General features: G+C 43.4%; 8 protein-coding genes and 1 non-coding gene across 14 annotated transcripts; 4 read left to right on the top strand and 5 right to left on the bottom strand.

Annotated features, from left to right (window-relative positions):
- Positions 1 to 22217: 22217 nt before the first annotated feature.
- LOC119012741 (NACHT, LRR and PYD domains-containing protein 12-like) lies at positions 22218 to 46427 on the bottom strand. 3 transcript variants are annotated; one of them, XR_005072583.1, is made up of 13 exons: positions 46230 to 46427; positions 43083 to 43369; positions 40454 to 42257; positions 39609 to 39782; positions 35748 to 35921; positions 33528 to 33701; positions 32455 to 32631; positions 31822 to 31995; positions 29143 to 29316; positions 27956 to 28129; positions 27525 to 27698; positions 26235 to 26337; positions 22218 to 23090 (listed from the first exon to the last, which is right to left on the bottom strand). XR_005072583.1 is itself a non-coding variant. In XM_037086839.1 (12 exons), exons 2-12 carry the CDS (start codon positions 43348 to 43350, stop codon positions 26325 to 26327), a joined length of 3480 nt encoding a protein of 1159 aa, XP_036942734.1. In that variant the 5' UTR covers positions 43351 to 43369; positions 46230 to 46427; the 3' UTR covers positions 25839 to 26324. The 3 variants fall into 3 exon arrangements, 2 of the variants coding, with proteins under 2 accessions (XP_036942734.1, XP_036942736.1); XM_037086839.1 differs by lacking the exon at positions 22218 to 23090 and having other exon boundaries at positions 25839 to 26337; XM_037086841.1 differs by lacking the exons at positions 22218 to 23090; positions 46230 to 46427 and adding an exon at positions 44415 to 44692 and having other exon boundaries at positions 25839 to 26337.
- Positions 46428 to 52016: 5589 nt separating this feature from the next.
- On the top strand, positions 52017 to 60987 carry LOC119013002. The gene is made up of 14 exons (XM_037087290.1): positions 52017 to 52176; positions 54054 to 54083; positions 55391 to 55546; positions 55660 to 55827; positions 56068 to 56097; positions 57135 to 57290; positions 57404 to 57571; positions 57812 to 57841; positions 58711 to 58866; positions 58979 to 59146; positions 59387 to 59416; positions 60274 to 60429; positions 60542 to 60709; positions 60950 to 60987. The coding sequence occupies exons 1-14, from the start codon at positions 52017 to 52019 to the stop codon at positions 60985 to 60987; spliced, it is 1614 nt and encodes a 537-aa protein (XP_036943185.1).
- Positions 60988 to 61603: 616 nt separating this feature from the next.
- Positions 61604 to 71181, top strand: LOC119012750 (adhesion G-protein coupled receptor F1-like). The gene is made up of 14 exons (XM_037086859.1): positions 61604 to 61719; positions 61800 to 61888; positions 61992 to 62053; positions 62798 to 62919; positions 63034 to 63249; positions 63709 to 63915; positions 64062 to 64199; positions 64294 to 64475; positions 65379 to 65549; positions 65641 to 67026; positions 67414 to 67455; positions 68169 to 68219; positions 68317 to 68383; positions 69131 to 71181. The coding sequence occupies exons 1-14, from the start codon at positions 61611 to 61613 to the stop codon at positions 69187 to 69189; spliced, it is 2901 nt and encodes a 966-aa protein (XP_036942754.1). The 5' UTR covers positions 61604 to 61610; the 3' UTR covers positions 69190 to 71181.
- Positions 71182 to 73234: 2053 nt separating this feature from the next.
- Positions 73235 to 86011, top strand: adgrf3b (adhesion G protein-coupled receptor F3b). Of its 2 annotated transcripts, XM_037086844.1 has the most exons (19): positions 73235 to 73384; positions 73582 to 73678; positions 75741 to 75801; positions 75965 to 75977; positions 76634 to 76771; positions 77313 to 77465; positions 77685 to 77740; positions 77828 to 77886; positions 78212 to 78336; positions 79120 to 79350; positions 79914 to 80168; positions 80317 to 80457; positions 80608 to 80807; positions 81444 to 81629; positions 82223 to 83530; positions 84451 to 84492; positions 84579 to 84608; positions 84691 to 84770; positions 84858 to 86011. In XM_037086844.1, exons 2-18 carry the CDS (start codon positions 73614 to 73616, stop codon positions 84760 to 84762), a joined length of 3135 nt encoding a protein of 1044 aa, XP_036942739.1. In that variant the 5' UTR covers positions 73235 to 73384; positions 73582 to 73613; the 3' UTR covers positions 84763 to 84770; positions 84858 to 86011. The 2 variants fall into 2 exon arrangements, with proteins under 2 accessions (XP_036942739.1, XP_036942738.1); XM_037086843.1 differs by lacking the exon at positions 73235 to 73384 and having other exon boundaries at positions 73545 to 73678.
- Positions 86012 to 86023: 12 nt separating this feature from the next.
- On the bottom strand, positions 86024 to 97897 carry LOC119013001 (meprin A subunit alpha-like). Its single transcript, XM_037087289.1, has 27 exons — positions 97756 to 97897; positions 97632 to 97656; positions 97498 to 97542; positions 97324 to 97364; positions 97034 to 97109; positions 96537 to 96654; positions 96156 to 96331; positions 95734 to 95955; positions 95500 to 95646; positions 95153 to 95368; positions 94057 to 94521; positions 93020 to 93193; positions 92897 to 92942; positions 91071 to 91245; positions 90954 to 90978; positions 90813 to 90866; positions 90685 to 90722; positions 90527 to 90602; positions 90328 to 90445; positions 89951 to 90126; positions 89264 to 89485; positions 88977 to 89123; positions 88277 to 88492; positions 87709 to 88155; positions 87373 to 87546; positions 86902 to 87106; positions 86024 to 86528 (listed from the first exon to the last, which is right to left on the bottom strand). The coding sequence occupies exons 1-27, from the start codon at positions 97810 to 97812 to the stop codon at positions 86378 to 86380; spliced, it is 4032 nt and encodes a 1343-aa protein (XP_036943184.1). The 5' UTR covers positions 97813 to 97897; the 3' UTR covers positions 86024 to 86377.
- Positions 97898 to 99840: 1943 nt separating this feature from the next.
- trnas-gcu lies at positions 99841 to 99922 on the top strand. Its single transcript has one exon. It is a non-coding gene; the product is annotated as a tRNA-Ser (tRNA).
- Positions 99923 to 100072: 150 nt separating this feature from the next.
- Positions 100073 to 102936, bottom strand: LOC119012804 (protein FAM177A1). The gene is made up of 5 exons (XM_037086962.1): positions 101480 to 102936; positions 101066 to 101227; positions 100912 to 100966; positions 100714 to 100808; positions 100073 to 100549 (listed from the first exon to the last, which is right to left on the bottom strand). Exons 1-5 carry the CDS (start codon positions 101498 to 101500, stop codon positions 100352 to 100354), a joined length of 531 nt encoding a protein of 176 aa, XP_036942857.1. The 5' UTR covers positions 101501 to 102936; the 3' UTR covers positions 100073 to 100351.
- A 154-nt stretch (positions 102937 to 103090) lies between these two features.
- brox (BRO1 domain and CAAX motif containing) lies at positions 103091 to 111910 on the bottom strand. 3 transcript variants are annotated; one of them, XM_037086920.1, is made up of 13 exons: positions 111767 to 111910; positions 111129 to 111248; positions 109848 to 109954; positions 108911 to 109007; positions 108569 to 108664; positions 108366 to 108438; positions 107636 to 107741; positions 107043 to 107132; positions 106727 to 106812; positions 106551 to 106632; positions 105651 to 105801; positions 104983 to 105142; positions 103091 to 104882 (listed from the first exon to the last, which is right to left on the bottom strand). In XM_037086920.1, the coding sequence occupies exons 2-13, from the start codon at positions 111227 to 111229 to the stop codon at positions 104799 to 104801; spliced, it is 1233 nt and encodes a 410-aa protein (XP_036942815.1). In that variant the 5' UTR covers positions 111230 to 111248; positions 111767 to 111910; the 3' UTR covers positions 103091 to 104798. The 3 variants fall into 3 exon arrangements, with proteins under 3 accessions (XP_036942815.1, XP_036942814.1, XP_036942816.1); XM_037086919.1 differs by lacking the exon at positions 111767 to 111910 and adding an exon at positions 111452 to 111688; XM_037086921.1 differs by lacking the exon at positions 111767 to 111910 and adding an exon at positions 111356 to 111466.
- A 1439-nt stretch (positions 111911 to 113349) lies between these two features.
- LOC119012778 (alpha-1,6-mannosyl-glycoprotein 2-beta-N-acetylglucosaminyltransferase) lies at positions 113350 to 116705 on the bottom strand. The gene is made up of 2 exons (XM_037086922.1): positions 116514 to 116705; positions 113350 to 116436 (listed from the first exon to the last, which is right to left on the bottom strand). The coding sequence occupies exon 2, from the start codon at positions 116226 to 116228 to the stop codon at positions 114990 to 114992; it is 1239 nt and encodes a 412-aa protein (XP_036942817.1). The 5' UTR covers positions 116229 to 116436; positions 116514 to 116705; the 3' UTR covers positions 113350 to 114989.
- Positions 116706 to 140310: the final 23605 nt, after the last annotated feature.

Below are 140310 nucleotides of genomic sequence, written 5' to 3'. Positions count from 1 at the left end.
GCGTGTGTGCGTGCACGAGACAGCATGCAAGTGTGAAAACCAGTGACATGTACCAGTGTTCATGCTGTCCCTATATCAGTGATTGACACACTGATTAAACAAAAAACAGGGATGTAATATCTGTGAATGTGGGTCCAGACTGAGCCAGAACACCAGAGGATACAGGAGGTGTGATGAACAGTACAGATGTCGGCGTCTCGTCAGACCTGGAGGTTGAATGTTCGCTGTGTGGACACGACGTGACTCCTCTTCGTCTTCATCTGATGAAAGAGACATTTTTCTTGTTTTGTGCCTGGGTGCAGAGGCAGGCTGCGTCTGCTCTGACTGCCGCGTCCATACATCTACTTCTATTTGTGGTTAAAATGCATTCAGAGATCTTCGTATGAATAACTGTAGCACGTGTTATCCCCGGTCGATCAGACTCGGCATCAGCGTTTCTGAAACAAACAGAATTCATTTGTCTTGAGACCCTTCAGCTCGTCTTTAATCCAGACTCTGTCCTCGAGTTCAGGTGCTTCAGGTGCGAGGCGACGGTCTCTTTCCTCTCCGGTCCAACACTCATCAGAGCGCCCTCACTTATTAATGATGCAGCTTCACAACTCCAACACATGAAGAGGAGGCTTCAGTCACGGTTAATACGAAGTCCAAAGGGTTCTGTGAGGTTCTTCCACGTTAAGAAAGGTTCTTCAAACAGGTAAAAGTGATAAATATGTATGAGTGCGATCTTTCAAACACAATAGAGATGTCTGCTGAATGCACCCGACCCTTCAAACTGTTTTCATTGATCCACTTGTTTCTGAAGGATGAAGGAACTGACAGTTATTTCAGCTCACTAGACTGTGACTGCTGTGGAGGTCAGCAGGTGATCTTGAAGCTCAACAGAAGAACACAATCTTCTCTTTGACAACACGAGGAGAACTTCAGCTCTACATCCGACATCCTCATCCTCTGACCAACTTACATTCACGTACCTTCAGTTCATTGGCTCAGAGCACTTAAGAATTGCTTGTTGTTTTATGGAAACATGACTGTCTGCTCCATGTAAGTGTCGTCACAGGAACCCAAGAGAGATCAACACACCTGAAGACGCCATATTGGAAATGTCCAGTCACATCTGTTCACGTAAACGCCATCGACGACCACCAAAGACGTATTCATTCCAGAATCATCCTTTAAAGAGTGTCGTCAGCATCACCAAGCTGCCACATCAGCTGCTGTGGAGCCTCAGCAGTGATGAAGCGCTCGGACACACGTGTTCAGATCCATACACAGTTTATTCTCCGGCCGTCTGCCCCGATATCAACGGCCCGCGGGTCAATACTTGTTGTGGATTCATTTCAGAGGCTGTAAGCTAATGTTGAATTACCTTTCCTACTCTGCTGTGACTTTACAGCATGGAACAATGAATTACTGCTATAAATCTGATGCTGTTACACCTCCAACAACAGCTGCCATCACACATGCTGAACGTTTGGATCAGTACATGCTGGGTTCACTACTGTGGACTGTGAGAACATGTTTACTGCTCCTGAAACTCTCTTCATAGTCCTTCTTACTCCTGCTTGTTTAACTGCCTGCAGCTTTTAAAGGGCTGATGATGTTTGGTTGTTACTGGACTTCACCTTCTCCAAATCCAAGTGCTGCAGGGTTTTTTTTTTACATAAAATATAATATTTAACAAATTGATGCTTTTTCAGTCTTAAATGCAGGACTGCTGTCTGACTCCAGTCAGAGGTCCGAGTGTTGCAGAACATGTTAGCTGGGTTACAACATCCAGCTTCATGTACAACCTTCTCACAGAGTGGGCTGCAGTTTTCTCTTCATGGTGTCACTGCAGCCAGGAGGCCTGATGGACCCGTGACTGGACCCGATGGACCTGATGGACCTGTGACTGGACCTGATGGACCTGATGGACCTGATGGACCCGTGACTGGACCCGATGGACCTGATGGACCTGTTACTGGACCTGATGGACCTGATGGACCTGATGGACCCGTGACTGGACCTGATGGACCTGATGGACCTGTGACTGGACCTGATGGACCCGTACCTGGACCTGATGGACCTGATGGACCTGATGGACCTGTGACTGGACCTGATGGACCTGATGGACCCGTGCCTGGACCTGATGCTGCCTCCAGCTGGGTGAACGTGTCCCGTCTGGATGACTGCAGCGTCCTCTGACCCTTCAGTTGGAAACACTTTCTGTCGGTTTGTGTGATTCTGTAATTATTTTGTGAACTGCTTGGTCTCGCGGCTCCAGCTGTCCGGCAGAGCTGCACTCAAAACGCAGCCGGTCAAGGTCGACACATGACGGAGCAAATCTGTCGTACAGCCGCTCCACAACGTTCAGGTCCTGGTTCAGACATTGGCTGGGTCCAAAATAACTGCTAAAATTAACCCTGGGTCGTAGGACGGGTCAGCTGCCGTCCCAAAGCTTCGATCTTTGACGAGTTGGGAAAAATCCAACTTACAACAGGCTCTTCAAGCACTGAGTGAGGATGTGTTGAGAGTGAGCTGCGACGAAACAACGCTGTGCATCTGAAAATATGTTCCTCACGTCTGCAGTCACTGTTCTGGACCTCGGCCCGTCTCCGTCCTTCAGAGTCGTCCAAACTTTCTCTGCTCACCTCTCCTGGGAGCAGCTGAAGGACGGACCTCTCTGCCTCTCTTTGTTTCACACATTCATAAAACAAAGCGGTGCTTCCCCGAGAGACGTCTCTGCAGCCGCTGCATCTCAATTGAAATTTCACACCTTTTTGCATCCATCAAAGCCTCAGGGGGGATTCAGACACAGCTACGGAGAAGACCTTGGACAGAGGGGAGATTAAATATCTCTCGGTGGCGGACGGAGGGCTGGAGAGTCGAGTTATGTTTTCATGCCACAACATAAATATTCACATGGTTCCTAATAGAGCTGATATGGATTTATTAATTCACAGACGTCAACTGATGCAGATTTCTGCACACAGAACTTGTTTCTACAGAACATTAATATTAAAACACAGTCATATAAATGTGATGAAAAGAAGCCGTCAGTGCAGGACGACGTCTCAGTGTTTTACTAGTTTAATCTCTTCACCACCAGCAGCGGCCAGACTCCAGCAGGAACCCACACAACAATTTCTGGAGCAGAGGATATATTCATGCAGCGTTTGAGTGAGTTTCAGCACAAAAATCCTGTTTCTGATGATGAAACATGATAATGTGAGCTGTCAGCTGCAGCTCACACTGTTCCCTCACACTGATGCAGCATGATGAGTTTCTGCAGACCACAGGTGTGACGCTGGTACATTTCACTGGTTTCATAACAACGCTGTTCTACAATACGTGTGATTACATTCAGAAGTCACGTACAGCAGCTGACCTTCACGTCCAGAGGAGGAACGATGGTGATGAGGTGACAGATATCTCCGTGTACTACAGAAAACATAAAACCTGACAGGTAATCTGCCTGAAGCTTTTCTCTCTGAATCAATTCTGCGACCAACAGCAGCAGCAGCGAACGAGCTGTGCTGCAGCTGTGAACGCTTCCTGTGCTACCTGCTGCTCCTCTGCGTATCCTGTTCCACCACCTGATCCTACAGAGTCCATATGGTGTGAAAACAAAGTTCTGCTTCACGTCGAGGCGTCCGAGCTGTGCAGGCTCTGTGTCTCTGCTGTGCAGCCGAGGTGTCACACTGACGCCTTCCTCTCCCACGCAGCCGTCTTGTGTTTGTCTCTCTCTCTCTTTTTATTGGAGTTGAGATGGATTTTTTTTAAAACAGTGCCTTCATGTTCTTCCACAGCCTGACACACGGCACTCTGATGGATTTTGATCGGTCTGTTGGGAGCAGCGGAGCGAACAGTGTGATGTTGTTGTGGAGCCACACAGAGAGACAGAGGAGGTCAAGCGATCACCTGACCTCTGACCTCTGACCTCTGACCTCTGGTCTGTGGCTCTGACAGGTAAACACACCTCGACTACAGACGCTTTCATGTGAGATGAACTGCATCAAGTGATCTTACTTCAGACATTAGCAGTTTCTCACACTGCAGCTCTCCTGCTGTTCGCTGCTACCTCAGCAGGTGGAGGCAGATTTTATTATTCTGCGGCCGCAGTCATAAAACATTCAGTCCAGTTAAGAATGAAGAGCTGTGGCAGTAAATTCTTCTCTTGTCCGGAGAGCAACTTTCCATCCGGGTCATTTAATTGGACTATGTGTGTTTCTGCAGGACCCAAAAGCAGACGACAGACTGGGCGAAAGTTTAAATTTAATGTTTAAAAAGGCTTCCTGAGCAGAGGGGTTACCTGAGGTCGAGCTCAGGTGGGTGCTGGACCGGTGGGATGACGAGCGGCGGAGGTGTGAAGGCTGGAGGACGGAGAGACTGAGTTCTACCATGGACAACCTCCGGGTCAGTGCCCGGGCAGGGCTGGTTCAGGTCCACTAATGAAGGAGGTAATCGTTACCTGGGTGTGTTCGTCCATTCACAACGATTTCAGTTGTAACATGATCGTTTTTCTAACATGATGTAAATGAGGATGAAGACAGGCGGCACGCTGACAATCACTGCGACAGACGGCTGTGACAGAGCGTCACCTGGACCGGGCCGGACAAACAGAACAGCTTTGACAGCACACACACACACACACACACACACACACACTCCTGAGTGTCAGTACCCTGACACACTGAGCCTCCCGATGTACAAATGGACTCTTGCTGCCTTTGTTGTCGAGTAACCAGCAGGTCAAGAACAATCTACCAGGTGCCGCTCGGCTGATTGGTTTCTCCTCGGTCGCCCTCTGGATGACTGCTGAAGAGTCCTTGAGCAAATGAATCGACCCAAAGCTTGTGAAGAGCAGAAGTGGAATCAGCTGAAGGACGCTTAAACTGTCCTCAGAGCCGCGGAGCTGATGACAGTCTGACCACCGTGAGCCACTTTCACATCCCGACCACTGTCTTTTATTTAGATCGGATTAGTGAGAGAGTCCCAGTTCAAACAAACGAGGGTCTAGAGTGGATTTAGGATTTGGTCGTTTACGTTTGCATTTAAAGAGAAACCGTCACAGGGAGGGTCCAGGACCGTCGCACCAGAATCCACTTCACTTCAGTTAAAGTTAAGGTTAAGTGTTGATTCATTGGTCTGACCGGTTACTTTATGAGCCGTCTGAATTACCTGAATTGTCTCTTTTTAACTTGTGTCCTGAACAAACAATGCACACTTCCTGCTCCCGTGTAGATTTAATTCTGCGTTGGCATCTGCTGACCGATGCTTCAGACACGGCTGGTGTCTGATGGAACGTTTTTTATTCTGCGTGTTGTTCTGAGACGTGGGTTTGAAATTATTCGCTCCATCCTCAGACTGCAGCTGGTGATGGTGGCGATGACCTCACCGAGTGTGACGACCGCATGCTGACACTCGACATGAATGAGAAAATGAGGCGTTGGGTTTTGTTGAGTCGAGTCCGTGGCAGACAGATTGACCCCAATCTGAAGTAATGGAGAGAAGATTGATGTGAAAACGTCTTCGGTCAAACGCACAACAAATACTGATGGAGTACGCAGGAGACGAGACGCTGGAGGATAAATTGCTTTGAGACGCAGAGAGTCTTAGAATACCTTCACATTCAGCTGATGTTTGTGACGTGTCTTTCTGCAAACCAGGGATGTGTTGAAACGTCACCGTTCTTCAGGTTGAACTGTAAATGTTATGTTGTGACCCTGCTGTGCTATATTTATAGTTGTGAGTCCACAGAGTCACCAGGAAGTTGTTATGTTAATGTTAGCAGCCAACGTTTCTGCAAACTCAGGCTGACGTTTGTACTAAACCACAAGCGACACATCACATGAGGAGCTGGAGGGACGGAGGAGACGCTCCAGTCGGACCGGTGGACATTCTGCAGGACACCTGGGGACCAGCACAGGTATTCTAATCCAAACCATGATCTTTTCTAACCCTGACCAAGTGGTTTTTGTACCTAACATAAAGTTGCACATGAAGAAAGTTGTCTTGACATTTGTTCTGGAGATCAGGTTGACCTGCAGTCACGAGGTCATCTGGTCCCTCGGTTAACGAGGGAAAGACACGAGGACACTCAGGATGATCCTGACAGGACACAAAGACGTTAATGGACTCGAACTAGCTCCAAACCTCGACTCCTGCTGTTAGAACGAGGCTCTCTGCACCGGACCGTCTGTCCTGTTTAACATCCGTCAGCGGTGAAGCTGCAGCAGCGACTCGTCCTGAAACCTCACAGGAAGTAAGACGTCGCTGAAAACATTAACGTCACGTGAAAACAGCCGGACGTCTTCATCCTGCCGGGTGAGACCGAGGAGATGTCTTCTGCCGTTCAGACAGCCGTGGCTTTCTATCCTCCATGTTTTAGAATATGGAGAGGATCAGAACTGTTCTGTTCTGTTCAGGCTGTCAGGACCACAACATCATGCAGGTGGAAACACAACAGATGGCATTTTGTGTTTTTTCACCAATTTCTTAATTGTTTAAGATTTTATGAAGTTTTATTAAGTCTTCTGATTAATGGAAACTTCTGATCACAGCTGATGATTTTGACCTGATCACGACATCAGTGATGCTTCAGATAACTGGAGCTGCTGCTGACCGACTTTCTGTCAGTCGATGATTTGAATAATTCAGACAGTTTCTTCTGTTTGTGCTGCCGAACACGCTCGACATACGACACTTGGACGTTTACATTAACAGTGGCAGCCATGTTGCTTTCCCGTGTGTGCAGTACAGGAAGCTGGCAGGTGGTCAGCGCTGATCCCAGAGCAGCAGGGAGGATCAGCTGAGGGCTCAGTGAACGCCGTGAGGATGCGGCGCTGCTCGCAGACGTTCTCGTGCAACGTTTGTTCAAATAAGTGCTTCTTAAATAATGTAAAGACGAGATGAGCTGCAGCGAGATGAACAAAGCCGGCTGGGACTCCGTCAGCTCTCTGCCAGTTATTTACAGTTCAGAGTGTCTGTTTCTGTTCTCTGTTTCAGCTCATGAGACATTTTAAAGGAGCAGTCTGTAGTTTAGGTGAAGAAATGTTTTTGCTGTCTAAAGAAGCCCGACATGATTTATTCAGGAGTCTGACACGTGTCGGTCTTCTGTTATGTTCATGTCCCACCGTCTCTTTTAACAGAGAAGAAAATGAGTTCCGTCCAGAAGAATAAAAATCAAAACCCCTCCTGATCTAATTAGACATCTCTTAGTCTCGGGTCGTTAACTGGATCCTCTCCATCATGGTGATATTACAGCTCTATTAGTCTGAGCGTTTCCACTCTGCTGATGAAGTGAATCCACTTCATTAACGTGATGGTGGTTGAACAGGAGCTGTAGAGGGACAGTTGAACAGCATGTTGCTGGTTCTAATCCCACGATGTGAAGTGAGAGGAACAGTAAGAGAAAAACAGCAAGAAGCACCTGAATATGTTGATTAGTACCAACTCTCACAGCAACTCAGGACCTCTGAGAAGCACCAGCGACATACGAACCAAGTCAGTAACCGTGAAGACACGTTACGTACGAGACCACATACGTCACAGAAGACTTTTGGTTTCCTGCAGGACGTGAACGGTGGTCTCTCTCTTTAATGTCGCTCTTTTAATTTGCCACCTTCGTCTTGTGCTCCTCTCACAGCTTCTGCTCCAGTCCACAGGTCACACACTAACAATGACTCAGAGTCAGTCAGAGACAAACACGGCTGCATCTATGCATGTGCAGGGATATTTAAATAAAAGTTAAAGTAGATGTGTTGCATTATTCTTTGGAGACCAGAAATATTCTCAGATATTCCCAGACACACGTCACAGAGTAAATCAAATCAAACACTTAAATACGTCTATCATCTCCTAACACGGCACCACCAGCTGGGCGAGTCGTATTCATGAACTGCTGCACAGGACTAAACCTTCACTGCTGGTTCTGTTCTGGCTCTGACTCACTTCTCTCTCACCCACACGGGTCAGATAAACGGCACCACACAAAGAACATCCGTAATGACCGTGGACTTTAATCTATGTGAGGGAACGAAGGGAGGGGAGGTCGACCCAGCTGACCTCAGGACCGAGGGGTCACGCCGACCCGTCCCCTGGTCATTCGGGCCGACTGATGGCAGTTTTAATTGATCCCATGTTGACTGTTGTCAACGGACCCAAACACGCTCCAACAGCTGATTACTGGTCACATTCAACCCTCCAGCTCAGGATGCCGGTGTCCTCTGGCTAGTTTTCCTTTAAATCATGACGATCATTCCAGGACGCACTGCTCTGTCTGCAGGGACATTTAAATGGTTTTAAATCTTGCCAGTGTCGTCGTGTTGGCTGCCGGCTCGGAGCCTGTTGTCGCTCAGCGTAGCGATGAGGTGAAGATGAAGACACGACATGAAAAAGTCTACATCTGGTAAGTTTGAGTCCAGACTGAAATATCTCAACATTTACTGGAAGCATCATGGTGGGACTAGAAACAGCCTGTCATGGTCCCCAGAGGATGAATCCTACTGTCACAGGTGACCTCCTCAGGTATCTAGAGCTTTTTAGCACCATCATCAGGTGTCACCGTGCTTCGGTCTGTTTTCTACAGAACTGAGGAGATTCCCATCAGCCTCAGCTGTACGTTATGTTTAGTGCTAATTAGCTAATGTTAAGATGTTAACATGCCTTCCAGCAGTGTTCCTACATGTTGACATGCAGCCTGTCAGCTGCACTACAGCACATCATCATATATGGAACTGCTGGAGGCGTCTCAGCGGTCAGACTGGCTCATCGTGGGATGAAGACGAGATGCAACATCTAATAAGACGTCAGTGCATCAGCTGAGAAGAGCTTTTTCTTTCCCATCGCTGTCCTTTTCCACTTCCTGCACAGATGTTTCACATGAAAAGCTTTCAGCCACTGAAACTATTGAGTGTTGTGAATAGTTTCTTAAAAAGAGAACATTTACGGTGTTCATAAAGAAAACCTGAGAGCAGAAAAAAGCCACTTTAATGTCGGAAGGATTCTGGACTCCGGAGCTGGACGCATGTTGGAAATGAAAATCAAGTTGACATCAAGATAGCTCACTAGCATGACATCAACATCTAACGTTGGAAAGACGTTTGACATTTAGCTTTTAACACCACAACTTAAAACCAACCAATCAATCAACGTCTGACGTGTTTGTGGCGAACTCTTGGTTTTTGTTTGATCTGACAGAAACGTTTAAGCGGCTGCAGTCGTCAGAGGAGTGAAGAAGATATTTGTAAAAGAGGTTCAGCAGCATCAACATGATCTTGAGACACTTGCATTTCAGTTGTAAAGTGTAGCACTCGAGTAAATAACTTCCCGCTCAGAGCAGAGGAGTGATGCTAAGTGTGTCTTCTAATCTGCGTCTCACCCTCTTCTCACTTCCCATCAGCGTCAGCGGCGCCCGGCGGTCCTCGCAGCTCCAGCTGTCGCCTCGCAGGTGGAGATGAATCGTTGGGAGAAAAGCTTCATCCTCCCTCTGCTCGTCATCCAGAGCTCCGGGTCAGGAGGTAGGACGTCAAGCTGAAGCTGTCTGAAACAGCTCGAGGACACCACCAGGAAACAACGATAATCTAGTCATCACTGAGCAAACTCTGGTAAATGTCACGTCTCTTGATAGCACATACTTGTTGTTTTAATTAATAAGTAAGCAGCACTAAAGGTCATGTTCACCTTTTTTACTGAGATGCAGCCTGGCACCATTTCTCTCTGTGTCCTCGTCTCCATTACGTTCTGAATGAATGAACACACTCACTCGTTGTCCTCTGACGATCTGTAAAACCATCTGGAAACACCAGCGAGGGAAACAGTCCTGACGAGGCAGCGACACGTTCCTCATAGAAACACGTTCTCTGCTCCAGATGAGAAAATAAACTCTTGTTTGTGTGACGCTGGCTGCTGCTCTTCCTCTCTGGTGCGGTACGAGTGTATAAAGATACTGTGGCGTCGAGAGGTGGCGCTCTGCTGAGTGACAGACGGCTGCTTGATAAGTCGTTCTGACGGGTCAGCAGGCGGCAAACACACACACACACACACACACACACACTGTAACACACTGCGACACACTCGTAGATGGATCTTCAGAGCTGTCCTCGTGTGTTTCTTTCATTCAGTTCACCGGCTCCTCGTCTTTCTCTCTTTATTGAGACGCTCGTTAGCTGAAGTCTCAGCAGCTGTTGGACATCCTGAGGTCCAACAACAGCTTCTACATCACAGCAGACGCTCTCATCACTGTTTCATCCTCGTCTTCTTCTCGAAATGTGAGGCACTGAAGGTATTTATTACCAGTTCATTCACCTTCTGGTGAAATAGACAGTTAAGTCTTGATATATTGTTTCTGGTGTAATGACGTCATTTGAAGCAGGGAAGCAACCAGGAAAATGTAATGGAGTTAAAAGTAAATCTCATTATCATACATGACAAGTTGGAGATATTACAGGCAGGACTGAAAATCTTATGAATGTTTCCAGGTGAAACGTCCGTCACACAGCACAGAGTCGAGCTACATTTGCAGCCATGAAGCGATTTGTTTCCACAAACAGGAGATGAACCGATCGGAACATGTGACAGTGAGTCAGAGGACCAGCTGGTTCTGAGAGGCTGAATTCAGTTTAGAGCTGCTGTGACCTCGTGTTGACACTCACCACTCACATTCATGTGTATTTACACCATCCACAGAAAAATGGAGATATTGGTCCAGGTGATGTTTTTGCAGGACTGATTGATGGAACATTTGCCGTGGACGTTGCCCCGTCGAGGATAAATCCACTTAAACGTCCGTCCTCCCGTCAGTGAATGAGGCTGTTGTGATGTTTGTGAAAGCAAACAAATTAGAGGAAACTAGCAGGCTGAAGTGAGCAGATGATTATGGGTAATGTGTGAGAGCGTTTTAGATTCATCACCAAAAATGAAAAATTCATGACTGAAAGTAAAATGTTTTCACTCCATCAGTTCTGCAGAGTAGATTAAAACCAGCGTGTTGGTGAACGATCACCAGAATCAGAACAGAGACACGACATCTCTTAATGCATCTTTGTATCTTTACATTCAATTTTCAAGGCTCCTTCAAACTGCGGTGTCTTGTGTCACCAACCTCCAGTGGTTTCACGCTTAAAGAAGTTGAAACGCTCACTCAAACACTGGTCTCTCTCCCTCGGCCTCCGCCTCGTGCTTACAGATGTCAGAGCCCCATCGCAACCTTCCAGTGGTTTCATGTCGACAAATACTAAAAGACTGGTTTCATTCTTACAGATGTTGAAACACCCGCTCAAACAGTGGTCTCTCGCTTGGCTTTCTACTCAAGGTTTCATGCTTACAAATTTCAAAACCCCATCTTGAAAGTGGTTTCTAAACATTGTCGCCTTCTCTCGGTTTCATGCTTACAAATGTGGGAACTCCATCTCAAGCAGTCTCTGGTGTCGACACATTTCAGTGGTTTCATGCTTACAGATGTTGAAACACTGTTCAAGCAGTGGTCTCTCGTTTGGCCTCCTTTTCAAGGTTTCAAGTTTATAAATGTTGTAACCCCATCTTAAACAGTGGCTTCTCACCTTGCCACCTTCCAGTGGTTTCATGCCCACAGATATTAAAAGGCTGTCTCAAACATTGGTCTCTCACCGGGCTTTTTCTCCTCAGGGTTTCATGACTACAAATGTCATCCCGTCTCCAGTGGCCTCTTGCATGGAAGTCTTCCTTCCAGTGGTTTTATATTTATGAATATTGAAACTCCAGCAGCAGTGGTCCAGCGGTTTCATGCTCATTAAGTCAGGAAGCTTTCAGCTTGCTGTGACGATGTCGACATTACCTGGATCTGCTACCACTGAGTTTTAGCGTTGTGACCCTCTAGTGAAGCGGTTTGATTATAATTCATGTCACGTGTTATAAATGACACGTTCTCTGTGTAAAGTCGAGGTTCTGTTGTGTCAGTGAATCAAATTATTTCCCTAAATTAAATTTAAATCCACTTTTTCTGAGAGTTTTCGTCCCTTCCCTGACAAACTAATGTGATTGTTCCTGTGGTGCTCTCTGCCTCCCCGCCGCCGCTGATGCCAGTGTGTGAGGGGGATGATGGGAGCTGCATCCGGCTGCTGTGGGCTGAACAGACAGTCGCACCTGATTGGTATCACAGTGTGTGATCTAATGAAATGGATCTGTCTGCTCCGAATCTCTTACAACAACTCAAATTTCAACTCAGATTTCACTGAGTGCTGAATGTTTGTGCTGCAACGCTCGGAGTGCTGGAACTACAACAGGATGGATCAAGTCTGAAGTCTGTGTTAATATGTAAAAGGAGCTCACAGTTTCCAGCCTACAGAGTCATAAAACTGGATCTGTGAACCGTGTGGACAGATTGTGCTCCTGAACGGACCACCACATCCACCCAGTACACTCAGTTTCAGTTAGATTTAACTGGAGTGAAATCAGCTCCACAGGGAGGCTCGCAGCCGGACGGATGGACAGATTGTGACCCAGATTTCCACACAGTTTCTTTTTTAAAGACCGTGTGACCCTACAGGTGTTTGGTACCAACCTGTGAGAGCTGACACCTGTCAGCCCTCACCTGCCCGTCTGGAAGCTGCACCACAGTGCCACCATGTGGTCAGTCGTCACGTGTTTCGCCCATTAACTCATGAACTGTTCGGCGTAGTGAAGCCATACCTACAGTGTGTTGATGATGATCCTATTGCAACACTGGCGTCCCTCAAATCAAGCTGCGTTCTGTAAACATGCTTGATGCTCCTTAAATCTGCACTGCCTTGTTCATTCATTTCATTTCTAGCTGCCAGCTTGTTTCGGAGTCCGAATAATGAACACAACATTGTGATGAAACTTAAGATGAGAGTAAGTGTTACAGTGGGACGCTGAGCTCGTCCATCTCCCCTCAACACGCCGCGTGTTTCTGCTCTGCAACATTTATTACACCGGACTCAGTGGAGAGAGAATAAATGAGCTCTGTGTCCCGGCAGACGAGCGAGCAGAATCCATTTTCATAATGTGAAAAACAAAAAAAAAAGTGCTTTGGCTTCAAAACACTTTGAGGGTCAAACCAGCGGGCTGACGTTTCCCTCGAGGCTCTCTGGGAACACGACGGGACCGCCGAGAGACGGACGGTACACCTCCGCCTGCTCACCCTCAGCTGTCTGCTTCTTCTCCCCTTCAGTTTGTACAAATTAAAAGCCCCGAGCTGTGGTTTGATCCGTCATTACTGTGGATTAACCAGCTCTAACATTAACGGATGCTGTCTCTGCAGGCTGACTGCCTCCTGCACGCTCTCGTCTTTTATCTCAGACCGACAGACGCGACAGGCTGAGTGAGAACGACGCTAAATAAAGCACTTTGATTACACCACTTAATGTATGCACGGGGAAAATTAGTGGGGAAATTGATGCTTAAAATGAACAGGGAGGCACATTAGAGGTTACATAAGTAGTGATTCGTAATGAATTTGAGAGTTATTCCCCCGAGAATTAATTGTCTTTTTAGATTTAGTGCAATTGGTTGTGTAAATCCATCCTGACCTATATACTCAGAGTAGGAGGCTCAGTTTAATATACAACTAACAACACAAAGCAAAGTAGTTGACAACTCTTGTTTTCTGCAGGAGAGAACACGTGTTCAACGAGCCTGCAGACACGTGGAGAGATTCATACTCCACAACCCATCAAATATGAAACTACAGTACGATGATTCACCTCCTGAGGAGGTTTACTGCTGCACACTGAATCAAAGTAGATGTAAATGTGACTTGATCAACAGAAATACTGTCAGTAAAAGTGAGAACAGATCTGAAAGCAGAGCATGCAGAAGCCTCGTGTTCACACTTTGTGAATCCTGACACTGCTCCTGAACGCTTCTTTAGAAACTTCAGTAACTCGAGCCGCAGGAAGTCCAGACGCTGTGTGTCGAGGTGTTTTCCAGCTGTGTTTGTGGCGACTGAATCATGAATGTTGAGCCAAAACATGACCTTTTCTGAACCCTAACCAAGTGGCTGTTATGCCTGAACCTGAGCAGAGTGTAAGCACAGTGTTGTCACAAGCACTGAGGGAAAACATGAGCTGATCGTCACAGGTCTGTTACCTGCTTCACTGCACGCGCTCATTAAAATATTATCTGCGTCTCCTGTGATTCAGTTCTGTGATCAGAGGCAGCGAGTGTGTCGATGAAAAGCATCAAGCAGCAAACAGATGGAGGCTCAGAGTCGTTCTGATGGAAACAACCCGACAGCGCTCGGCGACTGAGAGTCCGCTGGAGGCAGAACCTGTTTAAATCCCAACGTCTACAGCATCACCTGGTTCTGACATCATCACTTCACCTGGCTGAAGATAAAGAAAAATCAAAAGTTGTCAGAAAAATAAATACTTGCTTTTCATTTTCAGAGAAACCGGGAGCTTCACTGGTTTCATGAACGCTGTGGAACGAATCCATCGACCACCAACGGCTCCTTTTTGAGTGCAGCGCTGCCGGACAGCTGGAGCCGCGAGGCCGAGGAGTTCCTGTGATAATTACAGAATCATGTGTGACAGCAGTTCTGCTTATGTGTTATAGACACGACAGCAAACAGACAAAAGGTTTGTGTATTGAGATTTTTGTGGATTTTTCTTCCACCAGCTTGATCACTTCTGGCATGTAGTGCTGACTTCCTGTCTGCTCTGTGCTGAATTCGGCTGAATTGCTGCGTCGTGCTCCGACATCAGGCAGAAACAGGAACAGAAGTCTGTCTGCTGCAGAAGAGTCCAGACAGCCGGAGGCGTGATGCAGTGCAGCCGCTGGAAGTTACCAGAGACGAGAGTGAAACCAGCTCTGCTGCCGCGGTGGATCAGAAACGGACCGAACACGGACCTGGTGGAGTTTAGGTGTCAGTGCATCGTCTTTACTGACACCAGAGGACTTCTCAGGGATCCGTTGTGTGATTCTTCAACTCTGTTCACCTCAGAACCGTTCAGCACCTCAGAACCGTTCAGCACCGTTCACCACAGACGGACCGTTTGGTTTCAGGCTGCACGGTCGTGTGTTGATGATGTTCAGACGAGTGACACGTTTCAAAGTAAAGTGGAGGCCGTCAGACATGTGAAGTATTATGTAAAGAATCAGACATTAATCTTCATCCTGCTCCAGTTTTAAATGCAACTGGATCGGCTGCTGTAGAAGAATGTGTAATGAAAGTGGAGCCGGCAGCTAAACGCTCGATGTGGGAGCGTCTCCACCAATTAACGTGATTAAAAGCTTGCAGAGGGCGGCTGCATCGTGACATCATGACCTGCAGCTCGTGTGTGATGGAGAGTGTGAAACCTGCAGAGCGACACTCCCGTCAGAACATCAGAGTCGGCTGCAGGCGACAGAAACCGTGTTTTAAACAGTAAATCTGTTTTTGATGACGATGTTTTCTAACCTCATCTGGTGAAATAACATAAAAATGCAATCAGGGAAAATCTTAATCAGGCTGTATTTTTAATGTGCAGATGAGACAAGTGACTAGATATGTTGCTGATACGCTCAGTGGGTCATTACAACATTACCTTGTTATGTACGTTCAGGAGCAGACGGTCGGAGTTTCTTCCTCCTGCACGCGGCGCCGCAAACGATGATGAAGCTAAAATCTGTCCCGACTCTAAAATGGACCAAAGATCGCAGCTTCTTGAGACCGAGGTACGTCCTCATGAGCTTCTGATTTATGTCTTTGTCAAACTAAAATAAGCTACGAGAGCTTGTTGAACGTATAGCGAGCCAGCTGCTGACACATCGACGCTCCAACGTTTCTGTTAAAAATCCAGAAACACATCCGGCCTCCATGTTCCTGCTGATCCTGAGACGACGTGTGGACGAGACGAACACGCTGCTCACAGCTCATCTGATCGCAGCTGTTTACAGTGTGAGTGTGGAAATATGTGACTCTTCTGTGATTATTGATCTGTTGACAGGCGAGGGACTGATCTGAGACCAGATGTGGACTGTGACAGACGCTGCAGGGTGTCTGCAGTCAGCAGCTGCTGGATCTTTGTTCTGTCCCTGTTGTTCCTCTGTCTCAGAGAGAACACGACACTCGCTCCTCTCGTCTGTTTGTTGGATGTGTTTGTGTTTCTGCTGCTGGTCAGAGTTCAAACTTCAGGCCTCCTGAGTTGCAGCCATTATTCCACTGCTGCTGTTTCTGGCTCCTGTTCTTCCCTCCGTCCTCGGCCCGGTTCTGCTCCTCAGTCACTCCGTCTGCTTCGTACCTCTGCAGCAATCACCAGATTTCTCTTCATCCGTCCATGTCGACGCATCGTGTTACTGCTGTTGTCTTGACTTGTCCGACCACCGCTCACCTCCTCTTCTTTTCTTGGCTCCACATTTCTCGACATCTTCCTCTTCATCACGGTTCCCGCCAAAACACAGAATCAATAGCCGACTGTCGACAATATCGTGTAGACGGCTGTCTCTCTGTGTGTTTTATACTCTGGAAGGTTTTTCATTATTTCTTTACTGGAACTGTTCAGTTGAACCCAGACGTGAGGATGTCGCCTGGCGCTCTGAGAAATTTAACCATGTGGAGTTTTTTGCTTTATCAAGTATTAAAAAACAGGTTTTGTTGTGTTAAAAGTGATCAGAGCTGAGCTTTAATTAGAAGCAGATAAATACACAGCAGCCTGTTTGCTGTCACTGGTCGTTTACAGTCATCAGAGATCTAAATGTTGATTTTCTTCGGCTTGTTAAGGATTAAATATTCAGAAGATGTCGTGTTTTGAAAGGAAATGGTCAAGTCGCCTTTTATTTATTCAGTTTTCTTTTAGCATCCAGCTTCAAACACTGTGTGTGTGTGTGTGTGTGTGTGTGTGTGTGTGTCACCACTCCAGTTTGATGCTTCTCTCTCTCCGTCCGTCTCCTTCGTCATATCTGAACGAGCCTCTGTGTTTCTCCGGCCCGTCTCCATCTTGTATTCATGCTGCAGACCGTCCAGTCGCCCTGAACCATCAACCTCCAGCAGCAGACGTCCACTTTTACAAGCGTCGGAGGAACGACAGACAGAAAAAAAGTTGGAGAAGGAAAAGCTTCTACGTTGTAGGTGGAAGAGTGAGGAGGGAATAAACGGAGCTGGAGGCAGAAGTTCTGACTTTCAGCTCAAAGTTCTCCTTGTTTGACGTTATCGACAGGAATACAGTCCGGTTCGCACAAACATGTCGTGTAGTCCTTTTCTTTTTTTCTCCTCATTTTAACTCCATCGGAGGAGTTGGAAGCAGTGGCGGTTGAGTGAAGGCGATATGATTAAATGTTGACTCACTGAGATTATAACAGATATCAGTAACTCCTCCGTACGGACGATGTGGAGAATCGTTTCAGAAGATGAGCTGCAGGTTCATGTGGACGGTCAGAAACTTTAATCGACTCTCTGCGTGTCAGCCAGCTGTTGTTCTGACAGCGTGTGAAGAGCCGACCTCCTGCTGTACATTTACGTGTTTCCTGTAAAGGTGGACAGGAAGGGAGGGACGCCATGTCAGACGGCAGGGAGGAGCTGAAGTCAGAAGCCAGAAGGTCCTGAGCTCCAGATCGGGCTCGGCTGCTCGGGTTTTCTTCAGGTACTCCAGTGATCCAAACACATGCAAATGTTAAGTTACTCTAAATCACCAGTAATGTGGCAGTAAAACATCCTCCTCCTTTTCTTCTTCTCCTTCTTCTTCTTCTTCTTCTTCTTCTTCTTCTTCTGCAGTTAGTGGTGCTCAGGGAGTCACTCCTATACATAATTATGTGCAGAAATAATAAAAACCAGCCACTTGTGATCCCTCGTGACAGGAAACTGTCACAATGAAGGAAACTCTTAATGGCTGGACACATTCAGTCTGTGAGGAGGAGGAGGAGGAGGAGGAGAGGAGGAGGAGGAGGAGGTGATGAGGAGAGGAGGAGGAGGAGGTGATGAGGAGGAGGAGGAGGAGAGGAGGAGGAGGAGGAGGAGGAGGTGATGAGGAGGAGAGGAGGAGGAGAGGAGGAGGAGGACAAGGAGGAGGAGGAGGAGGAGGAGAGGAGGAGATGATGAGGAGAGGAGGAGGAGGAGGAGGTGATGAGGAGGAGAGGAGGAGGAGGAGAGGAGGAGGAGGAGGTGATGAGGAGGAGGAGGAGAGGAGGAGAGGCAGTGTGTGTGTGTGTGTGTGTTTGTGTGTGTGTGGATTAAAAAGACGGAGCCCAATGATTGGATGTGATTGTGTTTAATTAAACACTGTGTCTGCTGTCAGGCTGGCTGCACTTTCTGGCTTGTTGTTCTTTTGTTTATGCCAAATGTGAAAACCTGGACACGATGTGCGCTCGCAGCGAGCACTGCAACTTGTTAATAAAGCTCCAATCTGCACCTGCAGCACCAACACGTGCCTCGTCTGTGGCCTTTACTACGCCCTGATTAGCCCGATCTCATCAGAGTCGGACGACAGAATACAGATGACAGCGCAACTTTTCTTTTTTTTAATGGAAGAGAAACTTTTCAAAAGAGCAACTGCAGGGAAACCTTGTGTGTGCTCAGGTGTGTCAGGACACCTTGACATTTACTCTCTCCAGTAAAAGAGCTCACGTCTGCTCACACCGAGACTTCTACTCGACAAACACTCCTTCATGCTCACTTCAAAGATAAAACTTCTGAATTAAAGTGTCTCAAAACGACTCAGCCTTTTTTCTTTCATGTTGCTGAGATGTGTTCTCACATTATCATAAATGTTTCAACCCAGAGAAACGTTTCATTTGGTCGCCTGTCGCTTGAGAGAGAGCGAGGACGTCGTTCACCACCAGCGATAACGTAGATAATGTTAGCTAGTAACGGTGCACACCGAGTGTCAGAGTGTGAGCAGGTGAACCTCTGACTGAGTCCAGCTCTCTGTAACGTTACGTCAGTGAAGTAAAGTCCATTTCCCCTCCAGCTCCAGTCAGCAGAACAGAACCTGGAGGTCACTGCTGCAGTCGGGCTGATCCGCAGGACTGAAGAGAAATCATCTGTGATCAGAGCAGAACCTGTTTATTCCTCCAGAACTCTGGATCTGCACCGACTGTCTCCTCCAGAACCGACCCAACACTCAGCAGCATCTCCCTGCTGGGAAACAGCACAGACCAGCACATGTTGTGTTCTGCTGCTGACCAGCATGATGTGTCAACAACTTATTTCATATTGCAGCATGAGGAGGAGTGAAGTTGGCTGAGGACACTGACCCAGAGTCAGTGAGGTCGTCACAGAACACCAAGTTTACTGAACACGAGCTTCACACCTGCAACATTTTGGGCTCATTTGAGGAAACCTGAAACAAACTGAAAATACTGCATTAAATATACAGAAATATAAATGCAGCACTTTGTTTGTTGCTCCCATTTCTCTCACACGTTGAAGTAAACAATCTTATAATGGTTTTCTTTTTTATGTACACAAAATAATTACTTCTGTCAGATTTTGAGGACACATTTGTTAAAATCCAATAAGATAAGACGTCCAGCTGACAGGTGACAGCAAATCAAGATGCTGACTGAACAGGACTCAGGCACAGGTGTTCTGGTGGACCAGCTTCATCGTGCTGGTCCACCAGCTAAACCAGCACCAAACCAGCACTAACCAGCACCAAACCAGCACGGACCAACATGGAAATCATGCTGGTCTATGAAACACTGTGTGTGCGATGAGGGACAAGGAGATGTATGTGGACAATGGACAAAAAATTTAAATGAGTCAACTAGTTTTTTTTTGGACAACAAACATTGATGCGAGTTTGATAGAGTGCGATTTCTAAATCTCACATGTAAGAAATGATGTTCTCATCGCGGAACAGTCGAGTCCTGAACCCGTCAAACACCGACATCTTGGGACTGTAGGGCAGGTCGGTCCACAGCAGGCCGATTAAATGTCATGTGGCAGTAACATTTAAAGAGGTTGTGCCTCCTTAATCATCTTATTGAAGTAAATCCAGCCACAGTTTAACATGTCACTGTGGGGAGTGGAGTCAGCACAGAGACGACAACACTTCAGCTCAGTGGAGAAAACAAAGTGGTGAGACAGACGTGAGGAGAGAAGAAGCACCGAGCTGATCGTGTCTCAGAACAGATGTCACTCAGTTTGCCGGCTGTTAGAGACGTAACAGGAGGAAGTGAAGGAGAGTAACAGCGAGGAGCTGCTCTGTTCGCTTCACTCACTTCAGACGACCTGCTTCGTCTTTCTACCGTAGTGAATAACAATACACAGTCCAATTATAAAGTGCTTCAGGTGCTGGGATATTTGCATAAAAAGAAGGAAAGACGTTCAGAGGATACAGTCCGCTCGGTACGGGCAGAGTAATCTAATTACATGTGAATACAGCTGAGTCATTCAGCTTGAACGGATCCAGAGGAAATCTAACTGATGGCAGGATGATTTTAAAACTCTGACCCAGAACAGAAACTCATGTCTGTTCTGTTGTCACGTTGTGTTTCTCCGTTACGCTCTGTTCAGGCACAAACAAACCCTCCGTATGTTGAGAAAATATCATCACATCGTCGCAGCGAACGCAGCTGGAAATGTTCTTGTTAGGTCTCGTTAGAAACACCCAGCTTGGTCCCTGCAGATGATCCAACTTCCTGTCAGAAACATCATCAAAAACACGGCTGGAAATCGTCCCAGCGTCTCCTGAAACACGTCCACAGTGTCACCTTTACATATGTGGAAACTTGTTCCTCCGACCTCCAACAGTCTGGTAATGTGAATGTCATATGACGTGTACTGTAGAATTGAAATACCGTGCGTAGCCTGTGATACCGATGTGAACCCGTCAGTGGTTTGCAGAAACATTAACTTCAACATGTTGTGGTTCAGTAACACTTCACACAACCGTCCTGCTGATATTTATGCTCGTGTTGTTTTCTGAGTTTGGTTCTTATTGAATAAAGATGTTAGCGTGTTAGTCGACACTAGTGCAGCCGCCCGCCCACCTTTATTCTGTCTGCTCCTGGTTCTGGAAATATCTCCTGAGGAAAGTAAGTGTCGACCGAAGGCCGATGTTAAAATAATCAATCATTGAAGTGAAGTCAGGAGAGCAATGGAGGATCATCCACGCTGCTGCTTTTCTTTGATTGCTTCTGTAAATGGCTCCTTAATCAAAGCACTGAATGGGTCAGGTGGTCGTCCTGCTGATTAGATGGTTCTGGCTCGGCCCTCTGAAGATCACATGTCCTCGATCTCTCTCATCATTCATTCTCTCAGTCTTTCCCCCCGTCGTTCCCTCTCACGTCCTGCTTCCATCTAAAACACATTCACTTCATCTTTTTTCTTGTTGTTTCTCACTTAACTCTCCACGTCTCTTCACATCTCTCTCTCATTTGCCTGTTGCTCATCTGTCTCCTTCCAAATCACATTCAGTGTGACTTCTTAATGTCCAAACATGGTTAAGTGTTCGGATAATTTTACAGTTTTAACAAATAAGCTGTAGGTACATTAAAGTTGAAGACACGGTGCATCAGCATTGACTCGTTTCACAATAATAAAAACTATCCCCCATAAAAATACTCCAAAACTCTGTTTGCACTTCCTGTTTGCATTGAACTCCAGACTGTCCAGACTGTCACTGGATCACTGCGACACTGAAGACGAGTCTTTCATGAGGATTTCTTGGCAGATTTATATATAAAGTCAGGTGATGTGCAGAACAGTTCCGGAGCCTCACAGTAAAACAGAGGGTTCTGGATGAGTCTTTCGGTTCCGTCAGAGAGACTTTGTGCAGCCGTGGGTCGGATCGGCCCGGCTGAAGGGATTTATTTCACCTCTCAGCTCGTGTGTGTAAACTCAGCAGCAGCGAGTTTAATGATGAGACGTCACGATGAGGCCTGATTTAAAAAGATGGAAATCCTCTCTCAAGGCCGCTTTGTTTTCTGAACCAGCTGCAGACGAGGATCTGCTGAGGGACTGTGTGGAGAAGAATTCAAACTGAGTCAGAACCAGAACAGAACCTTGTTTACTGCACAAGCAGGAGAGGATCCTTCAGCATCCAGATACAGAGAGAAGAACGTGTGTTGAGTTTTCATGAACGTGGTCTTCTCAGAGTTATTCCTGCTCGAGTCTTGATCCTCTTCACGCTCTCTCAGTATCTCTGTCTTCACTACGAGGCAGCGCTGGTGCTATTTCACACTGTGCTGCACTGCAGGACCATCGAAACAAGGCGTCGCACTGCTCAAATGTGCAGACCGACTCATTCAGATTCCATGCATGATCACAGGACACACACACACACACACACACACACACACACAAATGTGCTGTAACTGATAATAGATCCTTTTATTAGACAGAACGAGTAAGAGACAAACGAGGTGTTCAATCACAGAACATCACTAAGAATATTGAAGGAAGAATAAAAAGTGAAGAGAATGAGACGGGATGAGACAGAAAATCAAGAGACGACCAAACACTCTAAATGAGTCGGTGCGGCTCGCGGAAAGGAAAACTGTCGGATGGATAAAGTTGCTTTTCTTCGCTGCTCACTGCTGACGAGGGAGAAAGAAGAGTCCGTCCTGCAGGTGGCAGCAGTCTCCACGCACGTTTCTGCAAAAGTGTTTCTGTCATTATGTTGCAACTTTAAGTTTGTTGACGATGAATTTTGTGTCTCTGGTCACAGAGCTGTTGTGTATCTGCTTAGCTTCAGGCACAGAAACACTTGCTTGATGGCCACAAACGAGGCCTGGAGATGCTCTGACATGTAAATGTACGTTACTTAAACTGCAGTCGGCCATCTGGCAGCTTGTAGCCTTGTTAGTGTTGAAAACAGGTGATACTTGGTTGGACCGGCTTCGTTTGGTCACGATATTATGGTCAAGGTGAGGGTGAGCAACACATCTTGGTTTGGATTTACACTTTGAGTTGATCCGCCTTCCTGTGAAATGTTGCTGGTTTTGGTCACCACAGGGCGTCTGCAGATGTCTGCAGACTTCTTTGAACATATCCAGCGGTGTGATCGGCCGTTTGGCTCTCAGGATTATTATATAATGCCTCCTCCTTCCCCTCCACCTCCTGATGTGAGAGGTGGCTGATAAGCATAATGTGAATGTGATAGGTCGTGTCTGGTACAAATGTCAACCTTCAACCATCTGTGGTTCGTAGAGACGTCAGCTGGTTACATCCTGTCCATCCACAGTTGCTCCTGCAAACATTTGCTCTGAGGCGACTAGTTCAGCCGAGGTTGCAAAATGTAGACAAAACATTTATTCAGTGTTTTTTTTTATAGTGCATGATGTCAAACAAATGGACCTGAAGCTCAAATAAAGGTTTTAGGGCTCAGTTCTATCTCTGTTGTGTGAGACGTGGGTACAAATCCCAGCTGGTGTTCTGGTCATCTCACTTGCGGCAAGACTGAATTTTGGTGCAACGTGAAATGAAAATTAAGTTCAGAGGTCATTGTGCCCGAGTTTGGGAGCAGGTAACACGTTGACGCCATTTATAAGTCGTCTTATAAAAACCTGCGCAGCTGCAAACATCTTGTGCAGCTCGAGTCTTTCGTCCCACCGGCAGTTTCAATCGGCTCTGTGTTTCTCTGACCAGCAAAACAGCCGTCAGTGAACACAACACCAGAGCTGTTGGAGAGACATGAGGTCTGGAGCCACGATGGGATTTTCCTTTCATCTTGGACACAAACAGAAAAAACCCAGAAAGAAACCCTGTTAGAGAAACTTATTGGATCATAAAGCTTGTGGAAGACAGGCTGATGATGTGAACGGACGGGTCGATGACTCTCTGAAGAGAAACACAACACAGGTCCGAGCAGGACCGTTCGTTTGCTGCGCTGATGATGATGACGATGTGTTGGTGAGCAGGAAAACACGGCAAGAGTCGACACGTGACGGAAATATGGTACATCCTCAGCAGACGGAATATTTGAATCTCCACGTTTCCACCTTCTGGAGTTTTAATGCTCAAAGTGAGAGGTAGGAAAGAGGAAGAGGTGAAGAAAAACAATAAATCTGCTGTGTATCATCACAGAGACTCGACTGCAGAGACATCACATCCCATTATTCCCATTATTATTATTATATAGATGACACACAGGAGGTAATAGAGGAGGAAGATGGAAGGAAAGTAAAATAGAGGAGAGAAGGACGGAAATAACAAGGGAAGGAAAGAAGGAGGGAAGAAAAGAAGGGATGCAGAAACATAGAGGTAGGAAGAAAGGAAGAGTAAAATTGAAGGAAAGAAGGAAGAAAATAACAAGGGAAAGAAGGAAGGTGGGAAGAAAGGAAGTAAGAAAGGAAGGCAGAAAAATAGAGGAAGGAAGAAAGGAAGAGTAAAATGGAAGGAAGGAAAGAAGGAAGAGGAGAGGAAGAGAGAAAGGAAATACGGAAGGAGGGAAATGTAATGAGACAAAAGAGGGAAGGAAGCAAAGAAAAGTAGCAGGTGAAGAGAAGAAAGGAAGGAAACAAAGAAAAGAGATGAAAAAGGAAGGGAAAGGAAGAACAGACTGGAGGAAAAAGGAAGGGAAGAAAAACAAAAGAAATGTGGGAAGAATGGATGAAAAGAAAAGAGGAAATGAACTAAATGTGGTGATGTAATGCTACAGGGATGATCAGAAGACTAAGATAAAGTGACTGAGAAAATAAAAGGTGGAAGAGAAGAGAAAGATTATGAAAGAAAAAACAAAGATAAAAAGAGTTAATGATGAAAGAATGAATGACAGTGAAAGGAAGAGAATGAGAACAGAGCAGTGTGACCAGCAGGCATGTTACTGAATCCACATCATCCAGGGAGACTTTTACTTTGAAAAGAGCATCAGACAGTCTTTTAACCTCTGCTTCCTCCTGGGAACTTTTATTTTGAAAGGAGATCACAGAGGGCGCAGACAGGACGCTGCTGAGGGACTTTTACACTGAAGCGAGATCAGAGCGAGAGAGCTGGTCACAGCGCTGCTGACGGGTTGATCCCAACACCAGGAAGTACAAACAGCTGCTTCCTTCACAGAAAAGGTTTGAAATGTTTGATTGCTTTGGTCTGACGCAGGGAGAATCCCTCAGGTCAGCTCAGGTGGGGTTTCCTCAGGGCTGATTTTGTCTTCTGGTCTTTTAAATATCAAATTTCCTCTGCAAATTATATTCATATAAAAACAAGGGAAGACTAACATTATTTTCTTATGACTGTGTTTCACACAATAATAAGCAGATTCTCTGGAGAACATCAGTCCCACATGCAGATAGTTTCCATCGATTTGTCGAATTTTGGTTTCAGTTGGACAAAAACATTTGCATGTAAGAGTAAAGGGGCTTTTAGGTGCATCCATCAGGGGAACAGCGTCAGTTCCCTGAGGAACATCTGTTGTAAAAGCTCATACGTGGGGGTTCTTTCATGAAGATCTTAATGGATGTTTGTGTTCCTGTGTGTGTTTTTAGGTTGAGGGACCTGTAAGCCTTTTATTAATGGAGTTTAACATCCAGCTGAAGTCACACGAGGGCTCACAGAGGACAGGAGGGGGGCTGTTAAAGAGCTTCTTACCGCTTTATTCTTTTTAATCTGAACAGATCGTCAGTGAAGCTTTGAGTCCAAAGATTTGAATGAAGGCAGCGTGTGAGTGTGTGTGTGATGTGTTCAGGTGTAACACACACACAGACACCCTGGTGGTGAACATTACTTCATGAGGACTCTGAACCAGTGAAGCAGACTGACGGCTCGCTGCTGCCACCAGCTGGTCACCAACAGAACACACTTCATGCCACTTTGACGTGGAGCTCATTACGGTGCTGCTGCCACCATGACGAGTGCTATGATCCAACAGCCCATTACTAACACCATGATGACCACAGTTATATTCTATGACACAAGATTACTAGTACCACACTGTAAACTCAAACCCATCATGACAAACTTTTCACCAACCACAAAATGATTAAAAACTGTAAACATGACATAAAAGTCAATCCTTGTATCCTCTTTTTATATTAAGTCAACAACTTTTGGATTTCTGAGATCTTCTCAGTAAAGCTTGTACACAGCCTCATTAGTTTAAGGCCAATTAAAGACAAGTATGTTTTGATATTTAAATGAGCTAAAACATTTGTGTCACTCTGCGTAACAAAGACACTAATCTGCAGTCAGACGAGGATCATGTGACACGCTGGTCTTTGTGTCAGGCGAACTATAACTCTCATGTTGCTCTGGAAAGTTTTGTGTCGTAACTGTTTGCAAAAAAAATCTTTGAGCAGAGTGAACAAATCTGGATACTGAAAAACTTTTTGTTGATTGGTCCATCAGTTACTGCTGGATGAAGCTCTCCTCTCCGCCCAGTCAGAGCCTCTCCACCCACCAGCTGATGGTGCTGCTTCAGCCTCTCTGGATCATCAGGACACAGCTGATCCTCTCAACACCTCCACCTATCTCACCACTCTGACGGAGATCACCACCACCAGCTGATGAGAGAATCAGAGAGAGCAGAGGTGATACATCAGTGTTTCCAGAGACTCCCTCCATCAGCTGTCAGTCAGCGATATGAAGACCAGCAAGACTTCAGTCCTGTTCAGACCACAAGTGGAGCGGCTGTGTAGCGTAGCCAGCTTCCTTTCAGCTTCATGTTAACGTGTTGGAGTGAAGCTCACAGGTTTACTCTGCAGGTTTCACTGAAGTACACAGTGAAATAAACTGCTCATGAGTGCAGAAACACTTTAATGATGATTCACTGCTGTTAAAAACAAGAGTCTCAGTCACACCTGAATATTTAATCTACTTTGAAATATTACTAATATGTACATATGAAGTCTGTTCTAAAAATATGTGGATAAAACAAAAGACAGATGGACAGATAAATATTTGATGGTAAAGCCCCTACATGTTTATACAAAGACTGAACAGTCAACATCAGCTGTGGTTACTGGACTTGCAGGCTTCAGTCAGGCTGATCTGTACGGTGGCCCTGAAGGTCGAAACACAACCACACTTCAGATTATGGAAAAGGTGGGATGGCGTCCTTGTTTGTTATTGGACAGAACCTGAGGCTCTGGTGACAGTTTTATGTCTTGTGGAATGTTGTTGTGTTTTGACCTTCAGGGCCACTGTAGACCTGAGAGCTGTGACACAGACGGACTGATCACTTGTTCAGTGTTGAAATGAGAGAGATTTGATGCTACAACAGTTTGATTGATGAAGACCACTGTCTCTACACATCCTGTAATGTTGTCAGCTGTTATCCAGCTTTACTTCCTGTAGACATGAACACAACAACAACAGTCGTCTTCACTTCAACTCAAACACACGATCACAACAAGCATCTGGCTTGTCTAATTTGACGGACTGTTCCTCTCTATCTCTTTCTGTGCAACCCTGAAGCCTGTCACCGTTCTCTCAGAGCTTCACTGTTTAAAGCAGGAAATGCTGGATCTTTACTTTGATAATGACTGTGTTGATTACAATACTGCTGATACCAGCACGGACTGACTACAACCCTCTACTGACCTCACAGTGTGCAGTCTACAGTTTGGACTCTCCACAAGTTCTCTCTGTCTTGCTGCATGCAGCTTTCTCAATAAAGCTAGATTGTGGTCAAACCCTGTAACTGTAAATGAATTACATTTTATAGAGACACAAAAACACATGAACTGACCTTAGAGTCTCCAGTCGACAGTTTGGACTCTCCACAAGTTCAGACAGCAGCTTCACTCCTGAATCCTGCAGGGTGTTCGCCCTCAGCTCCAGCTTTCTAAGATGGGAGGGGTTGGACTTAAGAGCTGAGGCCAGAGAAGCACAGCTGATCTCTGACAAACTGCAGGCCTCCAATCTGAATAAAGAATAAATGTTGTAACTTCACAATTTAAATATTCAGTCAGTATAAACGTCACAAAGCTTCATTAAAAATGCTGCTCCACGTTGCTCTGCCACAGTCAATGAACTAAACCACAGAAGAAGAAAACAGATCTTGGCACTAAGATGCTCAGTGTGGATCAGTATAATATCAACCTGATGTCTGCAGTATAGTGTCAACACAACTTTGACATCATATTAATCTGAGCACAGAAGGAAAAAATGGTGTCTGACCTCAGAGTCTCCAGTTGACAGTTTGGACTCTCCAGTCCAGAACACAGCAGCTTCACTCCTGAATCCAGCAGCTTGTTGAGACTCAGCTCCAGGTCTCTGAGGTGGGAGGGGTTGGACTTCAGAGCTGAGGCCAGAGAAGCACAACTGATCTCTGACAACCTGCAGCTCAACAATCTGAATAAAGAATAAATGATGGAAGTTTAAAAGACAATGTTCCTGCTTGAGATCATTCAGTGTTTAATCTGTTCAAAGTTTTTCAGTGAACTGGCATCCCCTGCCTCGGCTTCAGATTCATCAACAGCCAACGCTACCATCCCCAAGAGCGGTGAGCAAAGTATAGCAAATATTTTCCATGCCCCGCTGGCAAACAGTTCCACTTGTTCAACGACAGTAACCGAGGCTACAGAGTTCTTTATTTGTGAAGATATCCAGCCTTAGATAGTTCTTACTGTCCTGACTGTTATTGTGACAGTGAGGCTGATGTTTGTTTACAGCAGCATGTGACCGCTAATACTAGTTTATTTTCTATGTGTGCCCAGTTACATAAGACCTCATTGTGAAAGGTTCATTTATTGTTATTGATCATAATATAAAAATTGGTTTGTGATACTCACTGGTGAGTTAGCCTACAGGTTGCTTTACAAGTGTTTTAGTTTTTCATTTTGGACTTAACTGGTCCTGATGATCTGGAGATTCTTAATCACAGAATGAATCCTTAATTCAGTGAGCCAGGTATATTCAAAGTGCACAGTACTGTAAACTTGAAACAGAGAACACTTTATAGGATCTTTGAAAAAAAGATCAGTTTGTGAAAGATCTGAATTTTAGTCAATTAATAAATAATCAAACTCATTGACTTGTGTAGCATCATTCATTTGCATTGTCCAATCCCATCATGTCACATCAACTCGCTCTGTGTTGAATCACACTGCATCGTGATTGAGGTGCGAGTCGTATCATATCATCTGTAATGCATTGGATCATTGACAGTGTATCCAGATGTGTATATGTACCAGAGATGCACAACTGTATTTCCCAAGTAAAGTTAGTTTCCGTGTTGTGATGAACAAACACGTGTGTGCTGTGTGTAGAGAATGTGTGGTCGAGCAAAAGAGAGAGAGCGAAACATTTAAATTAATTTAAAAATATATTACATTTTATAGATACACTGAAACACATGTACTAACCCCAGAGTCTCCAGTCGGCAATTTGGACTCTCCAGTCCAGCAGAGAGAAATTTCACACCTGAATCCAGCAGATCATTGTAACTCAGGTCCAGCTCTCTCAGATGGGAGGGGTTGGACTTCAGAGCTGAGGCCAGAGAAGCACAGCTGATATCTGACAAACTGCATTCCACCAATCTGAATAAAGAATAAATAATGTAAGTTTAAAAGACAATGTTCCTGCTTGGAATCATTCAGTGTTTAATAATCTGTTCAGAGCTGAAGAAGGTTTACAATGTAGATGTTTAGAAAATGTAACTCCAAACACCTGAACCCAACAGGATGTAGGTTCAACACTGTCAAATACACAAAGTGACACAGGGCTCTCATTAATATTAATGACAACGTGCTGCTGCTTCAATAAAGTCGTAGTGATGTGACCACTTAAACTCTGCAGCTCCACCAGAGGCTCCATCTATACAAATTCATGTTGTGCGGCCAAATAAAAACCCACAGAAACTGATTCAACATTTGATTCTACTATTTAAAGCTCCTGTTATTAACATAGTTGAATTTTGAGTCTCGTTCCTGACTCATCAAATTCTGACGCTTTGGGGTTGTAGGTTGGGTCAGCCGCCATCCCAAAGCATCAGAATTTGATGAGACTCAAAAATCAACCCTCTCACCAACAGCTTTAACATAAAAGTCATCCTGAGTTAAAGTTTTTCAGTCAGTTTAGACGTCACATATCATCATAAAGGTTTGTAACAAACACATTTGTTGTTGTCTGACAGAGAAGAAAACACAACGTTTGTGTTTTTATTTTTAGAGGCAAGAAATAAAAGTGCAAATCAATAATGAAGAGGCTGATAGAGAATAAAACAGTGCTGAAGATTTGATGTTATAATAGATATGTTTTAAATAGGATGCAGAACAAGATGCTCAGTGTGAATTAGGACAGAATCTATGAGGTCAAATCCCCTTCAGAACTGATGAAATGAACACTAAGGTTTAAACAGTTTGGAATAATGTTTTTAAAGTATTAACCATGGTTTAAAATAAATATTCAAATTAGGGCTGTCAAAGTTAACACGTTGACAATGCGTTAACGCAACATCCTCTTAATGCCGTTGATTATTTAAACGCGCGATTAACGCTCAGTATTTTTTTTTTAAAGAAATGCACATTGTATGATTTACAGCCGTCAGTGGCACCTGTAGTCTTGATCCAGAGGGTGGCAGGAGAATAAGAAAGGGAATCAGAAGAAGAAGAAGCAGGGTTGGCAGTTCGGGAAAAACACGATGGACTGAAAAGTGAAAGCGAAAGGAAATGGAGAAAGGACTTATGAACGGTAAATTCACTTTCAAAATTGCCAGATGGTTTGGTCGATAGGACAAAAGTTATCTGCACATACTGTCGACATGAAAGGAGTTACCATTGAAATATGTCAAGTCTCAAATATCATTTGCAAGCCAAACACATGGCAGATGCAAAGAGCCCAACACCCTCCCAGCCAAAAGCAGACATCACTGTGTTTTGATCCCATTTAGGGTAAGAGGATATTTTTTGAGCCTTTTATTTTCCTGCATGATTTGAAGTGTTGAATAAACATTTTCATAAAGCAAGCATATTTGTCTAACCCCAATCCTTTCTTATGTTGTTACAAGTATTAAGAACATGAAAAAAATAAATTAAGGTACAAGGGAAAAAATGTGCCAAAGAAATGTGATTAATTTGCGATTAATCGCAAGTTAACAATGGACAAAATGAGATTGATTGCGATTAAAAAATTTCATCATTTGACAGCCCCAATTCAAATGATTTAAACATGTGAGAACAACAACAGTATGTGTGAAATAATTGTGTCACACCTATAATTTATCAGCAGTGTAATATTTTCATTGTTATTAAAGTTTGTCTTCAGATTTTCACACATTCTACACGTGCAGTGTGTCCAATCAGAGATTACACTACACTCATGTGTCTTTTGTCCAACGTGACTTAAACATCATCCAACCTCCTTTTTTCAAAGATTCAACACTTTCTTCTCAGAGATTTAAATCGTTGCGGGGTGCCACACTTTTCTGATGTCACATCAAGGGGTCTGTGTCCAACAATTTGTGTCACTTTACAAACCTGACACACAAACATTAACACCTTCTTCACTCTGTGATTGGTGAGCTGAATGGAGGTGAGATAGAGTCCAGGTTTCAACTTCTCTCTCAGCTCTTTTTTCCACAGCTATTTCTGTCACTTTGAAATATGAACTGAGTGAAACATGAACAATGGCTTCCAGGAGAGAACATGTGAGAAGTTACCTCCATATTTAAACCATTGTTGAGGCTCCAGCAGCTCTTCACTCCACCTTTGGCTGTCTGAAACAGCTAACACTTTTAGCTTCACTGATGCACACTGATCCCATGCTAAAAGGTGGAGTTAACATAGTGCAGACCACTGATTGGTCAGTGGGAACAGCCAGAGTCATCTCGTCCTCCACGCTCTGAAGTAACATGTCACTTTCTACCTTTTCAGCAGTCCTCTGTCTCGCTGCCTGCAGCCTTTCTCAAGTAAAGCTAGTTTCCTTGTTGTGATGAACAACCACACGTGTGCTGTGTGTAGAGGATGTGTGGTAGAGCAAAAGAGATACAGCGAAAACTGTAAATTAATTAAATTTTATAGATACACAGAAACACATGAACTGACCTCAGAGTCTCTAGTCGACAGTTTGTACTCTCCAGTCCAGCAGAAAGAAGCTTCACTCCTGAATCCTGTAGCTTGTTGACACTCAGGTGCAAATGTCTCAGATGGGAGAGGTTGGACTTCAGAACTGAGGCCAGAGAAGCACAGCTGATCTCTGACAAACTGCAGTTCTCCAAACTGGATATGGAATAAATGTTGTAACTTCACAATTTAAATATTCAGTCAGTATAAACATCACAAAGCTTAATTAAAATGTCGTAAAAATACAATTCTGAATATATTTGTTATTGTCTGATAGTTAAAATAGAGATTACTCAACTTTTCATTGTAATATGTATCTTTCTCATTACTTAAAAAATCATTTCAAAAGAACATGATTTGGAATCTAAGATAAAAATCAATAGTTGAGGATGTTCAGAGTGAATTACTCATATTTTTATATGAAGGTTTTAAATGTGCAGTTCAACACTGCTCTGCTACAGTCAATGGTCTAAACCACAGAAGAAGAAAACAGACTTTAGTATTAGGATGTTCAGTGTGGATCAGTATAGTATCAGCATGATGACTGCAGTTTGGTGTCAACACAACTTTCACATCATATTAATTTGAGCACAGAAGGAAAAAATGGTGTCTGACCTCAGAGTCTCCAGTTGACAATTTGGACTCTCGAGTCCAGAACACAGCAGCTTCACTCCTGAATCCTGCAGCTTGTAGTTAAAACTCAGCTCCAGCTCTCTCAGGTGGCAGGAGTTGGACTTCAGAGCTGAGACCAGAGAAGCACAGCTGATCTCTGACAAACTGCAGCAAAACAATCTGAATAAAGAATAAATAATGTATGTTTAAAAGACAATGTTCCTGCTTGAAATCATTCAGTGTTTAATAATCTGTTCAGAGCTGAAGAAGGTTTACAATGTAGATGTTTAGAAAATGTAACTCCAATCACCTGAACCCAACAGGATGCAGGTTCAACACTGTCAAGTACACAAAGTGAAACAGAGCTCTCATTAAAATTAATGCCAACTTGCTGCTGCTGCAATAAAGATGTAGTGATGTCACCTCTTAAACTCTGCAGCTCCACCAGAGGCTCCATCTATACAAACTCATGTTGTGCAACCAAATAAAAACCCACAGAAACTGATGGAAAATTTGACTCTACTATTTAAAGCTCCTGTTATTAACATAGTTCTAATTTAAGTCTAGTTCCCGACTCGTCAACGAGACTCAAAAATAAACTCTCTCACCAACAGGAGCTTTAAGATAAAAATCATCATGAGTTGAAGTTGTTGAGTCAGTACTGACGGCACATATCATCATAAAGGTTTGGAACAAACACACGTTTGTTGTTGTCTGACAGAGAGTAAAACACAATGTCTGTGTTGTTATTTTCAAAGCAAGAAGGAAAAGTGCAAATCCATGATGAAGACGTTTATAGAGAATAAAAGGTGGAGTTAACATAGTGCAGACCACTGATTGGTCAGTGGGAACAGCCAGAGTCGTCTCGTCCTCCACGCTCTGAAGTAACATTTCACTTTCTACCTTTTCAGCAGTCCTCTGTCTCGCTGCCTGCAGCCTCTCATGTAAAGCTAGTTTCCTTATTGTGATGAACAACCGTGTGTGTGCTGTGTGAAGAGAATGTGTGGTTGAGCAAAAGAGAGGCAGCAAAAAATGTAAACTAATAAAATGTTGTAGATACACAGACATGAACTGACCTCAGAATCTTCAGTCGACAGTTTGGACTCTCCAGTCCAGCAGAGAGAAGCTTCACTCCTGAATCCTGCAGCCCGTTGTGAGTCAGCTGCAGCTCTCTCAATTTGGAGTGGTTGGACTTCAGAGCTGAGGCCAGAGAAGCACAGCTGCTCTCTGACAAACCGCAGTTCCACAATCTGAATAAAGAAGAAATGATGTAAGTTTAAAAGACAATGTTCCTGTGTGAAATCATTCAGTGTTTGATAATCTCTTCAGAGCTGAAGAAGGTTTAGAATGTAGACAAAAATGAAACTCCAAACACCTGAACCTGAACAGGATGCAGGTTCAGCACTGTCAAATACACAAAGCGAAACAGAGCCGTCACATATATTAATGACAACCTGGTGAGCGTCAGCCAAGGGGTGGGGGGCATAGACGGATGGACGCTCGTTATGCCGACGGACAGACGCTCATCACCATCAGGGGGGTGCGAGAACACCGTGGCACAACTCGGCAGTCCACAAACACCCGCTATAAAGCAGCTAACAATGAAAATGAGTATAGTGGTGCTGAGCGAGCAGTATAGTGGCACAGCGCCCTTGTTTCACCATCTGGGGAGAACCCTGCTTATGTTGTACAGCCAAATTACAACCCACAGAAACTGATTGAACATTTGATTCTAGTATATAAAGCTCCTATTATTAACACTAGTGCATTGCCCATAGGAAGTGTGCATTTCTATAGAAAAGTGGGAGGTTAAGTAGCTTTTTCATGGATGGTGGGAACCCTAACCCTAACCCTAACCCTGGGACTTTTGATTTTACCATTAAATTTCACCGTATAAACTATTTGCCTTGCCTTGTTTGGTTTCATTATTTTCAGCACAACCTCACGTGTGGCTGTACAGTTATTATTTCATTTTGACATACTGTATTAACACAATGGACCTAAAATCACAAAAAACATAAAAACTCAGTAGGAAAAAGTTTTGATTTTTTTTACTGTGAAAACCACAAATATGTTTAACGAACCATTTTTTATTACTTATAATGCAAATATAAATTGTTTGCTAAATTTGAGTTTTTGAAATTTACAAAGTTATATGTAACTATTTACATTTAAATGCAGGCAATGCCTCAGGCTCATGTCTCTCTCAGCTCCTCCCTGCCAGCTCATCATTCAGCCATCGCCTCATTGTTTTGACTCACAAAACAAAAAAACAACTACACTACACACTAAACACACTACACCAAACACTACATCACACACTAACTATACACTCCAAACACGCATTAAGACACCAATCTTTCAACTCACAAAACTCGCTGTCTCTGTCACCGTCACTGCTGCTGTCAGTCATACACTGCCATCCCTCCCACAACCACTCTTGTTTCCCAGCAACCAAATCACGTGGTTTGCCATATGATTTTGTGATTGGTTGGTTGTCATTTCATGACAAAAGGCCGTTTTTACCATTTCTTCCTGCACCAGACACAAAGCATACATGACAGCAATATTCGGGAATAAGCATGGTATTTATCCTAAGTCCAATTTTGGACATGACGGCGCATCCGCCGAGTCAGGAGGTGGGGGTGGGCTAGCAGCTAGTTACACACGAACATCCTCACATTCCGATTCCAGTTTATCGTCCTCACGTATCCGAATCTCCTCAGACCCAAACGGACATGGTCTGGACTTGTTTAGTCTCATTAATCCACAACAGTCATTTTAGATGCACAGAATGGGGCCGAACCGCCGGCAAAATCCTGGTCCAGCTCACGCCGCTGCAGGTATAAATCCGCTTGTTGTGGAAGTGGGCTCTGCAGTGATTGGCTCTGGTGCGCACATGGCTATGGTGGCTATGGTTGACAATGCTGACAGAGAAGAAAACACAATGTTTGTGTTGTTATTTTCAATGCAAGAAGGAAAAGTGCAAATCGATAATAAAGACGTCTATATATAATAAAAGTTGGAGTTAACGCATTCCAGACCACTGATTGGTCAGTGGGAACAGCCAGAGTCATTTTGTCCTCTACGCTCTGAATTAACATTTCACTTTCTACCATTTTTCAGCGTCCTCTGGCTCACTGCCTGCAGCCTCTCATGTAAAGCTAGTTTCCTTGCTGTGATGAACAACCACATGTGTGTGCTGTGTATAGAGACTGTGTGGTTGAGCAAAACACAGAGAGCGAAAAATGTAAACTAATAAAATGTTGTAGATACACTGAAACACATGAACTGACCTCAGAGTCTCCAGTCGACAGTTTGGACTCTCCAGTCCAGCACAGAGAAGCTTCACTCCTGAATCCTGCAGCTCGTTCTGACTTAGCTCCAGCTCTGTCAGATGGGAGGAGTTGGACTTCAGAGCTGAGGCCAGAGAAGCACAGCTGATCTCTGACAAACTGCATTCGATCAATCTGAATAAAGAATAAATAATGTATGTTTAAAAGACAATGTTCCTGCTTGAAGTCATTCCGTGTTTAATAATCTGTTCAGAGCTGAAGAAGGTTTACAATGTAGATGTTTAGAAAATGAAACTCCAAACACCTGAACCCAACAGGATGCAGGTTCAACACTGTCAAATACACAAAGCGAAATAGAGCCCTTATTAATATTAATGACAATGTGCTGCTGCTTCATTTAAGACGTAGTGATGTCACAGTGCTTTGTGATTTGGGTGGTGGTCATAGGCGGGGGCCCCAACGACCAAATTCCCAGACGATGACTCTGGCCATGGAGACATGGAATGTCACCTCGCTGGAGGGGAAAGAGCCTGAGCTAGTGCGGGAGGTTGAGCGGTACCGGCTACAGATAGTTGTGCTCACCTCCACTCACTGGGCTCTGGAACCCAACTCCTTGAGAGAGGCTGGACTCTCTTCTCTGAGGTTGCCCGCAGTTAGATGCGACAATGTGTGGGCTTGCTCATAGCTCCCCAGCTCAACCGCCATGTGTTGGAGTTCATCCCGGTGAATGAGAGGGTCGTTTCCATGTGCCTTTGGGTCAGGGATAGGTCTCTTATTGTTGTTTTGGCTTATGGGCCGAACAGCAGTATAGAGTCCCCGCCCTTCTCAGAGGCCCTGGGAGGGGTAGTGGAAAGTGCTCCAACCAGGGACTCTGGACGCTGTACTACTGGGGGACTTTAACGCTCATGTGGGCAGTGACAGGGTTACCTGGAGGGGTCTGATTGGGAGGAATGGCCTCCCCGATCTGAACCCAAGTGGTGTTCTGTTGCGGGACTTCTGTGCTAGTCATAGTCTGTCTATAAAGAACACAATGTTCAAGCATACGGGTGTCCATCAGTGCACGTGGCACCAGGACACCCTAGGCCGGAGGTCAATACTACTTTTACTACTTTGTAGTCATGTCATCTGACCTCCGTCCGTATGTCATGGACACGGGTAAAGAGAGGGGCTGAGTTGTCAACTGATCACCACCTGGTGGTGAGTTGGATCCACTGGCAGGGAGGAAGCTGGACATACTTGACTGACCCAAAAGCATTGTAAGGGTCTGCTGGGAATGTTTGGCGGAACCCTCTGTCGGGGAGGTCTTCAACTCCCTCCTCCGGGAGAGCTTTGACCAGATCCTGAGGGAGGCTGGGGACATTGAGGCCGCTGACAGGTACCGACAGGCCAAGCGTGCGGCAACGCCGGCGGTCACCAAAGCAAAGACTTGGGTCTGGGAAAAGTCCAGGGAGGCCATGGAGGAGGACTACCGGTCAGCCATGATGAAATTCTGGCAAACCATCCAGTGCCTCAACACTGTTTACAGTGGAGGTGGGGAGCTGTTGATCTCGACTAGGGATATTGTCGGGTGGTGGAAGGAATACTTCGAGGATCTCCTCAAGACGCCTTCCATAAAGGAAGCAGAGGCTCTATACCCTCCACAGGGTGCTCGAGGGTTCATGGGAGTTAGCCCAACCAGTCCGCACGTGATTTGTGGACTTGGACCGCGTCCCCCGTGGCATTCTGTGGGAAGTGCTTCGGGAGTATGGGGTCGGAGGCCCTTTGCTAAGGGCTGTACGGTCCCTGTACGACCGGAGCAGGAGCTTGGTTCGCATTGCCAGAATTAAGTCAGACCTGTTCCTGGTTCATGTTAGACTACGGCAGGGCTGCCCTTTGTCACCGGTTCTGTTCATTATTTTTATGGACAGAATTTCTAGGCGCAGCCACGGGCCGAAGAGGGTCTCGTTCGAGAGCCAGTGGCTCTGATCTCTGCTTTTAGCAGATGATGTTGTTGTGATGTTGTTGGGTCCTTCAAGCCAGGACTTTGCAGCTGAGTGTGAAGCAGTTGGGATGAGAATCAGCACATCCAAGTCCGAGGCCACAGTTCTCGACCAGTGGTTTGCTTGAACTCCTGCCTCAAGTGGAGGAGTTTAAGTATCTTGGGGTCTTGTTCACGAGTGAGGGAAGGATGGAGCGTGAGATTGACAGACGGATCGGTGCGGATCAAAGCTCTCGATTTACCGGTAAATCTACGCTCCTACCCTCACTCATGGTCATGAACTTTGGGTCGTGACCGAAAGAATAATATACCGGATACAAGCAGCCAAAATGAGTTTCCTCTGCAGGGTGGTGGGGCGCTCCCTTAGAGATAGGGTGAGGAGCTCGGTCACCCAGGAGGAGTTTGGCGTAGAGCCGCTGCTCCTCCACATCGAGAGGAGTCAGCTGAGGTGGCTTGGTCACCTGTATCAGATGCCCCCTGGACACCTTCCTCGGGAGGTGTTCCTGGCATGCCCCACCGGGAGGAGGCCCAGAGGGAGACCCAGGACACGCTGGAGTGACTATGTCGCTCAGCTGGCCTGGGAAAGCCTTGATATCCTCCCGGAAGAGCTAAAGGGAGTGTCCAGGGAGAGGGAAGTCTGGGTGTCCCTGATCAGACATCTACCCCCGTGACCCGGCCCCAGGTAAGTGGAAGAAGATGGAGGAATGGAGAAACTGATTGAACATTTGATTCCACTATTTAAAGCTCCTGTTATTAACATAGTTGAACTTTGAGTCTCGTTCCAGACGAGTTTTCCCCTTCTGCAATTCTCTGCCATTTCTCTGTTGGCAATTAACCCACCCGCTACCCCTTCAGCTCCGAGGAGTGAACATTGACAGTGAATAATAACAAAACACGGTTAAAGGAACATTGCACCAAATTCATTGATTTGACATGTTAAATTTTCATTTTGAACAAGGCCAGTAGAAAACCACATTTTGGGTTCACTGTGAATTACTGTGGATGGATACATTTATTTTTTATGGTTATAAAAATTTTAAGTTAATTCATTGGGACTGTAAGGGAGGTATAGAACTGAGGCTGATTCTTTAATGTGATAACAGCATCCAAGATGGTGTGTCAGTCAGGACACAAGGAGGAAAGGAAACCGGCATCTATTCAAGGTGGTGGGGCTTTATTTTGACATTCAGAGGGTCGCACACACACAGGTGTACACAGTTCTGAAATAAGAACAAATAATAATAATATTATTATTTCCACCTTGTTAATTTCTTGTATGTCTTTCACCTTAACAATAAACATATATTACACCATTATCTGCTGTGTATGCATCCAGATTTATCCCCAAATGACATATTAAGATATGCTTGCTAAGCGAGGGATACAGAAACAAGCGCTCATAGACGGTGCAGACGTCGGCTCTCAACAAGCAGTTAAGGACTAGAGCAACATTAAGCTACACATGAACATCTTTACAGCTGTAGGAAATCACACTGTATCTTTAACAAGGTGAGGATAACAGACCTGACAGCAAGAAACGCAAACGTTTTACAGGTTAATGAAGCAACAACATACTACGACATGAGCGATACTCATGTTTGTTCATTCACTTAAACCTAAAGTGTCAATACAAGCACATCTCCAAAACACATGTCAAAACACAGGTAAGTCTCCCGTCTTAGATTTCTCAGGTGTGTGTGTGTGTGTGTGTGTGTGATATAAATATACAACTAGGAGTCAAACTGTTCAGACTGTGAAACTTTAAACTGAGTTGTTGTGAGTTGAGCGCAGACGAACCCAAAAAACAAGTGAAGTGAAGGAAATTTAAAACTTCTGTTCTGGATTTAAATTTCATAGATCGACACAGAAACACATGAACCGACCTCAGAGTCTCCAGTCGACAGTTTGGACTCTCCAGTCCAGCGCAGAGAAGCTTCACTCCTGAATCCTGCAGGTCGTTGTCTATCAGCTCCAGCTCACTCAGATGGGAGGGGTTGGACTTCAGAGCTGAGGCCAAGACTTCACAGTGACTCTCTGAGAGTCCACAGTCAATAAATCTGTGATGACAGATAATAGAACATTAAAACAATAAAATGTGACACTTTCATGTGAAAACACATTCATACATTTTGCTTAACAAAGCTCAGGTCGTCAGCTGGTCAGCCTGAGCTGGTCAGTCATTGATCACAAGGTTTGTAGTTTGAAACTTCAGCTCCTTCTGTCCACAAGGCCCCAGACTTTCCCTGCCTGAGGAGATCAGCCAGGCCGAATTGGGGGCCCCATTTTCTATCACCCCCCAAAACCCACTTGAATAAAGCTGCTGTGTAAATACTTATCTACATGTTTGATTTTGGTTTGTTTTATTCATTCTGTCATCTTTATATTTATATTTATAACTGTCAGGGTAAAACTAGCTTTTTCTTGAGACTCATAGTAGTAGTAGTATAATTAGTACTAAAGATTGAGTTATTATCATTTGATGGTACTAATTTGTCTCAGGTGGAGTTCACCTGGCTGAAGTACATGTGTTGGAAAGTAGACGACTACATGTCATTTCATCTCTGAGCTTGGTGATGATAATTGATCCAATCAGCAGGTTTCATACTTGTTCAGGAAAACATGTATTGTGTTGAGGTTTTATATCATGCATGTGTGTAAAGTGTTTTTCTTTAATACTGAAGGCTTCAGGTTTAGCAGGATTTTAAATATTAATCATATCTGGACTTACCTTGCCTTTCTACAGTTCCTCACAGCTGGAATTAGTCTCTGTTTTCCCTGGTCGGATATGTTGTATTTCTTTGTGTTCAACTTATCCAGAACCTCCTCTGACATCTGCAGCATGTAGGCCAGAGCTGAGCAGTCGAACACAGAGAGTTTCTTCTCTGATCTGTTCTCTGACTTCAGAAACTTTTGGATCTCCTGATGAACTGAGTGGTCATTCATCTCTGTCAGACAGTGGAAGATGCTGATGGTTCTGTCAGGAGAGATCTCATCACTGTTCATCTCCTTCAGGTTGTTGATGGCTCTCTGGATGATTTCTGGACTGTTGTCTGTCTGACCCAGCAGGCCTGCTAAGACTCCCTGGTTGGACTGCAGAGAGAGGCCATGAAGGAAGCGAACAAACAGGTCAAGGAGGCCATTTTTACTTTTGAGGGATTTCTGCATGGCACTCCTTAGGAAATTTTCTAGGGATGAGGGACTCGATCCTCCCAGGAAGTCCTTCACCACCTCTGTGTTGCTGTTGGTGAAACAGTGGAACATGTAGACTGCAGCCAGAAACTCCTGAACACTCAGATGAACAAAGCAGTAGACTGTTTTCTGGAAGATCACACTCTCTCTTCTGAAGATCTCTGTACAAACTCCTGAGTACACCGAGGCCTCTGTGACATTAAGACCACAGCGCTCCAGGTCTTCTTGGTAGAACATGATGTTTCCTGTCTCCAGATGTTCAAACGCCAGCCTCCCCAGCTTCAGAAGAACTTCCCTGTCAGCCTCCGTCAGCTCCTGTGGACTCGTCTCACGTCCCTCATCGTACTTCTGCTTCTTCCTCTTTGTCTGAACCAGCAGGAAGTGTGAGTACATGTCAGTCAGGGTCTTGGGCAGCTCTCCTCTCTGGTCTGTAGTCAACATGTGGTCCAGAACTGTAGCAGTGATCCAGCAGAAGACTGGGATCAGACACATGATGTGGAGGCTCCTGGAGGTCTTGATGTGTGAGATGATTCTGCTGGACAGATCTTCATCCCTGAACCTCCTCCTGAAGTACTCCTCCTTCTGGACGTCAGTGAAGCCTCGCACTTCTGTTACCCTGTCGACACATGAAGGAGGGATCTGATTGGCTGCTGCAGGTCGGGAAGTGATCCAGACGAGAGCCGAGGGAAGCAGCTTCCCCTGGATGAGGTTTGTCAGCAGCACGCTGACTGATGACTCCTGTGTGACATCAGACACGACCTCATGGTTGTTGAAATCCAGTGAAAGTCTGCTTTCATCCAGGCCGTCAAAGATGAAGAGAAGTTTACAGTCAGCGAGCTTCTCTGCTGTCACCTTCTGTAATGTTGGATGGAAAACATGGAGCAGCCTGAGAAGACTGTACTGCTCATCTCTGATCAGGTTCAGCTCCCTGAACGACAGCAGAACCAGCAGACTGACATCTTGGTTTTCGGAGCCCTCTGCCCAGTCCAGAGTGAACTTCAGCACTGAGAAGGTTTTTCCAGCTCCAGCGACGCCGTTGGTCAGAACCACTCTGATGCGTCTCTCTTGGTCAGGTGAGGCTTTAAAGATGTTGCAGCACCTGATTGGGGTTTCACTGAGTTTCTTCTTCTCTGAATCTGTCTCAAGCTGCCTCACCTCATGTTGGGTATCAGCCTCTTCACTCTGTCCCTCTGTGATGTAGAGCTCAGTGTAGATCTTGTTAAGGAGGGTTTTACTTCCAGTATCATCACTTCCTGTTTCATCACTTCCTTCAGTCACACGTTCATATCTCCTCCTAAGACTGATCATATGTTCATGGAAAACCTCCTGCAGACCAACATTCACTGAAAGGAGAGAAATAAGTGTGAGACAAAAAATACAATGTGACAATCGGCAGTCAGTGGTCTTTTTATTACAAATGAAAAACCATGAGTATAAGAATATGATTGTTGCTTCCATTTTCTTTCTTTCCACCTCTGTTGTCGGGGGCATTCGCCCCTGGCAGGGTCTAATTAGCCCTGGAGGAGGGGCCAGACTGAGGGCGATTCAAAGAACCTCTATGAATAAGCCACAAAGGTGCTGCAGCACCTGAATCGAGAAAGAGAAGTCAGGACACCTTTCTGGAGCTAAACCTGGGAGTGGAGGTCGCTGGTGGATATCTGGTGGCTGGTCTTTGACTACATGGAGACGCCACCCTGTGGGCTGACTACCAGCAGGGACAGGCGTTGAGGTCGGGTGTGTGCCAGTTTCATGCAAAAGAAGGAAGGTGAACTGATTCCTGGCATCAGACTGGTCCTCAGGACAGGGAACGTCTCATCTCATGGGGGAAGGAACAGGTGCTGGTGTGGGAGGTGGGGCAGCACCAACTAGATTTGGTTGGGCTCACCTCTATGCACAGTACTGTTTCTTGAACTGAACTGCTTTGGATACATTTTTAAGCTGGTTAACGTGCTGAAACTGAGCAGCCAATTAGCTTCTGCTTTAGCCTGAAAATAGATGTTAGCAGTGCACTTCTCCTCACTGGATGTTTGTTTGGTCTCTTGTTCAATCTTTGCATACAGAGAACAAACTGCTTTCTGATTGGTTAATGTGTAACATAACAAATGCAATAAAACAACAAGTAGTGTGTTCAGACATGAACACATCAGCAGACAGATATGTAGTCTTACTTTGTACAGTGCTGGTCAGACTGGCTGTCTGCAGTCCAGCTCTTGTTCTGGATCTTTCTCCACACTGGGGACAGGAGTGTCCTGGTGAAGCAGACTGCTCCCAGTATGTTGTGATGCACCATCTGCAGAACCAGGGTCCACAGTCTGATGGTCCAGGTTCATTACTGAAGTTTGGGGGAGGATCTTCAGGCCGGTCACTGTTCATAGACGGACAGCTGGATACTGGAGACTTTGCTCTGTCCTCCTCCTCCTTCTCACAAAGACTCATATTCTGCTCTGAAGTCAGTCTGAAAAGTTAAACATTAACAAGAATCAGGAAAGTTTGTTCAAGGGTCACACAAGACAGAGAGAGCAGGAAGTAACACACATTCTCTCTCCCCTTCACACACACATTATACAGTATAATAAAAGCAGCCACAAGTCCACCTGCTCAGTTTTGTTCACACCTGTGCTTGTTTTATTAGGTTACTGGAAGTTTGAAGAGTATTATTCAGCCAATCAGGACTTTGTGTCCACAGATGAATCATGGTACGCTGCTGCCACCGCCAAGGACAAGGGCAGGCTGCAGCGTGTCATTCGGTCAGCAGAGAAGGTGATTGGCTGCAACCTCCCGTCTCTTCAGGACCTGTACACCTCCAGGACCCTGAGGCGTGCAGGAAAGATTGTTGCTGATCCCTCCCATCCCGGTCACAAACTCTTTGAGACACTCCCCTCTGGCAGGAGGCTGCGGTCCATCAGGACCAAAACCTCACGCCACAAGAACAGTTTCTTCCCGTCTGCTGTCAGCCTTATCAACAAGGCCTGAATCCCCCCTGACACTCCTCACACTCCACCTCTACCACTGACTCTACGGTCACACTGACAGCACCATAACTCTATGCGTTACATTAACGCTCACCTTGAACATCCTGTTCATTTGCACATTTTCATTTGCACATCATTCTTGTAATTGTTCACTGCCAGCCGGTCTGCTCCTTTTATCCTTTTACCCAAAAAACAGATTGTGTATATATATTTATATTGTATAGTTATATTTTCTACTTTTTAAAATAGTTTATATTGTTAATTTGTTATATTTTCTATTCTTTAAATAGTTTATATTGTTAATTTGTTATATTTTCACTTAATAGTTATTTGATGCATGCACCAATATCACCACAACAAATTCCTCGTATGTGTAACATCGTACTTGGCAATAAAGCTTTTCCTGATTCTGATTCTGAAACTGTTGACTTCACTCCAGCATTTCTTTCCTCCACAGTCCACAGGGAGAAAACTGACTCACAGAAAGTGAAGTCACAGTAAATAATCACAATGTGTTTTAACACTCACCCTGCCTCAGACTGCAGCTGTTCTCCTCCTGCACTGTCCTCTGAAAATAGAGACTGACTGAAAACTTTCACTTCCAGGATTCTTCCCTGTACTCACGCACCTGTCGTTTGCTCCTCCCCTCTCCTTAAAAAGTAGTCAGGTTATTTCATCTGTGTGTGTGTGTGTGTGTGTGTGTGTGTGTGCGCACATGTGAGTGTGTGTGTGTGAAGAAGTCCTTTACGGCTGTGGTGCATCACATGACGTGGTAACTACACAGTTTGGACACTACAGAACTACCTTGAACTACACATATGATGTCTGTTGATTTAGAAGATGATTTTACAACTTGAGAAAATCTCAAATTGTCATCAAACTAATGAAATATCAGACTGAAAATACATCATTATAAAGACTTCACAGCCAGCAGTGTCATTAGTGACATTGTCTTGTTGAACGCTCACCAAAACCTGTAACTTAAACATTGCAAAGCTGCTCCTGTAAATTAGCAACCATTTTGGTGTTGGCGGCGTGTGCTGAGTGAGACGATGTCGTTCACTGAGCACTTCAAAACAAAACTACAACTTGAAAAAGTATCTCTTGACTGACAAACATCATGTGTGATTCATGGCACAAATCAAGCTGGATCAAAAAATTATTTGTCTTTAACTTCAATGCAAAGTTTTTCCAAAATTACATCCCATGAGGGAAACTGGAAGGTGCATGGCTTCAGCCCTCTACAGAGTGGTGTAACAACCATGTATTTTGTCGGCTAAACCTGAAGTTCGGATCGCCCTGGTTCCTTCATCAACATATTGTGGGATTTGTGAATTGGATTTTAAAATATCGCCAACAAATCCCTGTGTCAAACACAAATTTATGATATTACTTACAGGTTTTGTTCATCTAGATAATCTTCACAGATGTACACAGATGTAACTGCACAGATTGTGATGTTTGAAGTGTAATTTCACTGTGTAGCAGTAAGAAGCTAATGTTAGGCTACAAACAGACGACATCACGGTCACATGACTTAACCGTCACCACCACTAAGAGTCTTACTGCACAATTACTATCCAGGTTTTCTATAAACTGATCAATGTACAAGTTGTAAAGTCAGAGTTAGAACAGTGTGGAACTAAATTAAAGACGGACTAGCGAGTAGGTGAGTCTCCGTGTTCGCTGTGAGGACGTTTAATGTCCCCGACAACCTCTGTAGTCTCATTCAGACACTTGTTAGCAACCGCTAACTGTTCTCAACACATGAAGAGCTTCAGAATTAAACTGTGGGACATTTACTTATGTATTTTATATCAAAGAACAAAAGTTAAATGACTTTATTTCAGGCATACAACTAAAAACACTTGAAAAAACTCAGAGCCGTTGAGAGGAAATCTGGACGCAGCCATGGAGAGGGAGACTCCCACCGACCGAGCCGCTAACTTCCGGTTTAGCGCCCAGCTAACTTGAATGGGGATAAAATACTTTAGTCGTGCGGCTCTTCTAGACTTTCCAAATGTTGTTGGACCGAATGGCTCAAATGCAGACAGTGAAAAGGTTGTCAAGCTGAAAAACATGTATCCACCGTTTTAGAGACGATTCTTTCACCATGATAGCAATGGGGAAAAGTATATGGGGGCCGCAATGTATCACGGGACGTTGTAATTACACAGTTTGGCCACTGTATGCTATAGACTACACCCTTCACGTCATAGACTTTACATTGTGCTGACGTCAGTGATTTCTGACATCGTTTTCTCAGATCGAAGGAATGTTTTACAAATATGAATCCGCATGGATCAAAAACTCCCAACAGAAGAAGTAATCATCTCCACTCACCAGCTCTGTGTCCGGGTGCACTTCAGCCACAGCCCGCCATGTTTACACGTCAGCTCAGTGATGGTGGAGAGGAGCAGAGGACCGAGAGGTCCATGTGAGGCTCAGCAGCGCCATTTAACCACAACAGTAAAACTTACAAAACTGGAAAAGTTCTGTCAGAAACCTGCCTGCGTGTCTTCCGGTGGCTGGGAGGGGCGGGCTCTAAGCGGCTGAGTCAACCTCAGCTTACGTCTGATTGGCTGCCTGCAGCCGCTTATCTGACCAATCGTCAGGCTGCGTTCAGGGATAACTACCGGTCATGGCCGCGCGCAGGTCCTCCTGTCAGATCCTGTAGCTACAGGTGCAAAACTGTCACCGCTGAGTCACGGCTGGTCCTTCTAAGTGCACATTTGTCATAACGCCAACTCATGAAGAAGACCCTGTGTTCATGAGCTGTAAATAAACAGCATGTGGCCCGAGTGATGTCTGTGGCAACAAAGCTTTTACAAACGTCAGACCACAAACCAACAAAAGAACATGGCATTAGAGAACAAGCAGTTCTAATGGCATGTTGGGAAAGAAGTGTGAATGTGTCTCATGTGTTACAGCTTATATATTAATTTATTTTGTCTTCTATAAACATGTACTACTAATTTTAATAAATTATATGTGCAGTGATGTTTTCAGTGAGTATGTTTGCTCCAGCACCCACCTACCCCTCACCATACATATCTACATATTCATATACACCCACATTCCTCTCTGCAAACACAAATGAATAAATGAACAACCAAAACAATCACCATCATAATCCTCTAGTGAATTTTAAAGCCCTTCTGTGTCCTCATACTTTGTAAAAAATAATGTTTTTTTTTAAGCAGTTCATGTTTGGACATTCAGCTCCACATCCAAACTGTTCCATAGCTTGACACCAAAAAATGATTCAGAAAATCTTTTGAGTGTTGCGCATTAAGCCAGAACTTTAAGATTTAGTTTAATCCCCTGTATCAAACAATAGTGTCTGAATGTTTCCCAGTAGTAGATTGTTTTCTGCCCTGAACAGAATTTGTGCTGTTTGAAATTCCACAAGATCAGCACATTTTAAATGTTTTTGACTTTAAGAATAATGAGTTAGTGTGATCCTGATATCCAACATTATGAAGTATAGAGAGGGATTGCAGTGAACTTTTAAATGCGTTGCCCCAAACCTCCACACAGCGTCTTAAATATGGTTGGTATGTGGAAACATGGGTGTTTGATGCTCTTAAAGAGGTTTTCAATCAGGGTATTCACCTGATCCCACAGTGGCACTGTTAGCAGTAATACCTGCAGCCTGCACAACAGGACCAAGGAATAACTTGAAAAGCTGAACTTTTCCTTTCCAATGTTTTTTTAGTCTTCAACCTTTGAAGAACGACCTTGATAATGACACTTTTACCAAGAAAGTGAAAATATTAGTCGTTCAGTCAGCCTGCATTCATTTTCCTGCCAGCAGACATGAGCCAGGAGCCTTAAATCCAGGCTGGATTAGTTTATCTCCCATCTTGGATCTCTGGTTCTGCTCATGGGGCCGTCTGAAAGGTGACCTGTCGGGTAGTTAGTGGAACAAATGTCTGACACACTCTACTTCTGATGAAGACTGAGGCATGTCAGTCATCAGCTCAGCCCAGTACAAACATTTAAGTTATGTGTCCACTTACTCATTAATTGAATAGGTTGAAGGTGTGCTGGACCTGTTTGGTAGAATCATGGATGACACTGTTGAATATTAATTCAAAATGGTTTTGTACTAAGCGTAAAGAAAGAGGAACAAGACGAGCCAGAATAAGAAAGAATAGCAGAACAGGTATCATTATCGTTAATTATGACAAAGCCTCTTCTCACAAGAGTTTTAAGCTTGTGTGAGACTTGATATCTTACATGAAATCTGAACTGAACAAAGCTATGTGTGAAAATTCCAGTCCGACTTAAGATAAAATAACATGAGGGAAACGTCTCGGTACGATCTGAGGACACACTGAAGTGCGTCTGTGCTGTTCCTTATTGCTGCTGCTGACACAGCATACAACAGGTTCTGAAGACAGCAGCTTGAGAAATGATCTGGGTCCTGACACTGTTTCCATTCATTGAAGGAGAGAAACAGCTGGGTTTCATGCAGTGACTAGATTTAAACAAACACTGAGATGTTTATCTGAATATATAAGAGATAAAAGACACAATGTTAAAGACATGCGCTCTGTTTGAATGCAGATCCTGTGAAACAATTTTATGTTCAACATTCAATGAATCATCAGACATATAATAAAAATATCATCCTGAATCTTGAATCTGTGTGCACACAAACAAATCATCACTCTCACAGTGCTCCACGTTAAGTATCTGCACTTGTGCCAAAGATCGAGTCACTCAACTCGCCTGACGGGTGTTTTCCAGGAAGTTGACTGATTGCCTTTCTCTCATGTTTAACAATCAGACTGTGTGTCGCGGCCGTGCAGTGAAATGATACATGCTTCCTGACGAGAGGCTTTTTTGGGAGCCAGAAGACAACGAGAGGTAAACAAACACAAATACAATTTTAAAATGTAACTGCTATAATGTGGTGCTAGTTTAAACATATTGCAGAGAATGCACAGGCAGAGACTGGATAGTCTTTATTTTTTTAAAAGAACATTTAAAACACTGAAATGATGAAAGCATGTGGAAACTTACGGAAGGGAACAAAGGACGACAGTGATTCTGATATTGTCTTTATAAATACTTTACATGTACGTCCTCTGACTGGATTTCTTGTTCAGTTGTTGACCTTTTAAACACTTTAGACACTGAATGTAGAATTCAAAAGGAAACCCAGTGTCTTGTGTTACCTCGCCGTGTGAAACAATCATGTCCTGGGAGAAACATCATGTACCCGAGGCAAGTGACACAAAGACTGTCTGCAATACGTGAAGCTGTTGAATTCATATCTGAAGATTTAAATAACTTCACATTAATAGTGATCTAAAGTGGACAGTGTGTCATCAGGAACTGGAAACATGAGAACTGTGTACGAGTCAGCTGATGTGTGAAAATGCTTGAACTCATTCCTGAGCCAGTTGACAGACATGGTATGAATTAGAGGCAGTTGTCGGCTTCAGTCTGGAAAAAAAAAGTGCTCTGTTTTACAAAGTGGCTTAAATTAATTTGGACTCGTCGACCGCAGAGTCCCGACAATGTCTGAGTGGTCATTAATAGGAGCGTCTACACAGCAGCTGTGCGAGGCGGCTCATAAAACACAGCGAGGTTCTAAAAAAGCTAAACAGGAAACACAGGAAGAAAAATGTGTAAGTGTTAAGAAGAGCACATTCACAAAAACAGCAAGTTTAATGTGCTCAGCCTAGAAATTATGTTAACTTACAATAAATCTCAAACAGTCATTTAACATTTTCAAGCAGTGCAATGTGAACTAGAAATAATCCTGGAACTTGATGGGGAGTTTACAAAGTGCCTCACAAGCAAAAGCAGGAATACTGACAGTAAACTAATGATTCTACAGTGACCACGTTTGTGTGCATTTAAAAAGAAATGCATGTGCAAAGAAACAGCATCATATAAACTCTGATAAACAGGACTGATAATCCATGCAGTCAGTGCTCTGCTGCTTTTCCTCAACCTATTGTCACTGTCAAGTTATGCAGAAACTTTTGCGTCCTGATTGGAGCTTTGACTTCAAATTGGTTTGACCGGAGGCAACATACCAATGCTGATTTACTCGTTAGTTCAAGATTTAAAACAGGGTTAAAGTTCAGGTTTGTCAATCATAGCTTATAGCTTGTAGCCTCGTGCTCACAGAGGAAATCTGTTTCCATTTTTCAGACTTTGTGAATTTTCACTGTTGAAAACATTCAAGCGCAAGAATTTAACTTTTACACGTGTAGATTATATTTCTGTTCACAAAAACTGTCTCAAACACACACAAAAATATTTCTACACCTGCAAAACTTCCTCACACATCTGCAAGTTATATCTGTGTGAACATGTTGTTTCACACATGCGTGAAATATTTAATATTTCTACAGCTACAAAAGATTTAACACACAAAATCGCAGACTTGAACAGCTCCTACACTGTTAGAGACAACATGGACAACATGTCTGAAGTAAAGCAGGAACCTGTGAGATGTAGAGATGTGACGTCTCCACATCTGATAGCAACGATTTAAACGAGGTGGAGACGAATAATGACAGAAGGAGAAGCCAGAGAAGAGTAGTCAGCAGTGTAATCAGGACATGATGAAGACATTCTCAGTGTGGTGAAGTAAAAGGACGCATGACTGAACCTTTTTATCCTCCTCATGTCACTAATACAGAATCACGCAAACACGCATCATGTGGTTCAATAAGGAAATCAAGTAATGCTGAACAGTTGTGACTAACAGAGTCGGCAGCGATTAATATCTTAATAATACTGATGAGAGGAAGTCTCCAGAGGAAGCTGCATGTCTTCTGATAAACTGCCTCCAGTGATGTCACTCAGGGGCTGAGTTGCATTGTGGGAAATGTCGGCCAGCGGATTTGAAAAGGAATAAGAATACTTAGATTAAAAAAGGGATATGTCTGGTTCTGTCCAACAGTCCTAGGTCTTTTCAAAACCCGGTGTGATCAGAATACACCAGGCCGGTCAGCAGCACTACGGCCCTGAACCGACACTGAAGCCTCCCTTCTGGAGTCACTTCTCTAAGTTCAAAGTGTACGTGGACATTGCATATTTCGCATTAATGCTAACTTGACAGCAGAGCCCTTCAGGTGCAACACCGACACAATAGGTGCAGGTAGAGCGTCATAGTTTGAGGATTAAGGTCACTGACCAAGCTGCCATATTTGACGAGGTGGATGTAGCAGGTTGATATTAAACACTTTGTCATTTCAAGCGTCTACGCTGCCATCAGCTATCAGGTTTGTCACAAAAGGAATAAATGTTTATGTTTGTTTGTTTAGCAATTAGGAGTCACTGTGTTGCTTGTGTTCTCTGCAGTCAGGATGGCAGTACCAAAGGCAGCTGGATATGCACTATTTCTTCTGGTTATATACTACATCCTGGAGAATCAGGACTCCAGCCAGCCTCAGAGTTTACCCCTCCAGGTAACTGTTTGTATTAGTGGCAATACTCAAGGATGCATAACATAACATACTTAGTTATAGTAAATAATCGGATGGTAATGTTTTGGGTTGTTTTTTTTAAAATCAGGATCTGACGGGTGTGAAAGCATCGCACATTCATAACAGAGAAAAAAGAGCAGGTACGTCACATGGGATGGTATCAACAGAACGCATCACAAGTGTTCTCATTACTGCAAGAAAATATAATGAATCTATAGTTTTCGTGTCACTTTAGTACAGAGTTAACATGGATACTGTCTGTTGTCTTTCCAGCTACCTTAAATTCCTCTGATTATGAACTCCAAGTGGTTGTTAATGTCTCTGACCTGCAGCGTATCCAAACGCTCTTGAACAATCTCAGTCTGCCGCTACGGATCAACAGTACTGTTGAAATCACCAGCATAGAAACCACAACAGGTAATTCAATCTTTTCATTTTGCTTCCTCATTGTTTGCATAAGGTAAAAGCATTACAAGGAACTTTTAACTAGTTATGCAACAGTTTAAAATTCAGATAAAGATCTGTACGACAGAAGGTGGTAGTATCTCATTTGTCCAAAGTGAAACTTCCTTGTGGCAGCTTTAAAAATATTCCAACCACACGAGTAAACATATCATTAAATGTTAATAATGTCACATCCTGCTGTCGTCTTCACGTAGTGTGTTCATCAAACATGACTGGATACCAGTGCAGATGTGAGCAGAGCTTTGCTTGGTCGTTTAACAACTGCATCACCCACGGAGCCTGTGACGCCATCGTCGGTGACACATGTGGATGCATTAATGCACTTCCAGCTGACGGCCGGTACTGTCAGCCAAACACCAGTCAAACAGGTACAGCCAACAGGGCTGCGGTCTCTCTTATTACACATCAGCAGACACTGAGATGTGCATCAGCCCAGAAACAAACTTCTGTTAATGTTCACTGACGCGCATTTGAGGTGATTTATTTAAACATTTTAGATTCAAGCTGTTTTCTTAGTTTAATCCACAACATTTCAATGGAAAACACTTCACTTCTTACTCCACTATAGTTAGTTTAGTGAAGAAAGATTTCTTATGTTGCAGATGAAGATCTAAAAAAAACAAAACCACACTGAGCTTCTTGAATTCAAAGCATTGTTATGCAGTAACTTAACCCACCCGTGAGTACATAGGAAGAAATGTAGCTGTTGACAAGTAACGTACTGTCAAACTGTTATACTACACTGTAATATTATACAGCACATTGTTGGAGTCTGTAATCACATACAGGACACATGTATACTGCAATTCTTTACTTATCTTCATCATAACTTTTTGTTGTCTGTCATTTTTGGCTGAATACACAATATTCTACTGTGAAATCCACAGTAATTGATTGTGTATTTCTACTTTTACTCAAAGCCTCTACAAGGAACTTTTTTTTATTGATGCCCCTTTTGTGCCGTTCCACCAGCTTCTGTCCACACTGTGATACTTTGTCAGCACTCAGCCATAAAGATATTTACATTCTTTATCTGGATAAGCTGTAATCTGGCTTGTTGACAGGTATTAATACGTTTTAATTATACAGAAATAGCTTTTCACTGATAGTCTTCTCTGCGTATGTAGGTCAAACAGAAGCTTTTAACTGAGGCTACATTTACATGAGTTAAATTTAAAGGCAAGTGAGTGTTATATTGCTACAAAATTTCAGAGGGAAATTCTACATATTGCTCTACTACCGTCATTCTACAGATGTAGTTACTTGCAGATACAGATTTTACATTCAAAATATATGATCAGGTTATAAAATATTATGGCTGGTTGGAGCTGAACAAACACAACAGCTCACAAATCAATCCATTAGGAACAAGTTGATTAAAAAAAAAAAATAAAAATAAGGACTTTAGTACAATGATCAGTCTAATAAACTCAAGGACCACATTGTTTCTGTACATCGAACTGTTTTAAACACTTGTTAGTCATAAATTATTCCCTATGCTGTGAGACATATCTAAAACGTGGAAGACCATAACTCAGGAGCATCTGAGTAAATGTTTACTCTCTCCAATTAACTTTTGGATTTTAGGGTAATTGCCTGTTTTGGCCAGCAGAGGGTGGTAAATGTTCTGTTTGTGGTCATATTGGGCCGGTGCCTTAAAGTTTTAAGAGAAGCTGCTCCTGTGTTGGACACACTGGTCTTTATTTTCCTGATTCGAGTTGCTTCCTCATGTTCCTCTACAAGGACTAAATGAACTGTAATCACTCTATCACTACTCTCCTAGTTGTCTCGGTGAGGTTGTATCCTGAGGAGAAGAATTTGTCACATTAAGATGGATAAAATCTCTACTCGGGTTTGATTGTAAAGATTTGATGGTTCTGCTTCATGTCCTAAAAGCCATGTCATGCATCACCCAAGGGCCTGGGTCAACTGTCTGCTGCCTTTTTTAAACTGGGACAGCTTGACTTCTGGTTTGCAGTTCATTATGGTGCTGCACTTGAAGAAAAAAGAAAGTGAATCTTGCTGCTGTCTTTCTACCCTGTTGTCATCGGATCTTCTCATTAAGTTGCATAAAATTGCACACCATCAATGTTTTTTTTGTCTGAGGCCAAGATAAATACTGTTTCGCTTTGACGTGGTAGAAAATACGAACATATAACACTCCTTTAAAATGTGAACAGAGTTTTATGATGCTATATGGGCGGCTAACTGTTTCTTGTCTTGTTGTTGTTTTGTCTTTTTGCAGAGCCGACACCATCACCGACACCACCAAACGGTATGGCATGGAAATGGCACAGCGCTTTGAGTATCTGTTGTAGCGATACACCTATTCAAATGGTTTGCAGTTACATACACCACTCAGGAGTTAAGGATGGGGTTAGTTATATTGGGATATGGGTGCGTATATTTTTCTTAACAGCATATTTGTTGCTTCAGTGGTTTTACTCATGGAGATTCATGCGTAACTGAGTTATGATTTTTTTTTTTTGATTGTTTGTGGAACTGCCTCAACTCAGTTTTTGGGGCAGTAACTCAAATAGGATTTCAAAGGGTGGAAGCTTTTATGGAGCAAATATTTTTGTCTGGGGACTGTAAACAGCTCAGGATAATGAATGATTTGAATAAGTAATGATCAGCCGACGCAAGCTGACTGAGCAGGAGCGCCTCAGTGTCTCAGAGTGTCGTCAGCAGACTGGTCTTTTGGAATCTGAGCACTGGTTTAGTGCATGAAAGGCGTCATGGGGTTCCCCACAAGTCACAGACAGGGTAGATGACCAGTATCTGAGTGCCAACATCAACAGGATGACACAGAAACATAGATCCAGAGATGTCAGAAGAGCCACTGTGTCTGATCAGACCATCCAAAACAGGCTTCACCACTATGGGTTGAACTGCTTCACACCTGCACTGGGCCAGGAAACATGCTGGTTAGGCCACCCAGCATCGGAATGATGGGCAGGGTAGGTTGGAATATAGATGCACAGAAAACTGATCTGGTGTTTGACAGTGGAACAGACACAGGTCAGCCATACCTGCAGGACATCATCCAGCCAATCATCATTCCCCAGTGGGGCCAGTAGGCCCCAGACTTCATGTTGATAGATGACAAGGCACCACCACATCGTGCTTGTGTGGTCACATCTCAAGCATCCACCACCATGTGACCTCCAGAGTTGATGTCATTAAAGAAATCAGGATCTATTCGATCCATCCATCTGTTATCTTCTGCTTATCTGGGGTCAGGTTGTGGAGGCAGCAGGCGTAGAGGAGCATTCCAGACCTCCTTTTCCCAGCAAAACTTTCCAGCTCCTCCAGGGGGATCCCAAGGCAGTTCCAGGCCAGACGGGACATATAGTTCCTCCAGCAAGTTCTGGGTTTGCCCCAGGGTCTCCTCTCAGTTGGTCTTGCCTGTTACCACCTTCCATGGGAAGCGATCTCGGAGGCATCGTAACAAGATGAATGTACTCTAGGCAAACACAGATGACTCAGACCATGAAAGAAAATGTACATTTGAGATTTGATGCCTAAAAAGTTTGATACTGATAGAATGTGTGATTGTTTTTCTCTTGTTCTGGTCCACAGACCCGGTGGACATTGATTTAGTCCTTGAGCTGCGTGTTCCTGTCTCCAGTGTGCCATCAGGATTCATTGATCTGTTCAGGCAAATTGTGAACCGTTTCCTGTTGCCCTTCCCCATCACACAGTCTTTAAAAGTAGTGGGCTTAAATTTCACCACAGGTAAGACCCATCACCTGCTGTGTTGTTACCTTATTTCATTTGTATGGCTCATTGAATGCCTCATCATCAAATACGCTCTGATTTGAAACCTCTGGCTGAACTTTCTGTCAAAGGGTGCTCCCCAGACTCCACCGGAGGACTGCAGTGTGGGTGTGAAGAGAACTTTGCTTGGTCATGTGACACGTGTAACAACTTCAGTGTGTGCAGCAACGTCACTGGACCAACCTGTGGCTGCATAAATGGACTTCCTTCTGATGGACAGTTCTGTCAACCAATCACAGGCAAGTGTTGTTATGTTGTGGCTGTGTCTATAGAAGTTATGTAAAAGGGCACCCAATCAGCACCGACTGTATCTGTGTGACTGTCCTACGTATGTTGACATAAACATGGTTGTGTTACGTTTAGTTGTCTGTTAAACATGGAGTCACATGTAAAGTGATGATGATGATGTTTCTGCATTGAGATTAGTAATTAGCAGCAGACAAACATGTGATAATTAAATCTCCAATGTTGCTCCACAGATGTGGTTCCATGTCCAACCTCACCTCCAGGTATGTAGTTGGTCACAGTCAGTAGTCATTGAAAACAGCTGTTGGAAAAAAAAATAGATTAATTAAAAAGAGCATTTATTGATACCAAGTGTTGCACAGAGATGCATTCAACAACTCCACTGACAACAACAACAACAGAATATGTGACTCATTAAATGTAGAAAATGAGGTCTGTGTGTATCACACTCCAAAATTAACTCCTGCTTCTCAGCAAATGCTAATGAAAATCTGCTTTAATGAATAAAATACTTGAGGTCAGATGCCACTGGCCTCATGCTGGTGTTTGAAAACCTCTGTTACACTTTGCATGGATAAAGCAGAATATACTCTTGAGTTGAAACAGAAAAAATAAACATATAACAGACATTTAAATGGAATAAAGCATTATGATACTTTAGCTGCTGCTGACTTTGTAATCTATATTGTTGTCATTTTTACAGCGCCAACACCATCAACCACACCATCAACAACACCATCAACCACACCATCAACAACACCATCAACAACACCATCAACCACACCATCAACAACACCATCAACAACACCATCAACCACACCATCAACCACACCATCAACAACACCATCAACCACACCATCAACAACACCATCAACCACACCATCAACAACACCATCAACCACACCATCAACAACACCATCAACCACACCATCAACCACACCATCAACAACACCATCAACCACACCACCAATCGGTATGACACATGAAATGTAGAGAAATGTACAGAGAGCATGCGTATGTGTGTTTCTGATGATTTCTATTGACTATGTAAAATCAATAAAACTGCATCTGTTGTATCTGTTGTAACTACAAACCTTTTGAAATGGTTTGCTCATACAAATATTTGCATGTTGGCTCATAACAAATGACACAAGTCATGTTAAGTTTCAGTTCAGGTTACTTCAAAGGTTTGATAGATACTAAACATGAGCAACACTCAAAGCAACATCATTCTTCATGATATTGTTTTTCACGCAGCTGATAGAATATGTGATGGTTTTTCTCTTGTTCTGGTCCACAGACCCGGTGGACATTGATTTAGTCCTTGAGCTGCGTGTTCCTGTCTCCAGTGTGCCATCAGGATTCATTGATCTGTTCAGGCAAATTGTGAACCGTTTCCTGTTGCCCTTCCCCATCACACAGTCTTTAAAAGTAGTGGGCTTAAATTTCACCACAGGTAAGACCCATCACCTGCTGTGTTGTTACCTTATTTCATTTGTATGGCTCATTGAATGCCTCATCATCAAATATGTTCTGATTTGAATCCTCTGGCTGAACTTTCTGTCAAAGGGTGCTCCCCAAACTCCACCGGAGGACTGCAGTGTGGGTGTGAAGAGAACTTTGCTTGGTCATGTGACACGTGTAACAACTTCAGTGTGTGCAGCAACGTCACTGGACCAACCTGTGGCTGCATAAATGGACTTCCTTCTGATGGACAGTTCTGTCAACCAATCACAGGCAAGTGTTGTTATGTTGTGGCTGTGTCTATAGAAGTTATGTAAAAGGGCACCCAATCAGCACCGACTGTATCTGTGTGACTGTCCTACGTATGTTGACATAAACATGGTTGTGTTACGTTTAGTTGTCTGTTAAACATGGAGTCACATGTAAAGTGATGATGATGATGTTTATGCATTGAGATTAGTAATTAGCAGCAGACAAACATGTGATAATTAAATCTCCAATGTTGCTCCACAGATGTGGTTCCATGTCCAACCTCACCTCCAGGTATGTAGTTGGTCACAGTCAGTAGTCATTGAAAACAGCTGTTGGAAAAAAAAATAGATTAATTAAAAAGAGCATTTATTGATACCAAGTGTTGCACAGAGATGCATTCAACAACTCCACTGACAACAACAACAACAGAATATGTGACTCATTAAATGTAGAAAATGAGGTCTGTGTGTATCACACTCCAAAATTAACTCCTGCTTCTCAGCAAATGCTAATGAAAATCTGCTTTAATGAATAAAATACTTGAGGTCAGATGCCACTGGCCTCATGCTGGTGTTTGAAAACCTCTGTTACACTTTGCATGGATAAAGCAGAATATACTCTTGAGTTGAAACAGAAAAAATAAACATATAACAGACATTTAAATGGAATAAAGCATTATGATACTTTAGCTGCTGCTGACTTTGTAATCTATATTGTTGTCATTTTTACAGCGCCAACACCATCAACAACACCATCAACAACACCATCAACAACACCATCAACAACACCATCAACAACACCATCAACAACACCATCAACAACACCACCAATCGGTATGACACATGAAATGTAGAGAAATGTACAGAGAGCATGCGTACGTGTGTTTCTGATGATTTCTATTGACTATGTAAAATCAATAAAACTGCATCTGTTGTATCTGTTGTAACTACAAACCTTTTGAAATGGTTTGCTCATACAAATATTTGCATGTTGGCTCATAACAAATGACACAAGTCATGTTAAGTTTCAGTTCAGGTTACTTCAAAGGTTTGATAGATACTAAACATGAGCAACACTCAAAGCAACATCATTCTTCATGATATTGTTTTTCACGCAGCTGATAGAATATGTGATGGTTTTTCTCTTGTTCTGGTCCACAGACCCGGTGGACATTGATTTAGTCCTTGAGCTGCGTGTTCCTGTCTCCAGTGTGCCATCAGGATTCATTGATCTGTTCAGGCAAATTGTGAACCGTTTCCTGTTGCCCTTCCCCATCACACAGTCTTTAAAAGTAGTGGGCTTAAATTTCACCACAGGTAAGACCATCACCTGCTGTGTTGTTACCTTATTTCATTTGTATGGCTCATTGAATGCCTCATCATCAAATATGTTCTGATTTGAAACCTCTGGCTGAACTTTCTGTCAAAGGGTGCTCCCCAAACTCCACCGGAGGACTGCAGTGTGGGTGTGAAGAGAACTTTGCTTGGTCATGTGACACGTGTAACAACTTCAGTGTGTGCAGCAACGTCACTGGACCAACCTGTGGCTGCATAAATGGACTTCCTTCTGATGGACAGTTCTGTCAACCAATCACAGGCAAGTGTTGTTATGTTGTGGCTGTGTCTATAGAAGTTATGTAAAAGGGCACCCAATCAGCACCGACTGTATCCGTGTGACTGTCCTACGTATGTTGACATAAACATGGTTGTGTTACGTTTAGTTGTCTGTTAAACATGGAGTCACATGTAAAGTGATGATGATGATGTTTATGCATTGAGATTAGTAATTAGCAGCAGACAAACATGTGATAATTAAATCTCCAATGTTGCTCCACAGATGTGGTTCCATGTCCAACCTCACCTCCAGGTATGTAGTTGGTCACAGTCAGTAGTCATTGAAAACAGCTGTTGGGGAAAAAAATAGATTGATTAAAAAGAGCATTTATTGATACCAAGTGTTGCACAGAGATGCATTCAACAACTCCACTGACAACAACAACAACAGAATATGTGACTCATTAAATGTAGAAAATGAGGTCTGTGTGTATCACACTCCAAAATTAACTCCTGCTTCTCAGCAAATGCTAATGAAAATCTGCTTTAATGAATAAAATACTTGAGGTCAGATGCCACTGGCCTCATGCTGGTGTTTGAAAACCTCTGTTACACTTTGCATGGATAAAGCAGAATATACTCGTGAGTTGAAACAGAAAAAATAAACATATAACAGACATTTAAATGGAATAAAGCATTATGATACTTTAGCTGCTGCTGACTTTGTAATCTATATTGTTGTCATTTTTACAGCGCCAACACCATCAACAACACCATCAACAACACCATCAACCACACCATCAACAACACCATCAACAACACCATCAACAACACCACCAATCGGTATGACACATGAAATGTAGAGAAATGTACAGAGAGCATGCATATGTGTGTTTCTGATGATTTCTATTGACTATGTAAAATCAATAAAACTGCATCTGTTGTATCTGTTGTAACTACAAACCTTTTGAAATGGTTTGCTCATACAAATATTTGCATGTTGGCTCATAACAAATGACACAAGTCATGTTAAGTTTCAGTTCAGGTTACTTCAAAGGTTTGATAGATACTAAACATGAGCAACACTCAAAGCAACATCATTCTTCATGATATTGTTTTTCACGCAGCTGATAGAATATGTGATGGTTTTTCTCTTGTTCTGGTCCACAGACCCGGTGGACATTGATTTAGTCCTTGAGCTGCGTGTTCCTGTCTCCAGTGTGCCATCAGGATTCATTGATCTGTTCAGGCAAATTGTGAACCGTTTCCTGTTGCCCTTCCCCATCACACAGTCTTTAAAAGTAGTGGGCTTAAATTTCACCACAGGTAAGACCATCACCTGCTGTGTTGTTACCTTATTTCATTTGTATGGCTCATTGAATGCCTCATCATCAAATACGCTCTGATTTGAAACCTCTGGCTGAACTTTCTGTCAAAGGGTGCTCCCCAAACTCCACCGGAGGACTGCAGTGTGGGTGTGAAGAGAACTTTGCTTGGTCATGTGACACGTGTAACAACTTCAGTGTGTGCAGCAACGTCACTGGACCAACCTGTGGCTGCATAAATGGACTTCCTTCTGATGGACAGTTCTGTCAACCAATCACAGGCAAGTGTTGTTATGTTGTGGCTGTGTCTATAGAAGTTATGTAAAAGGGCACCCAATCAGCACCGACTGTATCTGTGTGACTGTCCTACGTATGTTGACATAAACATGGTTGTGTTACGTTTAGTTGTCTGTTAAACACGGAGTCACATGTAAAGTGATGATGATGATGTTTATGCATTGAGATTAGTAATTAGCAGCAGACAAACATGTGATAATTAAATCTCCAATGTTGCTCCACAGATGTGGTTCCATGTCCAACCTCACCTCCAGGTATGTAGTTGGTCACAGTCAGTAGTCACTTTATAGAGAACTATCGCTAATGTTGATCTGCAGTTATCGCTCAAGGTCTCACCTCAATATTTAGTTTGTGTGGATAAAGTGTATCTGAGTCTTGTCGTGGAAAACAACACTGATCTAAAAGAGCATTCATTGATTCTACTTTTCTACAACAGGGAACACAACCACACCGATGATGACAACAACAACAATGAATACAACCACACCGATGACAAATACAACAATAAACACAACCACACCGATGATGACAACAACAACAATTAACACAACCACACCGATGACAAATACAACAATTAACACAACCACACCGATGACAAATACAACAATAAACACAACCACACCGATGACAAATACAACAACAACGATGAACACAACCACACTGATGACAAATATAACAATGAACACAACACAGATGACAACAACCACACCACCGATGACAACAACAATGAACACAACACAGATGACAACAACCACACCACCGATGACAACAACAATGAACACAACACAGATGACAACAACCACACCACCGATGACAACAACAATGAACACAACACAGATGACAACAACCACACCACCGATGACAACAACAATGAACACAACACAGATGACAACAACCACACCAATGACGACGACAACAACAACAACGACAACAACAACAACAACAACAGCAACAACAACAACAACGCCAATCACAGAACCCCCCATATTAGAAGGTATTACACACAAATGTATGAATTATGTCACAATTTTTGAAAATTTAGATTCAATTGCATAACAACTGTTTGTGTTGCAGAGAGGAACCTTTCGTTTACCATGGACATAGATTTCCAAGAGTCATACAATAACCCAGACAGTAGTGTTTACAAAAACACTGTTGATGCTGTAAGTCTGGATGTCTCACTTTGTTTTTACACTGTTATGTCACACAGCACACACAATGATGATGCAATGAATTTGCCATATTTGGTCCTGTTTCCTCAAACAGATTCAAAAGCAATCGAAGGAACACATCTCGGTTCCAACCACGGCAAGTTTAATCGGGTTCAGGTGAGTCAGAATTTTCTTTTGATTTTACTCACATTTGTTAATTTGATGTTTAAACTTCTATCTGCACAATAGAGTGATAGCAAATATGTGTTAGCTTCATGTTTTGCGGGTGTGGTCGCTACATTGAAAATCAGAATTAGTTGCATTATTTTTGGCCATGCTGCTGGCGTCGCTCTGGAGATGAGTGTTGGTCCGTCAGTATGTCAACAACAACATTCAGGGTTCCCAGGCAATGAATCTTGTTGACTGTGTCCAGTGAACCTCTAGCACTGACAATTGGTCAGATTTATTTATCATTTAATTAAATAAGTTCCTTGTGACTTTGGTGACCCATTAACATTTCCTTTAAATTCCCCATGAAACAGAGGGAGGAGTGCTAGTCTGTAAAATGGTCGGGTAGGGGGAACTTGTTTTGAATGTTGATAATGACGATTAGAGTAGCCAGTAGCATTAGTGCCAAATGATATGACAAGTGATAGCCAATTCTGCCAACCCAGAGCTCCCTGTGAGTACAGGCAGTTCTGTGATAAGAGGGCTGGCAACACGTAGACCGAGCCGGACCAACACAGTGTCCACGATCGGAGTCTGACAGTCAGTTTGAACGGGAAGTATCAAGGTGGTTTCCTAGCCAGGTTTGGTCCCATAGCAAGCACAGCAACTTCAACATCAAAAAAAGTTTTCATGCTTGCAAAGACTAACACTGACTGAACTTTTGTGATATTTCATTGGAATTTTGTATTACAGGAGTGGAAGTACGATTGCTGAGTATTCAATAAGGGCAACTTCTTTGGAAGACACGGAAATCGGTGCATTACAAGCAGGGGTACTGACACAGATAGGAGAAACATATCGCGTACTGTTTGACAGTAAGACAGTTTTACACATATTTGTATTAATTTTTCGAGAAACAGCTTTGTTTCCACGAGATGTGTGATTGTTTAGTTCAGAACTGTCTGACCCTTGTGTCTGTTTTCTTAAAGGCCCAGATAATTTAAAGTTTGACCCACCCGATGTATTCATTAGCAACACCGTGACTGTGACATGTGGTCCTCCACCGGGGAATCTCAACTTAGTTAACTGGAGCGCAGAGTGGAGGCGTGACGACGTGCTGATACGAGGAGACAGTGAACACATGTTTTCAACAGAAAACGGAGCAGCAATACTGACAGTGACAAAATTTTTCCGCACTGACAATGGTAAGAAATAGATCTAATAAGATGCTGTCAAGATTTTTTATTTTGTCATTCTCATATTTGGTATGTATTTTTTTCCCTGAACACTGAACACCTCAGTGACATACAACCAGGATAAACGTCTTGAAGATGAAGGATTTATATCATTCTATTGCCTAAACGAGAGTCTGTCCTCGAGCTGACATGGACACAAAGCTTCTTGTAATGTCACAGAATCCTCGGCTTTCTCTGTCCTCAAGCCCACATAATGTTTACCATCTTCTTTGGTCTTCAAATAATAAAATAATTAAAAATTTAAAATAAAGTAATTAAAGTGTTTCAGGTGCATTTGGGGTCCAATTATTTGGGTACTGTTCAAGTTTTCAAGCATGTTCCTTTTTAACCTGAAAGTGACATAATCCCACCTCATTTTGCAGTTGTTTGGCAGAACTGACTTCACATATTGACCACCTTTATTTTCAGGTCGTTATGAATGCAAGCTGATAGACAACAATCCAAACCGACCTGGAGTGAATTTTAGACAGAGAGGAGAAATCAAAATCAAAGAGACACCTGTGATCCGAGTGACACCGATCAGAATTAAAGTGGCATGTGTAGATCAACAGGTAGCACTGCGGTGCTCCGTCAACAGTCCCTACGAGGTTGAGTTTCAAAACCTTACCGAAACAGGTAAACCAAAAACATTAATAGAAAATACCATAAAGCTTATCTGCTATTGGGAACTTTTTACATATTAATATAAGTCTGAAACCACTTTTATGTGTACACATACCTGACATCCTTTTCCAAGTTGAAGGTTGTTGTTGTTTTTGTAGTTATTTCAGCTACAGAGATAAGTTACAATGCACAAATTTCAACCTCCGACTGTGAAAGCAAAGAAAAGAAGTTCACTTGTCAAGTGAAGAGTTTTCCGAACTTCAGCAGAGCGATAACACTGGAGTTGTCCACGGAGGGTACGTATTTCTCCAGGTATCAGAGCATATTTATACATTTCGGCTCATGATATTTCTTCCTGTAATTGAAAACAAACTATTTCTTTCTCTCCAGAATTTACCTGTAAGAACGACCCTGTCTTTGGTTACGGAAAGCTTAATGAGCAGGCAGTAGGTCCCTGTGAGGAGGACAAGGTGGGAGAAAAAATAGCGTCTTGTAATGAAAGTGGACGATGGGAACTTCGACGAGACAGCTGCGTTCTCCAGGTGGTTCAGGACCTGCTCAATCAGTCACAGGTGACCTCATTATTTTTTGTCTAACACTAAATTGTGACGTATTGTGATGTATTTGTGACTCAGGGCCTTATTTACACCCTTTCTCTAGTTGAGAACATTGACATTGGCAATAACATTATATTGTAAAAAGAGAGACAGAAGCCCTTTTAGTTAGGAAAGGTGGCACATTTGCAACAAGTTAAAGGCTGCAGTGTGCCGCCTTGTCTTTGTGAAAGGGAGGTGTAATATTCCTTTTTTTCCAAAAAGCCGCCACTTGGTCACCACTGGGGTAGGCGTAAACATCCTGAACAGTGAAGCATGTCTTCAAAATAAGAGCGTTACACTGCAACCGTTAGACAGCTGCAGAGACCGAGGAGACGCTGCATCTCCTGGATCTCAGCAGCTGTCCAGTTGCTCATCTTGACATCTGCAGATGACGTGATGGACTGACTGCTGTGATCAGCTGTTTCCTGGTTTTAAAACTCCCGGGCTGTCGGTCACACAACAGTGCAGATCATCTACACCTCTGCCCACCTCACACAATTGCCGGCAGATCGATGGCTTGGATTTACACAGCAATGGAGGTGGAAATAAGTGTACTCTCCGACCAAAACAGACCCCCAATATAACGCCTTCTGTAAACTGAGACAGAGAGAGATAACCCTTTAGCAGGATTGTGATGTCACAACTTGTCATACTGAACACTGGACAGTATGAAAATATTAATCTGAGCTTTATGTGAGATATTTAATGTTGCTGCTGATCCTGTAGCAGTACTTCTATCTACCTGACACTGAGATTTCCCTACAAACAAAAACTTAAATCATTCTCATATCATGGGAATAATTTATTCAATGAATACATAATTTGACACATTCGATAGCATCTGATGCTAATGCTTCTTGTTTCTTCACAATCTCACAGTCTTTGAACAACAATTCACTGCCAGTGTTCTTGGACCAACTCGGGAACGTCACTGAGAACTTCACTGCAGACATTGTTGGATCCCCTGCAACCATTACTGCCATTGTTGAAATACTCAACAATGTAGCCCTGGCATCATTACAAATCCCCATCAATAGAAATTCAATGGAGGTATGTGAATTTGTCCACTGAAGTTTATACATCCTTTTGCAATAAACACTGCATTTCACATGATCCAGTATCCTCTTTTCTCTTGATTTAGGACGTCCTACGAACAGCAGGAGTTCTCACCAGAGATGATGCAAGGGATTCATGGGAATTTCTAAACACCAATGACACCAGTAGCATGACTGCAACAAAGAACAACATCACCACACCTGAAAGCGTCAGCTCAACGTTACTGCTGTCGCTTGAAAACATCACAGGCAGCCTCACGGCTGAGTCTTTTGATATTGACACGCCCTTAATTCTCTTGAACAAAACTACATTCACAGAAACTTTCAACGCTGACTTTAATTCCTCAGTGGGGATAGACGTCCAAGAGTCTGATGGAAGACAACAGTCAATAACTGTGATAACATTCGCCTCAATGGATAACATACTCCCTGCGAGAGACCAAGACAATTCAACCTCCAATGTCATCAATGGGAGAGTCGTACTCGTTCGGTCCAATAGCACCATCAACAACGTTTCGTTCACATTCGATGTCATAAACACAAATCTGAGTAACCCTCAGTGTGTTTTCTGGAACTTCAGTCTCTTCAGCGGTCTCGGGGGATGGGACAGTGAAGGCTGCGACCTGGAATACAATGTAAACGACACTGTCACCTGCAACTGCAACCACCTGACCTCGTTCTCCATCCTAATGTCACCCAACAGTCCAGACAATACGGTGTTGGATTATATAACCTACATTGGAGTTGGCATATCCATGGCCTCCCTGGTCATATGCCTTATTATTGAAGCTGTCATATGGAGGAAAATAAGGAAGAACGCCACATCTTATTTGCGTCATGTTTCAGTTGTTAACATTGCCGTGTCTCTCCTGATTGCAGACATTTGGTTTATTATTGGGGCGGCCATTTCAGATGCAGAGGTGACCCAGGCGAACCGACCAGCGTGCTCAACAGCCACGTTTTTTATCCATTTTTTCTACCTGGCCCTGTTCTTCTGGATGTTCGCCTCTGCTCTGCTGTTGCTCTACCGCACAGTGAATGTCTTCGACGGGGGTTTGTCCAAAAAATCGATGTTGGCTATTGGATTCTGTCTGGGTTACGGGGCACCGCTCATAATTGCGATCATAACTATAGCTGTAACTGAACCCCAGCAAGAGTACATCCGGCAAACTGGGCAATGCTGGCTCAACTGGGATGAGTCCAAGGCGCTGCTGGCATTTGTGATCCCTGCGCTGTCAATAGTGGCGATAAACTTCGTTATCCTGCTTGTGGTAATATACAAAATGTTGAGGAGGAGGGCTGTGGGAGACGCTGCACGGGCCGATGAGAGGCACGTTCTGGTGGTTATTCTGAGGAGTTTGGCGGTCCTCACACCTTTCTTTGGATTAACGTGGGCTCTGGGAGTCGGAACCATAACCTCCCCTGACAACATGGGAATACATATTTCATTTGCGTTCTTCAATTCACTGCAGGTACAAACACAGTGGTTAATAATACTTCATGTATTCTTATCAGGGCTGCGCTGCAGGTCATTTGTTTAAATTCACACGTTCTCACTCCAAACTTGTCAAATAATTCAAGACATTCTGGAGCGATAGTTGGATTAATGATTGTTGAGTCTCCTTCACAAACTGTGGATGCGACTGAACAATCAATTTCATTGCAAAAAGCTGCACAACATAAAAATGCAAATTTTGAATTCAAAAGCCAACATTTTGACCAATGAGTAACTATCACTATAATTACTCTCTTTAGATCCTGTATATTACTGCCATTCAGTGGACTTTGAATGTGGAGTTTGCCTTTTGTCACTGATGCGCTCTAACAAACTGATGTTTCTCTGTGTTTCTTCTTCAAAGGGTCTCTTTATTTTGCTATTTGGAACGCTGTTCGACAGAAAGGTACGTCTCACTAATCAACTCGTTCAATTATCTGCCCACTTGATGATGGGAAACTCCGTCCTTGACTCGCGTGTGGACAGCAGAGAGAAAGTGATCAATCTCAAGAAAGAGTGATTGATGAAACAAATTCATTGCGATTGTGATTTACTGAGATAAAGATATATTCTCATGATTTCACAAACAAAAGTGCTCACAGCAGTAAGCATCACATTACATTTGTTAAACCATTTTCCTCTTAACGATCCAAATACGGATACATACTGCTAAGCTTGTCTACTGACATAAAAACACCACCTGTGAGGTACGGCAGCCGTGAGTTTCATGGGTGTGAATGTGTTTTTCATGTCAATCGAGCACCAACCAAAGGTCATTTTCTTTCTCTATGTGATAGACGGAGAAGTTTGAATGAATGCAAATGTGAAAACAAAACAAAAGAAAACAAAAAGAGAAATTAGTTCAACGAGTAAGAATAATAAAATTCCATCAACAAGCACTGACACACAGAAAAAGTTTTCCTGAATCTTGAACGGTTGCCTGTAATAAACACAAACAGTTGAACAGTTTACAGGAGGACGCTCTGCAGGGAGCACGTTAGCTCTCATCATTAGCTGTCCAACACTGAGCTACAATCGTCAAAGTTAACTGTAAACTTTTCTCTCAAAGTGGTTTGAGTTTCACAGCAATGTGCTAATCTTTGAGAATGTTTTTTTCAGGTGAGGTCAGAGATCGCAATAAAGTCTCAAACCTCCACGAGTGGGACGAGGGTAAGGACAGTTTCCTTAAACATATATTTTGTTCTTATTCGTTACTATTTTTTTCAACAATCTCAACACTGTGGTTTTGATTTCATTCATGTTTTAGACCACCAGTGCTGGAAACTCATCATCCAGTGGATTGGCCTTTTTTCGAAACTGGAGAAGAGGAAGAGGTTTGGCAACAATTAATGCATTTCAGTAGAGATGTTCTCTAAACCTGGAGTGTTTTAATGTCATATTTTAAGATTTGTTCACCCGGTTTATCATCGAGCACTGCCAAATGGTAAAAAGAAGACCTTACAGCCGAGGCTGCACTTTCAGGACCCTGATTCATTATCTATAGTTCTGAAGGTAATGCCAAGGAACAAGACAAGAGAACACTGTGTGACCAGCAGTTAAAGGTCAGCTGGATCCAATCTGCAGTCCATCAGACCTCAACTAATCTGAAAGAGAGAGAGAGAGATTTTAATGTTTACTTACCGCTTGAATGTTCATGACGTCTGTTCAGAAGGACAGTTCAATTCAGTAGGTGGCGCTGTGGTGAAAAACTAGGACTAGGTCCTGAACGTGCAGCCTCAGCTACTGCAGCTATACCATATTCTATTTATTAAGTCACAGTTATGCTATATGGTTAATTTTAAATAACTAACGTTATCATGCACACTACACTATGAAAATAAAGGGCTAGTGCCACCCACGTTGCAAAATGGCTGCATTATCACCAATCTGGTTTAGCTTGTTTACATCATGCCGACATTGTGTGCATGCAGAATACACATCAGCATGTTAACACCACCACTGTGAGGATGTCAGTGAGTGAGTGTCACCGTAACGTACAGCCTCTGCAGAGACTCTTATCAGGTGTGACATTTTGTTGTTCCAGAGACTGAATCACTTTGTTGTGTTGCTGTTTCTTTCAGATGGCTACAATATATCATCAAGTGCCTCCGGTGCCTCCCAGTCCTTCACTGACACATGATGAACCCCGCAGAGGTCTCTGGTCGGTCCGGATGACAACCACCCAGGAGAACAAGCTGCCTCACTTCTTTTTGTCTTTTTCAACGATATAATTTATGAAGGATTCGGTCTTGGGGAAGGACGGACACGAGCTGTAATACAGTGTAATGTCATATTGTTTAAGTTGTATCTTGTCGAGGCTTCGCTCACAAAAGCATTATGTAATTCACACCAGCTAAAATATGTATTAGTATAGTGATGATGGTAGATTTTATATCTGATGACCTTCCAAAGTGAAGAGAGTTGCACTTTGTGTGTGTGTGTGTGTGTGTGTGTGTGTGTGTGTGTGTGTGTGTGTGTGTGTGTGACCCTGTACTTCAGGCATAGTGGGGACCTTGAACACATGTTGGAAAGTGGGGACATTTGGATGCTTCTCACTTTTCAACAGACCTTCAAGAGAATCTTAAGACGTGGTTTTAAGGTTTTGCAATAACAAAAGGTATCATTCCCGTACACAGTGCAGTAAGTCACATTAGAGATTACACTGGAAGTACCTAAACAAAAAAGTCCACTAGATTGAGAACAACAAAAAAATATTAATTCATTCAGTCATTTTGATTTACTGGACAGTTTACAGTGAAAAGAGACAGAAGAAAGTCCAGGCCTGCATGCTTCAGTCTACAAAGGGCATTACATCATTGTTGCTGCTATGCAAACACCCCACATCATCTAAAAAGGATAGATTTTTTTAGATGACGACTTGTTAATGTGAATAGAGTTGAAGTGTGTGTGTGTGTGTGTGTGTGTGCGTGTGCGTGTGGACCTGCACAGTGAGGACCCTCCTCATTTCAACAGACCTTCAGACGGATGTTGAGATGTGGTTTTAAGGTTTTGCGGTAACAAAAGTTATCATTAACTCACAGCGTGCAGGATCGGAGATTGCTCTCAGGCCAACACAGTACAAACAGAAAAATGTTTTGTTTGGACATCTAAAAGTATTCATCACATCGCTCTTAAACAACGAAAGCAGATGCAAAATGGTTTTGGTTTACTTTGCCAATCAAATCAGTGAGACGACGACAGGCTGTCTTACACAGATCAGTGAAGTTGTTTGCTCAAGGGTTGGCATCACAATGACAAACTGACCTGAGACAGGACGATCAGTCAAATCAAAGTGCAAGCAGCTGATGGAATTACACAGAGAAAATAAGAAAGGATCGTAATTATTTTATTATGCTGAGCAACAGGAAGAAATCTCTCAAAACTTCTGTCTCACCATGCAGACTGACACATAAATCTGTTTACATAATCACATTGTGGGGACTCACTTTCCTTATGGGGATGAACTGCAAAATGTTGTTGTTGTTTCAGCGTCTTCTGATCCAGTTTATTGGGAGAAATCTCTTTGTTTTAGGTTCTTACCGATTCAGTGATTCAATCTACATCTACCTGCTGCTCAAAGTTATTACTGATTGATTTTAAGAAGCTGCTGCTCAGCTGAGACACCTGGACACCCATCAGCTTCAGGTAGAGCCGGAAGCTGCTGTCATCCAGACGGGCCACGACAATTAAAAATTAATAATCTCACGATCAAATTCATGCACGTTACGCAATGTGAATACTTTCTTTACATCGGGTCTGAACGCACCATGAGGAGCTCTGACAGTGTTGATGTGCATTTTTATTGCATTTGTATTGTATTCCATCATTTTACAAACATGTTTATTTAGGATTTCAATTAAACTGTAACTAAAACTTTTCTAAAGCTAGAGGTGGAGGTTTTGTTAAAGACATGAAGGAACTTTATTCAATTTAATGTAGAACAGTGATTGCACAGTTTGTTGTATTTTAATAATTTTATCATTTTCTGTGATTTTGCATCCAATATTAAAAGAGGACATCCATGTAAATATTGTGATTGATGTAAAACATCCACTCATTTGTTCTTAAAAAAAGGAATGTTACATTTTCTTTGTTGAGGTCTTGAAGATCATTAAAAAAACAGATCTGAAAATGTGTGCAGATACTCTGTAGATGTGCTGTATGTTTGGTCGATCAGAGAGAGACGTTTAGCCCAGAGATTTCTTTTTTTACATGTATGTAAATAAGGTTTTACACACTTTACCAGCAAAGTCATAGCTGCTCTTTGCAGGGTTAGGTAGTCATTAATCGCACATGAATGAAAACTTCTTAGTGATTAAAATTAAGCCCTTCTAGAAACCTTTCTGACCTTTTATGTCTTTTATTGCGTTCCACAAACCGGTTCATCTGCCACATTCTTTTCCACTTCAGTCAAAAGGTGTGTCTACCTGTGGCCTTGTGCCCAGACTTTAAATGTCACAGAGAGACACAGCTGAGCAGGAAATGCTCAGTATTTACTGTAGGTGTGGCTGCATTTTCACCGAGGTCTCATCACTGGGAGTGTATCAGTATTTTAATGTTCAGCTCTCTTCAATAAAATCACACAAACTTTGATTAATGTTAAAATATACATTCATGTCAAACTGTGTAGGAGCTTAAACAACAACCTGACTCACTCCAGTGAATAAAATATCCAAGTTATAATTCTTAGATCCAGTTCTTAAATTTTAACACTGGCTTCCTGTCTGTCACATATTAGATGTGATCGTCCTGCTGTTGGTTTATAAAACACTGACTGGTTCTGATCAGCTGCTACGTTCTGAAGCATCCAGACTTCTGAGGTCGGCAGGTTCTGGTCTGCTCTCAGTCCCTGGACTCAGAACTGAACACGGAGGAGCAGAGTTCAGTTGTTCTGAACCACAGATCAGGAACAAACTCCCAGAAAACTGCAGGTCGGCTCGAGACTGAAGACCTTTCTGTGGTTTTAAGGTTTCGAACTGCACTGTGACTTTTATCATTTAGTCTCGTCTCTTTTAAACCTTCTGATGTAGCTCACTTTCCTATATCTTCACTTGTTTCGATGTATTATAATATGATTTCTATGCCCCTGTGAAGCACATTGAGTTGTCTTGTGTCTGACTGAATTACATTCCAAGCAAAGTGCCGTGGAGCCGACTGGGTCAGTAACAACAGCCTCGCTGTCCGTGTGGTTACGATTGTGTTGTTTGCCCCTCTGAGGCGACTGAGGGATTTGCATAGCCTGATGCAGCGGTACTGATACGGATACCCTGCCTCTGGATCAACAGTCATTATTTCCACCTGCTAATGCAGTAACAGTAATGTGGCCACATAATGTTGACTGAGCAGAATTCATTTGACGTGCCTGGAGTTCACTGACACAAAGACACATTGAGAAATGTGTGTTTTCCTCAGAATACAATAAATACAACAGGACAGACAACCCTAACCCAACACTTCAGTCATGTTGTTGCTCTCGGTCAGATCCATGGCTATTTCCCCCATGTTTCCAGTCGTTATGCTAAGCTAAGCTAAGCTAAGCAGGTGTGTGTCTATGTTACGTTACAGTTCACAGTGAAAAGAGACAGAAGACAGTTGAGGCCTGCATGCCTGTAACAGAGCTGCAAGTCTACAAAGGTCATTGCATCATTTCTGCTGCTATGCAAATACCCAACATGTGTTAGTTTGCTCACCTAACCCTATCCTAAACGGATCATAAAACGTGGACAAGAATCACTCAGTGGCTTAGTTTGCTGTTCACACAGAAGGAGGCGAGCCTGTTCCAGAGTTAGAGGCACTCAGTCAGTTTAAATCTCCTGCCTGACCTTGACGAGCTGATGTGTGCCGTGACTGAAGTGGAGACATTTAAATGAGCAGGGAAGCCATGAGAAGATGCAAAGAGAAGAAGTTCACAGGAGATTAATGGCCACGTTCGTTCCCCAAACAAAAGAAGCGCTTTAGATTTTTTGCCTAAAAAAGAACTTTAACGTGTTTTGCTTTGAATCCACAGGTTTTGAATCTCATATCAACAGCTTAACAAGCTGGAACAGAATTATAAATGCAGCTTTGTAACACAGAAGGAACTGGCCTTCAATGTTATTTCATTGTTCAAAGCAAATTAAAAAATTAAAACCACATAACCAACCTCCAAGTTGTTACATTGATGAATATTGTAATTTTATATTATACTCCATAAATAAATTAAATGATGAGTTTGGTTTGGACCTGTTCCGTTTGGAAAGTGCCATGAGATGATGAGATGAGAATGATTTTAAAGCGCAGGGTTCTGTGGGGACGGCCGCTGCAGCCTGACCTCCTGAAGGAGAACGCTTGATTTGGTAGACAAATATCCGCGGCCCTGTGTTTATGACAACAACTCCATCCAAATAGAGACATGCTGTCCATTCAAATTGTCTTCCACACACACACACACACACACACACACACACACCACACACACACACACACACACACCCTGCCCAGCCTCACTCAGGCAGCAGCACTCACTGACTCTGACTCTCATCCTGATGTGTAGCTGACAGATATGGAGTACAGTCTGATGTCTGTATGCTAATTGCACCAAAGTTGACGGGTTACACTTTCTTCTTCACGATGCGGCGAGTAAATATGAGGTAAGAGCTTTTTATCCATGAATCTTTTATTTTTTTTAATCATTGTGAGAGAGATGAGATCACGACAGAGGCTGGATTTGACTGCGTAGCACTGAACTGTTCGGATGTGAAGGTGTAAATATCATCGTTAAAAGCAAATGTAAGAATGTTTCTGTCTGAGCTGATGTTCGATGGTGTAACTCTTTCTACAATATATCCTCTTGAGTCTGAACTGACTGTCTCGTTTGAGTCTGAGAGCTGTTCCTGTCAGTGCAGGAGAAACTCTCGTCCTTCAGTCCAAAGATTCAGACCACTCGATCCAAGTGTAGCGCTGTTAACGGGAAACTGAGAGCAGATGCGGTATTTTGTGATAAGATCGAGGTCGACTGCATCGAGATTTCTCTCCTTACATGATTAGTGACTTGCTGTGAAGAAGAATCACAATAATAGAACTGGCCATTTACTCCGGCTTTAATGTGAAAACGCATATTTCCAGGGTGTAAAAACAGCTTTCCATGGAAACACTCGTAATGACTAGGAGCAGATTTACTGTATCTGTTATAATAATACATAATGTATTTGATGATAAACTCTCTTCAGATTTAAACACCAGAATGCTACTATTCAACATTTTTTTAAGTTTGTGAAGCTCAATATTTTTGTTTTTTTTATGTAAACTGTGCTTAAGATGTGTAATTTTAAATAAGACCCTCACCTTCAATCTCAAACAAACTGCAAACAGAAACATCATGAGTTTTTAATATTCCTGCTGTTGTATTAATTTGTGTGTATGTGTGGTAGCTGTATATGTGCTCATGTCAGCAGGCAAGTGATTAATAATGACACAAATCTCCATGTGAGTTTATGAACGTCTGCATTTTTGTGCAATAACGGGCAAATATTTCATGTGCAGGTGGTTAAAGCTGCTCTCTGTGCTGTTAGTCCAGTGTTTTGTATTGACAGTCCAACACCAGCTAAAAGATAACCACGTCCGAAATCCACAAGAAAATGAGGCGGGCGTGAAAATAACCACATCCACCAGCTTCTGACCATACTGGGAAAATATCGTCAGTCATGTGGGCAGCAGCGAACAGAGCGATGTTGGGACAAATGAGAAGTACCAACGAATTATGTTTATTCATAGTCCGAATTCAAAGTGATGCAAACAAGTTTGAAAAGCTGAAGTACAGGTGTACCTTACTTTGGAAGGCAAAACAGATAGCTGCTGATAAGAGTGCGGTGGAAGCTTAAGAATAAACATGTTGTGTTATCACCTGCACAGATGCACCGCTGGCCGACTCATAGTCAAATAAAGACTGGTGGATTTTAGCAAAGCTAACACACAAGTCAAATAAAACTCAGTGACAGTGAGATTATTTTAAATGAAATGCTGTCTGACAGAGAGGAACGGCTCGCAGGTTATATCGTTAGCTCATTTGAACTGTGTTTGATTTTTGTGCGTATTCACACGTTATAAGTGAAAAGTACTTTGTGTGTTTTCTGATTGACGGCTAAACACAAGAACCAGACACACGAGACGTCGCTGCAGAAACACAGCAGATTTTTTCCTCAGGGTTTGGAGCTAGAAGCTGAGTGAATGTTGAACCAGACAAAATGAGTCCAGCTGGATGCAAATCTCCAGGATCTTTAATGGGCGACTGTATGCTAGCATGCTAACCACAGTAACTACAGTAAGGTGATACGTCCGTGTTGTGTTCACAGCCTGTTGTGCAGTAGTGAGCAGAACAACAGTCAATGTAGCTCCTAAGCTGCTATTTCCACTCAAGGGGAGCAAATAAAGTTGCCAAAATGAAGTATGATAGGTTAAAGTGTAAAACTCTGATGAAGGAAACAGAGAAAAGAATCCTGTGAATTTTAAATGCTGCTGATTTGACCTTGAGAGCAGGATATCGTCTGCATGTGTGAGAACATTATATAACATGACAAGTCCTGACATGTTTGAAAGAGTTTAAAAGAACTGAGTGTTTAAACGTGCATGTATGTTTGGACGTTTGCTTTTTGTTTCAGTCTCCTTGTTCCGTAATTGTTTCAATAGTTTGTCTTCCATGTTTTCCTCCATCAGAGTTACAATGTTCTCCAGGGCGATCATTTTCCTGGTAGGGGCTGTGTTTATCTGCCATCAGGTAACGAAGCCTCTCAGACTGTTATTCACAGAATTACAGCTATGTATTTTCATGATCATTTCATCTGCTAAAAATGGGAAAACAAAATCTTTATGTAAGACTGAATTATATATGTGACAGAAAAAAAACTAATTCTGCTGTTCGCCCTTTCTTGCTATCGCAGGTCCTTGCAACAGGTGAGTTGTTTGTGTTCATGTTCATGTTGGAGACGCCTTTAAAAAGACGGAGGCTGGACCTGTAACAGTATTACAGGTCTTCCCTCACTAGTATTCGAAATGGCAATATTTGCATTTCCATTCACTCATATTGAACCATGGATCTGCTCATGTGGTGGCACAAAAATCTTGCAATGAGTTCAATTTCGGTTTCCACTTTTATGTAAACTCCTCTGTTGGAGTAACATTGGTTTGCAGACAGTTTTGAGACAGGAGTTAATGGTATAATTACACCTTATAAATGAACTCAGAACTCATTATTCAAATAGCAACCAAGCTAACAAGCTTTAGGAGCTTCTCCAAACCAATGCTGGGGGAAGTAAACAGAAAGTCCTGCATGCAGGTTAGCGGTTAGCTAAAGCTACAGAACAGAAAGAAGCCTGCTAATCTTTCAAAACTAAATATTTTGCAAAGCCATGCAGATAAATTTTGTTATACCAGTTCATTTTCATTCCTACTCGGTGTGTTGCCTTTTTCATTTTTGAGAATCATTCCTAGTTTGCAACTCTTACTAGTTTATATTTTTAACCATGACATGTTGTGATCCAGAAATGAAATACTGTCATGCACCAACCATTGTAAATGATAACACATTAAAACGATATCTAATGCTGCAGAGGTCTTCATTGCCGAGCTGATGGTGGAGAGTAACGTCACACTGGAGGCTCAGACTATCCTGACGGCTTTGAATGGGACGAGTGACATCACAGTGAACAATAACAAAGTGACCGTCTCAGAACCTCAACTGATTGCAGGTGTCGTACGTTTCTTGTTTGGTGACTCCGTCCTGTGAGAAACTCAGCGTGGTATTTGTGGGGTTGATTGCTCATTTTGTTGGGTAGTTGTATATTAAGAACGATCAAACCACTCACTCTCTCCCAGTGTCACTGACCATCATGATCTCCTCCACTGACAGGATACGTTTGTTATTCTAAGTGTCTGACAACATTAATGTAACGCCTCCTATCGAGAGACTTTTTTTTTGGCAAAATCCAAAGATCTTTTGTAAACAGAAACGTAAGTCTTGCTCTTCAAACAAAGTCTCTCTTATCTTAAATTAAGTCTGTCACTGCTGTTGCCCCAGATTATCAGAATCAGATAAATATGCAGACTTGAGTTTGGAAATTAATTCTTGCCAGAAACTCTAAACTCCCGTCTCCTACTCAAGATTTCAGAGTTTCAGGCTTTTCCTTGAACTAGACGTGTGTTTCTTGTTAATATAAGGATCTTGTTATTTTCTCTCTGTGTAGAAACTCCCCTTTACCGTTTGAAACAAGTTTGTGCTTGTCCCTCTAGAGTGCCTAATTGTTGGAGATGAAACCACTTGCAACTGCTCGGCCGGATACATTTGGAGCAACGAAGTGTGCTACTCTTTCAGCTGTTGCCGTGAAACAATTTGCAGCAGGAACGTGTCCCTGATCACACCGCTGTGTGTTGCTAAAACCAAAGGTGAAAGCACTGATGCACGACAGTGTTTGTATTTGTACCCGTCTTCTCCTTTGAATGAAATAAGTGTCTCTCACCTGAAAATGTTCCTGCAGACGATACCGCTGTTAGTTTGTGTTTGCCTGCTTCATTTTTCTCTCCATTTGGACTTACACTACATCAACTGTATATGTTTGTTGCTATCAGAACTGAAACTAATAGTAACGTTTGCAATCAACACAGTTGATATCAATGGAACAATTACAGGAGTCACCTGGGACTCTTCAAAACAAAATATGGTAAATATCACGCTCGCCACAAATGTATAAATTCTGAAAGATGTTATAAAAAGAGTGTAAATGATTTAATTCTCTTTCTCTTCAAAGCTTGTATCTCTCCTCGGACAACTGAACGGCTTTGAGGGGCTGAATGTAACCGCACAGAGGTATTAATTTATCAATTTCATCTGTCATTTCTGTTTTTTTATAAGTGGTGGTTGTTACAAAAACAAACACTTGAGGGCCCCTCAAGGCTTCAGTACTATAACAGAAATGTATTATTTTGATCATTATTATTGTCACATTTATCACTAATTATCCCTCAAACAAGTACATTTGAAATAAGTTGAAAATATACGTTCCAACAGTGATCAGGAGGTTAAGGTTAGACAGCTCTCCACCTCCACCTGCAAGTCTTATATTGCTTTAATCACATTTACCGTCTGTGTCACTAACCAATCGTCTTTCATTGATCCTTTCCAAACCTCAAAGGGAAGGAAACACAGTTGTTGAGTTTGAGTCAGCAGTCAGCGTCAGATTAAACACTTCTCGACTTCAAGAAATAGTGACTGAAGTGGAGACAAAACTCACTGGAAAACTTCTGGTCGACACTTCAGGTCGGTATAAAAGTTTACTGTCGTTTCCAATTCATCTTTATGTCAGTCACTAAGATCATGAGGCCTTCTTAATAGTTGTAGTGCTTGATCTCAATGTCTTCTTCTGCACTGTGACCCTGTTTTTCCTAAAGTCATTCATCAATCAGTGTTTATCTCAAATATCATGAATAACAAGAAGACCGACGGACAGAAACAAAGAAAGTGGGTGCAGCTAAATTATATGTGAGTGCACCTAAATGAAAAAAAGGGAAGTTAGTCTGCAGCCTGATGATGCAACATTATCACGATACTGCGGTTTCAACAGCGGAGCGGCAAAGTGCAACCATTCAGTTTTCAAAATAAAACACCCGGGGCAGACCTGGGATCAAGTCAGAAATATTCACATAGACAAATTACAAAACATGTTGTCCACTCAGCTGCAGCAGACGCACAAAAATCAGGGAAAATAATGAAATAAACACAATCTGAGCAGCGTAACAACATCAGGCAGGCGTGATGCTGCTGCGAGACATGAAGCGACATGGAGGACAAAACAAAACAGCATCGCATGAGGCAGATAACTGATTATTACAGAGATCTCTGGCCTGAACCACTTGAGGGCAGTTGTGGACGGTGCATCTGTATACTGGAGGAGCTGTGGGATAACAATAAATATGATTCATCCTCTGGCGACCACGAATATCCACAGCTTGAGAATGCACCATGACGTCCACAGGGATACTGAACAGGCACTGAAAGACTTTTCCTCTCAACCAAACCAAATGTATTTCCTTCTTCACACAGGAATGGTCACCATAAAGTCCCCCGAGACAACAGTGTGCTATGAGTCCTCTCAAAATCTGACTTGCAGTTTTGAGGAGGAGACGGACAGCGCCGTCTGGAACATGAGCAACTCCAGGCAGCACTTTCAGCTCAACACTGGCAGCGTTGTAGCTCTGAGCAGCAAATGCACGGCTGAGAAATACAAGTCCTGCATTACAGTTACACTCAAAAAAGTGACAGAAATCTGGTCAGGTAGGTTCAAAAAGTCAAACGGAGATTAAATCATATTTACAAAATATCCTCCTTCTTTGTTTTGACTTGTGTAAATTCTAATTAATTTAATTGACATAAACGAAAAATGACACGTCTACTTATATTTCTGCTGTGATTGTGGTTTCCACAGCTGTGCGCTTGTTCTCCAGGGAGTGTAAGTTTTGGGTTCTGACCGTCATTTTAATTTTGCTGCTACACGTCTCTGGGAGAAGAGATTGGAATATCTTTTAATTGTCAGTTCCCTGCTGTGAATTGATTAGTTACTGTTGGTTGTAGTAGAATTAGGTTTATTTCATTCGATGCTACTGGACTCCACTTTGTTGTCCACTTTTCTTCCCGCTGCATTTAATTACAGCTATCGTTACATTTACGTTTTACATGAGACAGTTTGTGACGAGCGTATGAAACACAACCCATCGTTAAAGGCACGTCCAGATCGTATATTGGTACTAAAGTAGTTTTAAGCAAAGGAGTTTAGTTCTTCTTCCACCAAGACCACCAGATGCAGCTGAAGACTGAACGTACCTACGTGTTCCCTGCAGGTACATACGTGTGTGGATTCACTCGCGGCTCGCTCACACACAAAGCAAAGACCAGTTTGAGAGTGGCACTGCTCCCTGATGTGATCACCATGACGATCAAACCTCTGACTGTAGACTGTTCTTCGAAGGACAATCAGGGTCATTATCCTGTTTCTTTGCCAGTTTGCGCCACTGCCACCATCTCAAACACCTCTGAGAGCTTTCAGGTTTTGTGGAGCTACACGGGCAAAGATAAGGGGATCTCAACTTACACATGTAAGAACAACCGACAGTGTCTCTCACTTCCATCTGTCCTCGTTACTTCTGTCTTTTAGCTGCAACGTATACATTTAAATGTTTAAACGTTTAAATGTTCAAGTTCACAAACCTGACCCCTGTACTACACCTTCTTTTTTCTTTACAGCTGATGGAGATTATCTGATCTATGAGTTCAAGGGTCAGATCGACTGTGTGGAAACCAGAGACGCACAAGTTATTAATGTCACCTTTATTAACACGAAGGAACAAGAAAAAAAAGCAAGCGTGAACGTCCCAGTTATTTATAGTAAGTGACTCTTGTCAGTTGCAGCTTCTTTCATTCACTTTAACTGTTCACGGCATAATACATTTATATAATATGTGCCTTTGTTTATAAATACATGTATTTTCCTTGTCTCATGCATTCACTGATGATTCCCTGTATTTTGTCTACAAGAGGGGGCTGATTTTTGCCCTGAGGTGGAGGCAGATGGATCTATTTGGCCGAAAACCCCGTCCAAAGACACGGTGATTAACAGAACCTGTCCGCAGGGCCGGGTCGGCTACACCTCACGCACATGTGGTGAAACGGCCTGGGAGGACGTGTACAACTCCTGCGTCAACGAAGAGCTGAACAAAGTTGTTAATGCAGCAGATGTGAGTGTTGAGTTACAGCTTTTGGCCTGGTTTCCCTGGATCAGGAGGAATTAATGAGTTCCATCTGACTTTTTTGTCAAAAGTGACCGTAAACATTGACAAAAGAGTCGCTCTGCAAAGTCACTCTAACTTGACTTTATAAAGTTCTCGGTCACATTTTGCCTCCTTCTGTCTCTTCACTGTCGCCTCACAGCTCTGAGAAAATATGACAGAGTTACCATTCGGTGCCAAGCTAGCCAGCTAGCTATACTGATGTTAATTACAAAGCTCATACGGTTTAATTAAAAGACTTAATGTTATTAATAACTGGGCTTACTTTAACGACTTTGACGGCACCAGGCGATGTTCACACACCCTCTGTCCTCTGAGTCTGTTCTCTGCCTCCCGAGTCATCAGAAACTGTGAAAACAGCCCACAGTGAAAATCCAGGGACACATCTGGCCGTATTTAAGATTAAACAACAGATTAGAAAATGTATTAATTAAGCTAACACTAACCCTGGCAGTAAAGAACCTTTCCGACGTGTTTGGGTAGAATATTACATGTGGTGTTTAATCTTGTATTTGTATCTAGTGGTTGTGATCAGTGTGCTTTCGTCCACTGTTTACATGCAGATAATGTTTTCTTTGTGTCCAGAACTTCCTGAAGGGACTCGGGGCGACCCAGGAGGTGGCGATGGATATCTTCCAAGGACTCAAGAACAGCTCTCTGCAGGAATCTGGTGAAGGAGAAACGATGGCCGACGTGTCCGCATCCATCAGGGTTCTGAATGTGATGGCGTCTGCATCAGAAAATGTTGTCTTGCAGGACGATGTCCTTCCTGTAAGACCCTGTTTATTATAATTTACTTTACTGTGACAGATGTGGAGTTTTGAACTTAAAGTGAAACTCTCGCCAAAATGCAACCTGAGCTTTTTTTTTCTGTGGATGTATATGAGTCAAAACTTTGTGTAAAAGCACGATTACGATGAAAGAGGTAAATCTTAAAAGTTCCTCTTTCATCGTAATTATGCTTTTAAACAAATGTTTGACTCAGGTACATTAACAAAAAAAAGCCCAGGTTGCATTCTGGCGAGAGTTTCACTTTACATGTTAATTAATTATTGCTCGACCTCAGAAACAGCAGTTTGAAAAACAAAAGTTCCAACATAGGCTCTTAGTGTTTGTAACCTCAGGGTCTTTTTGTTCAGTTGACATGAAAATGGTTTCCCAAGTGTCCAAAATGCAGAATTTTGTTCACGTTACAAATAGATAAATTACCGACCCAGTCAAGACAAATAAGGATCTGTTACACCCACAGAAACAGTTGTGTGGTGATGGAGATGTGAGGTTTATGTCTCAGATGACTCACTCAGTTCTGTTAATTTTGAAATAGATGAAATGTGCCTTCTTTTTTCTTTACTCTTCTGTTTCAGGATTTCACTGAGGCAGCGAGCAACATGTTGAACAATACCTGGAACAGTGTCAACAAGTCTGTTGTTGAGAACATGTCATCAAACTACCTTCAGTCTGTGGAGGATCTGGTGAAGAACATCAGGTTCAACCAAAGCAGAGGGGACAGAGGATTCGAAGAAGAAAAGTTAGACCTCAGATTCTGTTTGAGTAGTGACTGTAATGTGACCGTGTTTGGCATCGACGTGAACCTTAACATGACCGGCGGACAACTGAAAGCTGTTGCTGTGAAAAATCTGACGGATAAGTTAAAAAACAACTTCAGCCCCAGTAAACCTTCCAGCCTGTTGATCTCAGTCACACAAGAGAACAAAACTAATTTGACATTTATCAGACTGGTCTTCCCCAAGGAGCAGCGCAGTCGCACTGTACCCTCCTGTGTCTTCTGGGACACCAAAAATGAAAAGTGGTCAACAGAAGGATGCAAAGTCTCGAAAGATGGAAACGACACAGTCTGCGAGTGCACCCACCTGACTTCATTCGCTGTCCTTTTTGCCAAGAGTGACGTCTCGACTTATGTCTTAGATATGATCACTAACGTGGGCCTGGGTGTGTCAGTCTGCTCCCTGCTGATCTTCCTCATCATTGAGTCTCTAGTGTGGTCGGCTGTGGTCAAGAGCAACCTGTCACATTTCCGTCACACGGCGCTGGTGAACATCGCCCTCTTCCTCTTGCTCGCCGACTGCTGTTTCTTGGCTTCCACTGAGCCAACGAGTCTCAGCAGCACCATGTGCCTAGTTTTCACTGTAGGCAAACACCTGTTTTACTTAGCCATGTTCAGCTGGATGCTGTGCATGAGCGTCATGCTCGTCCACCAGCTCATCTTTGTCTTCAGCCCACTGAGGAAAAGAGTCTTTATGTTCCTCTCCAGCATCGTAGGCTACGTTTGCCCAATCCTCATCGTGGGATCGAGCTATGTGTACTGCAAATATACCAATACAGAGTACTTTGATCCAGACACATGCTGGCTGCAATACGACAGCCTCTTGAGGGGCTCCATGCACGCTTTCATCCTACCAGTGGGAACCGTTATCCTGACCAATCTCTTTTCCATGGTGGTCGTCATTCTGACTCTGACAAAGTCATCTGTCCCTGACGGCAGCAAAGCAGATGACAAGGAAACAGCCAAAAGCATCCTTAAAGTGGTGGTTTTCCTGACGCCCGTCTTTGGAGTGACATGGGTTATTGGCTTCGCTCTGCTCATTATTGATAAAACCGAGCCCATGTATCAAGTTGCTCTCTACAGCTTCACCATCCTCAACTCCTTCCAGGTAATTTACAAATGTTTGAAAAATGGACAGTATTAAGAGGTGAGAAGTTAGAAAGAAGCGAGCTCAGTCGTCCAACCCCAATCTGCCTCGAGCCAGATACTCAAATCCACAACCCCAACCGACTTTGATACCCACAATGCAATGGTGCAGTTGTATTGCTGATTCACAATCACGTTTGCAATGTCACAGCTTTACGACTCTCAGGATCCTGGTTTTTGTTATTATTTCCTGTTTTATTTTGAAATTGTGCCCTCGTGTGTCGTGTGGTGATTTTCAGTTCCTCCCTTTGTTTTCTCTCCTCTCCTCAGTCCGGCTGCAGCTCATCCCCTCGTTAGTGTCTGAAGTCTGTGTGCTCCTCTTTGTCCGTTATGTTCGGTGTCTCCCTTTATATTTCTTTTTTTCTTGCATGATTACTGGTTTGAACTTTACTCTGGGTTTGTACTTCATGTTTATTGTTTGCTACTTTGCATTTAGGCATTTTGCACCTCTTGGAGTTTGGTTTATCCTCAGCTTTAGTTGTTAGAGCTCCATTTCTGCTCCTTAATCCTGCCTCCTGTGTTATGAGTCTGTTTTAACACAAACCATGTTGTCCTTTGTGAAAAATAACAAGTGAGCAGTCAGATAATATATTCCAAGCTGGCTGAGAATAGAAATACACCAACACAACATTATCAGATAAACTTCTTATTTCTACTTAAAGTGAACTTGGCCCATCGAGGTCGAAGGCACGTTTGACACCAACCATGACCCCGACCTCCGCAGCGTTACTCTGGGTTATATCGCCCTGTGTGAATGTCAGATAACTTCCTGCACTGGAACAAAATGTCATCACACAAAAAGCTAACAGAAGAGAAATGCTCAGATATGTGACGCACATCAAGAAAAGAATCCTGAAATCTGTTCCAACTCTTGTCTTGCAGGGCCTTCTCATTTTGATAACAGGGTGTATTGCAGAGGTGAAGGTAGGTTAGTCATTGTCTCGACTGACAGAATTCTTCCTGTGACATGATGATGATAATAATAAAGCAATCTTTGTTATAATGAACAGGTGCGGGAGGAACTGTTGAAGCTCATCATGGTAGGTTTACCAGCGAGGTCTGTCGAGGAATACACCGCACAACGATGCACAAACCGTAACTCTGTTTGTTTACGACCCGCAGGCAAAATCCAGCAGAGGAAAAAGTGAGAGCTTGAAAAACTTGACTTCAACCACCTACACGAAGGAAAAATGAAGACAGAGGTGAGACTCTTGTCATTAATTGTCGTCTTTTAACATGTTAATACGTTTATAAATGTTCTGAATACTTTGTTCGTTTTTACTTTTCAGGCTGTGAAGACGAGACGTGAGACATGGAGCGAACACTTGTTAGAGTTAGCGTTGTGTTAGATGATAGAGATGTTACTATTTTGACTCTAAATTTAAAAACATATCCACAATATCTGAGAAACCAAAGTGTAACACACTGAATTCAAATCTTCTGTTACTTCTTTATGAATCACTGACGGGTGATATTTATTAGTTTATTTGTTGAACTATGGAATCTTTATTTTAAGTGAATGTTATTTGGACTCCCACCAGGATGAAGTTAAGGTGTCTTTTTACAGAAGAGCCAACAGCCCCTTTAAGACAGAAAAGGCACATTAGCTGCGAGGTAAAGGCTGCAATGTGCCGCCTTGTCTTTCTAAAACGCAGGTGTAACATTTCCTTCTTTTCCAAAAAGCCGCCACTTGGCCTCCACTGGGGTCGGTGTAAACATGTGACGTGAAGCATGAAGTTCGGTGTGAACAGGAAGCAGGTCATTTGTCTTCAAAATAAAAGCTTTACATTGCACCCTATTGGAGTGTAGAACTGGGCTCTGAGCGGGGGGCTTTTAATTTGAAAGTAGCATCCGTTAGTAGCTCGCTGCTACAACAACGAGCGGACAGTGAAGACAGCTACAGAGACGGAGGAGACGCTGCATCTCCTGTCCAGTTAACGCACAACAGTTCAGGTCATCGACACCTCCGCCCACCTCAGGCAGAAGCCGGCACCTCGACATGGATTTACTCTGATTTAGTGTTCCCTCCGAGGCGTCAGACTGGCGGATCACAACAGACCTCCAATTTACTGCCTTCTGTGTGAATCTGCGGACCGAGCTGCGAGGAGGACGGCCACACTGGCGGCTTGCTGCCCAAAATAAAAACCACTAATTATCTGTTGATCTTTGTACAGATGCAAGTCTCATAACAGCATCAGTGCTACAAAAGACATTTTCAATCAACTTGAATCAAATTGTGACATTAACTGGTAAATATTTCACAGATAAACAACTTCACCCCACATAGTCGCATGTAAATATGGTTGATGTAACATTTTCTTCACTCTTCACTCGGTCCAATCATTTTGTTTACATATACATTTATATGATATAATAACCTGTAGACTGTGTGTGTCTAACCACTATTCAAATTTGAATATGTATTAGCAATAAAAATGAGAACAATAACAAGAAATATGGATTCTTTTTTTTTAATACACTGCAGGATTGAAAAATACATTTTTCACAACAGAATTAATTTATCAAACTAAACATGATGATTTTATTTATGATATTAGAACAAAAAAACAAACATGTCCTCCCTCTATTTTCACTGTGGTTGTTTGCGGTCAGTTTTAGCTCCTGGTGCAGACTGGAGTGTTGTTTTACTCTTCTTTATAATTAAAGCATTTATTTTTATATGAATTTGTAGTTTTGTGGAGGACGTCCAGGTTTGAGGAGTCTTGTCTGTGGAGCGAGGCCCAGAGAGAACAGATCGTTCTCTCTCTGGTATCGGCACCATTGGCTCGTTGATCCTCTTGATCGTGTTTCACTGAGCTCTCCTGATGACGGTGAAGATGGCCAGAGTTAGAACTACGGTCCCTGCTGCGCCGCCAATCAGAGCTCCCAGAATGCCTCTGTCCATGTTCAGGTCCTCGCACATTTTACCAGTGTAGTAGGTGGTCTGAGTCGATGCACACCTGTAAAGCAAGGGACAGAATTTTACTTAATAATGAAGTTACCTGGAGCATAATTGATTTAAACTGTGTGGTCCACACTGATGTACATGCTGGAGGCGGGTTCAAGAGGTTCTGATGACAGACCAACACTTTACCACACTGACAGAGCGAGTAACTCATGTCACCAGTGGACAAAGTAAAGATGAGCAGTTGTGTTAATTACTCGTCTTTAAATGTGCTGGGAGGCATATTTTTTAACCCTGGAGAGAATCAGGCTAGCTGTTCCCCTCCGCTTCAAGTCTTTATGCTAAGCTAAGCTAACGGACTCTTGATTCTTGCTCTGTACTGCATCGTACATTAAATGATGTGAATCCTCTCCCCTGCGAACACACACCTGCATGAGGCTTTCCCCTCGCTCTCCACACACACCCCTCCATTCAAACAAGGGTTGGGCTGACAGGGGTTGATGGAACGAGCTTCTCTGTGTTTTGGAGCCTCCTGCCTCGTTTCCACCTCGCTGATGGGCTTCTCATCGGGAAGGTCGTTATTCGCTGCGTGTGGATGGATATTGATCTCAATCTTGATCAGGGGGGTCAGATCTAAAAAAACAAAACAGGTTTAGATTAAAGTCTAGTCAGTTTCATTTGTTCAGCACATTATCACAGTCACATCGTCTCCGCAGCTTCACAGTCTGTACAGTGAACGACATCTTGGTCCTTTGACCCTCAACGATAAAATGTAAAAGAAATTATTAATGTTGACTGTTGCTAACAGAACAAGCTGCCGTGTGAAACACTGTGTGTGTGTCAGGATATTGTGACATGAGAACCGTCCAGGTAGACGAGCTGATTTTTCCAACCCTCACCCTTCAGGTGAGCTGTGATGATGAGGTGCAGGTGCTTGAGGAAGTGCTTGATGTGCAGATGCCTGTGAGACATAAACGTGCTCCAGCCAAAGTCTGGGCCGCGGTAACACTGGCAGCTCGGGTCGAACACCGCTCCCGAAGAAGCTGTGGGTTTGTTCCAGCGGCTGTGATTGTCTGAGGGGGGAAACAGCAGACAGAACACACACCAGAGGTCACCGATGGAAGTAAAGCAGAGAACATGAGCTAATAAAACCAGAACAACCTGCATGGATCGACTAAAAGCTAAACTAACTGCGGCTATAGTGAACTCTCTTTTTTCCAGTGACCTGGGCCCACCTGTGGTGAAGCTTCTTGTGTTAGACATCCTCAGTTTTATGTCGGGGTTCTGGTCCATGGCGACGATGGTCACCTGCCTGTTAGCGGCTGGCCACTCCATCACTGCATCATTCTCCCCGCTGCAGAGGTGCATGGCCATGCCAACGTAGTCTGGGTAGTCGCTGTCTCTCCCATTGGGGTAAACACTGATACCGAACGAGTATCCCTCCGAGTTGTAGAAGCACTGACTCTTAATGGGAGTGCCAGCAGGCGTGGTGGCGAGAACGTTGGTGAAGTTGTGGATTTGCCAGACAGCATTTGGGCATTCGGTCTCAGAGAGACTGATGTCGTCGATCAAGATGGCCCCCGAGGAGCTCGACGATCCTCTGATGCCTTGGAAAAAATAGCGGAACTTCTTCGTCACCTTGAGAGTCACGTGGGCTATTTTCCATTCGTCATCTCCATCACCTGAAAGATGGAGCGCAGGTGATTCTGAGGCTGAGATCTGTTTGTTTGTTTGTCATCATTAACAGACAGTTTCAGAGGTTATAGTTTTCTATGCTGGCATATAAATGATGACGCTAAATACCGATAATGGTGTGGATCTTCCTGACACTGCGTACGACCCCCGTCCCGTCATCGGTCCTGATCCATATCACCAGTTTGTCTCCAGCTGGTCCGGTCATCTTGTAGAAGAACTGCAGGCACTGCTCGTCTCTCTTGGGATAAAGGATGCGTGACTCCAGCAAGGCGCTGCTTCCAGCTGCACCGGAGGATGTGTCGAACTTCATGAAGTAGCCAGAGTCTGAAAAGAGAAGTGGCCATGAGTGCTCACAGTTTTTTGTTTTCTGGGTTGTTTTGTTAAAATGTTTAGAGGCATTTTTAACGGTGCAGTAAAACAGAAACTGAAGGATGTATCGCTCAGAGTGGAGCGTCTGGTAACGTCCTCACGTTATATTCTGTTTGTCTTTGAACAAACTGCAACAACTAATTTCTAAACTCAACCCTTAAAATGTTACCCTCAAAAAACAATATTTTTGCCAATGTAGGATTTGATATTGCAAAACTTATGGTTAACTTTATCATTATTGTATTATATTAGACTGTAGACGCTGGTTAGCTGTGCAAAATTAATGTTTTTTTGATGCAAATATTCAGTCTTTTGGTTTTACAGTACATTCAGTGAGAAAAGATCCAATAAAATATGAGTCTTCATAAATTATGATCTGTTACAGCACTTGTGGTTGAGGTAAATGAACACATAATAAATGAATGAATCCTGTCAGGACCTTTGCAGAGCCCTGCCAGGGTTTGGTCTGGGTCAGATGGACTGCTCAGCGTCTGGACCCAGTCTGCGTTGTCATCCTCGTTCTGGATCATTCCACAGATGTTGATCAGCTCAAAGGAGCACTGGTCCAGCAGAGTGTGTGTGTTGGCTGGAAGAAGAGATTCATCGAGAGTCAACAAACGAAGCTCAAAGCACCACAGAGAGGAGCAGGAGTTCACTGGGAAAATCTGTGACAATGAACTCCTGAGGGATATATCAGGTTGGACGGTGTAAAAAGGAGGCACTCACCACAGTCATACATGCGGTTGAGCCTGGTGATATCCACAGGACTGAAGTCCAGCCGCTGGCCGATGACCTCATTAAAGTACGGGATGGTGGTGGTGATCGTTGGGATGCTCGCGTTCTTGTTGAAGGACAGCGGTCTGTAGTGCATGACGGACTCGTAGTCGTACGGCGTGTTCATGTCGGTGATCAAGTCGTCCTCGTACTTGTTGAAATTGTGCTCCTTCCCTGTGAGGAGAGAGAAGATCGTCGTGTCGACAGTCGATTGATAGACGCCCAGTTTACACGCGTAAAGAACATTCATGTGAGTTTGGTTCAGTAATTCATTATAAGTATTTGTAGCACAGCCTCTTAACCTTCGAAGTCTAAGGAGCTCAGCATTGATCTGAAAGAGCTCGTTATTGATTAGAACAAGTCAGGACAGTCACGTCTGCTGAGGTCCATGACAGGCAGCCACTGAATGGACCTTTTAGTTTGACCGTCTTTAGTTTTCACGGTCAGGATGAATGTTGAACCTGGACAGTAAGCTGCAGTGTGAGCAAAACATGCACCGTAACATCTGCAGGATAACGTTTTGGTCCAGAACAGCTTCTGATTTGACCTTGTGCTGAAATCGTCTGTGTCGACAATCATTTCAATGAACGTGTAACAGGTTGAGTATGAATGTGACTGGAGGGAAAACTGGTAACTCACCTTCCTCAATCTGGTCCCACCAGATCTTGACATAGTCGTCTCTATCAGAGCGGGACTGTTCGTGGTAGAAGCCCAGAGCGTGGAGGAGCTCGTGCTGCACAACGGCCTTAGTGTCGCACCCGGCACCGATGGACAAATTCTGTCCCACTTTATCATCGCCGACATAAGACCAGCATCTAAAACGAGGGGGAAAATTCAAATCACAGGACCTGAGCTGCTGTCACTGAGCTTTAAAAAGCACTTCATTACTTCATTACATCAGCATTTCTCAATCTGAGGTTCTGAGCGCTTTGAGTTTGATGACTTGACAGCACGGCCCATAAAGTTGTGCAACGGACGAGATGATTTCTGAAACAGCGTGTCAGGCTGCAGCTCACCCGGACAGCTTGGCAAAGGAGATGAAGCTGGACTCTCCCTCGTACGGCTTGAAGTCCACGCAGGATCTCAGACGGTACTCCTCAAAAGCCTGCAGGATCACACCTTTAGCATTCAGATCTGGAATAACGGAAATTAAGGTTTTAGCCATTTCATCAAACGATCTGCTGGTAGAAGCGTATTCTTCTGTGCACAGCGTACCTAAAGAGTCAGTTAAGATGTAGGGGATGGGAAACTTCCATCTTCTTTTTTCATCGACGATTGCATTTCTGCTGGGCTGCAGGAACATTGAACATGTGAAGAAAAGGCTTTTTTAAGATCTTGGCAAATGATATCAACAGAAAAATCTGTCTACTTACGTTCCCGGCGATGTCGCCCTCAAACAGGTGGTTCAACCCTTTAGAAGTGAAAGACACATGAATATACAACATATAATATATCAGTCATGGTGCATATTTAAACAGTAGAAAGGGCTTAAAAATGTTACCTTTATTAATATCAAGTATGTCTTCCCTCAGCTCACCAGCATCTGCATTATCATCTGGAAGACACATTTATAATTAGTGTGAGAAAGTAACGAACAGGTTGTTTTATATGCATTCAGATAGAAAAGTTAACATGAACCAACCGGAACGTGTCGGAACAGCTTGAACCTAGCAGACAAAAGATAAATACATCTTGATTTAAACCTTCCACTGAAGCATCAGTCTCAATCTTATTAAATGTTAATAAACCATCCTGCTACCTTCAACACCACAAAGACTCCAATCAGTGCAGCAATCGTCCTCAGACGGTCTCCGGAGCCCATGTTGTTCCCCGACACCAACGTGTCTCTGTGCTTCCAGTATAAACATTCCCATAAAGGCAGCAGCCGGAGGGGAACTTTGACCAGGATCGTGGTGTTAAATGACTTACAGACACTTCACACGTGTCCTCTGAGCCCACTGACACCTCGTCAGGTGCACAGGTGATGACCGCAGTCAAACTGTCGACCCTGTACAGAGGCGACATTATCAGCTACAGATTGATATGAAATTATCTTCGGCACAATATAAACAGGCAGTTCTGTTGTTTATGGTTTTTGTTGTTGCATGGTTGAAGAAAACTGGCTCTTATCGAGTCAATCAGTCATTTATTACAGCGATGATGCCTTCAAGGTTCGTGCTTTGGCAGCAGAATGAAGATCAAATCAATCACAATCAAACTGCAGAAAGTAGTGACACTTTAATCCGTCGTGTCATTAATACCTGATAAGGTGCTAGACGACGCAGACTCCATCTAATAATCACTCATCTGTATGTATTAAATGTCAATGCAGCTGATTTATTAGTTGATATTAAAGGAGCAGTAAACTGAAGTTCAGAGAGGACTGAGTTAAAAAAGACAAAGATCAACCCTGAGGCCAGTATTTCCTGTCACCTGATAACTGGACCTGACTGCAGGACTGTTACACTTATTTCACTGTGTTAAACTGACATTATGCTCCTGTCTGACAATTTCTGGACTGTTGTAGGTTATTTTGTTTTGCCCGACACCAACCAGTCGCCAGTGACTAACTAGTCCATCCATTTTTCAGTTGACATGGAAGCTGCAGTCGTGACAGCAGCTCAGAGATGCTAAACTGATCAGATGAGACGATATTCACCTCCTCAGTGTGCAGTCGAGCTCGTGCGCCCACCTCAGACGTGATTCCTGCTGTGAACAGAGTTTAAATATCGTCTTCTCGGATCGGTTCGGGATCTGGACGCTGCTGTCAGGAGCCTTCGTGTGTTTGTGTTTAAGAAAGAAGAAAGACGATCCTGTGACGCTGCAGAAAGACGTTGTGGAATATCAGACTTGTAGGTGAAACTTTTCCTTTCTACTCGGATGTTTCATGTTGATGAAATCGATGTTATTTTATTTTAATTGTGAGGACTTGAAACTTGTACGAGTGCGACAGTCTCATCCACATCATTTTCTGTCTATACTTGATGTCCAGTGTCTTTACTGCCGTCCTGTTTGCTGGTCGATGACACGTTTGCACAGGCTGGGTAATTAATAAACTGATCTCAGTGTGTTCGTTTGGCCTTTCAGAGTAATACTCCAGGTTAAAGCATCTTATCTAACGCATGTTGATTATTGCTGCATGATATTGTTTTATTGCATTATACAACAGACAAAAACTAGATGTTACTTCCTGTCAATCAGTTAAAACTTGATGTTTACACGTCTTTATTTCATTGGCTGTATCGCTCGGGAGGCGCGACACACATGAAAGAAACACCACAGGATGCTCGTAATCAAATATATTTTATTAAGACAGTTCAGTGAGAAGAAAAACTGGCTATTCAGCATTATTTGTACGCACATATTCCAACTCATACTTATAAATTATAAACCAAATATAACTTTGCATCTTTTAAATCATGTGTGTGTGTAATTGTGTCCCAGCAGTCGTCTTCTGTCTTCAGCTCCACACGGTGCATCTGCTTCATTTTAATAAAGAAAAGAAAAACATGAAATAAGAACACAAGCATGATTTAACTGTAAATAAGAGAAGCGTTTCCAGCGTCGTACCTGCGGTGACTTCACTCCGCTGGCTGAATGGGAACTTCTGTTTTGATCAGTGATGTGATATCTGTAGAGAAACAAACGTTTATCTGTGACTGTCTGGCTGTGTGAAAGTATCGGGGTCAGATTTCGAACACCACTGACCCTCAAAGTCAACAAAGATGATGAGGTCATCGTTCTTCAGGTAATTACGCCGCCTGAGGTCAAAGTGCTTCACAAAGTTCCTCCAGCCCCTCGATGAACCTCTGTAGCAATCACAGGAAGCGTCGTACGTCCCCACCTTGGACGGATTGTCCCAGAACTGCTGTCCGTCTGGTGCTGGAGGACAAAGAGACACACATGAGGAGTGATCCTGTGACTGATGCTGTGAGCAGCAGAGGAAGCTGCATGTTTAATGGCCGACTGGTTTTAGGGTTGCAGTGACTCAGGCTGAAATATCACAACAGCTCTTGGACGTTGTCATGAAGTTTTGTTCATGAACCTTCTTGACTTTTCCCTTGAGGAAGATCACGTTTGGTTGACATTTGTGGTTTTGGGTTAAAATGTCTCAACTAAAACAGAAATTCCCTTCAATGGTAACTTCTAATAACTTTGTAACTTTGGGTACTGAACCGATACGACACCAGTTAGTGTAGAAGATTATTTTAACAAGTGTAGTATGGATGTGATATGATTGCTGTCAGACTGCCTTGCAGAGAATGATTGCCATAAAACATACTTTTATTAACTATCTAGTCATAACTGAAAAAGAAAAAGAAATCTAGGAATATAAAACAATCCCTTTAGTTTAGTTTGAACCAGTCGTGGAACAGCAATTCAAATTAATCCTTTAAAACTTCCTCATGGAACTCGTCTGCAGGAAATGTTTTGAGATACTGAAGCTGAGAAGTGATTATAAGATCTGTACTCTCCATCTGAGATGTTTTTGTGGGTGAAAAATGTTGATGCAAGTTTAAAATCTATCAGTGTTGATCATTTATGTCATTACCTCATGCTTTGAAAATCAATTACAATAAAGGAATCAATAACAAAGTTTCAGTGTCCAGTGGAATATAGTTTGTCTATAAAAGTTTTGACAACACGATCCTGCAAGCAAACAATGTTATATTTATTATAGTGTCATTCTAATTTATATGCATGATGTCTTTAAAGCACCTGACTCTTGTATTCGATCCACTTACTCGTCATCAGATTAGTCGTAAGGCTGCGAGCGGTGGACATCCGCAGCTTAATGTCCGGGTCTTGGTCCATCACCACCAGCGTGGCCTGTCTGTTCACGGCTGGCCACTGCATCACCACATCGTTTTCCCCACTGGCCAGGTGGAAGTACAGCCCGGTGTACTCCCCGGTGTAGTCAGTGTAACTGGTCCGAGGTATGACACGGACTCCGTAAGCGTAGCCTTCAGGGCTGTAGAAACGAGGGCTGTCAATAACTGAGTTGATGTCAGCTGTTTCCATGATCTTGGAGAAGTTCTGGATCCTCCACACTGCGTTGGGGCAGCGGGTCTCAGTCAGGCTGATGTCGTCGATGAAGATGCCGCCGGTGGATGCAGAAGGATCGCCACGCACGGCTTGGAAAGAGTACCGGAATTTCACCCCGACCTCCATCGGGACGTGGGCGATCTTCCATGTGTGGTCAGCATCCGCTAGGTAACAAAGAACGGGACAAGATGACATTATCTAACTGTGTGAGGCAATATGATGCCAAGAGATGAAATGATCCACACCACTCTCAGTGAATGAATCCAGAGCCAACAGGCAATTAGTTAGCTTATAGTAGCATAAAGAAAGAAAGCTAGCCTGAGTCCTGGACAGGAAAGGTCGTGAGGAAACTCCAGGAGATCACTGGTGCTCTCAAGAAATATACACAACTTAACTCATGATGGAACTCGACATTAGATTAGTTTAGCTTGGCAAAAAGCCTGGAATCAGGGGACAGTAAGGAAAGACACACTGAAGCTGAACGTGTGGTTGCTGCAGGAACACCAGCTGCTTCCAGTCCTCAAACAAAGATCAGCCAACCACCTGCCAGCTATGTTATATTGATCACACAGACAGATGGTGTCAAACACCGAACACTGAAAAGAAGCAAACTTCACCCTGACTGTGCAGACGGTCAGCAGGTGTAACTCTGTTTTCTGACGTCTAAAAATAACTAAATTTGAATATAATTTTACTGACAGCTACAAATATTCAAATGATTATTGGCAGGAGGAAATGTGTCTGACGTGAAGCTCGAGGAAACTGCTGTGAAATATGAGTCAGGTAAATGAATACCATAGAAGGTGTGTATTTTCTCCATTTTGCGAATGGTGCCCGTGCCGTCATCCATCTTGACCCAGATCACCAGCCTGTCCCTGGTGCTGCCAGTCATCTTGTAGAAGAACTGCAGACACTGCGTCTTCCTCTTGGGGTAGAGGGTTCTGGACTCCAGCAGCGCCGACTCCTGAGGCTTCCCAGTCTTGGTATTGAAGTGCATGAAGAACCCAGCATCTAGAAAGAGAGACAAAATAAGACTTCCTGTCTTTAACAACATTCAAGATTGTGTTGATTTCAGTCGGGCTGTAAAGCTGAGATCATAATCAATGATTATGTGATTTCAAAAGACATAATTCAACTCTGACCTCTGCATCTTCCCAGGAGTGTGTGATCCTCTGCACCCACGCTGCTCTCGGTATGGACCCAGTCAGCATCATCGGTGGCGGCCTGGATCATCCCGCAGATGCTGGCTTTCTCAAAGGCGCACTGGTCCAGCAGGGTGAGAGGACCAGCTGCAGGGGGAGGACAGTCATTTAAACGTCTTCGTCTACGAGCACATACAACAACAAAGGAAATCTACTCTTGCAACATATACGTACAGCAGTTGTACATTCGGTTGAGCCTGAGGGTGTCCAGCTCACTGAAGTCGAGGTACTGGCCGATGATGTTGTAGAACTCTGGGATCTTGGTGGTGATCGTGGGGATGGATTCGTTCTTATTGAAGGAGAAGGGCCTGTAATGCATGACGGACTCGTAGTCGTAGGCCGTGTTCTGATCAGTGATGTAGTCATCGTTGTATTTGTTGAAGTTATGCTCCAGTCCTGCAGGAGATTCACGGTCAGTCAGTCGTTACTACATACTGTAGGTTATTATTTATGAGTTTAAAACATCTAACTTGGATTTCCAATGTATTTTAATGAGGGCAGTCCGTTCTGCTGGTAATACGCTGGGCGTGTTATATAGATGGCTAAATGCTGCAGAGGGAACACACGAACATCTCTGTGTGCTGCTGTGGACTCACCTGGTAAAACCTGATCCAGCCAGATGTCAACGTAGTCATCCCTGTCTGTGCGGGACTGTTCGTGGTAAAATCCCAGAGCGTGGAGCAGCTCGTGTTCAATCACAGCCTTGTGGTCACAGCCGGAACCCAAAGACAGAATCTGGCCGGTCTGTTGGTCACCAACCGAGGAGAAACACCTATGACAAGCAGCAACAACTGTCAAAATAGGGTTTAGGATGTTTGCTCTGTCGTCTCTTCTGCCATTTTCATTTTGGGGAACTTGAATTTTTATCAAAGCTGATTTCAATAGACGAAGAGTCAAAAGGTCATTTGGATTTACCAACATGTTGTAAGTGTAAACTGGTATCTACTCTGCAGCAGCAGTGAAGTGAACTGACATACCCTCCTCTCTTTTCAAACTTGATGTACGTCTTTTCTCCCTCGTAAGGCTTGAAGTCAATGCAAGACTTCAGACGGTACATCTCAAAAGCCTGGTGGACGCAGCCCTTCGCATTCAGATCTGAGGAGTGAAAGACACAGTCACAACAGAGGACGGAGAATCTGTTCATCCAGCTGGATGGAAATAACTCCAGGACAGCCTTGAAGGTCCAGTGTGTAGGATTTATGGCAGACTACTCGCAGAAATATGTTCGTTTGTGTTTAATCACCTGAAACTACAAATTCTTGTGTTTGTTAATGTAGAATGAATATTTAATCTACTGAGGGAGCTTCGTTCACTCAGTCCACCATGTTCCTAAAGCAGCATCTCTGGGGTTAAATGCTACTAAATCCTGTAAGTTTTCAGAAAGTATTTCACTGGACTGGAGTTGTAATACATGACTGTGAGCCACACAGATGACACTGAGTGTTCACAGTGTCTCAGTGTGACAGGAACTCACCCAAATCATCTCCCAGAATGTAAGGGATTGGAAATTTCCATCTGTATCTTGTGTCGGTCATGGCATTCTTCCCTTTCTGCAGAATAAAAGAGGTAATTAAAAAAGGAATCGTGGCCATAAAGACAATCAGCACTTATAAAAACACACACCATAAAACTGTTCTTGTTATCTGAAGTACCTATTAAACTGTAGTTACTCAAGTGCAAGAAGACCAACAGCCTGACATGTGATCACTTATCACACAACAATCGAGGATAAAATGAACGATGCATCACCAAAATAAAACTCACAGGAATCAAAATGTCCCCTTCAATCAGGTTGTCATCTGAACCTGCAGCACAGGAACACGGTGGATTCAAATCAGCAATAAACTGTTGAACTCATCATTTCACTCATTACTCCAGTGGAAAATGTGTCTGTGTCTAGATTGTGGAGCAGCACACAGGTGAAGTGTTGCAGTTTACCTTTGTTCAGGATGGGATTCTCATCCTCACCATTCTCATACACCTCTGCAACACAAGAACAGACGCTGTTCAGAGTCTTTTTAAAGCCTTTTAAAACTCTTTCTTATTTTAGGAAAGATCATTGTTCGACCTACCATATACCACAGGAGAAACAGGTATCTGGATAAAATATAACCAGGATATGTCATCACACTCATCACGGCCACATCAGCATCATGCACAAAAACAAAACAGGTCAGAGAGTAAATGAACACTTACTGCGTGTGAAGTGGTGAGAACCACAAGTCCAAACAACAGCAGCACTCTGTCCATCATCACGCCGAGTGTCACCAAGAAAACGCTGCAGCTTTGTTTTAAAGTTGCATGTTGACAGACGCAACCTTTAAACCCTCCATGAATTTGATGCTGTAAAGAGTAACTCGAGGACTTTGACTCAGCAGCGTTACTGATTGGTGAGCTGATATCTGAGGTGTGTGTGCACGTTTTAACACAACATGTGTCTGTTATCTGGCTTATTAAGCCATGTTGTTATAACCCTCCAGCTCATTGATGTGTGTCGTGTGATTTCATTCATGTGAAGGTTTAGGATTCACTTTAGATGCAACATTTTCTGTCACGTTTTGTTGTATGAATGAATGAATGAACTGCATTAGGTTCAACACTAAGTACATTTAGATTAATTAAATGTCCCCCACACCCACTTTAAGAAACAAGCTACTTACTGCTTCAGGTCAGCGCAGGTCTGCTTCAGAGACGCTGGTCCATCTGGTCTCCTGCGTTTCTGCTCTTTGCTCCAGAGATGCGGTTCTGTCCAGAACTTCCTCCATGTTCTGTTGGAGTCCAGCTGTATCTGTCCTGTCGTCACCGGTCTGTATCTGCTCGCTCCTCCAGTGTGACCGAGTCATGTTGGCTGCTGACCCTCACGCTGTGTTTGGCGACTTGTTTTCCAGGTTCACTCACTTTCTGCTCTTTAGTTAATCGCTACTCTTCATTAGTCTCCTGTAGACCTACTGCCCTCTACCTCATGGTGCCACAGGAAGTCGGTCCAGGTGTGTTTGATTGGTCCAGACGAGTCCAGAACCCTCAGGATATCCTCTCCACTGTCTTGTTCACTGGGAGGAGAAGCTGTTTCTGTTTTTCACCAAGAAATAAACAAGTTGTGTTTCTTTCACAGAGAAGAAAAATATTTTCGTTTTCTGAAAGAAAAATGTTTCACAAGAAAGATTTTTTTTTTCACAAAGAACAGTCAAACTTATTATTGTCGTTGTTTTTTTCACCCCACTCATCTCGAAACATGAAAAGAAAAAGTATCATGACATAAAAATGAATTCATTCTGTGACACAAACATATTTTAGAACTTAGAAAATGGAGCTCCAAAAAAAAATGTGCATGAAGGAAAAAAGCCGGCGTTCAGCTCTGACTCTTTACTTTTGTATTAGATGTATACTGTCATGTTATTTCTATCGTGAGCATGCACACAAGAAAAATGTTTTTCACCAAGAATGTTTTTTTAATTCACAAGAAAAACTTCTTTTTTTTTCATAAAAATATATATATTGTTTAATATATACTATTATGTTGTCTCCTGGTACCTGAGCGCTGATCCACCTCTCTGCTGAGAGTTGGTCCCTGATTCAGCCACTAGATGGCCACAGATCCCCAGACAAACATTACTCTGTCTCACACTCTCTTTCACCTGAGTGAAAAGCACCTGAGCACAGGTTCAGACTCAGGTGGACAGGTAGGAGGGGCCCCAGGTGAGCACCAGGTGAGCACCAGCAGCTGCCTGTCTGGATATTAACTCCACATTTCCTGCAGGTGTTTTTAAAATGTCCAGATTCCTCTCAGTTCTCTTCACATGAGTCCTTTTATAAAATACTCCCACTTGTATCGTGAGACTGAATGGAGACTGAACGCTGATGCACTTCAGCGCTTGTTAATGTGTATTGCACTGAACGAGCAGGCTGATGATAACACCACCTTATAGTTTATTAACAGGTAGTAACATTAACACGACGACAGCAACAATCATCGATAGTTAAATAAATTATTAGTTAACTTAGTAAAGTTAAGTAAAGGGCTCGAGCTTTGTGAAGGAGACAGAAGATATTAATGCAGATGAAACTTTAACAACATGCCGTTTCAGTCGGAGCTAACGTTAGCTTGGCTCATTAGCTGCTACATTAGCATGGCATACTAGCACGCAAGCTAACGTTAGCATGGTAAGTTCATCCCGTAGCCAGGTTAGCTAATAAAACACGAGATGTTTAATGTTTCTGTGTCAATGTTTCAGGCAGACAGTGTTACAGTCATATTCCTGCGGTGACAGCTGAGGTTCAGCGGACGAGGTGGCCGAGTGGTTAAGGCGATGGACTGCTAATCCATTGTGCTCTGCACGCGTGGGTTCGAATCCCATCCTCGTCGGTAACCTTTATTCTTTTTAACAGTCAGATTTGTTTCAGACGGTGATGAACGGTGAGTGGTTGTCTGTATTTATGCATGTATATTATTTATGATTATATTTTACCCGTCGTTGTGATATTGTGCGAACAGGAAAAAGCAGCCATTCATTTCTTTTCAGCCGACCTTTATTTATTTTATTTTTTTTCATTTTATTTTTGGTAACTACGTGAAGAAAAGTCCAACACCATTTTAAACAATAAATCACATTTTCACAGTAGTATCCAAACAAAGACAACTTTCATTTTGTCATTTTATTTCCACATAGTTCTGCTGTAACATTAACATGAACACAAAAACAAGCCCCATCATTTCTCTCAGAAAACGTTTCTGCATCCAACATACTCAGTGCAAACGAAGGCTTCAGCATCAGACCACGTCAGGTTATTGCTTTTATTCCAAACAGTCCTCGTCTTCTTGATAGCCTCTGTTGTGACATCCTCTGCTCCCGTCCATGAGTTTGTCGTCACAGCTCTGAGGCGATCTCGTGTCTGCTGTAGCTCCATACTGCGCTCCGTCCGCTCCCTGAGAGAGGCGGATGGTCTTGGCCTCCCCGTCCCTCAGTTTGTCGGTGGTTTGGCTGCTTGTCGTCTGTGAGTGAGACGGAGGAAATGCAGAGTCAAGAGTGAGAATACAACCATCCACAGAGCTGCCAGAGAAGCTCCATCTCATTTCCTGTCCTGTTGCTGAAGTCTCTAAGATGGCGCTGCAGTTTTCTTTTTGACGGTGCTGTTGCTCCTGAGTTTTTACTTTACCTTGTGGTCACGATTGTACTGGTCTATGGCATACTGGTATTTGGCTGCCTTCAGTCCCAGAGCACCAGCTAGTCTCTCTCCAAGGAAATCACAAGCTGGTTTTGGAAACAACGACACAGTAACTCAGTGAGACTTTTCGTCCCAGCTACAGTCAGGCCTGCTGTTTAATTGTTATGCTTTGAATTTCCTGTTACGTACTCAGCAGGGAAATCCTCCCAACTAGAATGGCCACATTCTTGAATGAGAAGCTGACCTGAGGAGGAAGAGAACACGGAGCATAAACAAAAAAGTGCTTATTAATAACACTTAAATGCTACTTAACATGACACCGCGGCCTCAGACAGCGTCCCACCCTCTGTGCAGGGTCTCTGAAGGGCGGCCTGTCCGACGACTGCTCCTCTTCCTCCTCGCGGTCTTCCTCCTCCAGAGTCTCACCGCTGGAGAAGTGGATGGTCCTCCTCTGTTTGGACCCGGCAGAACCGCCAAACTCTGTTTCCTGGATGTCTGGTGATGTCTGACAGATCACATTAACTTTCAGTTGTGTTCTTTGTCTTTTAGCCGGCACATTGTTGTTATATCACATTCATCCTGATCCAACATGTTCACTTTTTCCTTTGTTTTTTTATATACAGTGTGCAACAGGCTCCACAGTGCAGAGTTACCAGTGACACGAGCAGCAGTTAAAGGTGAACTGTTGTTGGAGTGTAACTGAACACAACCTAAGCTAACGTCTTTGTTTGTCTTTCATCATTATTACAACACTTACTTCCTGGTGCCTGTTGTTCATTCTTCAAATGCTACAAGTCCTCCTTCACAAAAAGACACCGTCGGTTGTTTCTCATGTCACAGCTGAACTGCGTGTTCATCCACGTTGACTCTGCGATGTGGAGAAAGAAAACAACTACAGGATACAGGATCAGTCCTGAAACCTGAGACAGCCAAATACAGCAGCGCAAACCTGAGCTGCAGAGCTGTAATGCAGTCAGTGTCACTCCTGGGCTGGATGGGCTGGGCTTACAGAACAGCTTACAGACCGTCAGGGTTTACTGCCTGCTGGTCAAACGTTAATGTTTCCAATACTCCCCTCAGAATACATCAAACATCTAAACACCACATCTACATAATAATATCTCCTTTCTGCAGCACCACACCTCCTACTGAAGTGAATGAAGTGTTCAAATACAAGAAAACAACCTTTTTCTGGATGTTTTCCTTAAACTCAGACTGACACAACGTCTTCACTAAAATGTCAAATTGATTTTTAATGAGGTTTAGGGTACCGAAAGTCATATTTGAGTTTCAGTAAGGATGTCATGTTAAAATGTTTTCTCGGTGAAAGTGAAAGTCCCTCGTGTGGATCTGATAACTACATTTTTAAACTCAACCATGTTTGAGTTTAGTTGAGCTGGTTAGTACAAATTAACCTAGTTAACATACTGTTCTAACAGACTTAATACAGCAAAGTCATTTCAATATGTACTCAAGTAACAAACGTGCAAGTTAAAGTTAACTGTGTATTTGTATACAGTATGTAGAGACTGTTTACTGTGGATCGACCAATTATCTGCTGTTTTTATTGATTTGTTCTTAAATCTGATCTGCAGCATCAGGATCTGAAGTTATCAAACACAGCTGAGGAAAAAGATCAAGTTTTGGCTACAAAATATAGAAAAGTGGAAGAATAAACTGTCAGATAGGAAAGTACCAGTTCCTCAAATCCACAGAACGTGAATCAGTGTATTTAGTTACATTCTGCGTCAGATAACCTCAAAGTGGAACCCACCCAGCTCAGGCGATGCATAAATAACGAAACATTATGCGGTCGTGTCTGAATCCCAGTAACCTTTAGAGGAATGTGATGTTTGATCATGATGCCAGAGATCCTAGTTTACTCCCTTCAGGTTCCTGAGTTATCTTCGTGTTACTAAAACACACATTTTTGCAAGTCGGCCAAAAACTGGTTAACTGAAAACAGACATGTTGAAACGTTCAGCTGTAATAAAAATTGCACGGCACAAGTTCAGAAACTCTTGTATTTAAATTTGTCTTCATTTTCAGCACACGTGTTTTTAATGGACCGACTGGTCAGAGTTTAATATCGAACTCTCAAAGCGACGGGGGACGAATTTTGGAAACAGAGTCTGAGACGACTTATTCCGGATCAAGTCTTGCCCTCGATACTTCATAGATTTGTGTGGATTCAGGACACGTCACACGTCTCTGAAGCCGAGATAACTCTGATCACATCACCAGAGCTCCTGTCTGATCCACAGAGGACGAGATACACTCACTTTAACACAGAATCCCTTAGATAGGTTCTGTACCTCACCAAACATTTAATAATCATGTCGAGTCGTGTCAGCACAAGACAGACAAATGCGGTTTTATGGATGATTTAATAGAGTTTGGAATACATTTTACATGAAGGACACAGTGGAGGAGTAATGAGCTACAGCAGTGAGCACTGGAACGGTGATCTGACTCACCGCGTTAATAAAGATTAGCCTTGAACAAAAGTAAAGGACTCAGCCTGGGTCTGTTTTCTGTGGTTCAACTCACTGTTCCAGGTATAATAACAAACAGTGGTTAAACTTCATGATCATAATAACCCCATTAGACTGAAAGCCCCATACGATCCAGTATTAAGAGCAAATGTGTCGTGCTATAATGAGATTTAGTGAGAAAATTAGATTTTTACTACAGTTGGCGTGAAGCCCAGGTAAGCTAATATACATGTAGGGGCATAAATGACTACATGTGAGCAGTATAATACAGTTTATACACGTTTACAGCAATCGATAGTTATGCTTTAACCAACATTTAGTTTCAGAGTGGGGAGTTTTGACAATACGAGCAACTTGTGTGAGCAGCACGTCAAAGGACTTCAGACACAAACCTCAATCTGAGAAACGCTCTGCCCTGATCTTTGTCTTTCAGGAGGAAGGTAACGCTCAGCAAACACACACATCATGTCACCACTGACAGCAGCACCCTCTCAGCATCGTGTGTCTCTGGTGTGTCCACCCAATCAGAAAAGAAATCAAAATCATTATCACCAAAAACATGATTGGAGTTACACATATATATACCGCTGTAAGTGTTTCACGTCCTCAACTAAAAATATCATGACGTAAGAAGAGAAATAAATTAAGAACTACTTCAATCAGGGAAATATTACACAGTCCCTAAACATAGTCAAGAGTGATTCAGCCTCATCCAGTAATAACGTTTGTTTTAAATGAAGAGTAGAAGTAAAAAAAAAAGAAACATAACAGCTACATGTCATGCACAAAAAGAACTACAGTACAAACATCATGTGATCTAAATCAAATATTGATTGTAAACTGCTACAGCTACCAGCGATGACACGCGGCCCCGTTCATTCCGCCTGTCCGCTGTTCATTTAGAAGTGTGTTTCATGACGAGGTGAACAAATCTCAGCTTGAAATGCATTCAGGTCATCTTCCAGTGCCGTTGTATACCTGGTGATTGTGGGAATGCGATCTGCAGCAGTGGTAAATATTCACTATAAAAATGTGTCTTTTTATCATTTCTTACTTTGTTCATCCTGAGGTCATTTTCTCAGCGTGTTTAAAAGGCCAGTTTCTGTGTTTTTGAGTCATTAATCAATAATTCAGTGCCAAAAAAGCTCATGAAACAAATACTTGTGTGCTTCTGGGCCACAGTGAACACGTTTACATCGAAGCCAAAGGCACCTTTGATAGAACTGCATCACCCATAAGGCTTATTTATAATCCATCTTGATTTTGACCTCATGTGAAGGCCTAATTTTACGTCATCCTTCAGCTGACATGTGATTTCCAACAATAAGCTGAAAGACCTCCGTTCAGATGTTCAGGCGGAGAAGCTGTGGAGAGGATGTGAGCGGCTCTGGCTTTAGATGAGAGGACAGTGACTGTCATACCCAAATACAATACGAATGTTTCAGCATAAATGTAAAACACCATGGATTAATATTAGAAAAAAAATATACATTTTTCTTATGGAGATTTACATGGAAAGAAATATGGACGCCATCATTACAATAGATGGTGTTGAAGCATGAGGCCGAGGGTGGAGTGTGTTTAGGAGACGACGCAGCCTGTGTCCTTCTGCGGCTTCAGATCCGGCTCCTTCACCGGCTTCACCTCCTCCTCCTTGGGTTTGGCCTGAAGCAACAACAACAGATGTAACAACAGCCTCAGACACAGATGTAAACTGTTATGAATATGAGGTCATCCTGCCTTCGTTTACTTTGCGCAGCAGTACCTTGTCATTTTTGGCTCCCTTGGTCAGGTCGAAGGTGGCGTAGACCTCGGCGGAGCACTGCTCACTGAGAGGCGGCAGCTCGAAGGCGACCGGCTCAGCCAGGCCGTAACTCGCCTTCAGCTCCAGCTGGGGCGCCTCAGCTGGGACCTTGTGGAAGTATCTGAGGAAATATGTCCGAAGTTGCAATTTAGTCGGGGGGAGCTGTGTTCCTTCACACTTAATGCAACATCACAGAGGCTTTAGATCCAGTATGTGGAGGCAAATGGACAGTGTGCACACGATGAACACGCAGGCTCGGTGAAACTGAGCTGCTGTTTACAACAACCAGCTGTTGCAAAAGTGAACCCACACAAATAGCCACTATGGCCAGCAGCTAACAGCTACATACTGTTAGCTGTGGTGGAAAGACAGTGATGATTATCCCACACTGATCGGACCATCTGATTTACTGACAAGCTGCCTCGTGTTAAAACAATCAGTTCCTGTTCAAACAGAAATAAACCGAATGTATTTCTTCCTGTTGAGACGGAGAAGTTTAAAGTTTAAAACTGTTCTCAGCTGTCCGCTGCCACTGTTGCCGTCGATGTAAGTAAAGATTATGACTGTGGGGATTTACAGTGTATCTGGGTGTCCATGCACGTATGCACACGTCTGCTCGACTGACTCACATGAAGCCATTTTCTCGTTGGCACTTCTCCAGTGTGTTTTTAATGACGCCGCCCAGTTTGAGGAAGAACAGCTGCTCCGACGGCTTGGCTGTGGTGCCCGGGCCTTTGGTCTGACGGTACTCTTTACACAGCGACTCTGCACGGGAGTAGCCTGAACAGAGAGCACTTCATGTTCATACCAAACAAATCCAGGCAGTAACGTGAAAAGAGACAATGTGACTCCTGACAGACAGGAAACACCTGTATGCAAATAGTTTGTTACGCTTCAACTGTCACACTGCTGAACTCAAATCAGCATATATATTAATTCTGTGAAGTAGTACTCACACATTACTGCATACTTTTAACTTCAACCTTCATATGTGCTGCACTTTCCTATAGAAGTATCAGATTCTGTATGACGCTCGTTACAAATTACTTTACACAACATAAAAACACACACACTGATGACTTTCAGAGACAAGAAATGCTTTTCACAAATGTGTTTACTGATAAAAACGACGCGACAGTCATCTCCTGCAGGTAATACACTGAGTAGGGACACGTACCTCGTACAGCCCCACACCAACAGAACCAAACTATCACTTTAAGAGGCCGTCTGACTGACACGACTTTCTACAAACACCAGAATTTATCGTTCAACTTTCTGTATGTATATTTTTGAGATTTTGAGAACTGATTTGGTCACATTTTCAGAAGACCTGCAGTAAATTCATTACAGAACCAAACTTCATGGATGTCTTTTGAGACAAAGCAGTTTGTGTTCACAGAAACATGAGAGCTGTAGAAGTCACTGGAACTGAAGACTGCCCTGACATACGACTATATACTTATACAGGCTATACAAACATTTTAAGTGCAATAATAACAGAAAAAGTTGAATAAAAGTCACAGACTTACACTTTTCTGCCTCCTGGAGGGATCGTATAGCCTCACCACACTTGTCGGTGGCCAGCAGCGTCTGTCCGTGATAGCAGTACGCCTGCAAACACAAGCAGGTATAATCGTTTGCTCAGTGAGGCTCCTTTATGTTAATAAACGTATTGTGAGCTGCATTATGATATGCATAAACTTACATAAGCCATATAAAAGTGCTGCTTCAGCTGAAGATACTTCCTCCACTTGCTACTGCACTCCGGCTCCAAGGTGTTCAGCGTGTGATCTGCAGACAGACAAGCTGGACTTTAGTGGCCTGATCAGGAACAGTTATAGTCCCTGATGATGCACCTCGACTCTGACTGCTCTCTGAGCCCATTTAACTGTAGCTGATAAAGTCCTCTCATGTCAGGGTCACACCTCTCCATTATTAAACAGAGTTTTACACAAACAAATTGAGGAGAGAAATGTCAGAACAAGCACTGTAAAACTTTCACAGACGTCTTCAGCACTGACCGGCTCTCTGGTAGAAGTTTGCCGTCTCAAACGAGAGTGCTGCGATGAGTGTGGCGTTGTGCTTCAGTTCGATGGCTCTGGCAATTGTCACTGTTAAAAAGAGAAACAGATCAGGAATCAACCAGTGAATACAAGTTACCACAGTTCTGATATGATGATGTGATTTAAAGAGTGGCTTTAAAGCTTTGTAAACTAGTTATAGGTTATATATCACAACACTATTTACCCAAGTTACAACATTATTTTGTTTCAGAGATGTTTTCTTACTTTATACAACCAGCAGTTTTCAGATTGTATTACTGCGAGTTACAGTGTGATACGATCAGTAATATCAACTTTACAGACACATTCTGTTTTGGATTAGGTCTGCAAGCACTGACACACACAGGCTTTATTATCAATCATTAGCAATACAAGAAGACAACAGACTAATATCAATGTGAATCATTCAGGCGTTCAGGATTTATCATTGATTGCTGTTATGAGATTATACACCTGTGTAGTCAATAAACTCAGCAGAACTTCAGATTAAAACTTCAACAACAGACACAAACATGTCTTTACTGCAGCGTGTAAGTGTGGAGCTGCTTCACCTTCCTGAGCCTCCGCCTGGCACTGGATGATGTAAGCATCAATCACTCTGGGCTCCAGGTCTCGGCCTTTCTCAGCAGGGGTGATGAGACGAGGGATGTGGACCTCCTGTAGAGAACATGCGAGGTGCGACTTTATGTTATTTGCTTTTCTCAGCTTTCTCTTTGTGTTAAAGAGACTGTTGAATCTGACTGAGGCTCATCTTCTGTGTGAAATCAAATAAAGTGAAATAAAGAAGTGCTGCGTGTAGCTTCTTACATTTTACACCAGAGGTTTGTAAAGTTTGACACTGAGGGAACCAGTTCAGGAAACACTGAGACCACTGCAGCACTCTAACACCCACAGCATGTCCATGCTCCTCCCCTCCATGTTACCATGGAGTCAGTTTATCAGCCAACACTTCAGAGCCCCATTTTAAAAGCCTGTATTTGTTTACATTTCATCAAATTGGCCCCATTTAAAGAACCATCTGGATGTTCAGCCTGCCATCATTTATGGACTGTTTTCAGTTTCTTTTTTTATAGGCTTTGAAAGCAGATTTATGGATATTGTTTCCCAGTGAAGATTATAATATCCTCAAAAAGTTTAGGTGACAATGAATCTAAAAATATGTCGTATCCTGTGTGATGACGACAGAGGAATGACTTTTAGAGGAACAGAGAGAGAGTTTTGACACATCCGTCTCTTTCACCTCACTCACCTTGTCTGGACTCGTCTGTGGATGTAACTCACCTTCAGGTTTTTGAATATACCAGCAGCAACTTTCAGACTCCGGTGAACATCTTTAGCTTCAGGCTCTGTGATGCTATTGAACAGGCAAACACAGAAGTAACAAATATTTAGTACAGTAACATAAAAATAAGAACATCTAGAATTAAACAATAAAAAACTCACTTCACATGAATAAATACACAAACACAGAAGGGAGCACATACTTTTCTTTCCCTGCTAGTCTCGAGGCAAACTTGGTGTACCAGACGGCGACATTGAAGGCCATGGAGACCAGTTCAAAGACGGCGTCCTGCTGGGCGCTGGGAGGAGAGCATGGAGAGACACTAACATGTTAGCCAGCAATGATAAAAATACATTTAGGAAAAATAAAACCAATCCGTTCTTTTGTGGAGTTACAAGGATTTTTTTTTTAGCTTTCAACGTTTCATCCGACTTCACTCCTCCTTAAATCCCACCAGCCATATAACAGCGTCGTGCAACCATGAAAACTAAATAAAATCCCACCACCTGCAATGAGGATGGAAGTATTCAGTGTGTGTTTCTACCTCGGCGTGTTTCCCTGTAAGGTGTCAGTCCACTTGAAGTTCTGGATGAACCTCATCTTGTTCTCCTGTGTAGTTCCATCCAAAGATGAGATAAAGCCTGTCATAAACCAAACAGTTAAAGCAGCAGGTTAGGTGCAAAGCAAAATCGAAAAAAAATAAAAGGCGATTTTAGAAAGCAAACAAAGAGAAACACCGTAACAATAGTTAATTAACATTAAATGTTGAACATGTTATTGAACTTATTTCCTCATCTCCATCCATGACCTGTCTATCCTTGATATATATCCATCATTATGTCGCCAAGGAGCAATGGAAACATTCAGAAAAACTGAAAGCTGCCGATCGAATCATTACAGCAGAGTGTCCGACCATACTGAACCCACCTGCGAAGGCACACAGTATCTGAATAATGCACCATTTAAATAGCAGGAAAAATATTGTACTACTGACTTTAGAGCGGCTTTCTGTTTGTCTATGGCACGGTCACTTCTGGTCCCCCTTTGCATAGAAACAATAGCCAACAATACTGACCACGTCCCGCCCAGGGGCACAGCAGTATGTTTGCTCCCTACACAACCTGGACGCTGGGCAAGAAAATGACAACTGTTGTGGTCAGAATCTAGAAATAACGCTCGTGCATCACTTTTTGCGGGGCATCAGTTAGAGCCCAGTTTATTTTCAGCTGCACCATGACATCAAATGTAAAGAATACAGATGTTTCACTCATATTTCTTTAAAATTTAACGAGCCCCATTTTGTATCTTGGCAATTGTTTGACTGAACGTGCTCTTCAGTCAAACAAGAAGTTGGAATAAATCCCTCAGGGGTTCAAACTGGCTGTGATTATGACCCTCACCTGCTCCGTTAGTTTGGCCCTAATTAAAACCCTAACAAGACACAGAGAGAAGAGCAGATATTTGCTGCAGTGTAAACAAACCTTGTAGGAGAGAGAAATATGCATCTGTGGCATTTTTCATGATCTCAGGGTTGCAGGTGACATCAGTGAACATCTCCAGCAGCCTGGCCCTGGTTGTCCTCAGGTCACTCAGTGGGTAAAAAAGAAAGAAAGAAACATCAACTGTTGCTCATAAAATATGCTTTAAGAGTTCATATTATGCTTTTTTGGTTTTTGCCTTTCCTTAATTGTGTTGAGAAGCACTTCACAGTTACTCTCTCCAACAGAAAACACAGCTGCACTGCCTGAAACACCGTCTGTCGAGGCTTTACTCTTGTAACTTATGTGCATCACTGTGTGACAAGCGCTATATAAATATATATATATATTTATTTATTTATCATAATAGCTACATGGCTGTATTGCAGGATGCTGGATCGACCACATCAAACTTTATCAGGTACCTGAAAACACACCTGTATATCGCAGTCACTTGGTAATGTGACAGGTGACCTCAGCACCTGCTTCACAAGTTTAACAAAAACATTTCTTTCAGGAATAAAAACCAGCAACAACACAGACAACTGAGTCCACAATCATGTTCCGTTCTGTAAGAGGACGACTTCAGATAGAAAATAACTCCGATATTATTACATCAAGAGTTTTATATTCCTGCGAGGAATCATTAGTGTCACACAAAGAAAACTGACAAACATTCACCAATGACTGATTACTGTTTTCATTCAGGTTTTCACATCACCAGTTTATGTACTTGCAGTATATTTCAGATAATCTGGCAGCACTAGTGTTTTACATGTAGCGACTGATTATATTGTAAAGAAAAACAGTAACTCATTTTAAAGAAAAGCTTTCATTGTGTGTACTGTTGTCACATAACATTGCAATACCCTGTTTAAAGTAATCATTTACCAAACAACTCATCAGTGCTGATAATACTCAGAGCTGATAGATGAAGCAGTGATGATAATACAGTACACACTTTAAATTCCTAACTTATGCAGCTCTCCAAGCAACAGATGACAGATCGCTCATTACAACCATGAGAGACTTGAGACTTGCAAAACAAATGACTTGTGAGCAGAACATGATCTCTGTGACTCACTCAGAGTCTTTACAGCCAGCAGGACAGCACCATGCTGTGAGTTACAGCCGTGACTGTGTTCCAGTCTGGTAGTTTGGTATATGAGAGTTTAAGGAGACATCACAGCAGCCGTGTGGTTTCTGTTCACAGTCATGGTCACACTCACAGCTCGACCTGATAACAGTGTTCTCAGTCTATGAAGGGTTGATTAGAGAACATACTTGCATATCTTATTGGCAGCAGGGCTTCCTGCCACTCCGTAGAAGTTAAAGGACACAGGCGCTGTCGCCTTCAGAGGGTTTCTGTGAAACCAGTGTGCCATCCTGTGGAGAAGGACACACCTAAACAGGGTGGGAGAGAAAAGATGACGAGCAGCTCATGAATGCCACTTCAGGTTAACACACAGTGGATACAGTGGAGCAGGAGACCTCCCACATAGCAAACACACGTTAATAAGCTGGTTATTTATCCAGTGGGCAGCATTAGTTAGCTTGACGTGTCTTCTGGCTAACACGTTTAACGTTACCGACGCTGTGGCTACAACCTGCTAGCGGCCGCGTTAGCTCTCTCACAAGCCATTATTCACCAGCATCCAGCGGTTATCATGCTGAGAGAAATCACACAACACCTCGGATGTCTCGTTTATCTGCCATGGATGGTGTTTTTGATAATAATGTGTGAGTCAGTTTCAGACAGAAAGTCCATTACGTAAGCTACGGAGAGCCACAGCTAACGGCTAACGCTAGCTACATTCAAAAACGTAAACATGATTAACAGAAGCGATGTGACAACCGATGTGTTATACTTGTAGTTATATTGGTTGTATTTGTTTGAATGTAGAATAAGTCTGAGTGTTTACCTGTCGTCCCGGCGCTGTAGATACGAGCTTTGATGGTCCTGATGGAAAGTGTGACAGTGACAACAACTTACTTCCGGAAATAAACACCGAGCAGGAGTTGACCAATGGGAGCCCAGGATCCAGTCACATGACGTGTGCCTGGAAAATGCCCCAACTCTTCCTACAGCTTCTGTTCAGCTCAGCAGCTGTTAGCAACAGGCTGTTAGCAACATGCTATTTATAACAGCTGCCAGGTGAGTCAGGTATATTCTGTGTGACAGTTACATCTGACTGATAGATCATAGTTATGATTGGCCCTGCAATTGTCTCATTACAGGGTGTCTGCAGGGTCCTTAAAATAATTAACATGCCTTAAATGCCTTTTTTCAAGGTATTAAATATAATAGCTTGTTTTCAAAATGTATATTTATCCAAGTAGGTAAAGTGAGCACAAGTTGTCATCTCCCCTCTTAAATCCTCATATGGTTTCATTTGTCAGAATCGGAATCACATGTGAGGAATTTGGTCCGTAGGTGTAAAACAACAAACAGCACTAAAAATACTTTAAAGATATAAAAATATAGAGAGAGTGTGAATATAACTATAAATGGAGTGTGACTGATCCTAAAATAGGTGAAGACTGTCCAGATTTATCCAGTAGTGCAAAAAGTTTGACGTGGATTGTGCAACATCGCAGTAGACATGCAAAAATAAGAGCTAAAACATACATTAGTGTAAAGTAGATGCAGGGGAGGGAGGGGCTCCCTGTCAGTGGGGGTCACAAGCCTTCATCAGGAAACACAATATCAATAGATATCTAAAACTCTTATAGGTCTGAAATATTTGGAAAAAGCCAAATTTAGTTTAAAGTTTGGGAAAAATAACATAAATTTGTGTAGCAGAACTTATTTTGTGTCCGACCTTCGAGGTCCGGATGAAACTACCTGATAGTGTATAAAGTAACTACGACTGCAACAGAATTGATTCACTATTAATGATCTAATGATCAATCAACTAGTATTGTGTCAGTCACAAGTTTAACTTTTTAAACTTTTAGCTGATAAAACTGAACTTTTTAATCAGTAGGATTTCAAATGCAGGACTTATACATTGTTGTGTTGCTACTTGCAACTTCTTTCTAATAATCCTTGCTTTGGGTTGGTCACTCAGTTCATTCTCTTGTGATTTGTTGCCACCTTTCTGAATGATGTTGTGTTGATGAAGAGTTGCCACAAACAAAGACTGTTCGTCAGTTGTGCTATCTTACAAATCTACATAACTCAAATTAGCAATGAGGTCTTAAGATGTATTATATTTAACTTCAGGATTCCTGCATGTACTCTGCATTAATTCCTTTAAGGTTTATTGGAAAGAACTATATGATTTGGTTTATTATATAGAAGAAAACACAAAACAATGTTCTCAGAGTTACTTGGTTTTGGTTTGTCATGTGCTGAAGTGTCTTCTGTACTTTCAGTTGACCTGTTGCGTGATGATGTATAACTCAGGTTTATATATCAGAAATAAATGGACGTGTATCCACTGAATAGTTTCTCATTATCAACCGTATTAAAACAGCTAATTACAGGAAACCAAACAAACAATGAAAATCCAGCCTTTTATTTGTTCCCATTTGACAAACATCTGGTGAACAATGAACAGCTTTTCAAGTGATTATCAGAAACAAACACAAGCAACAACAAAAAGAAAGAAGTTGGTCTCATTCTCAACAACTCTACATCTCACCGACAAAAGGAACATTCACAGTCCTTAAGAACTGATTCTACTTTTCAACATCAAATAGGTGATAATTGATTTCATTATCACATTCATTTCATATTTCATGGCCAGGAATCTCCACAAGGCACATTGAACTGTACTAACATCAGGTCAAACTACTTATTTGGAGCCACTTTCACCGGCCAAAGTGATGCAATCTACAATGAAGATTGTTGTGAAATGAACATTCACATTTAATTTTCCCTCAACATCCCATGAATATAGACACTATCAGAAAAAATATATCAGGGGAGCAAAACATCCCCACTGACAGATGCATACAAGTACTTGGTCAACAAAATCATGTTTGTGCACCTTTAAAAATATATTTTAAACACATTTAGGCACAAAGGCACAACCACAAGGCACTTTTGGTCAGCTTTAAGGCAATATCAACATGCAGCACCAATATGTCCTGTAGCCACAGGAGGCTGGTTTTGGTTTTTTTTAGTTTCACTAACAATTGACGGAATGCCAGAAAAGGAAACATCTGTCTTTCCTTCTTATAAAAATGCAAAGCAGTTCATTCTGTTCTGGTTCTGATGTCATATCCCAATATAAATTCTAACAAAGAAGGTGCAAATGTAGAAATGCAGAATGACAGTTGAGCCCAACAATGTTTGCAAAACGGAGACGAGACTCCAAAGGGTCACTTTGTGTTGGAGGTCACTAACAGAAATCAATGTCAGGCCGGTGCTCGGTGCAGCCAGCGATCAATAGAGCGGGGGGGTAAAAGTCTAGGTACGTGTTGTCAGTTGACCTCAGTCATAAAACCAAAGACCCCTCGTTATAACGGACGGAGACTGGAAGTTGAACTCAGTAAAGCTAATTCCATTATGTGCATGATTTCATGTTGACATTTCACAGTCGACTTTAAAGAAACTGTCGTTGTCTAAACTACAACTTTCCCACATATTTAAGATTGTCATTTTAATTCAACCCAAACATCTGCACATCACATGCGTCTTTGTCTTGTTGCACTTAAAAATCGTACCATGAACAGCACATCGCAGCTGAATTGTTCATTAATATTTCTGTGCACTGCATATCAGTGTGTGTACATCACTGCACACTGCAGTTTACACTCGTTCCTCCATCGCTGTGCAGTAAATCTAATCTGCAGCTTTGGCTTGTTAGACACCCACAGATAAACAAACCTGGAGGACATGAAACTCAACAGCATGACTGAGCTTTCATGCTTTACACTCAACACAAGTCTTTGGCAACCGTGCAGCTTTGGTGATTTAAAAAGAAAGAAAGAATGAAAGAAAGATTTATAAAAGGTGTCTAGTCGTGTACACGCGACGTGCTCGGACCTGATTTGGTCCTACTTTTTGGAAGACGTCTCTGAAAGGCAACACAATCAAAGCGGAAAAACTCAACTCACTGCAGCCTCTGGACCTGAAAAGTTGTGTATGAATGGCACATCTGCAGAATACCAAAGAACATTTTACCCAGAGAAAAGTTACAGTTTGGCGTAGTTTTTGCACAGACTGTGGTCTCGAACGTCTCCCCAGCCTCCGTTCTTCATGTGCGCCTTGTGCTCCACTGCTTCTGCACCACTAAGAACAAGAGCTGGAGGAAACAGGCTGTCCTTGGCTGTTTGAAGGCCCTCCTCCACCTTCTGTGAGGCCCATTCTGGCCTGCAGTTGTCCTTCTGGTGAAGGCCACAGTCTCCTGTGTGGAGGACCCTGGTGCCCTGCGCCACCAGCACTTTAAGGGGTTTTGATATGCAGCCGCCCGAGAGGTGCTGCAGAGTCCAGTCCCAGTTGTAGTCGTCGTAGGTGCAGAACTCGACGTTGCAGCCCATCAGCTTGTAGTACACCTCCCTGGAGATGGCCATGCCTATGTTGTGCTTGGTGGACATCCAGCCAGCGGTCAGCACCTTATTGGACACTCTGGTAAAATCAGCGAGGCCGTTGTGATTACCCATAGCCAGCATGTCACAATCCGGACAGCTGCTCTTCCTGAACGCGATCATGGATTTATAAAAATGGAAAAAGTCAGGTAGGATGTAGTTGTCCTCCTCCAGAAAGATCACAAAGCCGCTGTATCCCTGCATGGCCTGCACTCGCTCCCACACGAAGTGCAGCTTCCACCACCAGTGGTGTTTGGTCTGAGTGATGAAGGCCTCCCTGTAGTGCCCGTAGGAGTCGGGGTGCTCTGCGTTGAGGCATCCGGCCTTCAGAGCGCTGTCCTTGGACATGTCTCGATGGCAGTCCCGTGGATCCTGTCCAGGAAACTCAGCAGGATACAGCTGAGCGCTGAAGGGGAAATAGATCTGCAGCACTTTGCAGAAAGTTATCCCCTGCACAATGGCGTTTATTTCCTCTGAAAAGTAGTCATGGCTGAAGATGAGGAGGAAGCTGTGGACCTCAGCCGCCTTCTCCAGGGACCTGATGAGCAGCCTGAGGTATTCGGGCCTGTTGTGGACCTGCACGACCAGCACCAGCTGAGGCTCCCCTGGGAACTTGTCCGCGTTGAGAACACACTGTTTGTAGTTGGCATTGTAAACGGACCGGGTCAGCTCTGCCTGCGAGCCGAACACAAACTTCGCCGTGTCGCCAGGACGCACGGCCGGATTTCCCTGAATGACGTCATCGTCGGACACCAACAACACGCGCGTCGACACCAGGAGCGTCACGACCACGAAGGAAACACCCAGCAGCGCCAGCAGATTCTTCTTGTGCAGCCGGAACCTCATTTTGTCAGACTGAAGACAGTGAAGACTACAACAGTGATGGCGCTCATTCACCTGGTCGTCATTATAAACGTGTGTGTCCTCGCGCGGTGACGCTCCGAACTCCTGCTCCAGGCCGCTCCGCCTTCACCCAGATGTCAGGCGCTCTGATGGCCGCGCCTCCTCTACAGGACTCCGTGTCATCTACAGAACCGTCGCCTGCTGGTTCCACCTGGAGGACGAGCAGAGTGAGACACGGGCCGGTCCACACCAGCTCGGTTCTGACTCAACGGTGTGACTGTAACTCACCTCAAAGTTCTGTCAACACGCGCTCACCAGGAAGAGGATGATCAGATGCATGTTGGCCACAACTTATTGACTGCTGACGTGTACGATGCAGCCAACGGGGAGAGACCGAGCCGCTGCTCGACCAATCAGCGTCCAGCATGCAGTTGTGTAATATGAGACGGACATGTAGTAACAGGAGGAGGAGAGAGGGAACTTCAGTGACGTAACACTTCTCTGTACTACAACTTTACTGAAGTTAAAGTACTAATACCACACTGTGAGACTCTACAAGTAAAAGTACTGCATTCAGATTCAGATTCAGACCACTTTATTTATCCCCAGTGAGCAATTCAGTTGTAGCTTTCCAGACGTCAAACATAAAAAACACATAATATCATTACAACAATCATTCAGTCAGTCAGGAAACAGTTTAAGAGGCACGCGCTGCTGCTCTGTGTTCAGTTCTGAGTCCAGGGACTGAGAGCAGACCAGAACCTGCCGACCTCAGAAGTCTGGACGCTTCAGAACGTAGCAGCTGATCAGAACCAGTCAGTGTTTTATAAACCAACAGCAGGACGATCACATCTAATATGTGACAGACAGGAAGCCAGTGTTAAGATCTAAGAACAGGAGTGTTGTCACCTCATAACTAGCATCATGTTGAACTTTCCCCTGATAACCTCAAGAATTTACAGATAAACAGCGGTCTCTTTATCAGGAAAGTAGTGAGAAACAGAGAAGATTGTGAAATGTTATTTTCCAGCTTGTAGCTGCACTGTTGCTCATGAAGAGTATTTAAAAGATGAATATCTTGGAAGGAAAGTTTCCTAGACGGCTCAGCGTTCTGGGGCAAAATCCCCCCACCTGACTTCTGGTTACCTGTTCAGGTCTGACTGGTTGAATTGGATTCAGATTTGCTGGAAGACGTCTCACCTGGATACATAACAAAAGGGTGTCAGGTGTAATACCTGAAACTACAAGACTGGGAAACTTGATACCCCTGCTAGGAGGGGACGGTACAACAGGAGATGGAACCAGAGATGCAGAGTCCAGTGTTTTATTCTGGGACAGTACTGGGCTTGAATAGGACCTGTTGTGTTGGAGAATACTTGTTGTATTTGATCACTCATGTGTAAGAACACATAGAGAGTCAAATGATTTGTTGTGTAGCTTTTAACAGCTTGATGGTTTTAAGAAAACGAGGTGATAATGTGTTTCTTTACCCGTGATATCTATATATAAATATATATAATATCATGTAATGACAGAAATCCATTGAACCAAATACTCAGGATGTTCCTGATGACTAATTCATCTTGTGTTTAAACTGTATTCAACAAGTCTACAGTGAAGAAAAATCCCTCAGAAAACATTTAAAACTGAGCACAATTTAATCTATAAAGTTAAACATGTTATAAATTGTTATAAATTGACATCAAAATGTAAACTGAATGTGTCTTTTCCAAAAACAGTAAGTTTAACTGACGAGTGTTTCTGTCTCAGTCTAGTGACGTTTAATCAACGAGTCGACCAATCAAACACATCCCTGCTGAAGAGACGACGAATCAAAGTCCTCCGTCACATTAATGACTCATGATGCTAATAAAGTGATTAAATGCTCCAGGCTGCAGGTTGGCAGGCAGGAAGAAATTAAGAAATTAAACTTGGATTAACTTCATGAAAAACACTTTGTGACTCTTTTGATCACTGGAAGCTCAAAGACTCAACACATTTAAATTATTCAGGGATGGACACAAATTCAGTTTGTCAGTCTGTTAATATATAGATTATAATTCAACTTCCAGTCAGGTCGTGACAATTTCTACATTTCTCAGGCTACAGCCACACACAGGCAGCCCGGGTCATCGCACCAGCAAACCCTCCCAGTCCACCACAGTCCACCACAGTCCTCCCAGTCCACCACAGTCCTCCCAGTCCACCACAGTCCACCACAGTCCACCACAGTCCTCCCAGTCCACCACAGTCCTCCCAGTCCACCACAGTCCTCCCAGTCCTCCCAGTCCACCACAGTCCACCACAGTCCTCCCAGTCCACCACAGTCCACCACAGTCCTCCCAGTCCACCACAGTCCTCCCAGTCCACCACAGTCCTCCCAGTCCTCCCAGTCCACCACAGTCCTCCCAGTCCACCACAGTCCTCCCAGTCCTCCCAGTCCACCACAGTCCTCCCAGTCCACCACAGTCCTCCCAGTCCACCACAGTCCACCACAGTCCTCCCAGTCCACCACAGTCCTCCGAGTCCACCACAGTCCTCCCAGTCCACCACAGTCCTCCCAGTCCTCCCAGTCCACCACAGTCCTCCCAGTCCTCCCAGTCCTCCCAGTCCTCCCAGTCCTCCCAGTCCACCACAGTCCTCCGAGTCTCAGCCAGGAAAACTTCTCACACTTTTATTTTCCTTCAGCAAACTAACAAGACACACAAGTTTGAAACATTTTCACTCTCTCTGCATATTGTTCCAGCTGATTTGTAGAATATGACAGTTTGTCTGCTTGGGCTGGTTGCACAGAAGTCATTTAACTGAACACACACACACACACACACGCAGGCTGTGGTTGAGGGAGCCTGCAGCACAGAAACCATCCACATGATATCTCTACATCTCCACAGGGACATTTTCCACACCATTCAAGGGTTTGTGCTGCTGTTTTCTTTTCTCTTAGTTTAGATAAAGATAATCTTGATTAATTATTTTCTCTCCATTTACTTGTTTTGGGGCAAACGACCAGGACCAAACTCATCACTCATCATGTTTTGTTGGGTTCTTGTATTCTTTAGTTGTTATGTAACAGTTCCTGTTATTCTGGCCGGGATGTGATGAATGTTTCTACTTTGTCTCAGTTCACACTCACTGCAGTTTTGTGTTGAAGCCACCAGGTGGCAGCAGTAAACCAGCAGAGCTCCTGATCAGTCAGCCAACATGGTGTCTAATCAGTGTCTCTTGCAGTAATTGTAAATAAATACCATTATTTCTGATGTGATGTGAGTTCTCATGCATTAATTATGGTTTAGGGAAATGACAGAAATAGTTTTCATACAGTGTGTTTACACGTTGTTGGACGCTCGGCCTGCTGTCCCAGACAACAGCTTGTTCCAATCTGATATTTGACAGGCTCTCAACAAATATTACTCTGAGTTGTGATTGGCTGCATGTCAGGGAGCCGCAGCGTTCGGCAGCGAGCAGAGCTGCACCAAAAATGTGCGAGAATAAAAAAAGAGATTCAGACAACAGTAAATATATCTCTGATCAGCAGGGAGCACTCCATCTGCACACTGCATGTCTGAGAAGTAAACACCATGTCCTCCTCCTCTAATGTGGAACTAATCAATGGATCAGGGCTGTTCCTGTCTGATGAAGCTATGGAACAAGATATTTGTCATGCTCCAGACTTACAGGATTTATTTTAACACAACCAATAACAGCAGTGACCACATTATCTCCATGAACATACGAACATGCTCGTGCAGAAGAGGAAAAGTTCAGCCGAAGAGAAAGAAGACTGAGATGTGAAAGCTCTGAAGAGATTAATCAAATGGGCAGAGACAATTATTAATATCACTCTTCTTTAAGTGTGAGGAACTTTGTGGCGATGGTGACATTTATTATTGGAAAGTCACAGATTTCAGTTCAAAGCAGAGACGTCCTGATGATACAGATCGTCTGCCAACTGATCCAGTCCAAAATACATTTTGTTTAAGGTTTTCCTTGATATTACAGCCAAATTCAAACCCTTCTGTGATGGTTTCCCATCATGCTTTGTGCTGCAGTACTGATCATAATATAATATCACAATATGTGGATGTGCTGCAGCCAGACAGCTTCTCTCCATCCTCAGTCTGAACCATATACTGAAGTTCAGCTGCAGTTTGTAAATCAGCTCATGTCAATACAAGAATGTGAAACAGTCACCAAGAGAAACAGAACGGCTACAAAAAGAAGTTTAAGAAATCAAGGAGAGAAACAACAGGAAAACACAATGATGCTAAAAAGAAAATCCCCCAAAGAAGCACAACTGTCAAAACAATCCAACACAAACACAAAATGACACACAATGAATACAAACAATGCTTCAGGCTCCTGTGAGGGGCGGGTTCTTCTACATGTCGGTGCCCAGGGGCCCATGGTGACATTATTTGTCTCCATGGTTACGAGCATGGCGCAACATGAAAATGAGACTCCCAGAAAAAACCACCAGCAACAAAGTCCTCGCAGCTGTTAAAAGCTTTTATTTAAAAATACATATGATAAGAAGATGCCGGCTGAAAGTGGCATTGGCCCCTTAACGCTGCTGGCTCAGAGGCTGGAACCAATCAGCTTCTGGTTGAATGTCCCAATCTTTCAAAGTCACCAGCCCCAGTTTGTATCACAGGCTTTTGTTAAAAAACATTCTGTCTCCGAGCCCGACAAAGATCCGAGATCACATCATCTGGATTTATGTCTGGGACTCTGGAAACGTCCCCACACAGCAACAGAAGACTTCAAACATGCTGAACAGAATTCCTCGTGACAAGTAAAGGACGCGTCATGAGTAAAAACCAGAGGAGTTTTGTTCCCTGCTGCCTTTTTAATCAATGTTGTTTACTCTCTTAATAAAGTTCAAATCATCCACACATGGATATTTTCTCCATCTGAAAACGTTGCTTCAGTTCAGGTTTTAATTCTGTTTAGAGTCGAACATAAAAAGTTTGAATTAGAATCCTTGAGTTCTGTACAGGAAGCGGATGAAAAGGCTCTCTGTGACACACTGTTGTGTTTAACTATACGTGGTCTTTAACTCATGCTGTATCTAAACATGTCGGCCGATACAAACATCATTCCTCTGCAGGGAGGTCCCCACATCACGTCTGAACGAGCTCAAAGGCCGTCGCTGAATGAAGAGTGACATCATGCTTAGAGTGCTGCAGAGTTTTGACCCCAGCCAGCATCTTCCAGTCCCTCCATCAGGTCTGAACATCATTAAAGACACATCCTCCCTCTGTAATCGTTGCTGTAAACACTTAGTGGGTGTTGGAGAAATGCCCACGCGACCGAGAGCACAATTATCGTGATGCACAAGTTTCCTTCTGCTACAGAAGACACGAAGAAAATAAACCTGAGACCGCAGCCTGAAGAAACAACAGGACACGATTGTGGAAATAATTTCAGATTACACAATCTTGTTGCTCTTTTCTGTGTGCGCATTGTCTCGCTGCCACGTGTGGCGCCGACTGTTTTCTTTCGCTCCTCAGGCGCCATGTGTGAACTCATAACTCAAACATGGACGACACACTGAAACAGTATGAACACTCTTCAGTACGGTGGCCCTGAGAGCTCACAGCACATGCAAAAACACAAAAAAAGCAACTTAAGAAAACATCTTCATCAATTTGAAAACACACATGAAGTGTTTAGAAAATGCGCTGCAAAGACCACAATGCAACACATCAGGAAAAAGCGATGCAGATAGACCACAACACAACAGAAACAGTGTTTCCAGAGGACACTTACGTGATGCACACGTCTCATTTTCCAACACCACTGATTGTGTTGTGGTCTATTTGCATCGCCTTTTTCTAATGTGTTGCGTTGTGGTCTTTGCAGCATGTTTTCTAAATGCTGCACACGTGTTGTCAGACTGATGAAGATGTTTCTTAATTTGCTTGTGTTTTGTCTTTTTGCATGTGTTTTCTGAAGCTGCGGTGCTGTGAGCTCTCCGGGCCACCGTACTGAAGACTTTACATGCTGTATGTTTACTTCACACATCATAAATACATTTTAATTTGACAGGAACAATCAACAACAACAATCATGTCTGAATGTGTAAGAGACATAATTCATTCATGGTCATAAAACTGAAGTATTTATTCATTTGACAGTCAGAGATATTGTCTGAGAGAGAGATTTATAAATGAATGGACATTTTATGATTTAAACACTGATTTGATAATTGAGCTGCAGACCCTGATTATTTTGTTATGAGTACAGATAATTGAATTAAGTGAAGCTGCTTTGTGAATGTTCAAGCAGCCAATTTAATAACTTTCCGATGGGATTTATGGGTCACACATGAAGCACACAGCTGCCAGTGTTCGCTCACATGTTCCACTCCATTATTTCATTATGCACTTTAGATGTTTCAGTGAGATAGAGACGTAACCAGCAAGTCAACAGCCTCAGCCTCGTGTTTTACAGCTCACTGCGAAAAATGGTTTGGTCAAATTCCTGCTCAATGAAACAAAGCTGAGTTAAGATTTACTGTTGTGCTCAACACACGTGACGGAGATGAACTGCTGCTTTACCAGTTGTTTCCACGAGCTGTTTAAAGAAGGATGGAAGGTTGAAAACGGAGCTGCCAGAACTGTCCAGAGACAATCAGAGGCCTCAGCAGAGGTGAACATTTACACAACAGCTCATTCAGAGGAGTATCCCTGCTTCAGCCTGGTCGAACCTCCCTGTGGTTACATCAGACCTGTAATCTCTGTAACACAGACTCCAAGACAGAAACATGGGAAGGACATCCTGAAACGCTGCCAGTGAAAATATTATGCAGTGTGCAAACTTTCGTGTGCAGAAAAAGTGCAGAAACTGGAGCTGTTGTTTTCTCAAAGAAATATTTCTTAATGTCACTATTTTTTCTTTTAAAGCTCCATTTATCTGGACAAATATTAAATATTTTTAGGGATCAAGTCCAGATGGCTCGTCACGGTTCTGTTTTTGTGCCGGTTCATCATCACTGTGACGTGCCGCGACTCAAATAGCCAAGAACAGGAAAAACTGTTCAGTGTACGAATGTTTTACAGTAAACGTCACCACACGACCACGTGGTGGCGCTATAACCAAGGCACAAACATTCAGTTTGTGACATCACACACAAACACAGGAAGTCTGATTCACTGTACTACAAAAAATGGGGCGGGGCTTAGATCAAACTGGCCATAACTGGATAACCATTGGTCCAATCATCATTCTGCAGGTGTCTTCAGGTGGAGGTTGTGCGGACGTCCACTGAAGCAATTTGAGCACAAACCACAGTGGGCGCCATACATGTGGGCGGGGCCTATCACTGACTGACTCATAACTGTCGATGCTAGTTACGGTCAGTTGTCAGTTAGCAGCTTTGCCTCTTTAGCATTTCATTCTATTCATTCCTCCTTTTCATCGTCAGCTGTTATCGGTCTTTTCTTTGTTTGTTCGGTCACTGTTGACAGTAACACTGACCGTTAACTCCCGACGACCAGGACAAACAAACTGTCATGTCACGTGTGAACCAGCGACTCTCTCAGCTGACCGACCGCTGCCGGCTGAACACGTCATCAACTGTGCGCCACCGACACCTGGAGTACATCGTTGGTATTACAGCACATGTGAGGGTTTCCACAGGCTCAGTCATCATCGTGCGACCTCGTTCAGTGATGATAGTGACTGATCAGATACAGTTCTGATACCTTGAAGTAATAATCTCATAGAGTTGCATGTAAAGCAGCGCCGACTCTCCTGCTGAGGATTTGTAAACTCATCGTGATCCGACACTAAAATATGACTTCAGTTACATTCAAGGTGGAGCATTATTTACTCTCGTCAAATAATTGTGGTCGCTCTAATTGTCCACAGTTGTTTCTGATGATTAAGAGGATTTCTACAAAAGTGCGTGATTAAACGTGAATACATCAGGAGTTGCCATAGCAACCAGGGGAAGAAAAATAAACAGCAGCGTTCTTGACAAATCCCATTGGTCGAAACATCCCATTGTAGAATTTGTGAAACATCCCTTGCTTGATGGCCCGATGATAAACCAGATGAGCTCACTGCGCTCAGAGCCACAGCGGTGGAGCTCGACCCTGCTGGGCTTAGAACAGCTGGTTCAGCTCACAGAGAAACTGAAGCCAACTACCAACAACCACGTCACGGGCAGAACCCTCCCACATTCTTCAGCCTTCACACTCTCAAGAACCAAATGTGGATATCTTACGGGTCAGAAAATCACTGCATGTCTCTTTAAAGGGTTCGAGCTTGTGTTCAGGGCTCTAGTTGAGAGAATAACGGGCTGGTAAACAACCCGAGTCAGGGGACATCTAGTGTTTCACTGTCGTATCAGTACTGACAGCTGTAAGGTAGTTGGTTCTGTTTGTATGATAACTTTCATATGATGGATAAATATAGAATCACCAAAACATGGATCCAGTTCAGACTATGAGGAACACAGCTAACAGCTAATGTGTTATAGGGTGGATAAATGAGACGTGACAGAGGGGGTGTGTGTGTGTGTGTTTGTGTGTGTGTGTGTGTGTGTGTGTGTGTGTGTGTGTGTGTGTGTGTGTGTGTGTGTGTTTGTGTGTATGGAAAAACAGAGAGCAGAAAAATAAAATCATGGGACAAATCCAAAGCCAAGCAGCTCTGGACCTGGAAACATGAGGAGCGATCCAGGCAGCCAGTGTGTGTGTGTGTGTGTGTGTGTGTGTGTGTGTGTGTGTGTGTGTGTGTGTGTGTGTGTGTGTGTGCCAGGGTCAGGACACGGAGATGGTGAAGATTAAGTGGAAGCAGATGCGAGTGAGATCGTCATGAGAGGACGGCCTCGTCCAACACCTCAGCTCAGGCCAGGAGAGAGGACCTGTGTGTGTGTGTGTGTGTGTGTGTGTGTGTGTGCCATGTGATTTTAGTTAGTGAGAGAGTGCGTGTGTGTGTGTGGTATTTCTTTGTGTGTGTATCACAGAACTGTAAGTCGTCTCAGTCGTCTGTCAGCACTCACACTGAATCTCTCTGTCTCCGATCGTCTTTTCTCTCCTGATACATGAAAACATTTTCTGAGCAGAGTTCTTGTTTTGGGCCGACACCAGGACCTCACACGTCCTGCTCCAGAGACTCTTCCATCCCTCACTGAAGATCCAAACCAAACAACTGTGGACTTCGGGTCATTTCCAAGCCCATCTGGGTCCAAAACAACTGATACTCAGTGACACTTAAGAAAACTGAATTACTGTGTTAGTCCGACTATGACCGGATCTTTAAGATGCATGTATACACTTTATCTGGCTAAAATCGGACCGGATCGGATTTCTCACAGTCGGAATAAAGCACCCAGATTATTCAACTGATAGTCGCATTACTCCTGCATGTTTACGTTCCAGCGGATCGGATCGGATTTTTGCGTTCTGCGCAGGCGCGAGATTTTTCCCCAGGGCCGTGAGCCAGAAGTAGACGGACGGTGGCGGCGACGTCTTTCCTCTGAAATCACTGCAAGAAAGAGCAACATTGTGCATCTAGTTTGTGTAATTATCATGTCCACCATACATGAAGTGTACAAAGATGTAGCTTCATCTCGCTCTTCGTACGCCATCTTTCTTGAATGCTGAGGCAGCTGGTGACGTAAAGAGGTCAGCCGGAGGTGTTTCTGTTACCACTAGTTGAAATGAGTACAGCGCCACCTAGCGTACCGGGGTGTGACATGCTCCGGCCCAATAATCTGATTTTCTCACCGGCATGTATACTCAGATAATTGCAGGTGTCTGATTGAGTAGCAGAGTGGAACTATGGCTGTAATCTGACTCAGCTGTGCATGTAAACGTACTGACTCATCTTATCTAAACCTCCAGTTATTGGACCTGTACACCATCAATCAGTCCACTTGGATGGTGTGTGTTACCTGATGAGGCTGCAGGGGAGCAGCAGACGATGCATGCAGCCTTTGGGAGGATGTGCAGGTGATAATCGGGTCCTTCACACCTGACGTCGTTGAGTCAGGACTCTCTAAGCGTGATTGTGTTGTCAGCATGAGGTGAGGAGAAACTCCTGAGCAGCTTTAGGTTGTGTGATGAAGTGGCACTCTCAGCTTCTGAATGATACCAGCTGTCAAATACAGAAACAGACAAGATGTCACATATTCAGAAATGTATGATGGACGTTATGAGTAGCGATCATCTCATCAACATGCCATGTGTTGAAACATCAACCTCTCCTGGATGATCGAGGCAGGTATGGAGATTAGCATCTTCACCCTGAGGTCCTGAAGTCCTGAGGGGACAGTTCACACTTCTTTGTGAACTCTGGACTGTGTCTGAAGAGGTGGAACTGCTGACGGTTCATTAAACTGTCTTGTCCCTTCGATGTCCTGAAGACACCGGGCTGCCTGAGAGGTTTCCCAGCCAAATCCAGATGAAAGCAGCGTTGATAATCCTGCAGAAGAAGATGCCAAATCTGCACAGGGAGGATCAGTCCAGCATGAAATCCTTCTGCCGGCCTCCCAGAGCCTCCCCTGTAAATTCCTCTGTCCTGCAGTAAAGGAACATGGGGCTTGTAAATCTTTGTGTTTATCTAACTATCACAGGTCTGCATCACGTAACCTAACCACAGTGGTAATACGCTTCTAAGGAGTGTTTTCTCAGCCACTGCTCTTGATTTTGAAGCCGTTACAAGAGCGTCATTATCTGTAAGGAAAGTATCAGAGGCCGGTGTGTAGGATTCAGGAGGAGCTACTTTCAGAATTGTAATATAGTTTTCAGAATTATGTTTTCATTAATGTATCAGCACCAAAACAAACACAGATCTATCAGTATAACAAACAGCCTCAACATCTTAACAGCTCACTAGCTGTACATGATCAACAGGCTGGATGTAGTTTGTCCGCTCTGGGCCACTGTAGAGGCTCTGACTGACTACAGTACAGTTTGCTGAGGCAGCTGCAGCGACAGGATGTTACATTAAATAATGTGTGACTGGATCTCACTTTCCCACCCTGCATGCAAAAGAAACCATTTTTAAACATGAGTTGAATCTGGGACTTCCTCTTCTTCTTCTCCTTACTGCTGCTGTTGGCTGTGGTTGGTGTGGCTGCTCAGACCTGCAGCGTGTTGGTCGCCTGTAGTGCAACAACAGTTGTGGCGTTTTAGTGAAATCTGGAGTCCAAGACTTGTATTTACAGCATCAAACTGGACCTACTTGAAGGATGGAGGTTGACATCATTCACTTTAACTACTCAGAAACTTGAAAATAAAGGCTGTCTGACTCCATTTGACTTGTGACATTAAATTAAGACCTCAGGTTGTTGAAGAGGAGACACAGAGCAGCAGCAGTGGAGAACTCGCATCCTGGAGACGTTATTTACAGAAATACAGTTTATTTGTCTTCTGTTTCTAATTCATCCCTGCAGACATATATGAACTGTTTTATCTGAGTGTGTCAGGCTGCAGAGCTTCTGCTTCCTGTGGGAATGTTTAATGTTCAGACACACTCGTGACTCTTGCCTTCTGTTTCAGCAGAATTTATTTATTAGATTATGTTGGGTTCAACAGACAGACTTTACAGCTTTTATCCGTTTACTCTCAGCAGCCAAATTCAAGAATCATGATCCGGATCCGTCCTTCCAACCAGGCTTAACAAGGTTTATCCTGGTAGAAAACACAGCTGACACTGTGGAAAGTCGAGCCACTTATTTGTTTGTGGCTTGCAAATTTCTGGCGCAACAGCAGGCGTTTTTTATCGCGGTATGTGATAAGGGAGCTCATATTTTCTGTAACGATCCCTCATCAGCAGCAGAACATGCTTCAGGATTTACCTCTTGTGTTTGCTGGCACAGCTGAAGGGCACGATGACGAGACGGGACACTGTGTAACGGGAAGCTCCACATCTGGTTTCAGGCCCGTTTGGATCACACCGTGGGGAAACAGGCCCGCGGTCAAGAGAGTGTTTGCTGATTCCCAGATGGTAGAAGGCGAAAGTGGACGGACAGCTGTAAGGCCGAGCGATGCTGAACTGTGACCCGGCGCTGTGAGTCACAGAGGGGAGGAGTGTTTGGGAACACTCGGAGAGAGATTGATAGCTGCGGAGGAGAAACCAGGAAGTGTTTGATGGCAGGCCTGGAGTTCTTGAACAATCAGAACCAACACTTGAGGAAACAAGAGGGGAAAGTGTGGCTGTTTGTTTACAGCCACGGTTACCATAGCGCCCAGTGATGTCATCTGTCAGAAGGAGACTGGACGCAGATACTAACTGACTGAACGCCTGTTTCTCTAAAGTCTGTTTATTAGTTCAGCGACTTGAGGAACAGAACCGCTGCCTGACGAACAGAACCGCTGCCTGACGAACAGAACCGCTGCCTAATGAACAGAACCGCTGCCTGCTTTACACTTCATGCTACTTGAATCTTACACTCTGACACATGATACCTGTTACATCAGCTTCTCAAACGTACAGCAGAAATCCTCACAGTAAAGCCGTCACTCACTACAGGCTGGTCTCAAATAAAGCATGGAGAAAAAAGTAATGCTTTCAGAACCAACAGAACCACAGAGGATGCCATATCTACTGCATATCTGACTTCCTCACAAGCAGGCCGAGAGAGTTTGGGGTGACAGTCACTCCTCCTCTATGTTGGTGCTGAATCCTCTTCACTGTTTACTCATGTTGGCACTCTCAGACCTCCAGACAGCTCTGATGTGAAGTACGCAGACGACAACAGCATCATCATCAGTAACATAAACAACGATGAGAGTTTATACTGGGAGGAAATCAGCCATCGTGCAGAGTGGTGCACGGAGAACAAACCACTTCTGAACGTCAGGAAATCCAAGAGGCTGATTGTTGATTTGAGAAAGAAGAGATGAATCAGTGGAGATGAGGTGGAGTCAACAGATAGCAGTTCGTTACTGAGAACGTGTCATCGTCATCACACATCACCACCCTGATTAAAAAAAACACAGGAAAGACGAAAACTCATTCCGGAGTGAGATTCTGGTGAACTCGGTCGAGCATCCTGACTGGAAACATCACAAGCTGGTGTGTTTCATCCCGCCCAGGACAGGACGGCATCACTGGTACCACCTACACAGCATCCGGCTGTCGTACCAGCAGACCAGCAGCTTCTTCACCCGTTAGACTCAAACTTTACTTTGATATTTAAACCTCTGATTAATAAAATGACATTAAATGAACTCTCATCAGCAGCACAGTCCAGTTACTGTCTGGGAACCTTTGTCACCAACACAAACAACACAAGCTGTAGTTAAAATATTATCCCTCAAAAACAGAATTCTTTAGAAATGAAATGAGTCAAGATGCAGAATGTTACACCACAGCAACACACTGCGTCAGTACAGATGTAACATCACAGCCGGTGCTGACCCAAGTGGGTTCTTCTGACCCGGCCGCCGTGTTGTTGTTCCTGGCACGTCGTAATTACTGTTGCTCCAGAACCATCAGCTCAACTTGTGAAATAGCAACTAAGTCCATATTTTGAGTGAGCTGCTGTGGTTGAATGTGTGATTGGTCTCTCTCTCTCAGGAGTCCAGGAACATTTTGTTCATTTATTATTTTCTGTTTTCAGTTTTCTGCCACAGTGTGTTCAGGTTCAGGAGAAGATGGTCGACACTCACAGTGATTCATGATGTTTAAGACATGTCTGAAAGATGGTTCTGGTCCTGGAATTACATTAAAATTATTTTTTTTATGGAGACAAATCATTTTGAATATATACTGTACATCTACAGAGCTTCTGGAAAGGTGCAGAATAAAATCTCTGCTCCTCAAAAATGTCGTTATGATTGTGAATTTAAAATAAAATATTATTGTTTTGTCTATAAGAAGTTTATCCAGTATGGCGTTAGCAACATTAGCGTTAGCTACCTAGCATAAGCATTGTGAGGTTCTGCAACTTGTGTGGTCAGATCATCAGCAGTGAACGGGGAGATGAGCTGCCTCAGTCTCTGCATGATATCAATAACACCTTCAAACATGATGTTCTGGGACCACAACCATCAGAATGCACGACCCAAATGCTCTGAAGCTCGAAGGTCACTGACAGCAAAACCAGCGTTCAAAAAGAAAGGAGACATTTCATCAGCGGCACAGAGAAAAAGAGTCAAAAGACGGATAAGGAGAGGGAGAAGTGGAGCTCGTCTTAAAACCCACACAGACAAAATCCGGCGCCATGTGTATAAATACTGCAGCATGCAGCCAGCGCTCACTGCTGTCCTCGGTGCTCATTAGACTCACAATTACAATAATAAAAATGTCAGTGGTGGATTCTCACTGAATCTTTAAAGCCACAGAAATGGTATCAAACCGATTAGACTTCTGTTTACTTCTACAGTCTGGATCGCTTCTTATCCAGAGAGAACAGTGTTGTAGACGAGGACGACAGTCTGATCAGCAGACTGAGCAGACTTTTCCCCTGATGACCACCAATCTGTCATCATATATAAAAACCACAGACGGATGCTGGCAGACATCACAAGAAACTCCTGCAGTTGTCTTCCAGTTTGAACAAACAGACGCCTCGCTCCAGACAGTGGACAGTGTTTCGAAATATAAGCCTGAAAACCTTCCAGACGTTACGAGCACAACTGCAGCTCGTCTTCTCTTGTTTGAAAGTTTTAAAAGACGTCCTGCAGGACGAGCCAGCTGCTGTGACACTGTCCTCTGATACTACTGCGTCCATGTTTACAGGCCTTTTATCAGTGTGTGATCCAAAGAAAAGGCAGTAAACACACCTGGAGCACCAACGTGAGGAATTAAAGTGTCTTTTAATGAAGCATGGAGATCTTCCCACAGTCTGAGCAGACAGTCAGCAGACGGCTGACGTGCCGCTAAAGAAAACAGCTGGAAGATCACGAAGGAAATACCAAAATACCAGCTACTGCTCAGCACAGCAGGGGTTAGCCGGTGTGTGTGTGTGTGTGTGTGTGTGTGTGTGTGTGTGTGTGTGTGTGTGTGTGTGTGTGTGGTTTGACCCTCGGTGTGTACTTTCTTTCTCCTCATGGGTGATTTTTGTGGTTTCAGTCTCGACTTATGTGGAACTTTGTGGTATTAACACACAAATCAGAAACAGTTTTTCAGTTTTTACAGCTGAATGTCTTTGTAACTTTTACTTTACAAGTTTCTCTAAGTATTGTGAACAGATGTCAGCGTCATATCATGCTGCTCTCTCCTCAGTCGCCCTCCACCTCCCCATCATCGCCTCCTCTCTGCAGACTCACCAGCTTCATCATGTCATCAGCCCTCCAGTCTCAGCAGACTCATCCACCACCACCACCCTCGTCTGGACTCCACCAGGGGGATGTATCATGCTGCTGCTCGGGGCAAACGCCCCTGCATCATAAAACTCTCCCTGTAGAGAGCCGAAGACTTTCTGATGAGACTCAATTATCACAAATTAGCTGCAGCTTCTCCTCATTGTGAAAATCAAGGTGCCAAGAGCTGCACAAGAGACACACTAAGCTGTGAACTGACATGATCTCTGAAATCTATACCAAGTTGTCAGTTTGTGTTATTAAGTTAAAGTCATGTCATGTGTGCTGCATTTTCAGAAACGGCAGATAAAGAAGTAACAGTGAGTACAGATGTTACAGGACAGAACGACGCTGTGAGCTGCATCGATCTGGTGACCAGCCATCAGCTCGACTGACTGCTTTTCTCTCTGCCAGGACTTTGATGTGGCATCAGACTAGTAAATGCTTCTGTGTTGTTGTAGACACTGACAGACTGGATCTCTTGTCCGGGAGGAATCTGAATGGATGTGGGTCCAAAATGAAAAATAAATGCGATCATGTTCCACAGTTTGTTCAGGAAGGTATCAGGGCTCTGCAGTTTGCTCTCTCTGGCAGTGAACGTGACCCTCCACAGTATATATTTTGTAGAGCAGGAACACGATGACTTTGCAGAGGATGACCACATCCTTTCACAGTCGTGTGTGTGTATGTTTGCTGTCAATCAACTAGTGAGATCAGTAAATACGTCCTCTGCGTTCATGTGTTACAGAAACACTTCCACGTCTGTTTTCTGTCTGTGGAATTATAATTCAGTCCAGAAGAAGAGACACAATGAGCAGCTTGTGTTTGACACCATTTATGTTCATACTGTCGACCGGTTATTGAAGGGAACTTACAAGATTTATTGAAGCTGCTCTGGATGAAGAGAGAGTCTCTAACCCGTCGGCTGAGGATATCTCTCTGTGGGCTGGACGAGTTCCTGAAATATTCTGACTGTGGAGGCAGAGTCAACGTGAAGGAATGCTCGCAGTGATTAAAAGCTTCGGTCGAGGATTAATTATCACTCCATGAATAATTCTGGTGAATGCACTGACACCGGGCCAGGGCCGGAGACTCTGCCGGTCCTGGAGATGAGACATGATTTATTTAATGAGGTTTTGTTTTTCTAACTGACTGATTCCATTACAGACAGTTTGTGAGCACTTTAAGATGAAATTCTTGATTTTGGTTTCTGATGTTGCTGCCCCGTCGATTGCTTCATGTCTCTGAGATGTTAGATATTTCAGAAATGAGCAGAAAAAACATCTTCAGCACATTCTCGGCTCATTCCTGAGGGCTGGATTTCGAGGTATGTACTCTGCCCCTCTGCCTGAATTAAGAAGTACAATCAAGGCCGGAGAGTCCAGAGATTTAAACCATGTGGCCGTGTTATTTAACATGGAGGGGGCAGAAATGTGCAAGAGGTAAAAACAACAGTCTGGCTTTGGCAGGTTCACAGTGTTTATTGTGCTACTGAAACTCCTCAGTTTGTTTCCTCTGGTCGGGCTCATGCTATAGACCCGCAAACACACAAAATCAGACTGAACCGTGGAGGCTGATTTCTCACATCAGCTGTTTCTCTTTCCAGAAAAATAGGGAACAGCATATCCTGCTGAAAATTGAGGAATTATGAGCGGATGAGGAGGACTGACTGGTGTTTACAGCAGCATTACGAACATTTTCGTCTAACTTTTTCCGTCCTCTCTCTGCAGACATCATGTCAGAGCGCGAGCACAAACCACAGCTGCTGCAAATGTCACGCTCACACTGGATGTTCAGCACTCAGAGACCTCATCAATCTTCACCACTTAATATGGGAAACAGTAAAATGAAAACCTATTTCATCTGGAAGTTCAAAAACTCTGGCTATTTATAATCCTTAAGGCCATCAGGAGAGTATTCACATGAACACAATGAGCGGCACCGCTGGACTCGGTCCAGCTGACGTCCCATCAGGGTTAAGCTGTTTGTTTACATGAACTTTTGGCATCGGGCACTCGACTGCTGTGGCTTTGGATAAACCAGTTCGCAAAATGTTCGTCCTGTCCTTCACCCTGTTCTCATCGTGCCACGAGTTCAGTGTGTCGGCTCACACGAGTCAACATGGATGTGAACGTAGACGATGTGCGTACGTGAACACACGAGGGGCAGATACACTACAGATCTTGATCATAATGAATCAGATAATAATGTGACCGAGGTCTCGCTCTGATCTCTCTCCACTTCATGAAGCTAACGAGTTCCAGATCATCGTTTGGCTTCACTGTCTTCACCCTCTCTGCTCTCATGGCATCATTCAGCTAACGAGTTCAACGTATCTACTCAAAAAGTGACGATGAAGATAATAACGTGCTCACAACTTGTTCCTGCTGCCTGATCCTGCAGGTTTAGAGTTCAGTGGAATCAGTGAGGCTGCAGATCACAACCCTCTTCTTACCCTCTGATAAAGGCCAGTGTTTGGCTCTTTGAGATCATTATACACCAATAAAAACATAATTATGAAGGTTAGATTCTGCCAACAGACACAAAGAACCCTTGAAATCCTGCACACTCACTTTAATGAGCGCGTCATTAGTAGTTTAAAGCTGTAGATGTGCCGCTCTCTTTAAACATCATCGTTATTAAGAGCAGAACTGAGTCTGCACCGAGAAATCAACAAGAACTTCGACGTATCTTCAGTCTGAGTCTGTCTGTCGTCAGTGAGGCGTAGCTGTTAAAGAAGATGTTTCAATAGTTCGTCTTTAATTCGCTGCTCTGACAGAGCTCTTTGTTTCTGCGCTGGGAGTCGGTTCAACTTTGACTTCGCTTGGGTCCAGAGACCGAGCACAGCTCCTTCCAAAGCTGTGGTGTTCCGGGAAGTTTTATAAGGAGACTCAATGTGCCAGTGAACCAAACCCTGAGCTGTGGAGAGTTTCGGAGCTCACATCAACACAGACCTTGCTGCTGATTATTCCACAAGTTCAGTGTGAGACTATTTTCCACAGTAATGTTTCTGTTTCTGGTGGTTTGCCTCGTTGTGAACGTATTATTCGAGTTCTTGCGGTCTCCCAAAAGACACCCGTGAAAAACAAGCAGAGTCGGACGTCTGTGGGGTTCCAGTAACAACAGCAACAATGCTCCATGGTTGTAGGAAGAACTAAATCACCGCAGCAGCGCAGGAGAATATCTGTGAATACAGCTGGCACCGCGGCAAGAGACTGTCACGCCGGATTTATGACTTGGCATATCAGCGCTGTTTTATTATAATATCACTGCAGCAGCTCTTAAATGGCCTCCGCAGTGACACAAACAATGCTCTTGCCAAAGGGGATGTCTGGACAAAGACACATTTTCCTCTCAAATCATCAGCTAATAAAAAACACATCCAAGTGCTGCAAGACTGCGAGAGTCAGGTACCTCACCGGGGAACAGAGTTTCCCAAGGCCTTGAATATGTTGACTAACAAGCATTGAAACCTTATTGTCACTTTTTGTTTAACAAGCGCTGGCTCACACATCTGGGGAAACGGCTCAAGGCCACTCAGGAGAGCCAGCGGGTGACGAGGTTCAACCTGCCGGCTAAAAATACTCCAGAACACTCAGACGGACGACAGATTTCTTATGGAACGATGGAAGTGCTGCTCGCTGAACGCTGTGACGAGGCGCACTGATTGTTTCAGCTGTGATTGGAATCTGTGATTAAACTTGTAATGTGTAGCTCCGTGTGCCTGTCAGAGTCTCCAGTGTTTAAAGACAAAGCATGTTTGTTGTAATGTTGCATCGTGCAGGCAGAAGTGTGACGATGAGAGAAGCTGCTTCTGTGGAAGCTTCACAGATTCCTTCAGTTCCATCGAGCTCTTCTGCGTCAGCTGCATGAGTCTGTTGTCTGAATGTGTTTGATTTAGCAGCATGAGTTGTCGCTGTTTATTTCGGCGGTTTTGGCTCTGACTCCTGCAGGATATATTAACACTGTACACACAAAGTCAAGTGATGAAATCTGGGAACGAGCAGCTTTGCAGAGAGAAGTAAAACGTTTAGCTGTCCAGACTTTGTGGAGGAGAAAGCAGAGATGAACAGATGAAGCAGACAGAGGCGTCGATGGAGGGAAGCTACTCTCTGCAGCTGCTGGAGCTGAAGACTAAAACCTTCATCTGTTAAAGGTCTCAGTGGAAACACACACAACAATACTGTCTTCTCCCGATCCGCCATCGGATTTTAAAGGCAGTGCTGTCTCAGAAACAAACTGCGATGGAAACAAACTGATAGTTATAAGAGAGACTGAGTTAATGAATAGAAACAGAAAAGTTCATATTACAGGACTGGAATCACAGAATTACTTTTCTTTTACTATGAAGTCACCTGACATAAGAACCAAAGTGATGATTGATGATTGACTGATGACAAAGACAACCATCATATTTAATGATCATGTCACTGACGGTCGTCTGCACACAGTTTCTACAGTCCTGTTATCAGAATAGCATTAGCATGGATGCTAACACTGCTCCTTGTGTTGCAGGTGTTGCTTCAGTTTTGCTGCAATGAGAGTTTTCAGGTGTGCAGACGTTCAGTTTGACCTCCAAATAAATGGAGCATGTTGACATGAATAGTCTGATAACTGGGAATATAAAAAGGTTTCCGACAATAATCTGGTGTGACGTGTTTACATGTTCTTCAGTGATGCGTTGATGGAAAAAAACTGGTTTCCATGATTCAGCTCATCTGTATCTGTAATGAAAAGACCAAAACAACATTCAAAGAACAAAAGTCATCTCATGACACTGAGCAGGTTTAAACCAAACTGGTTGATTTAGATCCAACCCAACATTTCCCCCTGGAGCGAGCGGTTTCAACAGGAAGAGACCTCGAGCAGAACCGGGCCTGATGGTGGACGGCCGTCTGCCTCCACTGCAAACCGTTAAACCATCCCGTCAGCGTGGCGTTTCTTATCGGGGTTGGTCAGGTTACGTTACACATATGAGCAGAAAATGCATCTGCGTCTGCTTACATTTTAACAACATCAGGTTTCTTTCATGTTTTCACACATGCACACATTTCACAAAAGAACAGAAGGATTAACTGTTTACAGATCAAACAGAATATTGGGCAAAAAACTAAATGTGTTTATCAGATTCTTCATAATCTGATGACAGCTCTTAATAAAGTTCACATTAACACTTGAATAATCTGATAACTCCACAAATCACACAATGATCTCTTCATCAGGGTCCAACTGCACTGCAGCTCATTTACAACCTGGCTGCTGCTGCTGGTCCCACCGGAGCTTTTTGGATCTGCTGCGTCAACATAACCGATAACAACGTCGTCCAGAACTACAGAAGCAAAACCTGCTGGAAATAAACTGGAATCACTTCTTATTGTTGATTTAAGTCTAGGTGGGCTGGTCTCTCTGCAGGTTTTCCACATGTGAATTATTTCCTGAGAAACTACAGAAATAAATTCTAACTGGTTCTGACTCGATGACACCAGACTGAACGGTCTCATGCTCGATGCCAGTAAACTGACTTCCCATGATTTTCTTTCCCAAAAGAAACGATGTTCCCCGAAATATTCTCAACTGACTTTTTTTTTTTTTTAATTCTGAGGTCAGAAAGAATCCCTGGTGGAAAAATGAACTTCGTGTCTTCATTAATTTTGGAGGTAAATTAATCATCAGCTGACAAAAAGAAGATGCAGCACTTGAGAAAACTTCTTTTCTGTGGGAGCAACTTTTCCTCCCGAGAACGAAGTGCGTCCCAAAAAAAGATTATTGACGTCAAATCATTCGTCTGACAGAATTAATCACTCTTGTACTTTTTACTACAACATATCTGACCAATGAACCGCACACACACACACACACACACACACACACACACACACACACACTTACTCACACTCTGTCCTGTGCAGACTAAACCAGCGTTCACTGACACGCGGTGATGCAGCCAGACAGAAGCAGCAGGTCACAGATGACGCCAAAGACTCGGTTGACGTTTTCACGCCGGGGACTTTCTCTTCTCCCCTCACAGATCGTTTTGTTCCTACTTTTTTTCCACTGCTGTGTAAAGTGAGTGTGGTGACGAGGTCGCCAGCTCAAACACCACTCACTGTCCAGGAGAACTTCAGCACACATGGAAATTTTTGTGACCCAGCAAAGGGAAATCTGAAAATTGATGATGCAACTAGTCACTCGTCACATGAGACGCATTAAAGCCGGGACACGAAGCAGGACGGGTTCTGCTTTTCCAAAGAAAATGTTCTGCTGGATGTTGCAGGTTACAACACAGTAACAGAACCATCGTCAGATGGAAAAATTCTATTGAGCTCCTGGGACGGGTTTCCTGATAGCATAAAGTCCAAGTGTTCTGACAGAAAATGCTATTACTTCTGTTTCTGTTTGACTTGGATATATTTGCACGTTTTAACATTTCCTGTTCCTTCCTAACAGTCCACACTGTTGCACAAAGTCAAAATTCTGAGCGCTCCTTTAAAATCTGTAACAATAAGCTGACACAGTGCTCGTATACTTTGGTGAGTGAGTGTTAAAGTCTCAGAATATTACAGCTTTCCTCTTTTAACACAACAACTTTCAGCGTTCAGCAGATATAATCGTGGTAACTGTGAATATCTCTGCCGTATCTGATGATCGGGGAGCTGCTGAGACACCAGCGTGTCACCGCGGCTGGATGATGCTGTGGTCACCATGAAGCGACACTGAAGGAGTTTCCACAGTGATGCAACGTTTTCTTTAATGTCTCCTTCAGTTTCACCCTCAGATGATGAAGCTAATACACATGTTAATCACACGATGTCAAGGAAACCACAAATTTCACCAAAATGTTCACTGTGACGGCAGAAATGAGATTTCATAACACTGTTGTGACATCGGAGCACCAGAGTCACCGAGGTCAGTGTGGAGTTTCCTGTCCTGCATCTTCTGACAAACTGCTCAGTTCACTGAACAGATTCATTCATTTTTAATTAGAGAGAGTTTTAATTTACTCTCTGCTGTGCTTCATGTGTCATATGTGACTCAATAATCATGATTTCTATCATATTCAAGTAGACGGCAGAAGGAACTTTTATCTTATTTGTGCTTTAATCGTCTCTGTGTCAACTCTCTCAGTTTACAGGTTGATCAGTTGCATTATTAAACTATCAGAGCTGTAAGAGTCGGTGTTGTGTCTGATTCTGTCAGATTATCAGCAGAATAAAGGTGTAAATGTTGGAGTGCGTCTGTTATTCCTGTTATTAGGCTGCACAGTTACTGACTGTGGGTCGTAATGAGGCGACAACATGGTCACATGGAGGTTTTACTGCTCCGCAGGTCCAGACTGCTGTCTGACAGAAACACTGTGGACATGTTGTCCAGAGAAGACAGACGGTTGGAGGAGAATCCGTCTGTGTCAACAGATCTTTCTCTCCCCGGCTGAACAACCTCCTCTGTGGCGTTTGTTTAATTATGAGAATTATAATTATACTGAGAATGAAGTTGAGTTAATCAATCTGTGTGTGTTATTCTGAAGCTTTTTTGCTATTTTAAAGGTGAAAACCAACAGACACAGTTGTTTCCTTCTGTGTCAGTAAAACTTGGATAAAGGAAGAATTGACACTCACATCTTACATCAACACAAAGCACAACACAACCCTCCATGTACACAAAGACATCATTTATATTCTTAACTAAACGTGTGTGACAGCACTTTGTGTTTGAACCAACTTACTCATGATCTTGATTCTGGTCCATCTGTTGCTTTGTTCACGATGTGATGAACTGCAGCCTTGTTTCTGTTTGAGTCCTACATAAAGTTCAGTTTTTTGACAGGATATCATCTCTTCCTTCTACAGATCCTGTAGTAAAGTTGAGATAACAAAGAAAACATTCAGTCAGCTCAAGTCCTAATTTAAAAGATAAGTTTTCTCCGTTGGCGCTTCCTCTGTTCAGACGCACTGTTGATTCTATAAACACGGCCTGTTGTACCGAGCGATGCAGCCAAGTCTGGTACACCCTCGACCCCTCGCTCTCCTGCAGCCTCAAATCTCCCAAAAATATGCACAACCAGGAACCAGCGTGTTTACACTGCAGGAGAACGAGCCAAGACAGCCAGCACACATTCACACACACAGGTTGTGAATTAACAGAAGATTTAGGTAAAGACTGTTGGCAAGAAAATAAAGGAACAGTGAAGGTCTGCTGTCAAATCAGGTGTCAGACTTTAACACAAGTTGTTAACATTCGAGAGAGGAAAAGCTGGATAATCCACAAATCAGGTGATAATTGTTTTGCGGTCACTGTGTCGGCGTTATGCTACCAGACGAACGCTAACGGTGCCTCGTCTCTGCTGGATGTGTTAATAAGCAAGAATACAACAGGCAGGTCAAGAAACAAAAAGGCGAGATTTACTAAGAAAACCTGGAATCCAATAATCAAAATGCAGGCGAAGAAAAATCTGGCAGAAGACGGTGAAAACAGGACACGCGAGGATCAGATGCAGGCGCAGGAAGCTCCGACTAACCAACACCAGGAGGGAAAAAAAGACAAACTGACGGAGAGAAAAGAGAAAACAATGAGTGAACTAACCTGGAACTGGTTAACTAATGACACACAGGTGTGCACAGAAAACCAGCGGGAAGAAAACAAAGACGGGAAGTGTAAAGCAAATATGACACATGAGGAGAGAAACAAAATAATGCAGGAAATAACTCAACCGAACACCGAAAACCAGGATGATGCACCAGCGTGTCAGCTGAACAACTGGAGAGGCTGAAATACGCCAAACTCTCAGATTATTAGCAACTGAAACTCTGACACGTCAACACGAG

This window comes from Acanthopagrus latus, chromosome 22, assembly GCF_904848185.1.
Source record: "Acanthopagrus latus isolate v.2019 chromosome 22, fAcaLat1.1, whole genome shotgun sequence".
NCBI classification, from domain to species: Eukaryota; Metazoa; Chordata; class Actinopteri; order Spariformes; family Sparidae; genus Acanthopagrus; species Acanthopagrus latus.
Note: the sequence above shows the minus strand (reverse complement) of the source record. Positions and strands in the feature narration are given on the sequence as shown.

Bases quoted from the DNA above. Each gene is read 5' to 3' on its own strand.
- LOC119012741 (XM_037086839.1), bottom strand. From the start codon at position 43,350: ATGAGTCTTTGTGAGAAGGAGGAGGAGGACAGAGCAAAGTCTCCAGTA. The intron at 35,922-39,608 runs GTCGGTTCATGT...TTCTTTATTCAG, and splicing joins TGTCGACTGGAGACTCTGAG to ATTGATCGAATGCAGTTTGT. The intron at 28,130-29,142 runs GTTAGTACATGT...TTCTTTATTCAG, and splicing joins TGCCGACTGGAGACTCTGGG to ATTGTTGAGCTGCAGGTTGT.
- LOC119013002 (XM_037087290.1), top strand. From the start codon at position 52,017: ATGACTGGATACCAGTGCAGATGTGAGCAGAGCTTTGCTTGGTCGTTT. The intron at 57,291-57,403 runs GTAAGACCCATC...TTTCTGTCAAAG, and splicing joins GGGCTTAAATTTCACCACAG to GGTGCTCCCCAAACTCCACC. The intron at 57,842-58,710 runs GTATGTAGTTGG...TCTGGTCCACAG, and splicing joins ATGTCCAACCTCACCTCCAG to ACCCGGTGGACATTGATTTA.
- LOC119012750 (XM_037086859.1), top strand. From the start codon at position 61,611: ATGACAACAACCACACCAATGACGACGACAACAACAACAACGACAACA. The intron at 64,476-65,378 runs GTGACCTCATTA...ACAATCTCACAG, and splicing joins ACCTGCTCAATCAGTCACAG to TCTTTGAACAACAATTCACT. The intron at 67,027-67,413 runs GTACAAACACAG...TCTTCTTCAAAG, and splicing joins CGTTCTTCAATTCACTGCAG to GGTCTCTTTATTTTGCTATT.
- adgrf3b (XM_037086844.1), top strand. From the start codon at position 73,614: ATGCTAATTGCACCAAAGTTGACGGGTTACACTTTCTTCTTCACGATG. The intron at 78,337-79,119 runs GTCGGTATAAAA...TTCTTCACACAG, and splicing joins ACTTCTGGTCGACACTTCAG to GAATGGTCACCATAAAGTCC. The intron at 84,493-84,578 runs GTAGGTTAGTCA...TATAATGAACAG, and splicing joins GGTGTATTGCAGAGGTGAAG to GTGCGGGAGGAACTGTTGAA.
- LOC119013001 (XM_037087289.1), bottom strand. From the start codon at position 97,812: ATGATGGACAGAGTGCTGCTGTTGTTTGGACTTGTGGTTCTCACCACT. The intron at 92,943-93,019 runs GTCAGTGGTGTT...GTTTCTCTACAG, and splicing joins CATCTTTGTTGACTTTGAGG to ATATCACATCACTGATCAAA. The intron at 89,124-89,263 runs GTGAGTGCCTCC...CTCTTCTTCCAG, and splicing joins CAACCGCATGTATGACTGTG to CCAACACACACACTCTGCTG.
- LOC119012804 (XM_037086962.1), bottom strand. From the start codon at position 101,500: ATGAACAACAGGCACCAGGAA. The intron at 100,967-101,065 runs GTGGGACGCTGT...CTTCCTCCTCAG, and splicing joins TCAGAGACCCTGCACAGAGG to GTCAGCTTCTCATTCAAGAA. The intron at 100,809-100,911 runs GTACGTAACAGG...TTCCAAAACCAG, and splicing joins TGGGAGGATTTCCCTGCTGA to CTTGTGATTTCCTTGGAGAG.
- brox (XM_037086919.1), bottom strand. From the start codon at position 111,486: ATGGCTTGTGAGAGAGCTAACGCGGCCGCTAGCAG. The intron at 109,008-109,847 runs GTTTGTTTACAC...GGTTTATGACAG, and splicing joins ATATTTCTCTCTCCTACAAG to GCTTTATCTCATCTTTGGAT. The intron at 106,633-106,726 runs GTAAGTTTATGC...TTGTGTTTGCAG, and splicing joins AGCACTTTTATATGGCTTAT to GCGTACTGCTATCACGGACA.
- LOC119012778 (XM_037086922.1), bottom strand. From the start codon at position 116,228: ATGAGGTTCCGGCTGCACAAGAAGAATCTGCTGGCGCTGCTGGGTGTT.